At 37.1% G+C, this 144,179-nt stretch overlaps 1 protein-coding gene across 2 annotated transcripts; it reads left to right on the forward strand.

Moving 5' to 3' along the window:
• The first annotated feature begins 21,047 nt into the window (after nucleotides 1–21,047).
• LOC107863740 (valine--tRNA ligase, chloroplastic/mitochondrial 2) lies at nucleotides 21,048–106,095 on the forward strand. 2 transcript variants are annotated; one of them, XM_016709850.2, is made up of 27 exons: nucleotides 21,048–21,281; nucleotides 21,383–21,473; nucleotides 22,509–22,635; nucleotides 35,101–35,184; nucleotides 35,994–36,088; nucleotides 51,558–51,649; nucleotides 51,966–52,019; nucleotides 52,983–53,035; nucleotides 53,137–53,204; nucleotides 54,452–54,527; nucleotides 63,737–63,820; nucleotides 64,853–65,001; nucleotides 65,090–65,207; nucleotides 65,302–65,418; nucleotides 65,638–65,858; nucleotides 67,023–67,112; nucleotides 72,586–72,697; nucleotides 90,150–90,260; nucleotides 90,371–90,508; nucleotides 91,283–91,333; nucleotides 91,411–91,523; nucleotides 92,914–93,061; nucleotides 94,978–95,082; nucleotides 95,174–95,275; nucleotides 104,669–104,741; nucleotides 104,859–105,025; nucleotides 105,492–106,095. In XM_016709850.2, exons 1-27 carry the CDS (start codon nucleotides 21,059–21,061, stop codon nucleotides 105,618–105,620), a joined length of 2,991 nt encoding a protein of 996 aa, XP_016565336.2. In that variant the 5' UTR covers nucleotides 21,048–21,058; the 3' UTR covers nucleotides 105,621–106,095. The 2 variants fall into 2 exon arrangements, with proteins under 2 accessions (XP_016565336.2, XP_047264263.1); XM_047408307.1 differs by lacking the exon at nucleotides 35,101–35,184.
• The last annotated feature ends 38,084 nt before the right edge of the window (nucleotides 106,096–144,179 follow it).

A 144,179-nucleotide genomic window follows, 5' to 3' on the forward strand; every position in this document is an offset into this window, starting at 1 on the left:
TCAGGCTATCCTAGAGATTAATACAGTAGGAACTAGAGATCCTATTCCTCAGTAATTTTCCCATGATAACCCTATTGAGGAATATCTAAAATCCATTAATGACCTTGATGACTTAGATCTAGAGGATTAAAAAGAACACTCATCCTCTACAGATCCTGCGAATAAATATTTAGAAGTTAAAACATACAAGATGATGAAGATTCACCTATCAATCTTCATACCCTTGCTAAAGATGTTCTCTTTTTTATTTTCTATGATTTTTATTTATTTTTTTAGTTTTTATTCTAATTTTTTTCCTTTTTCCTCGAATGTTATTATTTTTTTTTCTTTTCTTTGATTCCTTCCAAACGACAAGTTACACCCATAGGCAAAAGTTGATACTATCATATTATATCTTAATTTTTGAGATATTCTATAAATCTTACCTTAGAGGCAAGACTTGGTCCAAGAACTTTCAAACAATAAGTTATGTCCCTTGAGTAAGAGTTGACACTACCACATTGTCTTTTTATTTATGAGATGTTCTATAACTCTTGTCTTAGAGGCAAGACTTAGGGCAATGACTTTCAAACAACAAGTTATGACCTATGGGAAAGAATTGACACTACCACATTGTGTCTTGATTTTTGAGATATGATATAACTCTTGCATTAGAGTTACGACTTAGCTCAATGACTTTCAAACAACAAGTTATACCCTATGAGCAAGAGTTGATACTACCACGTTGTGTCTTAATTTATGAGATATTCTATAAATCCTACCTTAGAGGAAAAACTTAGCCCAATGACTTTCAAACAACAAGTTATTCCCTACGGGCAAGAGTTAATACTACCACATTGTGTCTTGATTTTATGAGATGTTCTATAGCTATTGCCTTAGAGGCATGACTTAGACCAAAGGCTTAAAAATAACAAATTATGCTCCATGGACAAGAGTTAACACTACTACATTATTTCTAGATTTATGAGATGTTGTATAACTCTTGCCTTATAAGCTTGAAGAATTCGAGAACCAAAGGAGACCACTTCTCGGGTCGGACAAAAATAGATAAATACTAAGATTTCAAGGTGCATTTCATACCAAGACAACCACCACAAACTAAGATTAACAACAACAATATGAATAACAAGGATGAACAAAAACAATATGAGGAACAACAACACAACACTGCTTGGTATTACAACATACAATGGTTACAAAATTATAATAAATAAAAGGGATAGATAGATAGACCAATGGTTGGTATAATCATAAGAACCCAAGATCTTATTCCACTCTTGGACCCTTAACACCACACTCAATAAAAACCTATCTCTTACGTGACACAAGATCGGATTCCACCTCTCAAGCATCAACGTTTCCAAGCAAAATACAATTACTAGTGATTCCACACTAGTTTCTTGTCCTAGTTTTGGCCAAGCCTCCTAAAGGAGAGAGGACTTGTCTTTCAAAGTATTAAAAATTTCAATATCATCTAAAAACTAAGTAATGAAACCCTACATTGTTCTTTATATATTGTATTACATAATAGAAACTAAAATGACCAAAAGGCCCTTAAGTGATGGGCGCCCATCAAGTGTAGCCAAGTGTAGTGTTTGGACAGTTTTTGGTGCATAATTAGGTCCTCTTTGGCTCTTCGATTGCACACACCAAGTCTCGAACCCAACAAGCACTCCCATAAGTCCAAATTTGTGATTATTTTTGTATCACCTTAGAGGCAAGACTAGCCTAAAGACTTTCAAACAATAAGTTATGCCCCACGGGCAAGAGTTGACATGACCACATTGTGTAATATTTATGAAATGTTCTATAACTCTTGTCCAAGAGACAAGACTTAGACCAATAACTTTCAAACAATAAGTTACATCCCATGGACAAGAGTTGACACTACCACATTGTGTCTTGATGTACAAAATATTGTATAATTATTGTCTTTGAGACAAGACTTAGACCAAGTATTTTCAAATAAGTTACACCCATGGGCAAGAATTGATAATACCACATTGTGTCTTGATTAATAAAATATTCAATAACTTTTGCCTTAGTGGTGAGACTTAAACCAACGAATTTCGAACATCCAGCTACGCTCCATGGTCAAAAGTTGACACTACCACATTGTATCTTGATTTATGAGATGTGATATAACTCTTGTCTGAGAGAAAAAACTTATCTCAAAAGACTTTCAAATAACAAGTCACGCCCTTAAATTCATTTCGATATCAAAGAAAAAAAATTTCTTTGAAGACTATCCAACTTTCATAAGCATAATATAATAGAAGTTGAGAAGAAAATAAAGAGAAAAAGAAAAAGTAAAGTTCGAGAAAAAAGAAAAAAAGAGAAAAAAATAAAAGTTAAGGAAAAACAGAAAAGAGAAATAAAACACACACAAAAAAAAGAAATAAAGATTAAGAAAAAGAAAAATGAAAAAAAAAAAAAGTTTGAGGAAAATAAAAAAATGAAGAAAAATGTGAAAAATAAAAATTGAGACAAATGATACTTTTTTAGAAAAAAGGGAAATGAAAAATAAATAATGTTTGAGAAAAGAAAAAGAAAAAAATAATAAAATTTGAGGCAAATGAATTAAAACAACAAAAAAAAGAAAAAAGAGAAAAAGAAAGAAGAAGAAATAAAAATAGAAGTTGAGAGACAAATGAGTATGGAAAGTGTAAAAGTATTTGAGATGTAGAGGAGTAAAAATATACTTGTTCTGGACATAAAAAGAAAGGAAGCACTAGTCCTTAAGACTTTTCCTATGGGGGAACATACAATCGATCATCCCAGGAAATTACATGGGACGACCTCCATAGTGGGTGGCATTGTATTTTTGTCTTCCATAAAAAAAGTCTTTATAGACTAGTAGTTCTTTCATTTTATTTATAGAACAAATATATTTTTGTCCATCTATGTGTAAGACCCCATAAAATTTTGATCATTTTATTTTGACCCTCCCGTGTACGTAACACTAATTTTTGACTTGAATTATGATAAGGGGTATTAAAGAGGTGTTTGGGAAAAGTTTCAAAATATTCAGAAGGGGTTCGAGGTCATTTTGGGATCCCAAGGCAGTGAGGACCCACCATAGTGGTGTGCCACGCCACTTAGATTCTGCGATAAGTGCTGGTGCGCTGGATACCCTCTGCAATAGCGGCGTGCCACGCTACTATGTTAATTTCGTTCAAATTTTATTTTTTTATTTGGGGTGAGGGGCTTTTGATGCTTTACCCATAACACAACTTTAAAATACTTAGATGTCCAGTTTCTCTTCAGTTAATAAGATCAAAACCTTACTTTTCCTTCTTAACTCTCAAACCAAGAAATTTCAAGGGTTTTGCAAGAAATCACTACTCCGGGCTCCAAAATTTGATTTTTCTTCAAATTCTTCTATATTTCAGGCATGTTTCTCTTTCCTTAACTTGAATTTTATATTGTGGCATCAATTTATTGAATATTCATGTGATTTGAATTAATGGGTTTGAAATTGGACTGAGGATTTTCAGTTGTTATTACTTGAATTGCTTTTCTCATGCTTTAAATGGATTATTTATGCTTTAATTAATGGTTTTAAAACTGAATTAGTGCACTGTTATAATGCTTGAAACGGGTGACATGAGCTTCACCAAAATAGATGAATTTTTTACTTAGTAATGGCATTAACCTCAACCCGCAAAGTAAACTTAATTTTGAATATGGATATTTGCATAATTCAACTTATCTTTTGAAACCATTTCATTGATTTAAAGAATAAATGATAAAAATGGATTTCAAATGCCCTTGGTGGCTATGGATTTGGAATGCCCTTGGTGGCCATGCTTTTGGATTTTTAATCGAACTTGGGACTCAAATGGCTAAATGGACAAGATTGGCATAATTGAATTAGCTTGCAATCATATTGGTATGATGATACCATGTTGAAAAATGTCGTAATAAAGACCCTATGGCTAATGGTTGTCTATGTGCAAACTATTTTAATTGGGGCTTAATGGGAATATTATAGCTCACCAAGAAGGTGTAGTCTCAGAGGGACCAACACTGGAAACCACATTTGCCGATGATAGGGGTCTATATGACCATGTGTCTATGCACACATTATATTTTTAATGGCTATTGCCTTGGTGTATTTATCCTTTCCTCGGTACATGTGGCTAACATACATTAGGGCCCTTTAAGCAAATGGAGTCGGACCCATAAAGTCCATGGGTGTCTGGAATATCGGCATGACCTACATAGTTCAAGATAATATTTTAAACCATCATGTAAATTGACCCATTATCCTTATCCCAGTATCCTATATGTATCTGTGTAATTATGTGCATGTAGTTTATGGCTTATGTGCATGTAGTTTATGACTGAATTTTTGTTAATGCATTATTTTATCCCTATCCCTCGAGTTACATGCCAATGTTCGCCCCACTTACCTTTTCGAATGTTGCACTATTTCATGATGTAGTTCTCGAGGACTTTTATATTGTGAGTGTGTAGCGTTAGGTGGTTGGGTACTTCTATTGATTAATTGTGAAGTGGTGAACCGCCATCCTTCAGAAGGCCCAGTCATTTCATTGTTCTTTCTTTACTGTCTTAGTACTTTTGGATCTTTTGTCATAGTCGGAGGAATGTCCCGACTTAGTTGGTATTTCTAGATGAGAGACTTTTGTGGACAGTGTTGGCATGTCTTGATTTGACTCCTCTTTTTCTATGGATTTATATATCTTTTATAGAATTGTTTGTCTTCCATTATTTGCTTTCATTATGTTCTTGAGGTAAGGCTAAGGGGGTTGTCTCTGACCCCATGCTATGGTTTGAGATGCCCATCACGGTCAGGCCTAGATTTGGATTGTGATCAGTTTGGTATCAGAGCACGGTTCAGGATTGTTGTGTGTCCATAAAGCCGTGTCAAGTAGAGTCTCTTTTATGGGTGTGTAGCGCCCCACACTTATAAGGGGGAGGCTGTAAGGCGTTTAGGAATGTTTCCCTTTCTTGTGTTCTATTTTGGGGTATAGAGTCTAGTATGGTGAAACTCCTCTAACTCTTGGCTTACTCATATTTTAGATCATGCCTCCCCAAAGATCTGACAGTCATAGAAACTCTGTTGGAACCTTTATGTAACACCCCAGATTTTCCCCCCTATAATTTCTGAGTTTTGAGATCACTTCTAGGATACGAGTTAGGTAACAAATCATGAAGACTCATCACGAGTTGTATAGTGTCAATCATAGCCTGACCAGTAAGTTGGCCAAATTTTTTGTTGACGTCACGACTGGCACTTCATGAGTCGTAGGGAGAGACTTGTGACCAAACCAATGGAGAAACCAAATATTTTTGTCCAAAGTAAGACTAAGACCCTATGAGTCATATTGTCACATTACAAGTCGTATGGTACGACGCGTAGGGTTAACAGTAAGGGTGCCCTGAGTCACTACCCAGGCCACGAGTCTAGGAAATGACTAATACCCAAACGTTACGGGTTGTTAAGTGACTCGTAATAACTGGTGGGAATTTTTAGAGTTCTTATTAAAGGCACTTTGGTCATTTTCCTCATTCTCCAATTAAAACCCATGACCTAAAATACCCTAAGGGACCCCATAACTCCCTATTACTAAATAATAAACTACTCTTAAACTCTCTCAAATTCCCAAGGCAAGAATAAGCTAGGGTTTCTAAGGATTTAGAATCTATAGCTTCCATTGGTGATTTCCCTCCGTAATTGTGATACTTTAGGGCATGTAATCTCTTCTCTCAAATTTGTTTTCTCTAAAAGCATAGGTTTCATTATTATTCATATGGATTTGAATATGGATATTTGACACGACCCAAACTAGGGCCTAGTAGTGTCGGGTGCCTCAAGTCCAATCGGGACCAGAGATTACCCCCAATACCCAACCATAACCGCCCTATAACCAATGTTGGATGAATTCTGAACATATAACAAGATAGAACAATAAATACTCAAGGACAATAATAGAATCCATAACCATAACCCTCCAATAATCCAACCAAATATCCAATCGGTGTCAGCCCCAAACTAATACCAATGCCAAGGCTAACACCAATACTGACACCACCTATGGATAACTTGCTAAGAGCATCAATAACCACATTAACTTTACCTGGATGGTAGTGAAGACTCATATAATAATCCTTGAGAAGCTTAAGCTATCTCTTTTCCCTGAGGTTAAGCTCTTTCTGAGTAAACACATATTGCAGGCTCTTATGATCAGAAAAGATATCCACATGCACTTCATACAAATAGTGATGCTAGATTTTCAATGCAAACACCACAGCCAATAGTTCCAAGTCATGAGTTGGAAAATTCCTCCCATGCACCTTCAACTGTATGGAAGTACAAGCTATCACCTTTCTATGAAGCATCAGAATGCAACCAGGTCCTATACAGAATGCAACACAGTATACCATAAAACCATAAATGCCTTTAGGCAACGTCTAAATAGAAGCCAAAGTTAGCTTATCCTTTAGCTTTTCAAAACTACCCTCACAGCCATAAGACCACAAGAACTTTACCTTCTTCTGAATCAATTTAGTCAACGGGGCAGCTAAAGTCAAAAAACTCTCCACAAACCTCTTATAAAAATCCAGCTAAACCCAAGAAGCTATGAATATTGGTTGGAATGATGGGTTTAGGCTACTTATTAACCACTGCAACCTTCTGCGAATCTACCATGATTCTCTCACTAGAAATGCTATGACCCAAAAAAGTGACAACGTTCAGCGAGAATTCACATTTCAAAAACTTGGCATACAATTGTTGCTCTTTAAGGTATGCAACACAACACGGAGATGATTGGAATAATCCATCTTACTCTTAGGGTACACCAAAATATCGTCTATGAACACAATGATGAACAAATCTAGAAATTGACAGAAGACCCTATTCATCAAATCCATAAATGTCAATGGGGCATTGGTCAACTCGAATGACACAACCAAAAAATCAAAGTGCCCATACCGGGTATGGAAAGCAACCTTAGGGATATCCGTCTCTCTAATCTTTACCTGATGATCCTATGATCAAAGATCAATCTTGGAGAAAAACTTAGTACCCCGCAACTGATCAAACAAATCATCTATCCTTGGAAGAGAACACTTATTCTTTACCATCACCTTATTTAACTATCGGTAATTAATACACATTTGAAGGGAACCATCCTTCTTACGCACGAATAACATCAGTGCACCCCATGGGGACACACTAGGATGGATGAAATCCTTATCTAAAAGATCCTTTAATTGCTCTTTAAGCTCCTTTAACTCAGCTGGGGTCATTCAATATTGGGAATAGAAATTGGACGAGTATCCAGAACAAGATCAATCCCAAACTCAATCTCCCTATCAGGAGGAACATCAGGAAGGTCATTAGGGAAGACCTTAGGAAATTTATCCACCACAGGGACGGAATGTAAAGAAGGTCCCTCCTAGTTAGAATCTTTAACCCAAACTAGATGATAGAAACACCCCTTGAAGATCAACCTCCAAGCTATAATATATGATATGAACTTCCCTTTAGGAGCTAGGGAACTACCCTCCCACTAAATAATAGGCTCATTAGGCAAATTAAAAACAACCTTACAGGTCCGACAGTCTAGATACGCATAGCACAAGTGCAACCAATCAATCCCCAATATAATAACAAAATCCACAATGTCTAATTAAAATAAATCCACCACAGTTTCTTTACTATCAACAGATACCACAAACCCCTAATAGACTCTTCTAGCAATCAACGAGTCACCTACCGAGGTAGAAATAAAAAAAGGCTCCAAAACACATTCTGGACCAAAACCAAAATGCACAGCCATAAATAGGGTCACATAAGATCAATTGGACCCCAGATCCAGTAAATAGTACACATAAAGAGAAAAGAGTTTCAATATACCAGTCATGATATCATACGATGCCTCTGATATCTGTTGGGTAGTAAGAGCATAAAGACAGTTTCGACCAGTGCCAGAACTAGATGTTCCACCCTTTGGTGCTTGAAATGAAACAAATAGAACCTTGGTCGGCCCTAAAGCAACCTTACCAACGGGATATTTTCTGAGCATCTTCCCCGGATGACTACAGTTGAAGCACTTATCCCTTCCTTTATCACAAAAACCTCGATGCAATCTACCATAAAACCTGTAGGGTAGATATAATGGAAATGACTAGGCCCCACTAGCCTAAGATTGGGCACCCTCTGCCCTAAAGTTGTCACTACCATAGAAACACCTATCACCATATAGCTTTGGGTAGGGAGAACTAGCCATTGAGTAAGACCCAAAATTACCACACTTTTCTTGGGCCACTTACCACTACCCAAACACTCTGCTATTGGCCACCACCAGAACCTAAACTTCTTCCCCAGCCTCTCCCCTAACTCAGCCTATTTTTTTTTCTTTCTCCACATATTGCATACATACAATCAACCTAGAGATATCCATGTCCTTGATCCACAAGACAGTTTTACTTTCCAAAATCAACTCTCGGGACAAATTGGAAGCTAACTTCCTTATTTTAGTCCTTATGCTAGAAACCAACTTCGAAGCATACTATGATAACTAGTGAAACTTCAAGGTATACTTATTGACTGACATCTTACCCTGCTTAAGATTAATACACTCTTTTCCTTTCGCTTTCCTCATCTCCTAAGAAAAGAAGAGATTCAGAAAAACATTAGAAAATTTTTTCCACAGAGATGACTTAGCATCGTCACCCCTTGACTGTTCCCATTCCTCGTACCATTGGTATGCCACATCCTTCGGCTGGTAGGCGACAAACCCCACGCCCTCCATATTCATGACATACATAACTCATAAAATCTTTTCCAACTCATCCAAAAAACATAAGAATCCTCCTCAACCGCAACACCCATAAAAGTTGGAGGGTTCAACCTTATGAACTAGACAACCCTTGTGGCCCCAGAAGATAAAGTAAGAGAAATGCTATGCTCACACAATATCTACCAACTGTACCAACATATGAATGGACTAATGAAACTCGACGTTCGTTACTTCAACCTGAGGAGTGCGAGATGGACTAGAGAGAAATTGTGAAACTCCAGAAGGACAGTCAAGAACTAAACCCCTAGACAGGGTATGGATCCTATGAGCAGAGCGTGTCTCATCAACATTGTCCCCAGTTAGCACGGAAGAGTTTCTATGAGCTTCAAATCATCGAGGTATGATCTAAAAAGAGAACAAATGGGAATTAGAAAGGATTTCAAGACTTAAACTCTAAAACTTGAAAATAGAACACAAGAAAGAGAAACATTCCTAAATATCTTGTAGCCTCTCCCTTATGAGTGTGGCACATTACACACCCTTAAAAGAGACTCTACTCAACACGACTTTGTGGACTCCCAATTGACCATGAACCTAGGGCTCTGATACCAATCTGACACGACCTAAATTAGGTCCTAGTCATGTTAGGTACCTCGAGTCCAACCAAGATCGGAGACCACACGTAATACCCAACCATAATCGCCCTAAAACCTATGTCGGATGAATTTCAAACATATAACAAGATAGAATAATAAACACTAAAAGACAATAATAGAATCCGTAACTATAGCCCACCAATAATCCAACCAACTATCCAATCAATCTCATCCCTAATACCAATACCAATGTCAAGGCTGACACCAATACTGACATTGTTCATGCCCAAAGTAGTCACACAAAGCCTCAAACTGAAAACAAAGAATATCCAATTGGGACATACCCCTAACCATAGTTAAAACTAATGACCAAGAAATAAATAAAAGTATGAAAAGATATCCAAAGCATGAAATAGAGTTTTCAGGAGTATGGAAGCTCACCACTTCAGTTGACACAAATGTTGTCCCCAAATCCAATCATTAGGCAAAAAAAGTGGTATGGCCGGTTCTGCATCACATACATATATACCATAGCGGGAAAGAGTATTGGGTTTAACATGCATTTAAAACTTGAACCTGGGTTGTGTAGCTTAACCATCCTGAAACCACCCACAGGCTATATGGGTTCAATGTTACCCCTTGAACGGGCCCCAGACGTGTAGCCACACAATAGAAGGTATCAAAAAGGTTAGGTATTCTCGTGTACCCTTCGCTCTCCATGATACATATAAATAAGTATAAACTTAAGGGATTCCCGTGTACCCTATACATATATGGTCACCATGACCAACCCTCATGTTGGCAAACATGAGTTTTTAGTATCCATTCATTGGACTCACACCTTCACGATTAGCTAGCACAACACGTCATTATTGCCGGATTAAAACCTTTAGTGTATAACCAAACCACCAATTTCAAGAGTTAATTATCAAGGCATTATTAAGTGGTATCGTCATAACGACTATAGCTTACAAGCAATGTCATTAGCGTACACTTAGGGCTTTCTCAAGTACCCCATAAGGTTTTCAATTAAACTAAAGCCATGGCCACCAAGGCCTTTCTAATCCATTTTAAAACCATTTAAACCAATTTGGGTTCCATTACTGTATTATGCAATGCAGGGTTTTCAATAAAAGTTAAACTATATGACAAAACCATTCTAATAGATATTTTAACAAACATGTTGATGGCATATAGTTTTCAAAACCAAAACTAAGTACCAATTTACCATTCCCATGCAACCACATGTTCAAACCACAATTATAACTTGAAAACCATAAGAAGAACATGAGAAAACATTATCCAACCAAGAACAACCAAACCCCCAACATATATTTCAAAACCCAAAACAACATCATAATTATGCCATGAAAACCATTAAGTAAAACATACTTTTAGTTTGAACAAATAATGAGGGTGGTAACATGTCTTAGATACCAAAGAAAATAGAGAGAAACCACCCTCTGGAGCCTTCATTGACCACCTTGAGGAAACCCTAGACTCTTTTTAAACCAAGAGCTTGGGAGAGATTTAAGAGTGATTTGAGAGTGTTTGATTTGGGAATAGTAGGTTAATGAATCCCCAAGAGTGTTTTAAGTCATGAGGTCAAAATAAGTTTTAAGGGGAAATATCCAAAATACCCCCAATGTAAACTGTAAAAATTCCCATAGGTGGGTACGGTTTGGACCCCTCACTCATACCTAATCATACGAGTGTTACCCTCCACTAAAACTTAATTAGAAAGTTGGACATCACATACTTTCCACCATACAACTCTCTTTTCCCAACTCGTACCCATACCATACGACTAGTATATATAATTTGTATCCCAGATAAAATCAAAGGGGGTTGGACATTGGACGACATATGATTTTACTATACCACTTGTACCTTGAAAAAATAACTCATCACCATCAAATCATAACCACAATAGAAATTTAACCACCAAACACTAGACACCCTAGAGATGGGCCACTTGACCCGTACCAACACCATACAACTAGTATGGTAAGTCGTATCAAGAATAAAAGGCTCAAGACTCAGGAAATTTCCAAGGGCTGAAACCCAGGGTGATTAAATATTGAATTGGGTTGAGGGTTTTGGAATTATGGTTATTTGAATTGGATTTTCATGGTGATAATGCATTTGATTATGTTTTATTTATGTATTTTAAAACTCTTTGGGATCCATGGGTATGGTGAATGGGATGGGGGTCGAGGCATCCCCCCATAATGGTATAACGATACCTGTGGTTGACGCCTTAACAGATAATTCCTTGGTTAAATGGATGAGCTATGTGAAACTTTTTGTAATTGTGCTTAAAAGGGGTTGTATAGCTTACCTGAATGTGTGAGTCCCAAGGAGGACGAACACTGAAAACCATATTTGCCGCCATGAAGGTCTTGATGACAGTATGCATAATTCACATTATGTTATATAATGTATCTTGGATTGACGTAGGTCTGGACATTTCTTAGTTTTTCTTAGATATCTCTGGTTTGTGTGGCTAAAATATACTAGGGGCTCTTTCAGTAGAGAGAGTTGAATCCATATAGCCCATGGGTGCCTTTAGGACGATTGAGCAACAAAGTCAAGGCTAATATTTTACTCTCAAGCTAAACCTTGTTCCTTATCCCGGTATATTATATATATACATATATGATGTGTGCATTGGTTTTAAGTGGTTTTGGACTGATTTGATCATGGTATTACTTTATCCCTTTCTTAAGTTACATGTTAGTGCCCACCCTGCTAATTATTCTCAAATGTTGTATCCCTATGCGATGCAGGGTTTGGAGATACTTCTGCTTTTCTTGCATAGTAATAGGTGATTTTTGGATTGTTCGAGAGCCAGCTTGAAGTGGTGAGCTTTAATTCTTTGAAAGACCCCTATTTCATAGTCTTATTTCATTTATATTATAGACTATTCCTTTTGGACTCATTTTGGCTATGGTCGGGGGTATGTTCTGACATAGGTTGTTCTTCGTTGTTAGAGGCTTTGTAGATTACTATAAATTAGGATGGTTTCTAAAATATTTAGACTCCTTTCTGAGTTAGTTGAATTATCTATCTTGATATATGTTTGGAACTCATCTCTATCTTGTTATATGTTCAAAATTCATCCGCTGCTAGTTGTAATGTGTTCTAGTTGGCTAGGGAAATGGGAATGGTCTCCAGTCCTTGGCGAACTTAAGATACCCGTCACGACCAGGCCCTGGTTTGAATCATGACACTCTGTTTCGCATGGAGAAGATGTGGAGAGAACTTGCCCTATTTATAGAGTACAGACTAGGTCTAAGGTCCCTACTCCTGACTATACTGCTCCACGTAGGGTTCCACAGGTCCCCTCTAGTCTCCTTCGTACTTCTAGGGCAAGTGATGCATATAGTCAGTCGCCTTAGAGAGATATTTCAAGTGTATAGTTCTGTCAGTCTATTCGTATGCTTGCTTAGCTGGTGGCATCATTGTCTTGACGGTCTATTTCTATTGGTCATATTGCTAATTCATCTGAGGTTATCAAGGTTGGACAGTTTATAAGGTTGAATCCCCCAACCTTTACAGGCTCTAGGGTTGAGGATGATCCTTAGGGTGATGCATGCTACAAATTTAAAAGGTCTGGAGTTTGCTGCTTATTAATTAAAAAACATGGCTTACTAGTGGTATGAAGAGTAGAAAGAAAAAAAAGAAAATAGTTTGAGCTGGTGGTGTGGGATGAGTTTTGATGTACTTTTCTTGACCACTTCTTTCCTCAAGAGTTGATAAAGGTAAAGGTCAAAGTATTTGTGAGCTTGAAACAAGATAAAATGAGTGTTAAGGAGTATGCCCTGAAGTTCCAACAGCTGTCCCGTTATGTCTGAGTTAATGTCTAATATGAGCTCTAAAATGAGAAATTTATTTTTGGTTTATCTTGTGAATTAGTGTTAGAATATAAGGCTGCGATGCTGAATAATGATATAGACATATCCAAACTGGAGGTCTATATGCAGTAGGTAGAGGATCAGAAAAATAAGTAGGAAAAATGGGATAAAGGCAGAACAAGAAGTTTAGATATGTGGAGCATGGTGTAAGTTAGAAAAATAGTGGGAGAGAGGGTAGGCAATAGACTAAGAAGAAGAATTGGGGAAATTCTTATTTGACAGCTAATGCTCCTTATCCTAATCCCTCATGTGATCGTCGTTTTCCGAATAGCAGTGGTCTTAAGGACCAGGGTGACCAGACTCAGGTCAGTGGAGCTCAGTCAGCCATACTTTATCCTCCTTGTTATTTTTTTGGATAGATTCACCATGGTTATCGTGGGGAGGGGAGTAACTTGTGTTTTAATTATGGTCAGCTTGGTCATCTGTGGTGGAATTATCCTATAGCTAAAGTTTTCATTGGAGCTAATAAGGTCTCGATCGCCACTTATTCGGCTCTTGCACCTACGGGCACCACTTCAAGTATCAAGAATGGTTGTAATCACCTCTATGCACTTGCTACTCATCAAGAGTCTGAGGCATCCCTAGATGTTGTCATTGGTATGCCACCAATCTTCCCTCATGATGTTTATTATTTGCTTGATTCGGGTTCTACCCTATCTTATGTTATCCCTTATGTGGTTGTACACTTTGGTTTTAGTCCCAAAAATATTTTTGACCCTTTTTTGTTTCTACTTCTGTGGACGAGTCTATTGTTGCTAGAAAAATCTATAGGGGTTATGGGGTTTCTATTCTTCATAAGAAAACATTGGTGGATTTGATAGAACTTGATATGGTGGATTTTGATGGAATTTTAGGGATCGATTGGCTCCATTCGTGCTATGCTTCTCTGGATTGTAGGATCAGAAGGGTCAACTTTTATTTTCCTAATAAATCAGTGATTGAATGAGAGGAAATTTCCTCAGTACCAAAAGCGAGGTTTATTTCCTATCTTAGAGCTCAAAAGTTGATTTTTAAGGGTTGTCTGTATCATCTAGTTTGGGTTAATGATTCGAGCTCTAAGAGTCCGTCTTCTAAATTTGTCCCTCTGGTAAATATATTTCTTAAAGTTTTCCTCGATCTTCCTGTAATTCCTTCCGATAGAGAAATAGATTTTGGGATTAACCTTCTATCGAATACACATCCCATTTGCATTCTTCCTTATAGGATGGATTTGGCTGAACTAAAGGAGCTAGAAGAGCAATTAAATAATCTTCATAATAAGGGCTTCATCCATTCTAGTATTTCTGTGTGGGGTTCTCTTATATTTTTCGTGCGAAAGAAAGATGGGTTTCTTCAGATGTGTATAGATTATCGTTAGTTGAATAAGGTCTCAATGAAAAAAAAAGTACCTTCTTCCTAGGATTGATGACCTCTTCAATCAACTTTAGAGTGCTAAGTGTTTCTCTAAGATAGATCTTCGTTTGGGTCACCATTAGTTGAAAATTTGGAATGTCGGTATTCTCAAGACTGCTTTTCGAACTCAGTATGGCCATTATAAGTTATTGGTTACGTCATTTAGGTTGACTAATGCTTTGACTGCTTTCATGGATCTTATGAATCGGGTGTTCGGGAATTTTCTGGATTTGTTTGTTATAGTCTTCATTGACGATATCTTGGTGTACTCTAAAAGTGAAGAGGGTCATGTCAGTCACCTCCTAATTGTGTTAAAAACTCTTACGGACCAAAAATTATATGCAAAATTTTCTAAGTGTGAATTTTGGATAAGTTTTGTGATTTTTCTCGGACATATTGTTTCTAGTGAAAGGACCAAGATAGATATACAAAAAGTTAAGGCAGTTAAGGCCTAGACTAATAATTTACAACCGACAATAGAAACTCTTGGGCTTGGCTGGGTATTATAGGAGGTTTATGAAGATTTTCTCATCTATTGCTGCTCTACTGACAAAATTAACTTTAAAAAGGTTAAGTTTCTATAGTTTGATTCTTATGAAGGGAGTTTTGAGAAGTTAAAGGATAATTTGACTTCTGTGCTTGTTTTGACCATACTCGAGGGTTTTGAGGAAGGATAATTTGACTTTTGTGCTTGTTTTGACCATACTCGAGGGTTTTGAGGGGTTTGTTATGTATTATGGTGTGTCCCATGTGGGACTGGGTTGAGTTGATGCATCATGGTAAGGTTGAAGTAGATGTTTCTAGGTAGCTTAAGGTTTATGAGAGGAACTACCTGGATTACAACCTAAAGTTGGCGACTGTGGTATTTGCTTTAAAAATCTGGCGCCATTATTTGTATGGGGTGCACGTGGACATTTATTCAGACTATAAGAGCTTACAGTATGTGTTTGTATATAAGGTACTATATCTCAGGCAAAGGTGGTGGCTCAAATTACTTAAGGATTACGACATAAGTTTGCACTACTACCCTGGTAAAGCTAATATTATTTATGATGTTCTTAGCAGGTTGTCTATGGGGAGCTTATCTCACATTGAGGAGAATAAAAGAGGATTGGTGAAGGATATTCATAGGCAAGCTAACTTGGGAGTTCATCTTTTGGAATCTAAGGATGGAGGAGTGATTGCTCAGGAAGTGGTTAAGTTATCTCTTGGTGCGGAGGTCAAGGAGAAGTAGGTTATGGATCTCATACTTATGCAAATTAAAGACGATATGGGTCAGAAAAAGGTTATGGATTTCGAGATTGAAGAAGATGGCATCTTGAGGTATCAACAAAGGTTGTGTGTTCCGGATATAGATGAGTTGCGAGAAAGAATTTTTGTTGAAGCCCATGAGTCTAGGTATACAGTTTATCTAGGTTCAACCAAGTTGTAACATAACTTGAAGGAAATCTACTAGTGGAATAATATAAAGAGGGATGTGGTAAATTTTGTTGCTAAGTGTATGGTTTGTTAGCAAGTAAAGATAGAATATTTGAAACCCGGTGGCATATCCCAAGCGATAAAATTGCCCTTGTAGGAGTGGAAGATAATTAATATGAATTTTACTATGGGTCTTCAGTAGACTCGTAATCAGAACGATTCCATTTGTGTTATTGTGGATAGGATGACTAAGTCTGCTCACTTCTTGCTTGTGAGGAGTAACTACTCGGGAGAAAATTATGCTAAGTTATTCATTCAGGTGATAGTAAAGTTGCATGGGACACAGGTGTCCATCATTTCAGATCGAGGTACGGAGTTATTCATTCAGGTGATAGTAAAGTTGCATGGGACACAGGTGTCCATCATTTTAGATCGAGGTACGGAGTTTTCTTCTCAGTTTTGGCATTCATTTCAGAAAAGTTTTGGTACTCAGGTGAACCTTAGCACCGTTTTTCACCCTCAAACGGATGGACAAGTGGAGCATACCATTCAAACTTTGGAGGATATGCTATGTGTAATTGATTTCAAAGGTAGCTGGGTTGACCATTTGCCTCTTATTGAGTTTCCTCATAACAATAGTTACCATTCTAGCATCCAAATGGCTCTTTTTGAGGCTTTTTATGATAAAAGGTGCAGGTATTCTATTGGATGGTTTGGGGTGGATGAGACTAGGTTATTTGGCCCTGAGTTGGTTTACTAAGACATAGAGAAGGTAAAGGTGATTAGAGAGAGATTTAAGACTGCTCAGAGTTGCCAAAAGTCTTATGCAAATGTAAGGTAGGGGGAGTTAGAGTTCAAAGTCAGCAATTGGGTGTTCTTGAAGGTTTATCCTATAAAAAGAGTCATGATTTAGGAAAAAGGAGAAGCCTAGTCCCCATTACATTGGTCCATATCAAATTATGAAGAAGATTGGAAATGTTGCTTATAAATTGGATTTACCAGCAGTTTGGCTTTGATTCACCAGTTTTCTATGTGTCCATGCATAAGAAATGCATAGGTGACCCTTCTGTGATAATGCCTATTGAGGATGTTGGTGTTATGGATTCATTGTCTTATGAGAAAGTTCCGGTTGAAATATTTGATAGACAAGTTCATAGATTAAAGACCAAGGGTATAACTTCGGTGAAGGTTCTTTGGAGAAATCAAAAGGTGGACGAAGCTACATGAGAGTCAAATGGATTGGATTGGTATAATTGAATTAGCTTGCACGCATATGAGTATAACAATACCATGTTGGGAAATGCCTTAATAAAGACTCCTTAATTAATGGTTGGCTATGAGCAAATTGTTTTAATTTGGACTTAATGGGAATTATGTAGCTTATTGAGGAGGTGTTGTCCCGGGGGAACCAACACTGAAAACCATGTTTGCCGATATTAGGCATCTATATGACCATGTGTCTGGTGCACAAATTATATTTTGGATGGCTAACGCCTTGTTGTCTTTAGCCTTTCCTCAGTACATGCAACAAACATGGACTGGGGCTCTTCCAGTAGGGGGAGTCGGACCCATCTAGTTCGTGGGTGCCTGAAATGTCAGTATGAGCTACATAGTTCAGGCGAATATTTTAAACTATCATGTAAATTGACCCATTGTCCCTATCCCGTCATCCTATATGTATATGTATAATTGTGTTTATGTGGCTTATGACTGGATTTTGATTAATGCATTATTTTGTCCCTATCCGCTGAGTTACATGCTAGTACTCGCCCCACTGACCGTCCCCAAACGTTGCACCATTTTATGATATAGGTCCGGAGTACTTTTCTATAGCTCTTGTACAGCGTTTGGTGGTTGGGTACTTCTATTGATCAGTTGTGAAGTGGTGAGCCTCTATCCTTCGAGAGGCCCTATCATTTTATTGTTCTTTTTTACTATCTTAGTACTTTTGGATCTTTTGTCATAGTTGGGGACATGTCTCGATTTAATTGTATTTCTAATTTAGAGGCTTTTGTGGATAGTGTTGGAATGTCTTGGATGTCTTGTTTTGACTCCTATCTTTCTTTGGATTTATATATCATTTATAGACTTGCTTGGCTTTCACTATTTATTTTCATTATGTTCTTGAGGTAAGGCTAAGAGAGTTGTTTCCTGCCCCATGGTGGGGGTTTGAGATGTCCGTTACGGCCGGGCCTGGGTTCGAGTTGTGACACTATACCTCAAGTAATTTACACTTAAAATGCTCATTTGTCCAGCAACTACTATTTTTATATTTTATTTTTTTCTCTCTTTTGTCCTTTTTCTTAATTTTTTTCCTTTCCTTTTTTTTTATGTTTTAAATCGTTTGTCTCAACCTTTACATTTCTTTTATTTTTTGTTTTTTGTTTTTTTCTCCTTTTCTGTTGTCTCAAACATTATTTGTTTTTCATTTTTTTAAATTCATTTGTCTCAACCTTTATTTTTTATTTTTATCATTTTCTATTTTTTTCTTCTTCTTTTTATTTTGTCAAACTTTATTTTTATTTTTTCTTTTCATTTTTGTTTTTTTCAATCTTTATTTTTTCTTTTTTTTATTCTTTTCCTTTTTCTTTTTTTTCCTCAACTTTTATTGTATTTTGTTAATGAACATAAAGTTAGATAATTGTAAAGAGAATTTTCTTTCTTTAACATCGAAGTAAATTTAAGGTTGTGATTTGTTGTTTAGAAGTTCTTAGGAATAAGTCTTGCTTCTAAGGCAAGAGTTATAAAATATCTCATAAATCAAGACACAATGTGGTAGTTCCAAATCTTGATTATGGGGTGTGACTTGTTATTTGAAAGTCCTAGAGCTAAGTCTTGCCTCTAAGGCATGATTTATAGAACTTCTCATAAATCAAGACATAATATGGTAGTGTCAACTCTTGTCCATGGAGTATAACTTGTTATTTAAAAGTGTTTGAGCTAATTCATGTCTCGAAGGAAAGAGTTATAGAACATCTCATTAATCAAGATATAATCTGGCAGTGTTAACTCTTCCCCATAGGGAGCAACTTGTTGTTTGAAAGTCCTTGAGCTAAGTCTTGCCTCTAAGGCAAAAGTTATAGAACATCTCATAAATAAAACACAATGTGGTAGTATCAACTCTTGCCCATGGGACATAACTTATTTGAAAATCCTTGATTTATAGAACATCTCATAAATCAAGACACAATGTGACAGTGACAACTCATGCCCATGAGACGTAACTTGTTGTTTAAAAGTCCTTGGGCTAAGTCTTACTTTAAGGGCAAGGGTTATAGAATATCTTAGAAATCAAAACACAATATGGTGGTGTCAGTTCTTGCCCCTGAGGCGTAACTTATTGTTTGAAAACCCTTGGTTTAAGTCCCGCCCCTAAGACAAGAGTTATAGATAATCTCATAAATTAATATACAATATGATAGTGCAACTTTTGCCTATGGAGCATAACTTGTTGTTTGATAGTCCTAGGGCTAAATCTTGTCTCTAAGGTAAGAGTTATAAAACATCTCATAAATCAAAATACAATGTGGTAGTATCAACATTTGCCTTAGGGTGTAAGTTGTTGTTAGAGTCTTTGGGCGAAGTCTTGCCTCTAAGACAATAATTGTAGAACATCTCATAAATCAAAGTACAATGCGATAGTGTTGGCTCTTGCCCATAGAACGTAACTTGATGTTTGAAAGTCCTTAGGCTAAGTCCTGCTTTTGGGGCGAGATTTATAAAACATCTCATGAATCAAGACATAATGTGATTATATCAACTATTTCTCATGGGGTATAATTTATTTTTTGGAAGGAACCAAAGAAAAGAAAAATAAAGAAGAAGAATAAGAGTCGAGGAAAACTAAAAAACTAAAAGAATATTTTAAAACAAAAGAAAAAGGAAAAATCTAAAAAAAAAAGAAAAAAAATTGAGAGGAGAAAGGAAAAACTAAAAGAAAAAAAAGATAGTGAAAAAAGAAAAATTGATGAAAAAAAGATAACCAAAAATAAAGGTTGAGAACAAAATTAAAAAAAAAAAGAGAGAAAAGAAAAACTAAAATCAAAGAAAAATAGAAAAGAGAAAAAAATTAAAAGTTCATAGGAGAAAAGTGAAAATAAGTAACTGATGAGAAAAAAAAAAGAGAAAAAATAAAAAACACAATAAAATAAAATAATTTTTTTAAATAAATTACTTTTACAATAATAATTTTTAGTAATTCTTATGACCAAATACAATTAATTATCTATGGCCAAATACTACTATCATTTTTGCAGTAATATAATTTTTCGGTAGAAAAGGTGAAAATTAGGGCTGTGCAAAATTCGAACCGATCGATAAATCGAATCGATAAAAATGTTATTGGGTTATCGGGTTAATGTTTTTTATTGGTTTTATAAAAAAATTTATTGGGTAAACGGTTCGATATCGGTTTTAGCTTATTGGGTATTTGGTTAAATCGATAAACTAATAAAGATACACTAAATTATTATTTTATCTCTATTTATGTTATATATTTAAATATCTCTCTCTTTCTCTCTCTTTATCTATCTATCTATAGAGAGATATGTGTATAGATTATATGCACTACTAATTCATAATTTAGTGATTCACAAAGTATTAACCTATTCAGGACAACAAATGCATTGACTATTATCGTAATAAAAAGTTTGAAGTATTTATAGTTTCCAACAATTAAGATTCAATTTTTTCTAACTAACATTCAGTTCAAGTTTGAATCTTGTAAATTAAAATGCATTGCATAGGTTTTCACGATAATTAAAATTTCATCTTTTTACGTTAGTTGTTATTATTTCTATTTTATAAATATTTTCTTGTTGGTTCGAATCATTAAAAACTAAAAATCGATAAACCAAAATCAATAAAAAATATCTTATTAATTAATTATTAATTTTACATATTTTAAAATTGAAAACCAATAAATCAAATCAATAGCATATAAAATCAAACCGAACGGATCATGCACACTATCGTGAAAAAAGCCTTTGCTCGGCGGGAGGATAATATAACAGCTCTGGCCAGTAGCGCTGGTGAGAAGTGTCCACCTGCAATGGCTGTGTGCACTTCCTCTTTCTTATCTTCTACTTCATGCCCGCCCTTGTGCTTTCGTTTCAATCCTCTTATCTTCTCTGCAAGACGTCGTTCTACTCTCTCACTTTCCCGTTCTCGTCGATTCTTCTTCAGTAAGCTTCGTCTCCTCTCTAAATGTCCCTATCCTTTTCAATTCCGAAAATGCATAATTGGGTTTAGGGTTGTTCTACCTAATTATGGTTTTATGATGCAGTCTCCGCGGAAGCAGAAAACCGTGTTATCTTTACTTCACCCGAATTTGCAAAGTCATTTGATTTCAGTAATGAAGAGCGCATATATAAATGGTAGTATTTCTTTCACTGGACTGAAATTTCCATTAGTTCATTTCCGCTATTTTGTTGAATTCTTCATTTTATTTATGGAGTGGAAGGGTCCTTGGAGTAACTATAGTGGCGGACTTAGGATTTAATGATAGTGAGTGCTTAATTTAAAAATTGCAAAAAACAAAAATTCACCTCAATGAGGTTTGACCATGGGCATAAAGTCAACCTAAATACCAATGCATCCAACTAACTTTTTATTTAGTGGGTGCTTTTATATATTATATATCTATTTTTATATATTTTCTATGTAATTTTACCTATTTTGCATCGAGTTTAGTGGGTGCCGGAGCACCCCACAAATGAATGTAGGTCCGCCCCTGAGTAACTGGTAGAGTTGCCTCCTCTTGACCTCCTGATCACAGGGTCAAGCCGGAGAAACAACCTCTTGCACAAATGCAAGGTAACACTGCATATTGTGCAGCGGTTCTTCCCCGGACTCCGGGTCTACGCTAACCCGAACTCCGTTTCTACGCATAGCAAGAGCTTTAGTGCACCGGGCTGCCTAATACTGCGTATTGTGGTCCGGTCCTTCCCTGGACTCCGGGTCCGCGCATAGCAAGAACTTTAGTGCTCCGGGCTGTCTTTTTTTTGGTTTATTTTTGGAGTGCCTGATAGGCTAACAACAGTTATGGACAAAAATCTGTTCAGTAGAGAAAGCTTTTTGTTTCTACCTTGGACAAAAGGACCTATGAACTTTCCAACTTTAAAGTCTTGCAGTTTTTTGTATACATAACTTTTCAATATTTTTGACCAAAAAAATAACTTTTCAATATTAACTTCAATTGACTATACTTGGAGTGACTATTAATTACACAAAGTTTGGCTAGTTTGTAGTAGGTTGTTCTATCTTCTTCTCCATGAATAATACAAAGCCAAACTAATAAAGTCATGTGATTTGACATAACATTTCTGCATCTCCAGAATGATGGTAAATGACCGCCTTCTAATTATTTGCTACTCTGTAAAATACTAATATATGAAATTTTTGATATTTAGGTGGGAGTCTCAGGGATATTTCAAACCAAATATTGTCAAAGGGAGTGATCCTTTTGTAGTTCCGATGCCACCACCTAATGTTACCGGCTCGCTGCACATGGGCCACGCTATGTTTGTGACACTTGAGGTTGCATTCAATATTAAATGAATGAAATCTATACATGCTCTTATTACAGTTCTTTTTTATCTTCTCTAACTATTTTTTTGAGTATCTTTCTTGAGTTATACAAGGGCATCATTCAGTATATCAAGTAATTATAGTCTAACTCTCACTTGCTACTCTATTCTCCTATTTTGGCGCACAAAGCTGAAGCCTGAAAGTAAAGTTGAATTACACAATAGCTTACGCAAAAGAATCCCTGTAATTCCAACTGAATGGATGTGTTGTCGTATCTTTGCATTATTAAAAATCATTTCTGGAAATGACTAACTAAGGCAGGAGTTATGGGCTGTAAAGTGGAGGAGTTACTGTTTACCTATCTAGGATTGTCTCTGAGTGCTAAAAGGCAATGACAAGCAGATGTGGCAAGGTGTCTTTGGACAAGTGCAACGGTAAATTAGTTCCATGGAAAAGACAGTTCTCATCTTTTGGGGGAAGACTTACATCTGTTAATAGTGGTTTAGATGGTATTCCAACCTCTCTAATGTCTCTTCCCAGAATGCCAACAAAATTGAGAAGAAACTAAATATGGGGAATAAGTTTTTATGGGAAGGAAGTTCTGATAAGAGAAAGTTTAATTTGGTCAAAATGATAGGAAGCGATGAAGAAAAAGAAAGATGGGGCATGGGAATGAGGAACCTGAAGCTGCATAATAAAATCTTACTTTTTAAATGGCTCTGCAGATACAATGATGGCGGAGGAAGCTTATGGAAATAGGTTATAGATGCAAAATATGCCAAGAGAGACAATCAAAATCCTCACGCGAACTCACCCAAAAAATTCCACTTCTGTAAGGTTACTCATGTGCTCTCACGTGTCACTCTCTCTTGAGACGTCTGGTTTCATGCGCCCCACACCGACAGTGTGTTTGACGTTTCCCGACAGATTTTTTTTCCCAGTAGGGTCGCCCATCATTCTGATCCTACCCATATAATTCTTGTTTGATTTCAACCACTTTCCGGTGGTCATATGTGATTTGCCGATGACAGAAACAAGGCTTTCCAATTTCTGACGACACCATGTAGTTTCTCAGATTCCAACGGCTTTTCTTCAGGTCCTTCTGTCTCAAGCCAGAATTTACTCTATTTTGGATACTAATAAGTAATAACACACTGTTCCGTTTTGACCCATCATATCTCTCGGATCCAATATTTTTAGCACTAAATCTATGGTTTCTGGCAAGCCAAACCATGACATCAACATAGCACTCTTGAAATGTAGTGCGTTTATCTTGGTCTTTCTTTGTTTAGTTATGGTGCAAGTGACAGGTTGTTCAGGATCACTTGGTTAAACATGCCAAGGATATTACTGAAAAAGATAGGGGAAAACTGGAGAAGATTGAAACTCAATTGTGTAGTCTGATGTGGAGATTTATTGGTTTGAGGTTGATGCTAATGTTCCGACCTTTCCGAATTTGCTTCTTAGTTTGGAACAAAGCTCGTGGGCTATACACAAATGACATTTTTCGCTTTTACAATGTGATTTCTGTTATGGTGCAAGGGACAAGTTGTTCAGCATCAGTTGGTTAAACATGCTAAGGATATTACTGTAAAGGATATTTCTAGTCATCTCGTACCACCTGCAGATTCTTTTCTTCTAGCATCTTAGACTGCATTTCAAACGAGAAATTTACATGGAGGCTGTTATGGGAAACAACAACCAAGATGTGGCTGTTGTAACAAATTGGGCCATACTCGTGATGTGTGCTACTCTCTACACGATAAACCAAAGAATGTTTATGTTGCTGAGACTGAATCCGCTGGTAATCTAACTAATAGTTGTTCTCCTTATCTGAGGTAGAATACAATGACTTTCTTCGGTATTAAGAGAGTAAGCAAACATCGCCAGTAATAGCTTTCGTTGCACAGTGGTAATCCTGTTGTTCGTATCTCACAATCCACTACACTTGGCCCTTGGGTCATGGACTCATGTGCTTCCGACCGCATTTCTGGTAACAAATCCTTATGGTCTGATATTACATTATTACTTATTCTCGGTCCCTTCCCACTGTTTCATTAGCTAATGGTTTTCAAACCATGGCAACTGGAGTTGGTCAAGCCAATCCTTTACTTTCCTTGACTCTGAATAATGTTTTTTGTGTCCTTGGTTGTTCATTTAGCTTTCTGTCAATTAGTCATTTGGGTAAGGCTTTAAATCATTTCATCTCATTCTTTAGTGACTTCTTTGTTATACAGGACCTTAATATGGGAAGGATGATTGGCGAAGGGTGTGAGTTAGATGGAGTTTATTATCTCAATTCTCCCAGCTCCACTATGATTTGTTCGGTCTCCAACTATCTAAATTTGATCCATAAACAATTAGGATACCCTAGTTTATGTAGACTTCAAAAGTTGGTTCCTAGCTTGTCAAAATTATACAAGTTAGACTGTGGGTCATGTCAATAGGGGAAACACACCTTGATTTGATTGATAAATCCAACCAAAATTACTATATAGTCAATTCAAGGAGAGAAATGAGTTTTCCATGCTAGCCATCGGAATCTAACGAAGGTCCGAGCTATTTTTTGACGTAGTCCTAATAATCATGCAGTGTCTTTTTTTCATTTAGTTCATAATGATATTTGGTGTCCTAGAAGAGTTTATTCCATATTGTCTCTTAAGTATTTTGTTAGTGTTTTTTTTTTTTTGATGAAATAAGAAGGATATCATTAACAAATAACATCAGGAGGATGCAAACATTACAAAGAAGAGATTATCAACTCCCTGGAAAGAAAAAAGAAAGTTATCACAGCTATTAAATCTATGTTAGTTTCATTGATGATTACTCAATGTGCACTTGGATTTTCTTAATGGAAGATCATTCTGAATTATTTTTTATATTTTTCAAACTTTTTGTTCGGAAATACAAAATCAATTTAGTGTTTCTATTCACACTTTTGATAGTGATACTAGGGGTGACAAATGGGCCGATTGGATTGGATTTGAGATGGATTGACCTTAAATGGATTGGATTACAATCCACCCATATATTGTACAGGTAAATATGGATCTGGTTAAATATGAATAAGGTAAAAATGGTTGGAATGACTTTTACTCCTAAAGCCCAAAAACTTTAGTACTTTTATATGCATATCAATTCGATTTTTTCACCTCAACCCCACCCTTCTATTTTTTTTTTTAAATTCTTACCCCGCCCCACACCTATCAGCCCCCCATACCCCTACCCCGTACACTGCCTAATTTTTTTTTAATTTCTTTTTTAAAGGAAAAAATGTGCAAAAAATATATGTACTTAGACGAAATTTGCAGTTACGCACCCAGAACTTTGGGGGAGTCCTATGACACCCCTATACTATTTTTTACCCTATTTAACTGGCATATATTTGCCCCTTATCAAACATTTTTTTCTTACGTGCTCAATGTGCATGAAATATATGCAGTGGTCCAAGTATCAAATAAATGCCAGTTAAATACGATAAAAAATAGTCTAGGGGGGTCATAGGACTCCCGCAAAGTTCAGGATGCGTAACTGCAAATTTCGCCAAATTATAGGTATTTTTTGTACCTTTTTCCTTTTTTTTATCTTTGTTATTTGAAAAATTTCAAATTTCTTTTACCCCACCACCACCCCTACCTTGACCCCCACTCCCTACCAGCCACCCTACCCCTAAATTTTTTAAATTTACTTTTTGAAAATTTTCAAAAATTTTATCTTACCCCACCCCCTACCATTCTCCCACCTTCATCACCATTCGGCCCTTCAAAAAAATTTAATTTTTTAAATTTGTTTTTTTTTTAAAATTTCCAAATTTTTCTTACCCCACACACCCTACCTCAAACCCGCCCCCTACCAGTCCCTTCTTCCCCACACCTTCTAACTCGACCCTCAATCCCCCAAAAAATTAATAGAATTACTTAACCCACTCCACCCTTTTACCCGCCTCCCCCACGCCCCACACTCTTTACCCCGTGCGCCTCCCCACAAAAAGATTCACGCCCGTACACTTCTAATCCCCCCCCACCCCTACCCCTTCCCCACCAATTTTTTTTTTTAAATAATGTTTTTCGTACCCTCCCCCACCCCACCCCATTTTTCTATCCCCTCCCGTAGCCCGTAACCCTCGCACTCCAAAATATTTTTAAAAGAAAACCTTAAAAAATGAAATTTTTTTCTACCTCCAACCCTATTCCCGTACCCCTACCCACCCACAAAATTTTCATAAAGTAAAATTAAAATTTTTTCTCAAGAAAAAACTTCTGCCCCCTCCCCCCTTCCCAATCCACCCTACCCTACCACCCCCAGTCCACCCCACCCCAACCCACGCTCTAATTTTTTTTACAAAACAAAAAAAAAAGAAAAATTTAGTGCTATTAGAGATGTTGAACATAAGTGGGTGATCTATGGGCTTATATAGATACCTACATTTTACTCACTTTGTCCATATTTTTATGAGCTTTTAAAATGGTTTGAAGTCCATAAATATCCATTTAAAATATGAGTGATCCAATTAATTAAATGTGGGTCAAATGGACTCCTTTCTCTTATATGGGTTGAAATTGTCACCCCTAAGTGATACTACACATGAATATTTACAAGTCAATTTCAACAATTTGTCTTCCCATAGAGTTCTTCATCAGATATCTCCTTACAAAATGGAGTTGCGGAGAGGAAAAATAGGAATATTATTGAGATGGTACGCACCCTAATCATACAAGTAAATGTTCCATTGCATTTTTAGGGGATGCAGTGTTCTCCTCTATGATTAACCGTATGCCTTCCTCTAATATTCAAAATTAGGTTCCACACGATTTTATTTCTCTTGTTAACCCCATTTTCTCTTCCACTAACCATCTTTAAGAGTACATACTTTGTCCATGTCCTTACTTTAGGAAAAGACAAATCAGCTCCACGTGCTCTTATATGTGTCTTTCTTTGTTATCGAAGTACAAAATGGATATCGATGCGTCTTACCTGACCTTCATCCCTATCTTATTTCCCGTGATGTTACTTTCTTTTAAGGTCATTCATACTTTACAGCCTCTTCTGCTGAGCATTAGGCATTTATGAGGTGCTACCGGTTCTATCTTTTGGGGATCTTGCCATGGTCTGTCCTTCCACATCACCTTCCACATCACCTTTTATAGGCCTATTTTCTTCCACTGCACCTCCACCACTATTGATGATATCATCATTGTTTGCATTAAGACAATGCACGCCTGCCATCGGAATCCTTGCTTATTGAGGACTTGTCTACATAGAGGCCTCCCGTTGCCACTCTAAGAGGTATTCACTCTACTTGTAACTCTCATGCTATCTATACTTGTTTGAGCTATCATCATTTGTCACCAACCCATTCTGCCTTTGTATCATCACTATCATGTGTATCTACTACAAGTGAAGCGCTTTTTCATCCAGGATGGCTACAAACTACGATTGAGGAGATGTGTTACACACTGTGGTACTTGGGCTTTTTCCTCTAACTCTAGGTAAGTCTGCAGTTGATTATTGTTGTATGAGGCAGAGTGTTGGCCAGTCAAAAACTCCCAAGTTCAAAAGATGCATGTCGCGAAAATGAGGTTGTTGAGATGGATGTGTGGGCATACTAGGTGTGATAGAATCAGGAATGAGGATATTCGAGATAAGGTAGGAGTGGCCTCTGTGGTGGACAAGGTAGGGATGCGAGATTGAGATGGTTTGGACATGTGATGAGGCGAGGTTCAGACGCCCCTGTGAGGAGGTGCGAGAGGTTGGATATAATGAGTACGAAGAGGGGTACATGTAGGCCAAAGAAGTATTGGGTAGAGGTGATTGGACAAGATATGACAAATATTTAGGCTACTGAAGATATGACCTTAGATAGGGGATGCGGAGGACGCGAATTAGAGTGGAAAGTTAGTCGAGTAGGAGAGCTATCGTGCATTAGTCATAGTATGGTGGCATAGGGTTTAGTCTTAGATATGTCTTTGTTGTTGCTTGTTGTGTTTTCATTATCACATTATTTTGTGGTTGATTATTGTTTTATGGTAGATTCTGCACTATTCAGTGTTGCCATATTTTCTCCAATGTGTTCCTTTTCTTTGTACCTGAGTTTGCTATACTTGAGCCTAGGTTCTTATGGAAACAACCTCACTACCTCCCCGAGATAGTGGTAAGATTTGCGTACACTTTACCCTCCCTACACCTCACTTGTGGGATTTTACTGGGTATGATGTTGTTGTTGTGGTTGGCCTCAATGAGCAGATAAAAAAAGGTAAATTAAAAAAAATGATAAATTAACTATTGATGTTTTAAATTAACTTGACATCTTATATGAGGTCTACTTAAATTTTTTTCACACCTATTCTTTATAGTAATTTTGCTATATCACTTCTAATAAGTTATTATGAGTCATTTAAGACATGTCTGTTTCGCTGCTTTAATTGTGATTTTATTGTATCACCCCTAATTAATTATTATGGTCATCTAAAAATTAAAAAATTAATAATATTTCTTAAGAAAGGTAAAATAGACAAAATGATATGTCCACATAAAAATTTTGGTTGACTATCAAAGTTATATTAGTGCCACATAAATTGGGATGGGACAGAAAAAAGGGCAGTCCGGTGCACTAAAGCTACCGATATGAGCGGTGTTCGGGGAAGGGCCGCACCACAAGGGTGTATTGTACGCAACCTTACCTTGGATTTCTGCCAGAGACTGTTTCCAAGGCTTGAACTCATGACCTCCTGGTCACATGAGAACTACTTTACCAGTTACTCCAAGGCTCCCTTGAAATGTATTGTACATAACATATATTATTTGGAACTGAGATAAAATATTTTGTAAATAACAATATTAATATAAAAGATATATATAAAAAAATTGATTGATTGTCGAATTTTATCTGTGCCACATAAGTTGGGACGGAGAGAGTTATTGAAAAATAGTGTAAAAAAAATTATAAGTCACATAGTTAACAACTTAAAAAATTTAAAAGATATAAACTACTTGGCTGACTCTTGAAATTATATCAGTGTAATTTAAATTGGAATAGAATAAAAATATTATAAATCACAATAATTAAAAACTTAAATACCCAAGGGTGTGGCCTAGTGGTTCAATGAAGTTGGGATGAGCACCATGAGGTCTCAGGTTCAATTCCCAGCAAAAACAAACACTAGGTGTTTTCTTCCCATCTGTTTTAGCCTTGGTGGACAGAGCTACCTGGTACCTGTTGCTGGTGGGAGGTGGCAGGTATCTCGTGGATTTAGTCGAGGTGTGCACAAGCTGGCCCGGACACCATGGTTATCCAAAAAAAAAAAAAAATTTAAAAATTAAATAATTTTAGTGACTGATTATCTAAATTCTGTTTGTGTCACATAAATTGAGATAAAAAATAACATATAGCCGTTGATATCTAGTGCATTGACAAGCCATTTGTCTATTCTACTTTTTTGGAAATATGAGGGGTACTAATTTTGTAGTATTAATGACTGGTTCTAAAACACAGCAAATCCATATTGACTTTCAATTTTTGAGAATTTAGTCTCCATTTTGATTGCCAAAGGTTTATGTGATTGAATTTTCTAGTGCAATACGAATACGATTGAAAATTTTGAACATAATGAAGCTGTATAGGAGTTGTAGTTATCATGCGGTAGTTAAATAACGTTTCACTTCCCACTAGCAGGTATACTTGCTATATCTCTTTTCTCTATGACAGTTGTAGTTATCATGGAACAGGTGATACAAGTTGTCACTTTTCCCTTGTCTTTTTGCACATGAAGACACTCTTTTCCAAAGGTTTTGTCTTTTTGCACATGAAGAGACTCTTTTCCAAAGGTTTTGTCTTTCAGAGATTTCTACATCTATTTAAAGGTTAGGCATAGGGTTTGGAGTGTTGAATGGTGTGACCCTTTCATCTAAAAGTTTAAATTGTTAGATTATGACACACTTTTATTTGCTTAATTATGTTTTCAACACGCCCCTCACGTGTGGCCCTGGTTATTATTCATTGGCGAAGCACGTCGATTTTTTTTTTTTTTTGACAATTGAACCACTGGACTTTTTCCTGCTCTGGCGCCATATTGAAGTGTGTGATCGCTTCATCTAAAAGCTTAAGCTATTCCTCCTCTGGACATGTCTTCTCACCTTGGTGATTTAGCACATTGCCTCCATCGTAGTGGCTTGAGCAACTCTGGTATCTCCTCACTCAATGCCATTTGACACTATATCGGCATTGCCCCCGTCTTAGCAGTTTGCCTAATTTTGATCTGGTCTCCCAATGTAGTGGCATGGCTATTTTAAGATGGATACTGTCTCCTCGATGTAGAGGTTCCGCCCAATTCTGACCTTGCGTCCCCTTAAGTGGTTTGGCTCATTTTAACATATATGGTGGTTGACTCTGCCTAAGTCTGATGCTCAAACTTTAGGAAAAGAAGCTTGCTTTTATCTCTTTTCTCACAAGTGTCCTGATCTACAGGCATACGTTGCCCTCGCTTGGCCGCAGCTTTGCATAGAGCTTACTCTTGGAGATTGCTTTCCTTCGTGATGTTAGTTACATAACATATTCGCCCAACACAGTTGTTTCTGTGACACTCGTGCCAACAGCCTCCATTAGCCCCTTGCATGGTAGTTGAGGGTCTTACGTCTGTTCATTTCAGCCCTTAACATGAATAGGTATTTCTCGCTATGCTCCTTGACAAGATTTGTGCCTGTTCTAATTCCAAGTTTATAATCCATGGCTTGCAGCTCAGCATAACATTGTTGCTTGACCCGGAAAACATGGCGTTTTCTGAACTCTCAACTTACCGACATGGCCCAATTTTCAATTGAAATTCATATTGTTCAGAAAGAAATTTATGTTACCAATTTCACCTCATTAAATTGGCCAACAACTTTACCTCAATGCATAACATGAACAAAACATCTTGAGCTGATTATCTGATGCAACTGAATTAATGAACCTTCTTTGCTCGAGTTATGCAAGTACTAGGCACCATACCCATCCACAATCTCCACCTGACATTTTAGCCAAGTCCGTGTCTTGCTGAACAAAGCTGCCAATCCACTTCTGACAGAATGTGGCACATTGTATGATAATCACGTCCGAGAATATTGGTGCTATACCTACTCATCTGCCTAATCTTACAATATCACCCTTAGCATGATGGCGCTTAAACTAACCAAACATGCTTCAATCAATTCCTTCTAAAATATTATGCATCCTGCTTAGTAGACATCCCTATCGAAAGAGGATGCCCAAAATCAACTGGTAAAATATAAACGAAAACGTAAACAACTACTGTGAAATGGCATGAATCTGAAAGTTGTAGTTCATGGATAAAAAAAAGAAGTCTTTGGATTATCTTGTCACACAATTTAACGGGGAGGAATTACACTGTCACGCTCCATTTTTCTTGCATAAAGCGGGATCGACGTGACAATTCTTTTTAGGATGGTTTAAAGAGTGAGAGTCGCCACCTAACGAATTAAGGTGCGTTAGAGCACCATTCTATACAAACGTATTTTTTATTTAGTTTAGTTCACTAGAAATTCTGGTAAGGGTTCAAATTATCTCGAAAGGAAGGTGTTAGACACCTTTCGAGGTCCACAAATGTGGTTTCCGATCGAATTTGTATATTACGTGGGCTTCTACATGATAAACAAAGGTCAGTTATTCTTAATAACTTAATATTAACTAAGTGATATAATAAAGAGCACTTTCAACTAGTGTACATATCATCCAAAGAATGAAAAATACAAGAGATGCGAGACTGACCTTTTGCGACATGCAAATAATAATTGAATAATACCATAATTTGTGTATTCTTTGTCTTCCTCAGATTACAGACTCTAGTGAACTCCTTTGCTTTGTAGTATATCCGGTTAAAAAAATATTCAATAGTGATAAACTACAAATAATGAGAGACGTGTTAGTAAGATTTGCGACCTTAATTTGGTGGTAAATTTAATGTAAAAAAAAAGTAAACAAATTGTTAACACAAAGTTAAAATTGAGAGAGGGGGAGAGAGAGAGAGTGGGGTCAGGTATGACAAGGATGAAATGGGCCCAATGCGATGTTACTCCCTCTATTTTAATTTCTATGTCGACTCTCTTAAACGCCTTAAGACAAGACGAAAGAAATTCTTAAAGAAACTTATTCAAGAGTATTAAACAAAATATTTCAGAATTTGAAAGTCATGTGAAACTCTCTCTCTCTCTCTCTTTATATATATATATGTATATATATATGTATAACATTACCTTTATAAAAAAAAAAAATGTATATATATATGTATGTATAATATATAGATCGTATCAAAGTATGTTGATAATTTAGTATGGTAATAACAGTTGTCAAGTCCTTAAGACTTTTTGAAAGATTGACATATGAAATAAGAAAAGAAGGAAGAACGAGGTGCTTTATATTTTAATAAAGCTATATGCGCTTTATATGAGAAGTCAGTTGTAGCCTGTCTTTGTCATCATATCCCAAATGTACTTGACCCCCGATGGGGGACGACTCCATTTGAGCTCCGTATCATGTATTGACTCCTGCACTCACGGCGGCTGAACTCCGAGCGATGTCGCTCCATCGTAGAGTACATGTAAATGATATTCAAAGAGATGAGAGTATTTCTATTCTTAACGTTTAACTAATGAAAAGAAAAATTAAAATAATAAAGTAGTGATTAAACTAAACACATAAAGGAGAAAAGGGTTAAAGAAAACAATTTTCCACTGTTTTCTATTCCTACATATTGATTAATCCATTAGACCTTCGATATTTATCTTGGCCAAAAACATTATATTGACCCTCAAATCTGCATTCCTTCGTATTGGTAATTAATTGCTCAGTCATTCACAAAAACAAATACAAACAATATACGCTACTATTCCATTAATCATAGAAATGGGAAATAAACTCGACATATTATTGAACAAAAGAAAGACGCAACAAAAGGTTAAGAAAATTAATGTGAAGAACAAACTAAAACACTCCTGAGTAGCAAAAATGAATAAAGAGAAACAATATACCTTTAATGAGCAAAAGAACAAACACTACAGTGATTAGTTTAAATACAATAACTAATATTACCCATAAAGCCATATATCATTTCATTAGTAAAAAAACAAGAAAAACTACATGTATAAAGCAATCACTTATCTATCCAATTTTAAATTAAAATAGAAAATTTGTTATAAAATAGTACAGATGCATGAAAATATAAACTACTTCAAAGTGAAGGCAAAATTTGAAAAGATTGGACCTTTTATTTGATTTTCTGGAATACGCAGTGAGAAGATAGCCATGAATCTTTCTTCCGAACTCGACCGGAACCATAAGTGATGAACACGAGCAATACCTGGATCAAACTTCATTGGAAAATACCCAAAAGACTAACCGCAACTACGATTCTGTGACAAGTGGTTCGTAATAGAAACAAGGATGGTATAAGTAGTACGATGAGGTTTAACTATCGAGTTTCTATAGTTGTATTTTGATGGCTGATTTATGGTGAAGCAGATGAGGTTTCGGGTGGTGGTCACGGATCCGTCAGGGTGTTCTCATGGTGGAGATGGTGGCGAAAGTTTTGGACTTTGGGAAGTTCATGGTTGGAAATTGTGTGGGGACGATGTTAATGGAGATTATGACCGGTTTCATGGCTTCCAGTGGCTGAATTCTTCATGGGTATTTTAAGGTCACAATTCAGTGATATTGTGTATATCATTTCCTCCTAAAGTATAACATGAGGAAGTAGAAATTTCTCTCCCCCTTCTTTTTCTTCTTTTCCTCTTTTTCAACTCAAATCCATGTATATGTAGGAAGAAAAAGAAAAAAAAAAGTGACGCTGGGAGGAGGAGCAAAATTGGTAAGAGATCTTCTAGTTTCTTGCAAGAATTATGTTACATGGAAAGTAATGACATGGGGGGATTATTTGAGAATAATAATATTCTTCCACAAAAAGAAAAGATTTTAGGAGGATTTTATGGACATGGGAAGATTTGAATAAATTTGAATTTTGAACCTTTTTAAGACTAAATAGATTTCTTTCAAAAACAATATTATAAAATAGATAAACTACTAAATTACTAAGTGAGAGAACAACAACAACAACAACATTTGTGAATTATGAAAATTTGCATAAATAATTTAACAAAATATGTAAAAATATTATGTTTAAATTAGTAAAAATATAAAATCATATGATAAGACAAATTGTATTCGTCAAAACCATGAATGCGATATGCATATTCGTTTGAAACCAATATAATGCGTAAATAAATATTAACAGTAGATTTGTTAAAATAGTAGCCTAAGAGGCATACTGGGAGGTCAAAATTGGGTGTCAACACACACAATGTTTCTCTTGATTACTATTGGTCTATTACTTTGTCATATTTCAGCTCACAAAGTAATCATCTTATCTGTTAGTTGATATATCTCAGATTTCTAAATTGCTTCATTTTTGTCGTCTCCTTTGTCAGGATATCATGATACGATATAACCGTATGAAGGGAAGACCTACCCTTTGGCTTCCTGGAACAGATCATGCTGGTATTGCAACTCAGGTTCCCTCGGCATCCAAAAGTTTACTACTTTTACTTAAGTGCATCTCATTTTAGATTTGATCTTATAGTGCTTGCCATCCATTCGTAATTTTTTTTGATAACCGTGGTGTCCTCTGGGCCAGCTTGCCCGCACCTCGACTAATTCCATGGGATACCTGCCACCTCTAATCAGCAACAGGTACCAAGTAACTTGGTCCACCAAAGCTAAAATAGATAGGAAGAAATCACCTAGTGTTTGTCTCTGTTTGGAATTGTCTTGAGACCTCATAGTGCTCAACCCAACTTCATTGAACCACTGGCCACACCCTTGCGTGCCATCCATTCATAATTACGTTTCGGTTTCATCCAGTTCTGATGAAAATTCATACTTTCATGAACCATTTGGAGCATGCAAGAACTTTCGCTGCGAGATAGTTGAGTTTGAGCTATTTTCCAATGTTTATCTTTGTGCAAATGCACATAGAATGGAAGTTATTTTTGCTTGTTTTGGTGCACGGAACTGTGGTTGCCAATATGAGAAATCTACTTTTGATACTTTAGATGCTGATATTAGTTACAGATTGTTGATGTGTAGCTTAGGTGTTCCATCATTTACTTCCTCAAGTATGTCTACAGTTTCTTTCTCTGCGGTAGGTTGTTGGTAGTACTTTTTCTTTCTCAAACTTGTGGGATGCTCTACGTGTCATTTTTCCTTTATATTTTTAGAACTGTTCTCATTGTCCAGAATCATCTTAACTATCAAAATTATTATTTTGCTTCGGTGTGCAAAACTGAATACCTCTTATCTTTTTGTTTTTGCTGTTTTCCAGTTGGTTGTGGAGAGAATGCTAGCTGCAGAAGGAGTAAAAAAGGCTGATTTGGGTAGAGACGAGTTTACAAAACGAGTATGGGAATGGAAACAGAAGTATATCTACTCATTCTTATTGAAGCTATATATTTGTTAAATTTTGCAGTGCTACATGACTTGTGATCATAAAACTTTCTCAGATATGCTAACTGATCAAAAAAATGAAAGAGGTTTCTTCTCACCTAAATGTTGTTTTCCTAGGGATCTTTCAAGCTACTTGTCAAACTTTATCTATTCATTCTTTTTAATGGAATATCAATAATTTTATTAAACACATCCAGAAGATGCCGAAAGTTCTTTTACCTATTCTTTTAGATGATTAAACATATTTTGTTGAATGATTACGAATGGTAATCAACAAACCCTCACAAGTAAGAAAAGATAATGAACACCATGAAAAGGTAAAATACCAAGTTCGTCTTCTTCTTTGATAAGTAAATAAAACAATTTCCTTCTTGGATAGAGTAGTTGGCTTCTATTACTCAATGTCACAATACTAACAAGCTCCTCTCCACGGACATGAATATTTTAATTTCTAACTAGAAAACATGAAATGAAAAAAGTAAATAATATTTTCCGCTAGTTCTGCAATCACTGAGCAGTACAGTAGTAACAGGAAAGTTTTGCATGAGAATTTTTAACATAGAAATTTCCTTATTATTCTCTATTTATTAATATGCCAATGAATTGAGCTTTGATGTTTTAAGTATGTTGAAAACCTAGAAAAATAGAAACGTATAAGACACTCCTATCTATTAAACACAATAGAAACCTGTATCACTAATTTAATTCTTTGATGAAAGAGCTTCTTTTCTAATGGTTCGCTGGTTCTTTTTGTGGCACTCTCTTCCTTTACTGTTTGCTCCAGTAAGACTGATATCTTTCTATGTTTCGAAACAATTTAACTTTAATGTTTCCATTTTTATCTTTAATGATATGCTTTTATAGCCACACAAAAGAGACCGTACATACCAAAGTATTTTTTTTTTCTTTAACTCTGTGCTCAGTGCCACATAAAATCAAACAGGAAGGAGCAATTTTTTTTTCAATATCTCAACCTAAGTTTATACTTCTGGGATCTTTCATGGTTCCTATACAAAGGCGGCAGCCCCTTGAATCTTCTAATTTGTATGTGATGTTCACTTATACTGGAGGCTGATGCGGTGTTTTTTCTCGATGAGATAAATAATTTATTAAAAAAGGCATCTCGGTGCACTAAATCTCCCGCTATGCGCAGGATTTGGGGAAGGGCCCGTTCACAAGGGTATATAGTATGCAGCCTTACCTTGCATTTCTGCCAGAGGCTATTTCCAAGGCTTGAACCTATCACCTCTTGGCACGTGGCAAAAGCTTTACCAGTTACTCCAATGCTCCCCTTCAAGAGATAAATAATTAAATAATTTATTAGGTTGTATACAAGAGTGGGACCTACATAAAATATGGTTGTCGTCAAACAATACCCAGTTATATCTTGCTTGGTACTTCATGGGTGCCCCCAAAACTCTACTAAAACAAAATATTTGTTTAAAATATACAAAAGCAGACGTTTATCCCTTCAAATGCCTCCTTTGATTTTCTACCAAAAGTATCTCATGTGGTTGGAAGAGTAACATCCCATGATCATCGTCTTTTTGTCCTCTTTTTGATGGCCCAATCCCATCGAACAACTAGTTGAATTTGTAGTTAACACCACCAATAAGTTTCAAAGAGATTTAGCACTGACCACCTTGATTGAATTGTGATTTGACTGTTAACAACCAAATTATCCACATTGTCGTCAGTTATTTTACATGTGTAACACCTAGTAACATGCATTATCTTCATTCATTAATTTTCCTGTGTGAAGTACCCCACTTTGTATCTTGCCATGTGATAAAACACACCTTCCCGGAGTGATAAGTGGATTGGCCAAGACAATCTTATGAACTCCTTTCGTGATCTTTACCCTATTAGTCTTCACAGCAAGTTAATCTCAGTCAAATTTGGAGTCTAACAAGGTTGGAACTTGATCTTGAGAAGAGTTCTAAATGATTGAGAAAGTGAAAGGTTAACAAGCTTTGCTGAAATGTGTGATGTCCTACATCCATACGCCAGACCTCCCTGAAAAGCATTGGTGGATGCTCAACAACAAAGGCATCTTTATTATAAGATGGTATAGTAACTCAATTTAAGAACTGAGATTGGTATGTCTTGGGTGATGCCTAGATCTGGGAAGGATACGTTCTCTTGCTGGAGATCTAGAAGAAGCAGGAGAAAATGTAGAGCTTGGAATGTTGTCCCTTTAGCTTTGATGTGGATCGTTTGAAGGGAGAGAAGGAGTAGAAATGACTTTTGGGCAGTTGAGGAGTAGCCTTCGGTCCCTTATTTATTTGTGCACCCATGTAGTGCCGGGTTGTTTAGAGGATTGGGTGTCTTTTATAGACAACCAAGTTGGTTTATAGGTTCTTTACTTTTTGGTATACTTCTTGTATAAGGTTGATTTTGGCCCTGTGATTAATGAAACTGTTTACCTGAGCAAAAAAAAAAAAAAAAAATACTTAACAAGGATTTGACCTTGGAAACTCAGTTGGAAGATCGAAGTCAAGGGGACGATTTTCATCTGGTCAGTGGTTAGAAGGTTTGGCTAAGGGTTAAAAGAGGTTGCTTAACTCAATAGAAATTACAGAGAAGAGGTTCTAATATTTGCCAAAGATTCTATTGTCGTCAAAAAGTGCAAAATAATGAAAACCTATTCATCCACTGCAAGGCAACTGCACATCTGTGGCACGTGTACGTTTTTACTTTAGGGGTCGTTTGGTAGAGTGTATAAGAATAATGATGAATATGCTGTATTAGTAATGCCGATATTAGTTATGCTGGTATTAGGTATGTTGACATTATTTCTTATACACTATTTTGATTTGATTTATTAGAAATAACATGTAAGACATAATTTCTATAAAATAGTATTTGCTTACAAAAATACCCTCCTTTAATTTTGTGCACTTTCTTTTCAACAAAGGTCTTTTACCGTTAAAGATGAAGCATATATACAAGGCTAATAAAATCTGTTTTGAATAATAACCACCATTTTTTGAGTATTAGAGATGATTTATTCAAGTAAAAGTTTTACTAGCTCTACGTGAGAAAAGAAAAGAACATACAAAACAAATATTTCCTATCGATAATACGGTGTTGATTTTTTTTTAAAATGTAACTGCATTTCATAAATGAAACAAAAGTTAGACAAAAGTATTTTAATAGTTATATTCAGAGTATAAATATGCATCAGGTGTGGCAGCTAGAAAAAAAATCAATATTGAGGGGTTAATAATGTCATTACTCGAGTTAATGCATGTGTTGAAATCCTTTGTATTACTAATACATGGAAAATGGTGATATTAGTAATACACACCTTATACACAGTAGAGCGTACGGAAAAGGGTCAAAATTGCCCCTGAATTATGCCAAATGGACTACTTATACCCTCATTACATTTGGGATCAAAAATGCCCCCGCCTTTACCCAAGGCAGCCCGGTGCACTAAAGCTACCGCTATGCGCGGTGTTCGGGGAAGGGCCCCACCACAAGGGTCTATCGTATGCAGCTTTACCTTGCATTTCTGCAAGAGGCTGTTTCCAAAGATTGAACCCATGACCTCCTGGTCACATGGCAACAACTTTACCAGTTACTCCAAGGCTCCCCTTCTCCGCCTTTACCCATGAGACCACAAATACCCTTTAAAGTTGACGACCTAAAATTTTGAACGATGTGGCAAGCCACGCGGGACTTACCCCTCCACCTAAGCGCCAACCAGGATTCCTATTCTACTCTAACCCATTTGTGGTCACACAATTAGCACACCCAGAAGTCAAGAAAAAGAAGTTCAAAAAATAGACAAATTATATCAGCAATTCCCTTCAATAAAAATTCATGAAAAGCACAATATAAACTGATTGAACTCAACAAAAGCTAAACTCCAGAGAAGCTTCAAATCACAACAGCAACAACAAACCCAGTGTATTCCCACAAAGTGGGGTCTGGGGAGGGTAAGATGTACGCCGTCCATACCGCTACCTCCGAAAAAGTAGAGAGGCTGTTTCCGATAGACCCTCGGCTCAAGATAAAGAATAGTAAACAAGGGGATGAATGCCATAATAGAACGAAATGAGAAAATAGGAACTAAGAACTAAGAACTAAGAACTAAGAACTAGGGCACCCAACTAGTAGTAACATACACTCACATACCAAAGACACTTATGTACACAGTCCTAGGATTACTAACTCGGCTACACAAGATCTCTCCTGATTGCCTGCTACAACCCACACACTCACACTAGCCTTCTACCCTTATCCGCGACCTCCACACCTTCCTATCTAGGATCATGTCCTAAGTAAGCTGAAGCTGCTCCATATCATGTCTAATCACCTCACTCCAGTATTTCTTCGGCCTACCTCTACTCCTCCTAAAGCCATCCAAAGCTAGCCTCTCACATCTACGAACTGGGGCATCCGCGCCCCTCCTTATCACATGCCCAAACCATCTCAGCCTTCTTTCCCGCATCTTGTCGTCCACCGAAGCCACTCCCACATTTTCCCGGATAATCTCATTCTTAACTTTGTCCCCTTTAGTAAGCCCACTCATCCAATGCAACATTCTCATTTCTGCCACCTTTAATTTTTTGGATATGGGAGTGCTTGACTGGTCAACACTCCGCTCCATACAACATGGCCGGATGCACTGCCACTCTATAGAATTTGCCTTTAAGCCTAAGGGACACCTTCTTATGACACAACACTCCCGAGGCGAGCCTCCACTTCATCCAACCTGCTCCAATACGATTAGAGACATCCTCATCAATCTCACCATTCCCCTGAATCATAGACCCAAGATACTTAAAACTATCCCTCTTACAAACATCCTGGGAGTCAAACCTCACTACCACTTCATCCTCTTGCCTCAAGTCACTAAACTTGCATTCCAAATACTCCTTCTTGGACCTACTCAACCTGAATCCCTTAGACTCAAGGGTTTGCCTCCAAACTTTCAATTTGTCATTTACGCCCCCCGTGTCTCATCAATCAGCACTACATCATCCGCAAATAACATACACCAAGGCACCTCGCCTTGAATACTACGCGTCAACACGTCCATCACCAACACAAATATGAAAGAGTCGATCCTTGATGTAACCCTGTCTCGACCGGAAAATGCTCTGAGTATCATCCCGCCGTCCTTACCCGGGTCTTTCCTCCATCGTACATGTCCTTAATAGCTCTGATGTACGCCATCGAGACCCCTCTCACCTCCAAGCATCTCCAAAAAACCTCCCGCGGGACTTTATCATACGTCTTTTTCAGGTCGATGAACACTGTGTAAATCCCTCTTCCTTTCTCTATATTGGTCCACCAATCTCCTCACCAGGTGGATTGCCTCTGTCGTCGAGCGACCAGGCATAAATCCAAACTGATTCTCCGAAATGGATACGACCTGATACGAGTACGATCATGACCTTGGACACTTTTTGAGTATTTTAAAGATCATGTAAAAGGATGCACAAGCCCAAGTGTGAAGAAGGCCCAAACCCGCCCTTAAAGTGCACTCAATGGGCGGTTTGGAGCTCATGAATGAAAGGGCCCTTTAGTCTTTTGTCTCTTATTTTGTAATATAATATAAATAGAACATTATAGGGTTTCTAGTTCTTTAGTTGATTATTATTATTGAAAGAACACCTCTGAGAGTGTGAGAGAGAGTCCAATCGAAACTAGGGCATTGCACAAGTGTGGAATCATTTGTGTGTTGCATTTTGCTTGATACGTTGGTGCTTGGGTGGTGGACGCCTCTCTTGTGTCAATTGTAAAAGGTAGGTGATAGTTGTGTGTAGTGTTAAGGGTTCAAGAGTGGAACAAGCTCTTGGGTTCTTAGGATTATACCATCCATTTGTTTATCTTTCTATTTTTATTTTGTTGTAACCGTTGGTAGTGTCTTGTATTGTAACCCGTATTGTTCTTGTTGTTATAATATTGTTGTTCTTCATCCTATTATTGTTAATATAGTTTGGGATTGTTGGCTGCCAATAGGTGTTAAACACCTTATTCTCTTGTGTTTTTGTCGTTGTTCTTGACACCGAGTGTGGTCATCAAAGAGGTCCACGATTTCTTGACTAGTGGATTGTTTTGGTGTGTGGTTTTTGTGTCTTCCTTGGTCATTCTTGTCTTATTTGGTATCAGAGCAAGGTTTGATTTTGTTCCAACACAATCAATCTTGGGATTGTTATCTTGAAAATAAAAAAAAAGTGAAAAAGAAGAAAAAAGAAAAAAAGTTACTGTTCACGTTTGGTCTTTCAAAATACTTGATTTTTGTGTGTTTTGTGTGTTTCTAGTGTTAGATCTTTGTTCTCTAACACTATTAGAGTCTAGAAATTGAAAATCCCAACAAAAAGAAAATCCCCTAAAAAAAATACTAAACCCGTTTTTGAACCTACGTCAAATTATGAGTTTTTGATTTTGTGTTTTCTTGTGTTTTTAGTGGTAGATTTGTGTTCTCTAACACTATCAGAGTATAGGGTTCGAATTTAAGCTAAATTGGAGGTTATTTGTGCCATCCACCATTGTTGAGCTTGAGTTTGAAGAAACTTGAAGGTGGGATCTCATTGTGGGAGGTTGTTTTGAACTAACGTGTGTTTTGTTTTGTAGGATTTGTATTGTATTGTTGTGTGTGACGTTGTGGACTGATTAGGTGTCTTGTTGGACCGTAACATGAAGGGTTATTTTCGGTATAACAACAATGGAACTCGAAGCTTCAAATGCTCAAACAATGGACAATAATGCCATCAATCTCATTTTTGTTCGCCTTGAAACTATGTCCCAAGATTTGGCTAGGTTGAATGTGGGTCTTGAGAAATTAGATATGGATGTGGCATCATTGAGTGGGAGAGTAGAACGAGTGGAAAGCCAAAAGATTTGACCTTCCACCCCTCAAAACAATTCCCCAACTAATGCTCCCGAGACCTTGCACCAAATGCTATATCCACCAATTGCCACAAATCCAACCAATCTTTACTCCCGAAGTCGAGAACACGATAGACCAAACCATCCTCCACTCCACCAAGTCCAACAAGAAGGGCTTGGAACCCAAATACCACCACCAAATCCGTACCCTCTCATCCAAACTCCACTTGACCAAAAACCTTATTATCCAAATACAATCCCGTCACTACAAACCCCACTTAACCCAAATAGACCCATCCATGTTGAGGGCTATGGTAGGGGAGGACAACATGATGGTTATGGGCCGTATGATGATGTTTACTTGAGGGAAGAAAGAATGAGGGGTAGACATGGTGAGTTAGGTCGAGAGGTGAGAGATGGCCATTCGAACCGAGATGTAGGTCTCAATTCCATCAAAGTGAGCCTTCCCGTTTTCAAAGGTGAGAGTGATCCCGAAGCCTACCTTGCGTGGGAGTCGTCTTGTGAAGAGATCTTCCTACTTAATGATCTCACCGAAGAAAAGAAAAGTTGCTATTCTATAGCTCACTTCGAAGGGTATGCTAAACATGGTGGGAGTATGTTAAACGGTTTGGGAATGAGATGATTGGGGGACAACCTCCTCCTTGGTTTTGGTTGAAGAACCTTGTGCGGCAAAGATACTTGCCGAGACTTATAGACATCAGCTCCTTGCCAAATTGTACAATTTGAGGCTAGGGAGCAAGCGTGTCATGGCGTACTACGACGAATTTCAACAATTGATGTTGAAACTAGATCACCGGGGAGAACAAGTGAGTCATGACATTGTGCGCTTCAAAGTCGGGTTGAAAAGGACATCTCCAGTCGCATGACGCTTCATAAGTTCGACACCATTGATGGCATCTTCCAAGCAGCATTGGAGGTTGAAAGGGAGCTCAAAGAGAGCTCATTCATGGTTGTCCAAATCGAGAGCACCAAGGCTACCTCAAAACAGTCCACTAGGTATGAAGGTAAACCAATTTCCACTTTCAATTCTAAGGGATTTCAATGCTTCAAATGCCAAGGGTGGAGGCACAAGGCTAGTGTGTGCCCAAACCGGAGGAACATGATCCTAAGGGAGGGAAAATTGTACTATCTTGGGGAAGAAGTAGTAATTGAATCGGCTAAGGTTGATGGCAAGCCTCAAGCCTCAAGATGGAGAGCAAGAAGAGGTTAAAATGCAAGCGAGGAAGATGTAGAAGATGTGTGGCCGTGTGAAGGAGATTGTGAAATGCCATTGTAAAAGAGATGAGGCTGTGAATTTGTGGGCTAATTCCCCTCAAGATGGAGTGGATGATACGAGTACGATCATGACCGTGGACACTCTTTGAGTATTTTGAAGATTACCTAAAAGGGTGCACAAGCCCAAGTATGAAGAAGGCCCAAACCCACCCCCTAAAGTGCACTCAATGGGCGGTTTGGAGCCCATTAATGAAAGGGCCCTTTAGTCTTTTGTCTCTTATTTTGTAATGTAATATAAATAGAACATTATAGGGTTTCTAGTTCTTTAGTTGATTAGTATTATTGAAAGAACACTTCTCTGAGAGAGAGAGAGTCCAACCGAAACTAGGGCATTGCGCAAGTGTGGAATCCTTTGTGTGTTGCATTTTGCTTGATACGTTGGTGCTTGGGTGGTGGACGTCTCTCGTGTGAATTGTAAGAGATATTGATAGTTGTGTGTAGTGTTAAGGGTTCAAGAGTGGAATAAGCTCTTGGGTTCTTAGGATTATACCATCGATGTGTCTATCTTTCTACCTTTATTTTGTTGTAACTGTTGGTAGTGTCTTGTATTGTAACCCGTATTGTTCTTGTTGTTATAATGTTGTTGTTCTTCATCCTATTATTGTTAATATAGTTTGGGATTGTTGGCTGCCAATAGGTGTTAACACCTTATTCTCTTGTGTTCTTGTCGTTGTTCTTGAATCAGATTATGGTCATCAAAGAGGTCCATGGTTTCTTGACTTGTGGATTGTTTTGGTGTGTGGTTTTTATGTCTTCCTTGGTCATTTTTGTCTTATTTGGTATCAGAGCAAGGTTTGATTTTGTTCCAACACAATCAATCTTGGGATTGTTATCTTGAAAATAAAAAACAAAGTGAAAAAGAAGAAAATTTGAAAAAAAGTTACTGTTCACGTTTTTAGGGTCTTTCAAAATACTTGATTTTTGTGTGTTTTGTGTGTTTCTAGTGTTAGATCTTTGTTCCCTAACACTATTAGAGTCTAGAAATTGAAAATCCTAACAAAAAAGAAGTGTCAAAATCGAAAATCCCCTAAAAAAATACTAAATCCATTTTTGACCCTAGGTCAAATTTTGAGTTTTTGATTTTGTGTTTTTCTTGTGTGTTTTAGTGTTAGATTTGTGTTCTATAACACTATAGGAGTATAGGGTTCGAATTTGAGCTAAATTGGAGGTTATTTGAGCCATCCACCATTATTGAGCTTGAGTTTGAAGAAACTTGAAGGTGGGAGGTTGTTTTGAACTAACTGTGTTTTGTTTTGTAGGATTTGTATTGTGTTGTATTGTTGTGTGTGACGTTGTGGACTGATTAAGTGTCTTGTTGGACCGTAACTTGAAGGGTTATTTTCGGGACAACCACTATGGAACCCGAGGCTTCAAATGCTCAAACAATGGACCATCAATTTCATTTTGGCTCGCCTTGAAACTATGTTCTAAGATGTGGCTAGGTTGAATGTGGGTCTTGAGAAATTAGATACGGATGTGGCATCAATGAGTGAGAGATTAGAACGTGTGGAAAGCTAAAGGAGTCGACCTTCCACCCCTCAAAACAATTCCCCTACTAATACTCCTGAGACCTTGCACCAAATGCTATATCCACCAATTGCCACAAATCCAACCAATCTTTACTCCCGAAGTTGAGAACAAGATAGACCAAACCATCCTCCACTCCACCAAGTCCAACAAAAAGGGCTTGGAACCCAAATTCCACTACCAAACCCGAACCCTCTCATCCAGACTCCACTCCACTTGACCAAAGACCTCACTATCCAAATACAATCCTGCCACTACAAACTCCACTTAACCCAAATAGACCCATCTATATTGAGGGCTATGGTATGGGAGGACAACATGATGGTTATGGACCGTCTTATGATGTTTACTTGAGGGAAGAAAGAATGAGGGGTAGACTTGGGGAGTTAGGTTGAGAGGTGAGAGAAGGCCATCCAAACCGAGATGTAGGTCTCAATTCCATCAAAGTGAGCCTTCCCGTTTTCAAAGGTGAGAGTGATCCCGAAGCCTACCTTGCATGGGAGTCGTCTTGTGAAGAGATCTTCCAACTTAATGATCTCACCGAAGAAAAGAAAAGTTGCTATGCTATAGCTCACTTCGAAAGGTATGCTAAACATGGTGGGAATATGTTAAACGGTTTGGGAATGAGATGATTGGGGGACAACCTCCTCCTTGGTTTCGGTTGAAGAACCTTATGCGGCAAATATATTTGCCCAAGACTTATAGACATCAACTTCTTGCCAAATTGTACAATTTGAGGCAAGGGAGCAAGCGTGTCATGGCTTACTACGACGAATTTCAACAATTGATGTTGAAACTAGATCATCGGGGAGAATAAGTGAGTCATGAAATCGTGCGCTTCAAAGTCGGGTTGAACAAGGACATCTTCACTAGCATGATGCTTCATATGTTCGACACCATTGATGGCATCTTCCATACGGCATTGGAGGTTGAAAGGGAGCTTAAAGAGAGCTCATTCATGGTTGTCCAAACCGAGAGCACCATGGTTGCCTCAAAACATTCCACTAGGTATGAAGGTAAACCAATTTCCACTTTCCATTCCAAGGGATTTCAATGCTTCAAATGCCAAGGGTGGAGGCACAAGGCATTGAGTGGCCAAACTAGAGGAACGTGATCCTAAGGGAGGGAAAATTGTACTATCTTGGGGAAGAAGTAGTAATTGAATCGGCTAAGGTTGATGGCAAGCCTCAAGATGGAGAGCAAAAAGAGGTTAAAATGCAAGGCGAGGAAGATGTAGAAGATGTGTGGCTGTGTGAAGGAGATTGTGAAGTGCCATTGTAAAAGAGATGAGGTCGTGAATTTGTGGGCAAATTCCTCTCAAGATGGAGTGGATGATACGAGTACGATCATGATCTTGGACACTTTTTGAGCATTTTGAATATCACCTAAAAGGGTGTACAAGCCCAAGTGTGAAGAAGGCCCAAACCCACCCCCTAAAGTGCACTCAATGGGCGGTTTGGAGCCCATTAATGAAAGGGCCCTTTAGTCTTTTGTCTCTTATTTTGTAATGTAATATAAATAGAACATTGTAGGGTTTCTAGTTCTTTAGTTGATTATTATTATTGAAAGAACACTTCTCTTAGAGTAAGAGAGTCCAACCGAAACTAGGGCATTAAACAAGTGTGGAATCATTTGTGTGTTGCATTTTGCTTGATACGTTGGTGCTTGGGTGGTGGACACCTCTCTTGTGTCAATTGTAAGAGATAGGTGATAGTTGTGTGTAGTGTTAAGGATTTAAGAGTGGAATAAGCTCTTGGGTTCTTAGGATTATACCATCCATTTGTCTTTGTTGTAACCATTGGTAGTGTCTTGTATTGTAACCCGTATTGTTCTTGTTATAATGTTGTTGTTCTTCTTCATCCTATTATTTTTAATATAGTTTGGGATTGTTGGTTGCTAATAGGTGTTAAACACCTTATTCTTTTGTGTTCTTGTCGTTGTTCTTGAATCCGAGCGTGGTCATCAAAGAGGTCCACGGTTTCTTGGCTAGTGAACTGTTTTGGTGTGTGGTTTTTGTGTCTTCCTTGGTCATTCTTGTATCACGACCCTCCTCAATCTCCGCTCAATCACTCTCTCCCAAATCTTCATAGTGTGACTCAACAACTTAATATCCCTATAGTTGTTGCAACTCTGAATGTCACCCTTGTTTTTATATACCGGAATCATCGTACTCCTTCTCCAAGCCTCAGGCATTCTCGGCTTCTCGCAGTCTTGAAAATGTCGTGACACAAATCAGTCAACCGCCTTAAACCTGCCCCACCAGCATACTTCCAAAAATCTATCGGAATTTCTTCAGGCCCCGTCGCCCTACCCCTCCGCATCCTACGAATCGCCTCTCTAACCTCCTTAACCTTAAAAAGCCTACAGTAACTTAAATCACGGCTCTCCTCCGAGTGCTCTAGCTCCCCTAACTCATTGCCTTTGTCCCCCTCCTCGTTCAAAAGTCTATGAAAGTACTCCTGCCATCTCTTCTTAATGTGAACATCCTCCACTAAAACACTACCACACTACCATCCTCCCCCTTAATGTACTTCACTTGATCGAGGTCACGACCCTTCCACTCCCTAGCCTTTGCAAGCCTATACAAACTCTTTTCTTCGCCTTTCTCCTCTAACCCCGCATACAAGAACTTAAAATTTTGCATAAACAGACAACAATGGGTAAACTCCAAAATCAGCTTCAAAATCCAAAAAATCAGTTACTTAAAGTCTTTGCAGAAGCAGGCAGATTAAACTTAACAGAAGCTAAAATCCAAAATTAGACTGAATACCCATAAAGCAGAACTCCAGAAAACCATAAATTGAACTCAACAGAATCAGAACAGAACACTAGAATTAACTTCAAAATCAAGAACTGGAGAATTTACAAAGAAAGACAGATTTAAACATAATAGTAGCTAAATCCATAATCAACTGAATATAGAAATCAAGAACTGATTAGGACCAGAAAAGAGGTTAGATTTTGAATCAACAGAAACCTTCTTTGTGGAATCACAATACGCAGAAACAACTTAGTTCTTGGTCCCATTTATGCTGAGCTATGAGCTGACTTCCAGATTCAGTTGCGGACCATCTTCTTCGGCAAACAAACAGATCCATTAAACATGCCTACATAGTTCTGGGCGTGTGATCACAAATGGGAATCCTAGTTGGCAACCCTTAGGTTGAGGGGTAAGTCCCACGTGGCTTGCCACATCATTTGAAATTTTGGGCTGTTAACTTTAATGGGTATTTGTGGTCTCTTGGGGTAACTGTGGAGGCATTTTTGATCCCAAAATGTAACGGAAGGTATAAGTGGTCCATTTCACACAGTTCAGGGGCAATTTTAACTTTAAATATACGAGACAAGGTACTAGTAGTATACAAGACTAATGCATGCATTATTTTTTTTAAACACACTCTGCCAAACGACCCCTTAGGAGTTTCGTGGGTTGTTGTTCCCAAAACCACTTTTGGACTTCTCATAAATGAAAGAAGTTTGCTATAGAAGTTGAACAGAAGATAGGTGGTGAATTATTCCAACTTGTATATGGTGGTCTATATGGAAAGAAAGGAATTTAAGACAATTTGATGAGTACAACTCTACTCATAAAATCAAGATGCATTGCCTAGTTTTTTCTATTTTTGGAGTAAACATCCATCTTTAGTGAAGTAGGGGACATAGTAGATCTGATAGGCAACTGTTAATGCATTAGATCTTCAACAACTGCTGGTTTTTGCTTTTATTTTTTCTCCTTTAAGCTTGTAAGTACAGCTCCATCAGCAATTTTGATGCTGACTTTTGAGTTTATATGCAAGTTGTTACCTTTCTAAGAAAAAAAGTTCAGACACTTGACCCGTACACGGAAACACACTTAGCAACCACCACACCTAATGTAACTAGTTCGGATCGTTCATTTGAACCCTTTGCTCCTGTTAGAATAGGAGTAGGAACAAGAATAGTATATACATGCCTACTTGAAAAAGGATTGAAATGTAATGTCTATAAATAAAGTCCCAGTGTAATAATATAGATACACAAGTCAATAATATCTTCTCTTGTATTTCTCACATGGGATCAGAGCCTTTATGATCTTGGTAGAGAATAAAAAAAAGCTTCCGCAGTCGGCAGGCAGTTATAACTTTTATAGCCACCCCGTCTAGCCAATAATTATGTTAGCAAAGGTTGGGCCATTTAGAGATAAGACACAAGTACCCCCAAACTATACCTGAAATCCTAGTGACCCCTAAACTTTATATTTTTGTGCTCCCTTTGTGACGCAGCCATGCCAAGTTAGCACAAAAGGAGCACAAAAATATTCTGCTACTTAGTAGCTACGTCAACAAAAATGAGCACAAAAATACAGAAACAAAGAGTTTGGGGGCGTAATATGACCCCCGTAAAGTATAGGTGTGTCATAGCAACTTCTGGTATAGTTTTTTTTTTTGGGTGGTGGTGGTGGTGGTGGGGAAGGGGCTACTTGTGCCTTATCTCTAATATATGCATGAAAAACAATTATGCTGAAAACCGTGATTCTTTCCAATGGCTTCTCATATCTGATTTGCGTAGCACCACATATCCATCCAATGACTACTTTTTCATACCTGAATTGCATAACACCGTGCATTTTTTTGGACTACTTTCGCATATTTGATTTGTGTAGTATCGTGCGTCTTTCCAGTGACTCCTCAGATTTGCTTTACATAGTTACGTGCGTCTTTCCAATGACTCCTCCGATCTGATTTAAGTAGTTTCACTTTTTCGTCAGTGTTTGTGCGGAAACCAACACGACCACGAGGTCCAATGTCTCCCTGCGACCAAACCCCGTCCATCTCTTCCACACTCCGCCCAGGAGATCATCACCTCCGGTGAGATCTGTCCATGTGCCGGTGCATGATCCTGTTCCGGCCAGTTTTTCGACGACTTTCTTGTTCAAGATCTACTTGTTTCTTGATTTCGAGATGACACATATACTTTATACTGGGTTTCGGAAATTTTACAGGGACAAATCGACTTTCCAATGACAACTACTTTTCCAACCACTTTTTCAGTTTGTTCCTTTTCAACTAAGGTCGCCCAAGCATCCCAAGCAGTTCTTACCAGTTTTCTTGCGGATATCTTCACCAAGGTCCTCACTAGTCCTCGTATTAATTACATATCTATAACAAGCTCGGTACATATGGCTTGTGGGGAGTGTTAGAATAGGTGTTGGAACAAGAATAGTATATACAATCTTAGTTGGAAAAGGATTGTTGTAGGATCTCAATGTAATAATGTAGATATACAATTCAATAATATTCTTCTCTTATATTACTAACGGCTCCCATTCTGTTAAGTTCTTGGCTAAGAACGCATTATTTGCAATTATAAGTGTTTTAAAGTAATTCTTATGTCCATTTGATATTAGGTATACATAATCTTCTTTTACATTCTTCAATTATCAGAAGAAGTTGCTCCTACATACCCATGCCTTAGGTAGGATATGGCAGAATCAATGCATCCATCTTTCTCTAATTTTATCTTCTATATTTGTAATTTGCACCTGTATCTAATCTTGTCCAATCTTGTATGTCCGGGCTTCAAAATTTTAGGATTATACGATCATCTTTTCTGCAGTGTTCCAGCATGCTATCATTCTTTGGGTTCAGTGCATATCCTCCAATTTCTAATTTATTTGATCTTTTCTTTTTCCTTATAGGGATATAGTGGTCTTTGTCCATGTTTCCCATTTGCTTTATCAATATTTCTTTTCAATCTAAGAAGAAAGGCTAATTTTTTCTCTTGTATTCCTTAGGTATGGTGGAACAATTACTAACCAGATAAAGAGACTTGGAGCTTCCTGTGATTGGACCAGAGAACGTTTTACCCTTGATGGACAGCTGAGTAGTAAGACCACCTTCCATTCAGTAAAAGTCCCATCAACTCTGTGGTGCGAACATGTCTACAGGATACGGATATTGACTCTCTAGGATAGCAAGCTATGAATTCTCTTAGTGGCTTCTCAGTTCATTTGTCTTTTAGTTTGTCATACCCAGTACTATTCTTCGATAATAGTTTATTGCATCCAAATGTGCCTGGTCCTGCATTCAGATATAGATGAACTAATACTGGTTCAGTGATAATTGTGCATTACTTTTTGTTTGTCTTATGTATACATATATCATCTACCTGGAGTCTAATTTTAAAAATTCAATTGTTGCAGGAGCAGTAGTAGAAGCATTTATAAGGCTTCATGAAAAAGGGTTAATATATCAGGGTACACATTACTCCCTTTCCAAAAGTTCATTATGATTTTAGTAAGTAAAAGATAGAGACTGTTGCTTGATTACATGAGCTATTCTAGCAAACTCTATTGCCTTGAAGAAAGTCGACTTACCTTGAGAACTTCTTGATTATCATTTTCTGGAGAGTAGTACTGCTCCTTTTTATACTATGTTTTTTGGGTTTTTATATTTTTCTTTTGGTTGAGGGCTGTGGTGGGGGAGAGAACAATAAATTATGGTTTTCCTTTTGTTTCCTTTTGGCTTGTCTTTTGAATAGATCTTGTGTTTTTGATGACAACCAAAAGTTAATCATATCAAAGATGAAGTTACTTCACGAACAGCTAAAGCAAACCACCAGAGAGATAAAGGAAGGGTGTGGGAGTTATCATCTGGGGTATATGCATGATGAAAAATGAGCATATAATTTCCGCTTTATTTGTGTTGATAAGAATGGTTTAATACCTTACATTATAGGTTTTCCTAATTATTGTTGCTAAAGGGTAGCTGTGGGTGGAGACAGCTTCAACATTCTGCAGCATACACATTTGTTAAGCAATTTTTTCATTGTGGAATGTATGTTGACAACTTAATTTATTCCTGTTCCTCTAATTTTATTTGATCTTAGAATAAAAAATTGCTGCACTGTAGAACTCAAATGTGAAGTACTTCTACATGTAGTTATAAGTATCTGCAGCTTCCTTTAAAAGCATGAACCTGGATGACATACGTATCTTATTTAAGGACTAACATTTTCATTGGATCTCTTCACATGGTATGAGTAGAGCTGTTGATAAACCCTTCAGAGTGAAATGGCATTTGAACTGCACCTTTTTAATCAAATACTGGATTTAAACCAATGATAGTCTTTCTGCAAGATGCGTTCTAGTAAATCTAAGCTTTCTTTTGGATATCAACTTTCACCTAAATTCATTAGCTGTCACATTGGAAATTTGCAGGTTCTTATATGGTTAATTGGTCTCCTAATTTGCAGACTGCAGTTTCAGACTTGGTATGCTATTTATTCAGTTGGAAATACTTGTAACTTTTATGGTTCTCTTTTTAATAGTGGTTAGATCTCACTGGTTAAAGTGAATTGCTTTTCCACCTCAGGAAGTAGAGTATTCTGAAGAACCTGGTACACTTTATTACATCAAGTATCGTGTTGCTGGAGGTTCAAAGTAAAGACATTGCACTTGCAGCTAATCACTTGTATTTTCTCCTTGACTTCAATTTAATGTTTTAAACTACTCCCTCCCTTCCAAGTTACATGACATAGTTTGAATAGGCATGTGATTTAAGGAAGAAATAAAGATTTTTGAAATCTGTGATCTTAAACACAGAACAACATTTGTGTGGCTATAAAAACATCTCATGAAGGGTATAATGAGAAGTATAAAGTTATTCCAAATATACTAATGTATCATTCTTTTTCTAGAAAACTAATAAGGAAATAGTGTCACAAAAACTGAAACGTAGGGAGTATTCATTTAAGTGATCATTGAAATGGTAGTATGGAAATGGCCTTTTCACCACTCAAGTAGCTGCAGTTATCTTTATACCTTTGGTCTTGCTGTTAGGAAGGGTTTTCTTTTTCAATAAGTTGCCGCAGTCCATCTCCTAGCATTGTTTGTCGAAGCCGCAACCAAATTCTGCTAGTTCACTTAAAAGAAATTGGCAAGATCACACTTCTTTTGGTTTTGATGTGATATATCTTAATTTTTTTTGTATTTCATAAAGCTGTTATTTGGTGTTTTGTTGACTAAAACTAAGGAAACTATTTTCCTCAAGGAACTATTTTACAGCAAATATGGAAACAACGTACTCCTTTTTTGGGGGAATCCCATGCTATGCTTACTTCATGTCAATTGCTTCTATCAATGGTAACATCATTCCCACTATTAGCTGCTTATTACCATAATTCAAAAAGCAAGCAGATGCCACAACCAATTTAATTCAGTAGAAGGTTTTATGAAATGACTCTCTTCTGTGTAACATTTTCCAGTAAAGTTTTCAGAACTTTATGTTGTAAATGGCTCTCTTCTATATAACATTTCCAGTAAAGTTTAAGTTTTAAGAACTTTATGTTGTAAATAGGAATTCTCTCTAGTCTGACACAAGTGAAGAAGCTATTTTGCTTGATGTATATTTTGCTCACCAGATATAAGAGAAATGAACACGTTTTTAAGGTTAATGATAAAGTGCTTTTCAATTTATAACTGCTTTCTGCGAGCCTTAATTGTAGTTGAGATTTTAATTTATTATCAGCCAAGCTCTGTGTTTATTTTCGGGCCTCTTGGCTTTGGCGATTTGCCCTTTAATGTATTTATAAAAGGTGTATCCTGTTAGTTGTCTCACTACCAATGCAAATTTTTTCTCAATGTTCTAATTTTGCTGTTTAATTACTTCGTAAAATTTGTTGGGGCAGGAGTGACTTTTTGACAATTGCGACCACACGCCCAGAGACTTTATTTGGTGATACTGCCGTTGCTGTTAATCCTCAGGTATATCACCCTGAACTTTATCTAATTAAAAATAGGTCTTCTCAAAAGATTAAGTTTTTTTATATGACAATATTTGATTGAAGATGGAGTTCAATAAGAAAATTTGATTTATATATGTAGGTGAATTGGAAGAGAACAACAACATACCCATTGTAATCCCACAAAATGGGGTCTGGGGAGGGTAAAGTGTAAGCAGTCCATGCCACTACCTCAGATGAAGTAGAGGCTGTTTTTGCTAGACCTCCGGCTCAGGACAAACACTAATATAAAAAAAACAGATGCAACAGAATGTTACGAGAAACAAGACACACATAGATTAATATTATAAACTATCTATCCGAAATCACCAACAAGACCAAAACACCACAACCAAGCAACTACAAGACATATGCATAACACTATGACTACAAGCACAACTATACAAAACACTCCTCCCTATTAGTAAGGATGTACTCCTACCCTCTCACTCTCTACCCTAATCTGCGTCCTTCACACTTTCCTATCAAAGTCATGTCCTCCATAAGCTGCAACTGCTTCATGTCATGCCTAATCACCTCCTTTCAATATTTCTTCGGCCTACCTCTACCCCGCATGAAACCAGCCTTTCACACCTCCGTACTGGGGCATCCGGACACCTTCTCATCACATGCCCGAACCATCTCAACCTCACTTCTCGCATCTTGTCTTCCGCCGAAATCACTCCCATCTTTTCTCGAATAATTTCATTTCTAAACCTATCTCTCCTAGTAAGTCCACACTTCATCGCAACATCTTCATCTCCGCCACCTTTAACTTTTGGATGTGGGAGTTCTCAACCGGCCAACACTCCACTCTATACAACATAGCCGGTCGGAATGCCACTCTGTAGAACTTACCTTTAAGCTTAGGAGACACCTTCTTATCACAGAAGAGTTCCGAAGCGAGCCTCTATTTCAGCCACCCTGCACCAATATGGTTTGTAAATTAGAAGAGAAATGAGAGAAAAATCAGCTTGATATTCCCTTAAGCTATTAGGTTTAAATAGCTAAGTTTACATGTCCTAAAAAGGAAGAAAATTAGTACAAATTAAAACCTAATCAGTATTAAGTATAATAAGAGTAAATCAAGCTACTTGCTATATTTACATATATGTTATACAATAGTCAATTAGTCATAAGATTCTAACACTCCCCCTCAAGCTGGTGCTTACAAATTATATATACCAAACTTGCTACATAAATAACTCGTTCTTGGACCGACTAGGACTTGGTAAATATGTTTGCAAGTTGATCACTTAATTGCACGAATCTTGTGACGATGTCTCGTGATAGTAACTTTTTTCGGATAAAATGACAATCAATCTCTATATGTTGAGTCATCTCGTGAATCAGTGGATTCGATGCAATATGAAACGCAGCTTCATTATTGCACACAAGTTCCATTTCCTTAGTGTCTCCAAATTTCAATTCCTTGAATAGTTGCGTGATCCATATGGGTTCACATGTTGCCACTGCCATAGCCCGATACTCTGCTTTTGCACTAGATCTAGCAACCACATTTTGTTTTTTTCTTTTCCAAGACACCAAATTTCCCCAACTAGAACACAATATCCAGAGGTGGATCGTCTGTTAGAGGGTGACCCTACATAATCTGTATCTGAATATCCAACAGTTTTCCCATGTCCTTGGTCTTTGTAAAGCAATCCTTTCCCTGGAGCAGATTTTGTATATCAAAGAATGCGAATAACTGCATTCCTGTGACTATCACAAAGAGAATTCCAGAAGTGATAGGTTGAGTCACAGTTAGATAATTCAAACTTCCCTTCCATTTGAATTGGAAGAGAAATAAGAGGAAACTCAGCTTGATTATTCCCTCAAGCTATTGGGTTTAAATAGCTAAGTTTATATGTTCTGAAAAGGAAAGGAAATCGGTTCAAATTAAAACTAATAATGGCAAAACAATAGCGTATAATCGGAGTAAATCAAGTTACTTGCTATATTTACATATATTCTATGGAATATTCATAAGATTCTAACAATTAGAAGGAACTTTCTTATCGAAATAAAAGAATTAGAAGAAAATCATTAAGTAATGGGCTTCAGGGAAAAAACATTACATGTTTATTATTTATTTAGGCAATATCGGTTATCATAATAATAGAATATCCAAAATTATTGATACAATTTGATTTGTACATATATTTCAAACTTCCAAGAACTCATAATTCATTAAATTGTATTTTTGATAACCGAGAGCCACTTTTTCTTTCTCAAAAAAATCTTGGTTATCATAAGTATAAAAAAAAAGGGCAACCCGGTGCACTAAAGCTCCTGCTATGCGCAGTCTCTGGGGCCAGACCGCAACGGTCTACTATACGCAGCCTTACCTTGCAATTCTGCTAGAGGCTGTTTGCATGATTTGACCCGCGACCTGATCACGTTGCAACAACTTTACCATTTACTCCAAGGCTCTAAGTCTGTTATCAAAAGTAAGGTTTATTAAATTTTGATTTCTTGAAAGTTGTGAAAGTTATATACAAATCAAATGGTATCAATAATTTTTGATGTTCTAATATGGATAGTGTTAAATTGAGATGGAAGGTATATTAGTTTTTTTGTCTAAGTGACCTTTATATTCTTGATTTGGAAGAGTAACATGTTCAATATTAATGCATATTATTGCATTGGTGATATAGCAGATATTTTGGGTTGTAAGGTGGAGCAGTTGCCTATCACTTATCTAGGCTTACCACTTGGGGCCAAAAAGAATGATCAGAACTTGGGCATGGAGTCCTGAATAGGTGTAGAAGTAAATTAGTTTCATGGAAAAGACAATACCTGTCAGTTTGGGGAAGACTCACATTGGTTAACACTGTTAAATGGTATTACAACTTATTTTATATCTTTCTTCAAAATTCTAGTAGCCGTGATAAAAAAAGAGTTCTATGAGGAATAAATTCCTATGGAAAGCTAATGGTGAAACTAGGAAATTCCATTTGGTCAAATGACAAGAGGCGATGAAAGGAAAAAAGAAGGGGGATTGGGTGTCAGGAACTTGAGGTCGCATGACAAGAGCTTATTATTTAAATGGCTTTGGAGGTATAACGATGGAAGCAAAAGGTTATGGGGGCAACTTATAGAAGCTAAATATGGCAGGAAAGATCTTTGGGTTCCTGTACTAGTCAATCCTCTTCTATGAGGGGAGTTTGGAGTACCATTTGTAATCTGTGGAATGAATATAATCAGCTTGTTAAGCTTAAATTGGAAAACGGCTATAATATTTTATTCTATTCTGATGTATGGGAGGGAGATGAAAGATAAAAAAGGGAAAGTGGCAGATTTTTACTCAACCAATGGTTGACAATTGACCTTCAGGAGGGACCTTAGTGACTGGGAAATAAATGAATATGAACGGCTGATACAATTGCTGGACAATGTCAAATTGGAAGACTACAAGAGAGACTCAACAATTAGGGTGGCAAGCATAGATGGAAATTCACAGTTAACTGATGCTATACTTTGTTACAAAAGCAACAGGGATGCATGAGGAAGATACATGGAAAGCTATCTGGAGGTCCAAAGCTCCCGCTAAAGTAGCTTGCTTTGGATGGTGGCAGCAAAGGAAGCGTGTTTCACTCAGGAGAACATGCAGAAGAGAGTAATTATTCTTAGCAACGGATGCTACATATGTGAAGAAGATTTAGAAACTGTCAATCATTTATCTTTTCAATGCAAAATAGCTAGACAATGCTGGGAGCTATTTTTAAATATATATGGTGTCAGATGGGTAACACCCCCAAATGTTTAAGAACCTGCTGTGACTTGGCAACTTCAGAAAATGGCAAAGAGAATTGTTTTTATGGAGAACAATGCCTTTATGTGTTCTATGGACAATTTGCCTTGAGAGGAGTACGATTTGCTTTGAAGGAAAAAGACAACCATATCTCCAAAATTAGAAATAGATGTTCTAAATATGCATTTTTGGTATAGCACTATGGAAAATTTGGATCTCTACATGGATTTTCTAGAGGAGTTAGATCATTTCATTGAAGTCTCTTTTGTATATCGACTGGGGTGTTGTACATGTTAATAGGGATGGAAAATGGGCGGGGCGGTTGCCGGACAAACCCACGAAAATTCCAACTCACCCCCATAGAAAAAAAGTTCTATTTCAACACACACACACATATATATAAATAAATAAATGGAGACAAACACTAGGTGATTTTGTTCCATTTGTTCTAGCCTTAGTGGACAGAGTTACCTGGTACCTGTTGCTGGTGGGAGGTGGCAGATATCCCATGGAATTAGTCGAGGTGCACGCAAGTTTGCCTGAACACGCGGTTATATATATACATATATAGCGAGATAATTGCCTTTTAAACATAGCTGCATCTCTTTTCGGGAGACGGTTGAGTCTCCCTGTTTTTTGTTCCATTCTCAAGTCCCTGAACTTATGAAGTCTTGTTTCTGTAGTGGACCAATTCGTTAACATACCGCCAAGCCATTTTTTATTAACATAATGACACCGGGCCCTTATTGCAGCCCACTCTACTGAATCAGCTGCTTTATTTTTGGTACCAACAATTAAGAATTGTTTTCCCCTACTTGCTGCGTCAAAACCTAAATCACAAGCTTCTGATAAAAAACGAGCAGTTCTAGTAAGATTTGTAATATGAATACCCTTACACTCTGCAGAGATATAAGGCGCCATTTTAGGATTCCATTTCCTAGTACCATGACCAAAATGAACTCCTGCCTCCATCATCTCTTCCAAATTTATGTTTCAATATCTTCTTGTCATTTCTCCCCACAACCTCCCCCCTTTTTTTATTCTTAAAAAAAAAAAGAGACGAGGAACCTTGAACTGAAATAAATAATTGTTCCGACGGAACCTTCTCTTCTACCATAGATTGGACGTATATATATATATATATATATAATCGGAGTTTTATGTTAAAAATATTGATTGATTTATGGTACTGTCAATGGTGCATTTTTTAGATTAATATACTACACTAATTTCACAATAGGAAGTTAAAATTGGTCCATATGTTAGTATTTTGATTTAGCCTATTACCTTATTTTCATCAGACAACTATTTTACATTAAGAAATTTTTCGAAAACTTGTTTGCTATATTTAATCTTAAAATTACAATTAATTAATTGAAGGAAGTAGGATAAGAAAGGCCAACAGATAAGAAAAGTTCAATTGCAAAGTATTTTCCAAAACTGAATTTGAATAATGCCATGGGACAGCAAATTTGAATGTAAGAAAAGCAAACCTTCGACTTTACAGAAACCATTGAGGCAAAAATTTCCCAACCAGCGAACTTGCCCCGTCCCACGTGATCTTCTTAAAATATTTGATCCTCCCCGCCCCCGCAAACGTCGTAACCCGCCTGCCCGCATTGTAGCTATCCCTATAGATGTACCATCTTGATACCTTTATCAATAAAATTTTACCTTATCAAAAAGGTTTGTCACTATCAAAATGAGGTTTTAGGTTAAGTACTTCACATCTCTACCTCATCCGAGGTAGTGGTATGGACGCGTACACTTACCCTCCGCAGACCCCACTTGGTGGGAATACATTGGGTATGTTGTTGTAGGTTAAGTACTCCATATGTCAACAATCTTACTGCAAATGATGATTAAGGCCTTAATGGTATTGAGGTGAAAGTTCTAAAGTTGGTGAAAAGTTGATCTAGTAGGGAAACATGTCAGGTTGGTTTAATGTGAACAACTAAACAAATTTAATTTCTTGAGACTTGTGAAAGCCATGTTGCATCATTATTTACAGGAAAATGTCAGTGACGCCCCAAACTATGCGACTTGTGGTTTGAAAGGACTGGTTTTGGGAGGATTGTCCGGCACTTGCTTCTCTATTTTAATAATCCAAACTGATGTTTGTGCATATATAAAGATACACAAGATTATAAATCCAAATCCATTGTGGGATGTGAAATTAGTCTACTTTTATGGTCTTGGACAATCCTCACGTCATGAGCTACCTTGTAGGGGTTGAGTTAGGCCTAAGGTTCATTGCTTTACATGGCCCAAGACTATAGAAGTAAGCAAACAGTCCTAAACTGATAAGGGACTATAACACCCTTTTCACGTTAGGATTGGACCTTTGAAGCATGAACAATATGATGTGGGGCCCAATATATGGTAAACTAAGAATTGGAACCGGTTTGGGTATCTAGAATTGGGTCATTGTGTAGTCTTGGGCAATCCTTACCTCATCAGTTTGCTTTTGGGGTTGATTTAGGTCCAAGATCCTTTTCTTTAAATGCCCCGAGACCATATAAGGAAGCAAACAATCTCATCACACCAGTGTGTGGGACTTTAATACCCGCTCTCACACTCAAGATTGGACATTTGGAGCTTGAAATCTATAATGTGGGGGCTCAACATCACGTAACTTATCAATTGAAATGGGGTGAGCTTTGACCATGTTATAAGTAGAATCTTGGGCCTAACTCAATCGCAAAAGTTAGTTCAAGAGGTGAGGATTGCCTAGATCATATAAGGAGATTAATTCCGCATTCTACTATAAATGTGGGACCACTTAACACCTCCTGCATGTCTTGGCCTGCAAATTGAAGCTTTGACAACATAATATGGGGACCCAACTTCAGGTAAACCAGGAATTGAGATGAGTTCGGCTCTGATACCATGTAAATTGAGTTAGGTCTACTTCCTCTTATGGTATAAGGGCAGACAGAGGTGCTGGGTTCAATTCTCAACACCAACCATTTTCAAAAAGAGTTTGGATGTGCTTGGCTCTTAAAAAAATAAATTAAGGCCAACAATCAATGGGGCGTTTTGAGACATTGATTAGTTAAGTGTGCACTGTCTAAAAGCTTTTAGATGAGACAGTGAAACACTTCAATAAAGTGTAAATGTGACTTCAAGTGCCAACAATCCTTTGGTTTTGTGATGTGAATGCATAGTTAATGCTCTGTGGCTTTCCGCCATCCTTTTTTGTTGTGATTCATCAACCAATAATCATTGTCATTAAATTGTAATTTAAACAAAATCGTACTTTATCAAGGTAGTCCACTTGTGATAGCCAAGTGTATGTCCTGATACAAGCCATCTTAAAAATGGGTCAAAAGCATCAGAAATAGAAAAAAATAAAAATATATCAAAGTTGAGATGAATCCATGGAGAAATGTGGTTTGGGATTTTAGTTTCACATTTGATTTGTGTATTAATCATCGGGGATATAGTCACTCACGGAATGGTAAATTCTCTGGTGGGGTGCTTTACTGGCTGTTTTAAGGTGCTTCTGAATAGGGTCTCACCCGAAACCAGAATATTTAATTAGCATCTCTCTCACTATGATTGTGTCAGGAATGTAGTAATGCTCCTTTCTTTCTATGTGGTATAACGTAAAACACTATTTTCATGGGTCATGCTATCCAGTCTTTGGCATGTTTGGAGGGCTTTGTTTTAACGAAACTCTTTCTTGGGGTATATCCTGCTTTTGTGTATCCTTTTCCATGAGTAGAATTTTCTTTTGTTACTGTTGGAGGCCCACATCAGTGGGTTAAAGGGTCCTTGGGCTATATGGTCTTGGGAAATCCTCCGCTCATGAGCTAGCTTTTGGGGTTGAGTTAGGCCCAAGGTCCATTTCATTATCAGTTACAAAAGGGGTTGTTCATTTTTTTTGTGCTTGATAAACCTCAATACCACTTCATGTTCCCATGGTTGTGTTTAGCAGTATGACCAAATTTCTCCTTTAAGCATCCTTTTCTTTTCCATGGAAGGAGAAAGCTCTGAGGCATATATATCGAGCAAAAGGCATCTCCCCTTAAGCTGTGGAAGTGGTATGACCATAAAAAACGGATCAGCTTGGTAAGTGGCTATAGCCAACTGTGACTCAGACTAATTTTCAATCTGGTATCATGGTGGATAAGTGGATTCTTTCTGTCCTCTGCACAAATCAGAAATTGCCATAATATCATCCCTTTTTGGGTTGCCACTCCCTCATGGTTACACATCCCTTCTATACTATCGAACATATGACAAAAATTCAATCCCCTTACTTGCACTAATTTTCTTAAATATCTAAGTACATACTATAGAAGGAACCAAAATGCAAGATATGAATCAAGACAGACGATTTAAGACCATATTGTTGTGATCTAGTCTTCAGAATCCACAAATCTATTTTTTTCTTGGCGTGTGCGTGTTAAGTTACAATCAAGTTGGTATGTGTCTGGTACCATATCAAAAGAAAAGAAGTCGGTATCTGTGTGGTGTTGTTAATTATCCAATTTCTCCTATGCCCATGATAATTAGTTGTCAATCAATTGCACTACCATCTTTTTTTCCTGTACGAGACATTCCTATGGTACCAAAAAGTGGTTTGAGATACATAATATGGAGTGAATGGAGATTTAGTAGTTGTCCAGTTGTTACGTTTTCTTTGTTAATGGTCAGTCTTAACAGTATTTCAGACATTGAAAAGTTGAGCTAACTTGGAGAACAAGACAGTGCATCAGTTATGTCCAGTGACAAAGTTAATGATAGACATGACATGGATCAAATTGTTTCTAAAAGAACTAGTCTTTTGGTTTATCCTCTTTATGCTTTTTAAGTCTGATTATGGGCTTATTTGGAAGTCATAGAAAAGGTCTGGTAGACCTCAACCCAAAGTGATGTAAGCCTTGGAGGATGAATGCCGTTTAAGCGCATTATGATAGAAGTTTATGTTGAGCAAAATAAGTCTCGCTTGCCTCTGTCGAGGATTAAACTCTACAAACGCAAGCTTGAATCCTTAAAAATTCGTGATCGTGAGTATCCCAAACATTATGTGCTGTCTCACTAATTGTTTGGTGGTGATAGCTTGCAGATTGAGTTTCTCATTCACGAATATTGCGTCATAAGATTTCACTTCCTCCACAAAATTTAACCATTCGAGAATGTAGAAATTTTTTGCTTACGCATGCCGTTAATATGTCCATCCACACATTTCTATGTGCTGGCTTGATGATTTATTGTGCAAGAAAAATGAACAGGAGTGTTTTGCTTACTGTCTATATTGACACATTGTATGTCTTCACGTGTCTGAAGATTTTAACTCTAGAGAAGTTGGTATTTTTTATTGTTTCTTGTATTACTGTTCTCCATTTATAGGGTTAAATGATTCCTCAAAGAAAATGGAATCCCTTTCGATGTGAATCTGCAGTTTATATATTGTTGACGCTGTTTTTCAGGATGAACGTTATGCTAAGTATGTGGGAAAGCAGACTATTGTGCCATTGACATTTGGGCGCCATGTGCCAATTATCTCTGATAAGGTAGGGCAAACTTTCTGCTTCTGTAGTCAGGCTAATTGCGAGCATGACTTCTCTTAGAGCTGAAGGTATATGAAGTAATATCTAATGGTAGGTGAATTTTCACCTAGAGGAATGAGTCACAAAGTTGTAATCTTGTCAACCCATACATACTAGCTGTTTCTCTGAAATTTGACGCAAGCACTGATGCCAGAGCCATACAAGTGGCTGTCCTCCTTTGACCATTTCTCATGTTAATTCTTTTTCCCCTATTCTGCTATCTGCTCTCCTCCAGGCTTAGCCGCTTTCTTGTACTTCTTTTTGGAGGACAAGTCATACAAAGTTATGATGGCTTGCATTGGAGAATTTATTTTGCCACCAGTAGCACAATATTTTCCAATGGGGTTTACAGGGTCCTGAATACTTAACTTGTTTTCTTAAAGTGCTGGGTTAGATCATCAGATTCTTTCCAGCGGTATCTGGACCGAATTTTTGTAAGCCTGTAATCTTTCCTAACTGTTTTATTGTATTCGGCTTTTCCTCTCAAGTCACCTATTGAGCCATTAACTCTACTCCAAACATACTCTGTAGCTTGCCGAGCATTCTCTTTCTGATGAAGGCTCACTCTTCAACTTATTGAGCCTACACTTTCTCTTCCAGGCCCCCTTCTTAGCCTGACGAGTCCACTCGCTCTGCAGTCTTCTCCAGGCCTTCTTCTTGTTGAGCTTCTTCGCTCTTCTTAAAAGGGTAAAAAAGCATAAAAATGAAGTCTTCAGTTCACATGAAAACCCTGGAACGGGGTTACATGTAAGAGAGGGTGTTAGAGAACTTATCTCACATTGGTTATATAATGGTTTCGAAAGAAGTTTATATGTCCTGGGTTTAGATTATTTCACCGCTTAGCACGTCAGTGTGGATGGTTTAGATGCTCGGGTGTCAATTTTTCCTATAAAAGTAAAGGATATTTTGATAATTAACTATACATTTTTATATTGAAACATGAGTTTGCATTCTGAAGCATTGTAAGGTTGTCAAAGTATGCATGATTTCTAACAGTATGTCGACAAAGACTTTGGAACTGGTGTTTTGAAGATAAGTCCTGGACATGATCATAATGATTACCTCCTCGCTCGCAAGCTTGGTCTTCCTATACTTAATGTGATGAATAAAGATGGGACTCTAAATGAGGTGGCTGGGCTATATGCGTAAGTAATAAAATATTTCCTATTTGGAGCATTGTTGGCTTTTGAAATATTATAAATTGTTTTGGATATGATTATTCTACTTGTGCAGTGGCCTTGACCGGTTTGAGGCAAGAAAGAAACTTTGGTCAGATCTTGAGGAGACGGGCTTGGCTGTAAAGAAAGAGTCTCACGTTTCACGAGTTCCTAGGTCCCAGCGCGGTGGAGAAGTGTGACTCTTATGCTCTTCTCTTTATTTTTTGGAAGTGGTAAATAGTAAAGAATTCCTTCATCTTGTCTTTGTTCTCACTTCACTTTTTTCAGATTATAGAACCTCTAGTTAGTAAGCAATGGTTCGTTGCGATGGAGCCATTAGCTGAGAGGGCACTTGAAGCAGTGTCAAAAGGAGAATTGACTATTATGCCCGAAAGATTTGAGAAGGTATGTAAATCATATTGATACTCTTAGCATTAAAATATGCTGGTAGACCAAGTTAAAATGTGTCTGAAAATGAAACTTCGGTATTTTTCAGGATGTATTCACTTATACGGTAATCTAGTTTTAGCTGCACCAAAAGTTAAAGCTTGAAAATAGCCTCATTGCCTGTCAACCTTAAATTTAGTAGGTTTTCATTTGCCCACTTCTGATGATGCACTGCAGATATATAAGCACTGGCTTTCTAATATCAAGGATTGGTGTATAAGCAGACAATTGTGGTGGGGACACCGAATACCTGTTTGGTATGTTTCTGGAAAAGACACTGCAGATGAATATATTGTTGCTAGGAGTCACAGAGAAGCTCTCACAAAAGCCCAAGAGAAGTATGGGAAAAATGTCGAAATATATCAGGATCCAGATGTTCTTGATACCTGGTTTTCAAGGTTGTTTGTTTAACTTGTTTTTTTCCCTTAAACTCCACTCGGATATTTTTTTATGGATCTACGTGGTCATTAATTATTTAGACTAGAAAATCCATTCCTTTTGAACAAAGTGGATTCTATGTTTTGACACAAATTTACAATTGAAAGCTATGTCTTAGCTATGTCTATCTGTCTCCCATGCATCTTCAAGGTTTATGGAATTAGTTTTCATACTTAAGGTCTAATATTGCCTATTCAGATTGTTATTCTTGTCTTATTTGTCTCAGAACCCAAGTCAGTCTTATCTGATCACTTGTCGACTGTTGGCTATGAGCTTGTCAGCTCTATTCAGCATCATTAGGGGCCAATGTTAATCAATAAGTCCTAACTTGTGTTCTCATTTTCAATTTTGTTTACATTATATTGTTGATTTTCCTTTTTCTCTTATATTCTCATTTATCATCTTTGTCTCTCAACATACTGTGGAGGACGCGGATTAGGGTAGAGGGTTAGGGGGTAGGAGTGCGTCTGTAACAGTAGGAAGAGTACTGTGTTTGTGTTTGGAGTTTCTTGTTCGTAGTGTTTTGGTGATGTCTATAATTTCGAATATATAGTTTATAGTATTATCTTGGGTTGTATTGTTTCTATTATTAGCTAGCAGTGTTAGTTTATTTTGCATACTGCATTAGTTTATATGCTTTTATATTTTGTTTTTGCTATACCGTTATCTTTCCTGAGCCGGGGGTCTATCGGAAACAACCTCTCTACTTCACCTGAGGTAGTGGTATGGTCTGCGTATACTTTACCCTTCACAGACCCCACTATGTGGGAATACACCGGGTGTGTTGTTGTTGTCTCTCAACATATTTCCTGATTTCTTTAATGATATTTCCTAGTTTATCTTTTATCAGCACTATAGTAACTATTTCTCAAGAGAACTGTGTTGTTTCTTATCTTCTTGCTGCTGATGTAAAATCATGATGTTACTTAATTGCTGTTTCTATTTTATGCATTTGAAACCTTCAGATACTATTGTAATTTTCTACTTCTGGTTTTCATTAAAGTAGGATTGATAATATTTAGTTTTCTGGTTTAGTAGATTACTGGTAGTCTTCACATTATTTGGTCCATTTGGTTGCTGATTTATGACTTCCTCTGATTCAAGTCTTTGTTCTTTTCATTTAGTTCATTGTGGCCCTTCAGTACGCTTGGATGGCCAGATCAGTCTGCAGAGGATTTCAAGCGGTTTTATCCAACATCAGTTCTTGAAACTGGGTTTATACTTGTTCCCTTTTCTTTCTTCTCTGTTATTTCATAGCATTCTTCAAGTCTTCTGCATCTCCCAGTGAATGAATTATTTACCATTTGATCCCCCGTAGTTCAGTGTATAAGCCCCACAACTTTCTTGTAGATCGTTCCTCTTCCTATCTTGCATTGCACAGCCTTGACTTTTCCCTGCTCTCTTCCTCTCTGTTGCATTGATAATAGAAATCTGAACATAAGAAGACCTATGTTTCTGCTATACACTTGAGGTTCAGAAATTACAGAGAAATAAAAAAGTAAAACCCCCCTAGTACTGCTACCGACAATAACCCAAAAATCCCAATTGTAGCGATGATTGAAATTTCGCACACCTTTATCTGCAATGAATGGCATATGGTTATGTTTTTTACTGTTAATTTTCCATTTGATTTGCTATTACAACATAAATTTTTATAATATGACTATATGTGATGAAGTGAGTTTATTTGTTAAAAACTTGTCAGGTTTAAGATAGAAATTTGATTTTGTTTTCTTTCTGACATTGCTGACTTAAGCTTTGGATATGATAAAGGATGCTGATATCAATATACTTGCTACGCTTAATTCCACAGTAAATCATCTTGTTCTCCGCAATTGGTTAAGTCTATCTAGCAATCAAGATGGAAAAACAATGGGAGCATCCTGTCCATTTAACAAACCTACAACAACAACATACCCAGTGAAATCGATGTTTTGGGAAAGTAGAGTGTAAGCATACCTTACCATTACCTCGTGGGAGGTAGAGAGGTTGTTTCCGAAAGACCCTCGACTCAAGTATAGCAATTTCCAAGTACAAAGGAGAAGGAAGCGGAGGAGAAAATATAGCAACTAACAAGAGAAACAACGCGAAGTTTACAAGAAAGAGAAAATATCAATAGTAAAATTATGCAATAATCGAAACACAATAAACGACAAACTATACTAGATATCACAAGCAAGGACTACAATACTACATCTAGTACAATGACAAACACCTATAAGCCTAACCCCTCAAAAGCAGGACAACACTCATACCTACTTTCCTTCTACCCTTACACGCATCATTAGCGTACGCTCTGACCCGAGTAGCATGGGGTACGTGGAATTCCGTGTGAATCAGCAAGGACCACCTTGCAAGGCTAAATACTCCTGAGTGACCGATAGCGAAGTAGTACCGTGATGTCCTCGATATCCTGATGAAAGCGCCATGTCCTGTCTAATAACCTCTCCCAATACTTCTTTGGCCTACCTCTACCTCTCCCCGTTCCTACTATATCCAACCCTCCTCACTGGGGCGCCTATACCTCGCCTCTTCACATGTCCATACTATCTCAATCTTGCTTCCCTCATCTTATCCACCATGGAGGCCACTCCCACTTTATCCTAAATATCCTCATTCCTAGTCTTATCACACCTGGTATTCCCATACATCCACCTTAACATCCTCATCTCCGCAATATACATCTTCTGAACAAGGGAGGTTTTGATTGACCAACACTCTGCCTAATACAACTTCGGTCTAACCACCACCCTATAAAACTTACCATATTCATATCACATAAAACTCCAGAGGCAAGTCAACACTTCATCCACGCCGCACCAATATAATTTGTGATATCATCATCGATGTCCCAGTGAAGATCCAAGATACTTGAAACCGTCTCTCTTGGGATAGCCTATGTGTCAAGCCTCACTTCTACCCTTGCCTCATGCAACCCCTCACTGAATTTGCATTCCAAATACTTTGCTTTGGTCCTGCTCAGCTTGAACCATTTAGCCTCCAGAGTTTGTCGCCACACCTCCAACCTAGCATTAACTTTGATTCACGTCTCATCAGTTTGTACTGTGTCATCTACAAATAACATACATGAAGGCGCCTCATCCTAAATGTACCGCATCAATCATCACTCAGATTTGGAACTTGTTTTTCAGCCTCACATAAACAAAGTGGATCATGCCTGAACGCATAACTAATGAGTTGCTGGATTAGATGGAGGGGGGGGGGGGTAGAGACCGAAAAAATCATGGAGGATGATACCCTCGTGCATTTGGTGGTCAATATGGAAGGAGAGGAATGGAAGATTTTTGAAGACAAGATCAAGTCCATCGATGATGTGAAATGGAGTTGTTTAATGTCTTTATTTTTTGGTGTAAAGAAAATTGTATAGAGGAATGCAACAGTATTAATTGTCAGGAAAAAACATCCATCACCAAGGGTGTACTATGACTGTAGTTGCTTGTTTGTGGTGTTTCGGTGATGTCTTTGATTTCGAATAGATGGTTTATAGTATTACCGTGTGGGTGTATTGTTTTCTTTATTATCTAGCGATGTGTCTCCCATTTTTGTTGTGTGCTTTTATGTTTTTCATTTGTTTGTTTGATTATACTGTTTTCTGTCCTGAGCCGAGAGTCTATCGGAAACAACCTCTCTACTTTATCTAAGGTAGTGGTATGGACTACGTACACTTTACCCTCCGCAGACCCACTTTGTGGGAATACACTAGGTATGTTGTTTTAAATACGTGTATTGACTTATTTTAAATATAAGACAAAGAAAATAAGAATAAATAACTAAAAAAAACTTTTTAAAAAACATTTATACACGTGGAGGCGCATGTATAGCACCACAACTAATTGAATTGGGTTGTGGTGCCACGTCAACACTGAATGACGTATTTATACACTTTAAAATAGTTTTTTTTTTCTTGGGGGGCGGAGGGAGGGTACTAGGACCTCCGTGATGTTTAGGTGTGTTATAACAACTTCGGCTATAGTTTAAGGGGGTAATAGTGTCTTTATCTCATTTTTTGTTGCAATAAAGTTTCAATGGCACTAATCATTGGTGAAATGATTATTCCATTAATCATTGCTCAATCATTGATAAATAACTATCCCCCACATAATCCAATAACATTGATTCGTTCAATTAATTCTAACACTTATTTCATGGAGTTATAATTTATTCCAAGCTATACCAATGTTAGTTTCAAGAGTTCCCACGACTTTGTTTTACCCGTTGGTGTTCGCGGGACTTGGGCTTGATTGAAGTGTATCCTTGGGCTCGAAATTAGTCTGAATTATAGAAATGCATGGGGCTTCACACGTAGTGAGAAAATTTATGCTAGATCTGTTTGCAACAACCACCCCCCCAAAAGAAGAAGGGAAAGCTCAAGTGAACTAAAAAATGAAAGTAAATTTGTGAATTACGAGAGAAGAGGAGATGCATTTATTAATTTCTAATTTGATAATTGAGAAATAAACTACGTACAGATTTGGAACTCAGTTAATAACGTGCCCGACCTGCCCTTCTGTCCTTCTTCTTTCCCACTTTAATACTAGGCTAGGTTCCATTAGTGGGATTTGAACCCGTGACGTGCTCTTGCTATACATTTGTGCACCTTGTTGTACTACCTTTGCTGTTGAACCAATGACAGAGATGTATTGCTTACTTGACATTAATTGTGAATGCCGATACCTATTTATGGGTTTGAGATATAATCTACGACGGCGTTTGGGTAAGCTTAAAATTTTTTTTATTTTTGTGAGTGTTTGACAATTTTAAAAATTGCTTAAAAAAACTCAAAATTGACTTTTTAAAAGCCAAAAGCTAAAAGCACCTCATTCCCTACTTATTTATTTTTGGCTTATAAGCCATTAAAGGTTGACCAAGTAAAAGACATTTTTGTCCCTCATAATTCTCCCTTATTCCAAAATTACCCTTGTGTAGTCCTTTAACTCTAGCCATATTAGTACTACTTTTGTATGCAACTTCTAATTTATGAAATATAATTTTTATGTATTATTCTCTTCTTTAATATATTATTTTAAATTTGGACAATTATTATTGTATAACATATGAATTTTTCTAAGAAAAAAATAACTCACCAACCAAGATATATGGAGAGCACTCACTGAAGATATACAACTTCATGAACGATTAGTGAATGATCCATCTATATTTGACGACACAACATTCGTATTCGACAATGTTTTAATAGTGATATAGTCATTACTCAATCAACGAGTAATATATTTTCCAATTAAGAGTCATTTTATCAAGCAAATGGTATCATTTGTGACCAACTATTTATCTATTAATGTAATTATAATGATTAGTAATATATATATATATTTTGCTTGTTGATTTAAACTCTTTTAATAAAAAAAAAAGATTTTTTAGCGCACAAATTTAATAGTCATTCATGAAATTAGTATATATATATATATATGTATGTATGTATGTATGTATGTATGTATATATAGACAGAGAGAGAGAGTAAGTAATTTATATTGAAACTGAATTAAAATATATATTAATTTTAATTTGAATCATTTTAGAAATAAAAATTAATAATAATCAACTCTACATATTATTAACAACTTTAAGGGTATTTTAGACATTTTGACAAAAAGAAAGTGCTTAAAAACACTTGTTTACCAAACACATCAATAACTTTTTTAGAGTTTCAGCATTTTTATCCAAACACGTAACTGGTTATTTTTAAAATAAATTTCAGCACTTTCAAAAGAACTTTTTAAAAGCCACTTTTTTTCAGCCTATCCAAATGGGCTCTACATCTTATGTTTACTGGCAAGAGAGAAAACTCATATTGACTTATCATTATAACGTTCTAACCTTGCACCATCGTTACAACCAAAAAGAAACACAATAGTATGGACCATCATGCTCAAGTTGGGAAGAGATCAAATTGAGCTTGCTTATTTGGAAAAACCCAAAATTAAATTGCATTGTTAATGCTGTAGTTGCCTGAAAAGCTGCTGGAAAATTGCAGAGAAGTTCCCAACGAAATACTATTCAAAAAGTTTTGGACACTGGAATCTTAAGAATTTTCAGTTGCCTGAATCTCCTGGAAGAGTAGACTGGAATATTGGCTTGTATTCTGGCTGAAGTAGCAGCAGGATCCACTAGAGCAGTGACTGAAAGAGGCATGGTGTTGCCGGAGCGATCACTGGAAAGAAGTGTTGTGCTACCACGTTTCTAGGAAAGAGGCATAGTAACTCTTTGAACAGTTTGGTGCTGTTGGAATGGTTATCTATAACAGGCAAGAGCAATTTCTGAAAAGAAACTTTCTAATTTTATGACCTCCAATCGATGTACAGAAGCTACTTAAGTCTCTAAGTAGAAACTCTCTTCTATGTGAGAATACTAGTTGAGAAAAAAAGAGATGTAATGATTACAAGAGAGAGGTACCATCAACATTATATGAAATCAATGATGGATAACTTAATACTAATTCTAATATTTTAACTTTCACGCACTAATACTTGACATTTTAATATGTTTAGAAATAGATATCCCTTGATTTTTCTTTTCCTTTGTTCCAAGAAAGTTGATATGTTTCATAGTTTTCATGTTATTATTTTTTTAATACTACTCTGGTTTTTCAAAATTGTAACACTGCTATATGGCAATATTCTCTGGACAGTAATCGTTACTTGGTAACAGGCACGACATACTGTTCTTTTGGGTGGCACGAATGGTGATGATGGGAATTGAGTTTACTGGGACTGTCCCCTTTTCAACTGTTTATCTACATGGACTAATCCGTGATTCTCAAGTGAGTTCATGCTTTCAAGTTACTGCCTGAAATGCATGTCTTCACTACTGCTGGTTGATTTATTATTCAGTGGAATTACTTGTCCTGTAAATACAACTGCGTTCTATTTTCGGCAAAATGTACACTTGGTTGTTGCAAATTTACTGTGATAAATAATGAAGAAAAAATATTATTATTGAATTGTGTAATTACATTATTACATTGTTACCCTATTTATAGACATTACATTCTAATTCTTTTTCAAGTAGGACTCTATATGCTATTCCTATTCCTAATCATATTCTAACACTCCCCTTAACCTGGTGCATACAAGTCATATGTTACCTAGCTTGTTACTGTTAGCTGATAGAGGATTTCAAAGAAGATACTTATCATATCAAGATTTTCCTCTAAGATCTTAGGATACTTGTTGTAATCTAGAATATCCTATCTATGATTCTTTCTTTTTCTATAAAATGTATGATTCTGTACAATCCCAGATTTCATGGGATTTAAATTATTCTACTCAACAATGTCCTATGTATATAAAGCCATGTATATGACATAAAAATATATGAATGAAATTATCCAATTATCTTATTCCACATGGTATCAGAGCTTTAGGCTTATTCCTGACCAAATTTATTTTATTCATCCCATCTCGAAAAGTCCTTTTCTATATTTATTTGTTCAAAGGTTGAAACCATTCAAAACCATGTCCGAAAAGGGTCCTGATGCAGATATTCTAGCCACTTGAAATGTTTCTGTAACCGTAGAGAATACCTCTACAGTTTCAACTGGAGATTTGCAAAACATTCAGAAGAGACCGAATCGGAATCTGCAAAACCTTCAAGCCTCTTATCGGTTGAATGGAAAAAATTATCTAAAATGGGCTCAACTAGTTCGTACCTTTTTAAAGAGTAAAGGGAAATTACGACATGTTCTTGGTTCGGGACCATCTAAAAAAGACCATATGTTTGATGATTGGGATGAACAAGATGCAATGGTGATGTCTTGGTTATGGAACTCCATGCTTTCAGAGATCAGTGATATCGTTACGTTTCTGAGTATTAGTAACGACATTTGGGATGTAGTAAAGGAGACGTACTCCAAAGTACATGATGTTGCTAGGATCTATGAAATAAAAACAAAACTTTCTATAGCAAAACAGAATATTCGAACTTTATACAGGGGCTGTGGCAAGAAATGGATCATTATCAATGCATTCAAATGGGTTGTAAAGATGATGCTGTGATTTTGAAAAGATTTATTGAAAAAGAAAGGATTTATGATTTTCTTGCAGGACTAAATGCAGAATTTGATGCCATGTGAATGCAAATCTTAGGATCAGAAGATTTTCCATCATTAAATGAAACAATGACCATTATGTGGATAGAAGAAGGATGGAGTGTTATGCTTGAAACTCAAATGAATGTAGGATCGACTCTTGTAGCAAAAGGGACAAGTTCAAGAGAATCCGGAGTTTCATAATGGGAGCACCGTCAAGTCTACTGGTTCATTCAAATCGCTAATCAGTAGGGACAGTCTTTACTGCACCTAAAGGGCAGCCCGGCGCACTAAAGTTACTGCTATGCTCGGTGTCCGGGGAAGGGCCCCACCACAAGGGTGTATCGTACACAACATTACCTTGCATTTCTGCCAGAGGCTGTTTCCAAGGCTTGAACCCGTGACCTCCTGGTCACATGGCAGCAACTTTACCAGTTACCAGTCACATGACAGTCTTATTGCACCTACTGCAAAAAATATTTGCACATCCGAGATAGGTGCTAGAAACTCAATGGTAAACCTCCAAACAGAAACACTAGTGATGGAAAGTAGGCACATATAGCCGACAACCATGAGACTGATGAAATAAATCGACACTCAGCTTTAGAAGATAGTTGTTTACTGGCCTTCCTTTTTTTTTTTTGAGTAAAAAAGAGGAAAATAGAATCCTTTACAGGTATTTCTTCCTCCTTTGTTACTAATGTCTCAGACAAACTTTCTCCAAAGTGGGTGGTTGATTCTAGGGCAATTGATCGTATGACCAGTTCATCTCTTTATATCATATTTCCCTTGCCCTAGCTATGGAAAAATAACTATTGCCGATGGTTCATTTATTACTGTAGCTGGAAAAGGAGACATGCCATTGGGAAATTCCTTGATACTTAAAAAATGTAAATTCCTTGATACTTAAAAAATGTCCTTCATGTCCCAAAGTTATAAGTAAATCTCATTTTTGTCCAAAAAGTCACCAAAGATTCCAAATGCCAAGTAACTTTCTCCCCTTCATATTGTTTATTTCAGGAGCAGAACACGAAGGAGATGATTGGGTGTGCTAGTGAGAAAGGTGGTCTTTATTATCTGGATTTCCTTAATGGTGAAGATGCAACTAAGAATTTCTTATCTCGTTCATTCTTGTCTGAATCAGTTATGTTCAACAAAGAGAAAGTATGCTTTATCATCGTCGGTTAGGTCATCCGTCCTTCTATCTAATCAAAAAGATGTTTCCATCTTTGTTTAAAGATTTGATTGTTGAGTCTTTTCATTGTGATGATTGTGAAGTTGCAAAACGAAAACGTGTTTCCTTTCCAATTTGTAATAAAAGATGTAAGACTCCTTTTTCTCTTATTCATAGTGATATTTGGGGACTTTCTCCCGTTCCTAATATTTCTGTGCTAGATGGTTTGTGTCATTCATTGATGATTGTACAAGAGTAACGTGGATCTATTTGTTAAAGCGCCAAATTCTTCCTACCTTTTTTAATCTAATCAAAACCCAGTTTGATGTGCCAATTAAAAGATTCCTATCTGATAATGCCAAGGACTACTTAATGAAAACCTATATGTTTTCTTCCAAAAAAAGGGAATTATTCATAATCTTCATGTGTCAATACTCCTCAGCAAAATGGAATGGCGGAGAGAATAAACAGTTTGTTACTTGACATTACTAGATCACTATTGTTTCCAAAAAAGGTTCTAAAACAGTATTGGGGGAAGCTTTCCTAACTGCTGCACATCTTAGTAATAAAATACCATCAAGAATTTTGAACTTTAAAAGTCCCCTTGATACTCTTAGGAATTTCTTCCCAAATTTTGAAATTTCCAGTAAATTGGTTCCTAGAATCTTTAACAATGTTGCCTATGTTCATATTCATCCGCATAATAGAGGCAAATTAGTTCCACGTGCTCTTAAGTGTGTTTTCATCGGATATTCTCCTACTAAAAAAGGCTACAAGTGGTTATCAACCATCATCAAAGAAATTCTTTGTTTCAGCTGATGTCACATTTGATGAGAGTGAATCATTGTTTAATCATTCTTACAATCATGGGGACTCATTGAAGGGAGAGAGTCCTCTAGACTTATCACTATTTGATTTGTCTATTTCTAGTCGTGCCAAATCCTTGTTTGAGTCACTCGAGTCTCTAAATCCGAATAAACTCACCGAGTCCCCTAATTTGGATATAGATTATGGAAATCTAAAAAATAATCTACCATTGCAGATTTATTCCAGAAGAAAAAGGCCAACTGCTCAAACTACTCAAACCAATCATCTCCTCGGGTTACTACTCCTACTACCTATCTCGAACCTATTGAACCATTAGAAATACCAAACCAAACTGATAATGAAGAAGAACTTAACCAACCTAATGACCTTGACCTTGACCTTCCCATTGTACTCAGAAAAGGACTAGAACTTGCACACAATACCCTTTAAGCCTTTATGACATATCAAAACCTATCCCTAAGTCATAAAGCTTCTCTGTAACCTCCACACAATTCTTGTCCTCAAAATTTTTTTTCTGAAGCATTAGGAAACAAAGAGTGGGAGAAAGCTATTAAGGTAGAAATGGAAGCGTTGGAGAAAAACAAAACTTGAGAAATTGTGGAATTTCCAATAGGGAAAAAGTCGGTGGGAAGGGTTATAAACAGACCTATGGAGTTGATTATTTGGAGACTTTTGCCCCCATGGCAAAAATGAATATAGTAAGAATCTTATTATCATTGGCTGCGATTTTTAATTGGAACCTACAACAATTTGATTTGAAAATTACATTTTTACATGGAGACTTAGATGAGGAGATCTATATGGAGGTGCCTCTTGGTTTTGCAAGCAAGAAAGGGATGATGTGTAGTCTGAAGAAGGCACTCTACGAATTAAAACAATCACCTCATGCATGGTTTGGAAGATTTACAAAGGTCATGATCAAGCTAGGGTATCGACAGAGTCAAAGAGACCACACCTTGTTCATAAGACACTCAAAAATAGAAAAGGTGACAACATTATTAGTTTATGTGGATAACATCATAGTAACAGGTGATGATTTAGAGGAGGTACAAAATCTGAAGAAGTGTCTACTCAGGGAATTTGACATCAAAGAGCTTGGGAAATTAAAGTATTTTCTGAGAATTGAAGTGGCACGCTCAAAACAAGGGATCTTTATTTCCCAACAAAAGTATGTTTGATTTGCTGAAAGAAACAAGAAAAAGTATGTTTGATTTTCCGAAAGAAACAAGAAAGTTAGGTTGTAAACCAGTGGAAACACCTATTGAATATAATCATAGATTGTGCAATACTCCAGAAGATTTTAGGGTGGATAAAGGTTTATAGCAAAGGCTTGTAGAGAGTGGATCTACTTGTCCCATACAAGGCCGAACGTTGCCTTTGTTGTAGGTGTTGTTAGCCTATTTATGCATGATCCTAGAGAAACACTTGTTCAAGCTGTCAACAGGATTCTACAATATCTTAAAGGAACTCCAGGAAAAGAAATACTATTCAAAAAAGGAGGAGACATAGTTTTAGAGGCTTATACTGATGCAGACTATGCTGGTTCGTTAGTGGTCATAGTTTTAGAGGCTTATACTGATGCAGACTATGCTGGTTTGTTAGTAGATCGAAGGTCATGTTCTGGGTATTGCACTTTCTTAGGAGGAAATCTGGTGACTAGGAGGAGTAAAAAACAAAATGTAGTAGCTAGACCAAGTACAGAATCTGAGTTTAGATCTATGGCTATGGGAGTTTGTGAGCTGTCATGGTTAAAAGATAATCCTTGATGATTTGAAGATAAGACGGGAAGGACCTATGAGACTATATTGTGACAATGAATTAGCAATAAGTATAGCTCATAATCCTGTAGCATGATCTCATATTGCATATTAAGGTGGATAGACATTTCATTAAGGAGAAATTAAATAGTTGACTCATTTGTATGCCATTTCTATCTACAAAAGATTAGGTGGCCAATGTTTTAATAAAAGGACTGCTAAACAATGTGTTTCAAGATCTAATAAGCAAGCTAGGAATGGAAGATATCCATTCACCCGCTTGGGGAGAGTGTTGGCTGATAAAGGATTTCAAGGAAGATACTCATCATATCAAGATTTGATCCTCTAAGATCTTAGGATAATTGTTGTAATCTAGAATATTATATCTATGATTCGTTCTCTTTATGTAGAATATATGATTCTGTACAATCCTAGATTTCATGGAATTTAGATTACTCAACTTTCTCCTATGTATATAAAGCCATGTATATGACATAGATATATATGAATGAAATTATTCAATTATCTTATTCCATAGTTACAAATGTAACTAAGACGAGGACTGGTGAGGGACTTAGTGAAGATATCCTCAAGTTGATCACTTGACTTTACAAATTTTGTAATAATATCTCCTGAGAGTATCTTTTCTCTGACAAAGTGGCAATCAATCTTTATGTGCTTAGTCCTCTCATGAAACACTAGATTTGATGCGATATGAAGGGCTGCTTGATAATCTCACACACACGTTTCATCTTATCGGTTTCTCCAAATTTTAGTTCTGTCAGCAACTGTTTGATCTAAACTAGCTCACAGGTTGCTACAACCATTGCTTGATATCCTGTTTCGCACTAGATTGAGTAACCACACTTTGTTTTTTACTTTTCCAGGACACCAAATTACCTCCTACTAAAACACAATATCCAGATGTAGAACGTCTAGCAAAGCTACTTTCGTACTACTAAACAAGGAAACCATCGGTTTCCTATGTAAACGTCGCTTATTTTAGTTTACATTCAAACCAAACTAAACCAAGCCTAAGTGGTCACGACATCTTGTTGATATTGATTGAGCAGTTTGATGGAGTTTAGTTGACTGAATCCATAAGCCTATAAAGTTACCCTCACTGTTTTTTTATTTGAATATCTCATGGCCTCGATCTTCGATCATGGCCTCGATCCTCGAAGAGTAGTCTTTTACCTGGCGATGACTTTATATATCTCAAATTACGAACAACTGCATCCCAATGACTATCACAAGGGAAAGTAATAAACTGACTTGCAACACTCACAAGAAAGAATGTCAGGTCTAGTCACTGTGAGATCATTCGACTTTCCAACCAACTACCTATACTTTCCATGATCACTGAGTGGCTTCCTCTGTCCTAGCAGAAGTTATGCTTTCAGATCCATAGGAGTGTCAATAGGTCTATATCCAATCATTCTTGTCTCTTGAAGAATGTCTAAGGCATACTTGCGTTGAGAAATAACAATACCTGATCTGGATTGTGCCACCTTACTACTTAGAAAATATTTCAATCTGCCAAAGTTTTTAAGTTTGGAAATGTTGATAGAGATGTTGTTTCAAATAAGTGATACCATCTTGATCATTGCTGGTGATAACGATATCATCAACATAAACCACTAAATAAATACACAGATTTGGTTCAGAATTCCGAGAATTCCGATAAAACACTGAGTGATCAGCTTTACTACTAATCATGCCAAACTCTTGAATTGCTGTGCTAAAATTCCCAAACCAGGCCCGAGGAGACTATTTCAGACCATAGAGTGACCTGCACAATCGAGATACAAGGCTACTAGCCTCCCTCTGAGCAACAAAATCAGGTGGTTGCTCCATATAGACTTCTTTCTCAAGATCACCATGTAGAAAAGCATTCTTAATGTCCACCTGATAAAGAGACCAATGTTGAACGACAACCACCGCCACTACCAATAACAACATACCAGTGTATTTCCACATAGTGGGGTCTAGAGAGGGTAGAGTGTATGCAGACCATACCATTACCTCGGGTGAAGTAGAGAGGCTGTTTCCGATAGACCCCAGGCTTAATACCGATAACAATATAGAAATCACAAAACATAAATGCGTTTAGACTAGTACAGTATGCAAAATAAACTATCGCTATCCACAAGATAATACTACAGCCACAAGATAATACTAAAAACTATATATCTAAAATCATAGACATCACTCAACACCACGAACAAGAAACTTCAAACACAAATAAAGAACCTCCCGTACTGTAACCGACACACTCCCACCCTCTAACCCTTTACCCGAATCCGCATCCTCCACACCTTCCTATCAAGGGTTCATGTCCTTTGTAAGCTGTAACTGCTCTATATCATGTCTAATCACCTCCCTCCAATATTTCTTCGGCCTACCTCTACCCTGCCTAAAACCATCCATAGTTAGTGTCTTACACCTCCGCACTGGAGCATCAAAGCCCCTCCTTATCATGTACCCGAACCAATGTAATCGCTCTTCTCGCATCTTGTCCTCCACCGAAGCCACCCTACCTTCTCCCAAATAATCTCATTCCTTACCCTATCTTTCGTGGTATGGCTATACATCCATCATAACATCCTCATCTCTGCCACCTTCAATTTTTAGATTTGGGAGTTCTTAACTGGCCAACACTTCGCTCCATACAACATAGCCGGTCGGACTGTCACTCTGTAGAACTTACCTTTAAACTTTGGGGGCACTTTCTTATCAATAAAACACCCGAAGCAAGCCTCCATTTCAACCACCCTGCCCTAATACGATGCGTGACATCCTCATCAATCTCACTATTGCCCTGAATTATAGACCCCAGATGCTTGAATGGCCTGAGAGTCCAGCCTCACAACCACATCAGCCTCCTGCAACACAGCACTAAACTTACACTCCAAGTATTCCGTCTTGGTCCTGCTCAACCGAAATCCTTTAGACTCAAGGGTCTTTTTCCAAATCTCCAGCTTATCAATAACTCCTCCCCGAGTTGCATCAATCAATACCACATCATCAACAAATAACATACACCAAGACACCTCTCCTTGAATATGTCGTGTCAAAACATCCATCACCAAGGCAAACAAAAAAGGGCAAAGAATCGATCCATGGTGCAAACCTATCAAAATCGGAAAGTGCTTCGAATCACCACCTATTGTCCTCACATGAGTCTTTGTGCCATCATACGTCCTGAATCGACCTAGTTTACACCACGGTTACCCCTCTAGCCTCCAAGCACCTCCATAGAATCTCCTGGGAACTCTGTCATATGCCTTCTCAAGATTAATAAACACTCTGTGCAAGTCCTTTTTCTTCTCCTGAAACTGCTCCACTAATATCTTCACAAGGTGAATGGCCTCCGTAGTCGAGCGACCTGGAATGAAACCAAACTGATTCTCAGAGATAGTCACGATCCTTCCAAGCCTCAACTCTACCACCCTTTTCCAAACCTTCATAGTATGACTCAACAACTTGATACCTTTATAATTGTTGCAACTCTGGATGTCTCCCTTGTTCTTATACAATGGAATCATCGTACTCCATCTCCACGCTTCAGGCATCTTCGTCGCCCTAAAAATAATGTTAAACAACCTTGTCAAACACTACAAAACTGCCCCGCTAGTGCTCTTCCAAAAATCCACTGGAATCTCGTCCGGCCCCGTCACCCTACCCCGACGCATCTTGCGAATAGCTCCCCGGACCTCCTCAACCTTGATACGCCTACAATAACCATAATTGTGACACTTCTCAGATTTCTCCAAGTCCCCCAACACAAAACCTTTTTCCCCTTCGTCGTTCAAAAGTTTATGAAAATAGGACTGCCACCTCTTCCTAATAAGGGCATCCTCAACCAACACTATACCATCCTCTCCCCTGATGCATTTCAGTTGGTTAAGGTCACGAGCCCTTCACTCCCTAGCCTTGGCAAGCCTATACAACTTCTTATCCCCACTTTTCTCCTCTAAAGCCGCATACAAGCTCTCAAAAGCTGTTGTCTTATCCGCCGTAACCTCTAACTTAGCCTCTCTCCTAGATACCTTATACTCCTTATTCGTCTGCCTCTCCGCATTATCTTTGCTCTCAACCAACTTAGCATAAACCACCTTCTTAGACTTCACCTTCCTCTTAACCTCTTCGTTCCACTACCAGTGCCCTCGATGCTTGCCAGATCGACCTCTCGAGACACCCAACACCTCTCTAACGGTTTCCCTAATGCAACTGACAGTCGTCTCCCACATACTATCCACATCCCCTCTACTCTCCCAAGCCTCCTATTCTTCAACTTCTCCCCCATTTCTAAAGCACTAGCCAAAGTCAAGCTACCTCACTTAATCCTGGGCCGAGCCTCCACAATCCTCTTCTTTCAGCCTTTATTGATTAACACGTCCATCACTAACAACCTATGTTGAGTCCAAAAATTCTCGCTAAGTATGACCTTACAGTCTCTATAAATCGCTCTATCATCCTTCCTAAGGAGCAAAAAGTCTATCTGGGTTTTGGCTACCGAACTACGAAAGGTAATAAGATGTTCCTCCCTCTTCGGGAAGCTCGAATTCACCACCCACAACCCAAAAGCCCTAGCAAAATCCAAAAGAGAAACTCCTTTATTTCGATCCCCGAAATCGATAGCGCCATACACATCATCATACGTTCTCGGTAAAGACCCAATATGCCCATTGAAATCCCCTCCAAAGAACAACATCTCCGTGCTTGGAATGCCTCTAACCACTTTATCCAAAGCCTACCAAAATCTCTTCTTCTCCTCGTCATCTAAATATGCTTGTAAAGTGTAGGCACTAATAACGGTTAAAGACGACCCCCCAATGACCAACCTAATCGACATCAACCTATCGTTCACCCGCTTACCCTCCACCACTTGCCTTCGAAGCTCTTCATCTACTAAGATACCTACCCTATTCCTATGCCTCACGCTACCCGAGTACCACAACTTATACCCGTCCACATCCCTCGCCTTAGAGCCTACCCATTTGGTTTTGTGGCACAAGCTATACTAATCTTTCTTTTCCTAAGAATCTTCACGAGATTTTTGGACCTACCTTGAAGAGTCCCTATGTTCCAAGACCCAATTCTCAACTTGGATTCTCCCTTACCACACTTAACCCTACTACTCTTGGCCCCTAACATCAAATTCAATCCTAGACCCGCTTCTAACCCAATGTTAGCCCCCACCCTCACCCTAGACCCTAGTCCCGACTCCAACCCCAACCTAGAACATGGCCCTAGCTTATCATCGACCACTACAACCACTACAATTTAAGCCTCTTATGCAAGCACTAAGAGCTGAACTAAACTAAGTCTAATGCGGGGTATTACAATATCTCCCCCTTGGGAACATTCGTCCTCAAATGAGACTGCTTAAGCTGATGATTCTAAGGAACTGAGATTACGTACTGAACTTGCAAAAATGGAAACATAATTACGTGACTGAACTGACACTTGAATGCGTGAAATGACATGAGGATGACTATATAAAGATGGAACGGAGAATGGAAAAGCGATAATCTAAGGAAAACTTGTTACCTTAAGCTGAGTTTGAACTTACAGAGAAAAGATGAGGGTACTTGGTTCGCATATCTGCTTCTTCTTTCCAAGTGGCTCCCTCAACGGACTGATTCCACCAATGAACCTTGACCTAGGGAACTTCTTTGTTCCTTAGTCTACGAATCTTGTGATCAAGGATCTCAACTGGGATTTCATCACAAGAAAGGCTATCCTGGACATTGGTGCTTTCCAAAGGAACTACAACAGCTGGATCACCAATACACTTCTTTAATAAGGAGACATGAAACACTGGATGCACTGCTGCCAAATCCGCTGGCAATTCAAGCTCATATGCTACCTTCCCAACACAACTCAAATATTCTGTAAGGGCCGATATATCGGGGACTAAGTTTCCCCTTCTTGCCAAATCTCTTCAATCCCGTCATGCGCAAAATCTTCAAATAAACTAAGTCACCAACCTCAAACTCTAGATCCCTTCTTCTCACATCTGCATAAGATTTCTGATGACTCTGAGCTGTCTTAAGCCTCTCTCGGATCAACTGAACTTTTTCCATAGATTCAAACGCCCCATCTGGTCCCATCAAAGCAGCCTCACCCTCTTCAAACCAACCAATGGGTGATCTACACCTTCTCCCATAGAGATCGTCAAACGGAGCCATCTAAATACTGGAATGATAACTGTTGTTATAGGCAAACTCGATAAAGGCAAGTGGTCATCCCAACTTTCTTTAAAATCAAGAACACAGGCCCTCAACATATCCTCCAGGGTTTGAATGGTCCTTTCTGCCTGACCATTGGTCTGAGGGTGAAAAGCTGAACTGAGATGAACTTGGGTACCAAGACCCTTCTGAAAGGCTTTCCAAAAGTGAGAGGTAAACTGAGTACTCCTATCTGAAATGATGGACAAAGGGACTCCATGCAACCTGACCAACTCCCTAATATAGAGCTTGGCATAATCCTCGGCCGAATAGGAAGTATGAACTGGCAAGAAATGGGCTGATTTGGTCATTTTGTCTACAATAACCCAAATCGAATCATGCTAACGACGCGAATGGGGGCAACCCTATCACAAAATCCATGTTCACCTCTTCCCACTTCCAAGTGGGAATACTAAACCTTAAGCTTAACCTGTTGACAATTAGCACACTTGGCTACGAACTCTGTGATATCCCTTTTCATGCCACTCCACCAATAGATTTCCCGCAAATCACGGTACATATGGCTCCCGGTTGAATAGAGTAACGAGCACCATGCGCTTTCGCTAAAATCCGCTGCCTCAAACCATCAATACACGACAGATACAGTCTACCTTGGTATGGCAACACACCATCTCCCCCTTGGGAGAAAACCTCTACTTTCTGATCTATGACTGACTCCTTCAACTTAGCCAAACTGGAACCTCTATCTTGTTTTTCCTTTACTTCAGAAACCAAATAAGACTCCGAACTATTCTGAACCCATACACTACTTTCTGCTGAATCAACCAACCGAACACCTAATCTAGCCAACTGATGAACCTCCTGAACTATCTACTTTTTATCTTTCTCAACATGAGTTACATTACCCATAGATAGTCTACTAAGGGCGTCTGCCACTACATTGGCCTTGCCCGGATGATACAAAACACTCATATCATAATCTTTCAGCAACTCCGACCATCTTCTTTGACGAAGATTTAAATCTTTCTTCGAAAATACATACTGCAAGCTTTTGTGATCCGTGAACACATCAACATGCACCCCATAAAGATAATGCCTCCAAATTTCAAGGATAAAACAACAACTGCCAACTCAAGATCATGTGTAGGATAGTTCTTTTCATGAGGTTTAAGCTGCCTAGAGGCATAGGCTATGACCTTACCTCTCTGCATCAAAACACAACCCAGACCAACTCTGGAAGCATCACAGTAAACAACAAATCCGTCTGAACCATCTGGTAGCGTCAAAACTGGGCTGAGGTGAGTCGAGTTTTCAACTCCTGAAAACTCTTTTCACAGTAATTTGACCACTGAAACTTAACTTTCTTTTGACTCAATCTAGACATGGGAGACGCAATAGATGAAAACCTTTCAACAAACCGTCAGTAATAGCTAGGTAAACCCAAGAAACTCTTGATCTCACTGCTTCGGTCTTTTGAGGATCAACTCTAATGCCATCATCGGAAATAATATGGCTAAGGAAAGCTACTGATCTTAGCCAAAATTCACACTTACTGAATTTGGCGAACAACTGATGATCTCTAAGAGCTTGCAACACAATTCTGAGATGGTCTGCATGGTCATTCTCACTACAGGAATAGACAAGGATGTCATCAATGAAAACTATGACAAATATGTCCGAGTACTGCTTAAACACTCTTTTCATCAAGTCCATGAGGGCTGCTGGGGCATTCATTAGCCCGAAGGACATGACTAGAAATTCAAAGTGACCATAACGGGTTCTGAATGTTGTCTTTTGAATATCACATTCTCTTACTCTAAGCTGATGATAGCCGGATCTGAGGTCTATATTAGAGAAATAACTTGCACCTTGCAGCTGGTAAAATAAGTCATCGATCCTAGGAAGAGGATATTTGTTCTTGATTATGACTTTGTTCAATTAGCGGTAGTCGATGCATATTCGGAGAGAGCTATCTTTCTTACGCATGAACAGGACTGGAGCGCCCCATGGAGAAACCCTGGGCCTTATGAAACGCTTATCTAAGAGGTCCTTAAGCTGCTCTTTTAACCCTTTAAGCTCGGCCGGAGCCATACGATATGGAGGGATGGAGATGGGCTGAGTATCAGCAAGAAGATCAATATCGAATCTATTTCTCTATCGAGGTACCTCTGGCAAATTTTCGGGAAAAACCTCAGGAAACTCATTGACTACATAGACTGACTGAACTGTTGGAGCTTCAGACTTAGTATCTTTGATACGAACTAAATGATAAATGCACCGTTTGGATATCAACTTTCTGGGCTTAAGATAGGATATGAAATGACTCTTGGGAGATTCGGAACGACCTTCCCACTCAAAAACTGGCTCATCAGGAAACTGAAACTTCACCACACGAGTGCGACAATCTATTGATGCAAAGCATGAATGGAGCCAATCCATACTTAGAATTAGATCGAAATCTACCATTTCTAACACTATTAGGTCAGGACCTATTCAAAAATTTACCGCAACCAACGGAGTCACATAAGATAGATGTGATCCTAGGTCTAACAACACAAACATCAAAATAAGAGATATGAAGCATACCAGTAACAACATCTGGTGAACTTCTCCTGCTCCTGTCGGGATGGTAACGCATAGAACTGATTCTAGTGCTGACCGCCAGCGATACTGGATGATGCGCCCTGTGGAGAAAATGGGCGACCTAGTGAAGCTGGTGCGCTAGTAGCCTGAGTCTGGGGACGAACATCCCTACTTCCCCGCTTAGCATACAGACACTCTTTGATTCTGTGACCCAACTTGCCACATCCATAACAACCCCTTCTTCCCATCAAACACTCACTAGAGTGGTTTCTGCCACACTACGCACATGGCGGCTAACTGGGCCTTTCACCTACACTACTCTGAAACCTAGAAACAAAAATCCTGCCCCATTGCTCCTGCTTGGTTCTGGGTGCAGGGGTACTAGCTGAAGATGGCTTTGGCATAGATGAGTGACCCTGAAACTGCGAACGATTTCCTCCTCCAGACCTTGGTTGGCCATACTCAAACTGTCCAGTTCTAGCCGTTTTATTTCTCCTCTCTTTCTTTTATTCTTTCTGCCTCAATCTGCTGAGCATGAGTCACCAACCTAGCAATATCCAACAATAAGCATGGCAGTCCTACACTTTTTGACTACCAAATCCGACACTTCAGTAACAAACTTACTCATATTAGATCTAGGGTTAACTACCAACTCGGGAGCATACATAGACAACTGAGTGAACCTAAGGCAGTACTCCTTCACCATCATCGAGTCCTGCCTCAGGTTCATGAACTCCTCAACCTTGGCTTTTCTCATCTCACGCGGAAAGAACCTGTCCAGAAATGCATCCTGAAACACCTGCCAACTCATAGGAGCTGCATCCTCACCTCTACCTCCCTTCCACATAATCCAATCATAGGCAACATCCTTCATCCTTCAGCCTATAGGATACCAATTTTACACTCTCCTCCTCAGTAACATGCATAATTTGAGTGATCTTTCTCACCTCATCAATGAAGAGCTATGGATCCTCATTAACCTTTGACCCAAAGAATGCAAGTGGATTCGTTCTCATGAAGTCACGAATTCTGGCTGCAACTAAATCACCATTCTGCTGAAGTGGGATTGCAGCCTGATGGTTGCCCTGAACATTGGCAGTCACAGCTTAGGCCATCGCCTTGAAGGCAGCCCGAAATTCAGCAAGAGACACAATCTCATTCAGAGGGTTGGCTTGCATTGGTGGTTGGCCACTGTTTCTGCGTGCATTGGCTCGGCGAGGAGGCATAATCTGTCACGTAAAAGCACAAGTTAAAGCAGATTGAGACAACTATAAGCACAATAGATCATTAAAGGAAAGGATGATTCCTAACTCGTTCTATAGCCTCTTGCTAATAAATGTGGCGCGCTTCACACCCATGATCAAGACTCTACGTAATGAGGCTTGTCTGACTCCCTAGGACTCATTAAACCTTAGGCTTTGATACCAAGTTTGTAACGCCACAGAAGTATAACCGAGATGTCACACGGTGTTCAAGACTACAAGTTGCCCCGAGCTAACCCTTTTGCCTTTAAACAGTGATAAATTACAATGTCTCTATTTGAGAGTTTCACCAAAGGGTGAAAAGGCTGATATGGCTACTGTTTTCAGAGCTTACAAGCAATATTTACAATCCAACAAGGGATCAAAAAGTTGAAAAACTACCTAGCCTGAACTACTTCAGCCATCAACATGGACTCACAGCAAAAAGGGATGGTTATAAGGATTTTCTGCATTGCATACACCTGTATAGCTTGCTATTTTCCAATCATTCGTGGGTCCAAGCATCCCAGAATCTTCCTCCCTGCCATAATTGGAGGTATGCAGAGTGTCAAGGAACAGATGAGCTCAGTACAAGTAAACACACGAGGGTCTTACTTACTTGGAGAGATAACAACTATCAGGGACTTCTAACCCTCAACAGAGCACAAAAAGAGGTCTTTTTCCCTTCCACAGGAGATCACAGCTACAAAATGATTCAAGGTCAGGATTAAATGAAGTTCAAATTCATAAAAATAGAAGAGGTAAGTTACACTCACACTTGAAAGCTGATAAAGACAACAACCATGATGAACCAAGGAGTAGCATTAAGGACCCAAAGGAGCTTCATCAAGAATTGAAGATTGAAGAATGGGAAGCAACTCATTTCTTAGCTCAATCGGCGTTGGAATGGAAGTCACAGATAGGAAACCCTACTGATAAGGGTATGTGTAATAAAGTGGACCCTTTAGGCCGGATCGGGTTGCAGACTGGGCCATTTCAAGTTGGATATGTTTTTATTTTATATGGGTTGGTCCATATCATTGTAAAGACAATTTGTTTTGGATGAATTTATAAAATACCAAATTAAATGAAAAAAAAATCCAAGTGCATCTTGAAAATCAACAATGAAACTAACAAAGTAACAAAATCCTTGAACTAATGAGAAAATAGACTCTGAATGACTCTCAGTACGACGTGAAAATATAGCACGGGTGTGTTTCCCAAGTTGACACGACTCACATTCTAATGTGGATAAACTAGGTACTATCTTCTGTAGTTTGGATAGACTTGGATGGCTCAAACGTTTGTGAATAAGATCTGGAGGGTCTATAACTGAGCATGCGATGTAGGAATTTGAAGGGGTAAAATGGCAAAGACCTTGTGATTCATGTCCTGTGCCAATCGTTTGTCCCGTTTGTCCTCGGAACGAAGAGTCGAGGCTACTGGAAAAAGGAACTGCCGAAAAAGTTGTCGGAAAATGCTCCACGCGCCAGCGTGTGGACTGGCGTGCTTGCCGGAGAATATCTTCTGGTGGCGCGTGAGGGCGCAATTGACATCTGTTCTCGGCAAGTCTGATTGGGGTTTGCTTGCCGGGAAGTTTTGAACCTGATGGTGGTGTTGGTTTGTTTTGAAATACACCGACGAAAAATATATTTATTTGGACAACTACTTCTGTTATTGGAAAACGACACAGTGACACTGGAATGAAATTTTTCTCACGAATGCTCTGATTCCATGTGATAATGAAGAAAAAATATTATTAATGAATCGTGTAATTACATTATTACAAGAGGCCCTATTTATACACACTATATTCAAATCCTTTTTCAAGTAGGACTCGATATGCTATTCCTATTCCTACACTCATATTCTTTCCTATTCCTACACTCATATTCTAACATTTACATTGGTCGTAAGTCGATGTGTTCAGCTAATTCATAATTCCCTCCTCTTCACTAGCTACCATTTCAGCATGAAGGGTATGTCGTGTAAAATTGTTTTACCACTTGAATAGAGTAACCTCTGCTGTTTCGGAGGAAAATGAGGAATTTTTTCTTACCTCTTTCATTGGTGGAAGTGACCAATTTCTAACTAAAATGTTGTTTCAGGCTCTGCATTGAGGTTTAAAACTTTTACACATTTCCCCGAACTTTTGGTTCATCAATCTTTGGACTGATCGGCTCCAAGCATGCAATTTTTATTGATGTTATGTTTTATTTGTGATAATGAGTTAATTTACTAAAATAATTGAATTTGGATTAAACCTGCCCTATCTGCATCTGTTGCATCCATGATACGCCTGAAAACCATCATTAGCTGTGATAAGATCTGGATTTATATCTCCCATTTCCATGGTTCATTTCCTGCATATATTGTAGCTTTAAACTTGTCAGGGCTCTGTTTCAGGGCAGAAAAATGTCAAAAACATTGGGGAATGCCTTAGATCCCACTGACACAATTGCAGAGTATGGAACCGATGCTTTGCGTTTCACTCTTGCCTTAGGGACTGCCGGTCAGGTTTATAATGAGCTCATTTTTAGTCACTAAATCATGGGTAGACATCTTTCTTTTTCTGCAATGGTGTCCACTTGGATGCTTTCATCATCCAGCTTATCTCTTTGTTACAGGATCTAAATTTGTCCACAGAGAGGTTGACCTCTAACAAGGCATTCACCAACAAATTGTGGAATGCTGGCAAGTTCATATTGCGGAATTTGCCTCGTCAGGATGACACTCCTACTTGGGAAGCCTTACGGGCACATAAGGTTTGTCAATTTTGGTGTTTAAACCCAATTATATGTTTCTTTTCAACTATTCTTCGAGATCTGTGGGTGAGAAGCAGTTAGACACTAATAAATAAGATTGTTTGAGAGAGCAGCCGTACATATTAAAAAAGAAAAAAATTCTGAAAGAAATGAGATAAGTGTCATGTTATGACAAAGAAAATGCATTGAGTCAGAGATTGTCATTGTGTCAGATTGAGTTTGGTGATCCACTTAACTGTCAGATTTAGAGTGAGCTTCGTGATCAGCATGGGCTTAAAGACTAAAGAGCTTAATCCTGGTTGTTGGCATAATACTCAAAACATGTCAAATTTGATTTATTTTGTTTCCAACATAGGCTGGCAAAGTAGAAATTTTTTCTGTTAAATAATTTGGTGTATTCCTGCGTCTCTGAATGTTGAAGTCCTGTTCTTTGAGAATTCTCAAATCTATGGCCTACAAATTCACAGTCTAGAACAAAGTTAATCTAAAAGAATCGTGTTCCACCGTAGCCCAATTTGTGGTGTTCAAATCAAGATCCTTGGTTTCTATGTAGACTCTAGAATAAGAAAATTGGTTTCTTGGAATACAGTGGAGTTACTTCTTCCATATATCTTAGATTGGTAATTTACCGGGAGCTTTAGTGATCAAATAAAAGATTAGAAGTCATTCCGAGGTTTCCAAGGGTCAAGAGTTGAGTTCTGTTTTAATTCCTTGGTCCGTGCCAACTATATATCATTCAGAATTCTAATCTATTTCACTATTTTCTGTTCTCAGTTTGATAAAATGGAGTTCGTGCTGAAGCTCCCACTACCTGAATGCTGGGTGGTAATATGATGTTTTTGATGCTTATTAAGCCCAATATTGCATAGTGGTCCTGTTTTAAGTAGTTTTACACCATTCAGGTATCGAAGCTTCATATACTTATTGATGAAGTCACTGCAAGTTATGATAAATTTTTCTTTGGAGATGTTGGAAGAGAAATATATGACTTCTTTTGGTCTGATTTTGCTGATTGGTATGTTCTTCCTAGTATTTTTGGGGCTTTTACTTTGTTTCCATTTTAGTATTGTGACTCTTCTGTTTAAACAAGACATTATCCAATATCTGAAGTCCTAACCATCTAGGACCGGAAATAACTTTCATTGAAGATCAATATGTAGAAGGATGTTGCTGCTGGTGGGCAGAAATTTAATTAGTTGGTCATTCTTACACTGACGGATCTAAAGTTTGAAGTTTATGGGTTCTTTCAGAGACCTCAAGCTAATACATATTATAGATACTTAGTTAATTTCTTACTACATATACAGGGCTTAAACAAAAGTTGTTGGGTTCACGTGAACCCATAATAATCATTGTAGATAAGCCTCTGCAATACATTATCTAAAATCTGAAGGAGAGACTATTTTTATTGAAGAGTAATACGTAGAAAGAATGATAGTGCTGGTGGTCATGGGAATTAAATTTGTAGTTCATTCTTACGCTCTTGCATGGTGATTTGCCTTGTTCATGCTTGAAGAACTAGCCCTTTGTGAGTTAAAATAGAGGTCATTACCCCAGGTCAGTACAATAACTTAATGATACGTGTGTAGGTGTATTATGATTAAAGTTAAATTACAGTGATAAGAGTACGTAAGCTTAACCGTGAAAAAAGGTTATGATGATTTTACTTCCCTTTCATCATGATACTAGATATCTAATTCTACCATGAATTAGTAACGATAAAGTGATTTCTGATTCATTTGGTTTGAGCAAAATGTAAGAAACTCTGTCAAACTGCTTACATCCTTTATCTCTTCTTTGCTCACCAGCCAGGTCTCTTGTTTTTCCTTAGTGAACTGGGATATGCTAAATTTTAACTGCTAACGAATTTGGGTAAGAATGGGATATACTTTTCTAACAATATACCAGTAATGCTCCTTAAAGATGCAACCTTTAACGTCATGGCATTTGTGGGTGTGTTGTAACTGGAGTAGTATTGTAGACTACATCTGAGTCTTTTAAACACAAAATCTGGTCCTGGACAGCTTTAGTTCATTGCTTGCAAGTGTCAGGCAGAACCTGTTGGAGGTTGGTGATAGGTAGGTAATCTACATTTTGTTTGGTTCATATAAGTGAGACAAATGGAAAGGGGAGGTGGACATGCGTATATTCCAAGGCAAGTAATGTTCACTTATCTTTTCTGTCCAGTTTTAGAGGGGTTGAAAAAACTAATGTAGGAGCGTAAATTTCCCTCCACGCTCCGCTTGCTCTTTACTTCTGAGTAAAGAAAAAACATAGAACTGACCTGCTCTGTTTCATTTTTTCCCCTTTAATTCATCCTATCTTCTTCTAGACCTAAGCTGAAGATAGTATAGCTTATAGTTTTTTTCTCTCTTCTTTCCCTGAATCCCTGTCTATTTTTCAAGGTACATTGAAGCTAGTAAAGCTCGTCTGTATCACTCTGGAGATTACTCTGTTGCTTCTGTATCACAAGCAGCTCTGCTATACATTTTTGAGAACATTCTTAAATTGCTACATCCATTTATGCCTTTCGTAACTGAGGAGATCTGGCAGGTGATGTGATATGTCCCATTAGTTTGTGCTTTGATCAGTCACTTTTATTGTTTTGTATAGGTTTGCTTAATGTCAAATCTGATGATCCAAGATGAGTGAGGATTATGCGATCAGATATTAATGAGAACCTGCAATCTATGGGACAGAGTTTCTTACTCCACAAATCTTAATATTACAGTGGAATAACAAAAGATCCATATCATTTGCCTCTTGGTAACTAAATCTTACATGAAAATATGTGAGATGTATGAATTATCTTAATTTAAGTTAGTTTACAATGAGGTAGTTCTTTTTTTGTTTTTTCCACTTAAAAATAGGTGTTTCATTGAGGCAACTTTGAAGGAGATAAAGCTTGTTAAATAGAGTAGTCAAAACGAGAATCCAACATAACACCCCCCGGGGTGTGGCCCTTCCCCGCACCCTGCATGAACACTAGATGTTTCGTGCACTGTGCTGCCTTTTAAAAAAAGAAAAGCGTAGAAAGGCTCTCTGCTGGCGCTTTAAGCGCCTAGTGCAATTGAAACTTTAGGTGAATAAAGCACTAATTAAGACAAACAAAAGTTAAAATGTAATACAAGAAAATATTACTACGAGCAGAAATAACAATTATTTGGACACAAGAATTGACCAAACTACAATTAAGCAAAATATAGGAATAGAATTATGTCAATCAAGTTCACAAACCATTTTAAATTTTTAACTAGATGAAGGTATGTAGTTTTAACTTCTTAGTATTTAGTTGAGTATTTGATGGTTAGTTTTCTTTTTCTAAATCTCTAATTTCTTATACCTAATTACTAGCAATTCAATCAAAATATTTTGTTTACAATTACTTTGTTAACCATATTTACAAGGTTGAAGAGGTACAAGCTTGGTGCCAACTAAGCGAAGTGAAATGCACAATAAGCACTTCACTGTGCTCCAAAGCTTAAACATATCTTAGGCGAGCTTTTTAACAACAGTTACTATCATTTATATGACAGCCAACCTCTGGTGAATGCAACCCGACTGACCCAAAAGAAAAGGGAAAAAGAAATGAGCAACTTATAGTTTATCAATACTTTTCAGACAAAGTCACAAGTATATTAAGCTTATAAATTCTAATTCTGATCGATAACTTTGGGTCCTAATCCTCTCTCAACTAATTTGCATCTTTTGGGGTCATAGTCAACCAACTTATTACCATTCTTTAGCATAATCATGTCTGCGATCATTTCAAAAAAGTAATATCATATCTGTGAAAGGTCTAGTCCCTGTGAATCTGCACTATCAATTGAAATGGCATGCAAAAAATACTTCTTTGTTTTATGTTGCTTGACCTTCCACCTAACTGTCAGATTCCCTAGGCTGTGATTTCCCGAAATGCGTTAGTATCTTAATCAGTTAGCAGAAACTGGTAAGTCATTCAACTATGACTTATTTGATCGGGTTTCTTCTTTTAGGGGTATTTGCTTGTGTTATTGATCTGAGTCCTGTTGCTTTATAGTAAAACTAGAAAAGAAAATAGACTGCAAAATTTGGAAGTGGTAGTAAATAATTGATGAATTATTGTCAATGTTAAAGCTGATATAAATTTCTAATTCTGATAAAAAATAGCTGAAGTGTGGTATCCACTTTCAAATAAAAAAGGAATTGAAAGTGGGTACCTGTTTTTTCCCAATCTTGGTTAACATTGGAAAAAAGTTAAGATTCTTATATCAGCTTCAATGTTGATGTTACTGTTCAATTATTCTTAATATATTTCTAAATATCAGCTTTATTTGGCCACAGGCCTACAAGCTGATGAGGGTTGTAGTAACTTGGCCTACTCCAAAATCTGGAAAATCTTATAAGAACATCTAGTTTTTGCTTCAACCGCGAAATAGTTTAAGGGTACATGCTGTTCCCATTGCAGTTTGACTCTCTTGTTCCTGCAGGCATTACCCAGTAGAGGGGAGGCTCTCATAGTATCTGCGTGGCCACCTACCTCACTTCCCAGGAATATTGATTCCATAAAAAAGTTCGAGAATTTACAGGCATTTGTGAGTTTGACTTTCAGTTTCTTTTTTGTCATAATTTTCATTATCTTTAATTTTAGTTATCCTGGATAATTTGTCCCTTCCATCAATTCAGACTAGAGCCATCAGAAATGTCCGCGCAGAGTATGCAGTTGAGCCAGCAAAGCTTATTTCTGCATCTATCGTTGCAAATACAGATGTCATTCAGTATATCTCTGTAAGCTCAGCTCTCCACTTTATTCATTTTCCTGTGTTATTAATCAAGAGAAATGACAAAGTGCAGGCCCACTTAAAATTTTTGGACCCATGGAAATTTAATCAGATTAATGAAATTTTAGGTTTAAATAGTCCTAGGTTCAAAATATGTCTAGATACGGATTTTTGTAGGAGATACTGAAGGATATTCCATAACATTTGATACGACATTATAAGTATTTTGTCTCTACAATCAGAATAATTACATCCCTTATTATTCAGTTTTTGATCGATACAGACCATATTGTTCATAGACTAAGATTGTCAACCAAGGAGCCTGCTTTGACATTGTTGATAATCAATTCAATAGGAACTATTATCTCATCTTTTCCTCCTTTTTTGCACGGACAAACAGAATGTTGATCCATCTCTTTCTATTCTAATTCCTCTCCCTTCATTCCTCGGATCTGCTTGTAAATTCTTGGTGTGATACTCACTCGTAAATGATTGGTGTCAGAATTTCTCACTAATCAGGTGTGATCAGTCTCATCCATGTAAGAATTAGGAATTCCTCTTCCAACTCGTCCCATTGCTATCATGTTTCATGAAACGGATACATGTTGAAGAAAATATTTTCTCTATATTCTGGAAGACTACACATACAAAATTTGAAGGTTAGAAATGATCTCAGTTAATAGTGAGTGTAAGTAGTACATAGATAATTTGATAAGATTAGGAATGATCACATATGAAATATAGTGTAAGTAGCACAAAGTTACTTTTCATAGTCAAAAAGCTCCCAGGCACTTTTCCCGAGACAATCTTTTGGAAGCCCCTTCAGGGCTTCTGAAATTCTACTCCGGTGGTCCTTCACCATCGGAGACTATCTCCAAATCATTCAAAATACCATAATCTTCCGTTTTTTTTCCCTTGGAAATGGATAATCGAGTGTTTTTCAGAATGGGGACCAAATCTTATGACATCACAGCCTACTTTTCAGACATGTATATGGTTTGACTGGGTAGAGCGCGCGAAACTCTCAATGATAAGGATGACAATCAGTAGGGGAGTCCTAATCTGGCTGTGTAAGATGTTGCGTGAAGCATCGGAAAACAGGGGGAATAACTTTAAGTCTTGGAGATGCAGAGACTTGGCAACACATATATATTGCACTCAAAAGGTCAATAAATATGGACGTTTCATCTCAATCATTGCTGTTAAGGGACAGAACAGAACCGTGATCATATTACCTGAGAACCAATTTAATAAGGGGTGGGAAAGAGTGGCAAACAAAATTGATGATCTCATTGACAGAGTGTCAATTACACAGGGCAAATTCATTACAGAAACGGATACAAATAGGAACATCATTACGGGGCGGGTAAACTTTAAAGGAGCTATTACAAAAAACAGATGGGACCAGAGGAAGGATGCAGGTGGAGAGGATCCCATAAAGGGAGCAAAAAATCTCAATCAGGAGGAAAAATCTCTGCTTCGGAGATGCCTGGTTGGTACATTCACCGGTGGAGAAGAAACTCCCACTTGCAATGACGTTAGAAGGTGGGCAACTCAGACTTGGAAAGGAGTCCCAAACCTTCAGGTCTATGACATGGATGGATTCAATTTTTTGTTCGAGTTCCAAACAAGTAGAGCAGCTGATCACATTCTGATGGGAGAATGGAATCCAACAAAAATAGCCCTTCCAGACACTACGAGATTTGATTGCTACTGGATCAGGTTTTTGGGTCTCCCTCTGCAACTATGGAATTCTGATAATATGAAAAAGATTGGTGATGAATGTGGAGGGTGGCTGGAGAATGAAGAAGAGACTGAGCTCAGAAACCACTTGAGATGGGCCAGAATCAGAGTAAAAGGACCAAGGGAAAAAAATCCCGTTCTCCATTGAAGTCGATGATGAAAATCTGACCTTTTCTCTGCCGATATGGTGTGAGGAACCAGCAACTTACCGGAAAAGATCACCGGAGAAGATGAACGACGATGACAGGTTAAAAGAAAATAAGTCAAATCCTAGCACAGCTATGCCTATGGAGGCTTTTCACAACAGAGGAATGAAGTTTACTGAAGAGAGTATATCGAAATACGAGATAAGCAAAAAAAGGGAAAGGTGGACTGACAAGGGGCATATGCTTTCTGTGGGGTCCCACTTAGGAGAGCGGGAGTTGTGTGTAGGAGGACCTAGTTGTGGACAGCTGGAAAGAGAGATGGGCAGAGAGAAAGAAATTCAAAATCAGGGTTTTTGTGGTGGACCAGGAAAACACTTCATTTAATTTGAAAGGCAATCAAGCCCAACTGATTCAGGCCCACAACAAAAGAAGAAGCCCTTTATAGATCCTTTTACGGAGTTCATTAACAGAACAAATACAAAGGCATGCAAGAGTCTGTATTTTGTTTATTTCAAAGGGGAGGACGAACTCAATATAGAAGCAACAGAGAGAAGGAAAAAAGAGAAGAACGTGCAGCTGAATCAAAAGCAATTAGACGTACACGTCCACAAAAAAGGGGAATCAACAATGAAGAACAATGAAGGAAAAAGAATTAAAGAGGAGGAGGTGGACTTTTCGGAATCTCTTCTAGTAATGTGTGCAGAACCGGAACCTTTACAGGTTATCAACAGTGCACAAGAGGAGGATCTTGCTTCAGCTGCTACAAATTGGGTTCAAACAAATATGATCAAACTTGGACGACAGTTTGGAGTAGATTTTAAAGAGTGTAAAAATGAAGCCTATACGATGTCAAACAAGATGGATCAAAGGAGGAACAAGGAGAAAGGACAAAGGGAGAGCTTACAGGACTCAAGCTCTAAAACTATAGTTCCAAAAGAGGTGAGGAATCTGTTTTTTGACATGAACTTCAAAGATGGGGAACCAAGATCTAATGGGAGAATGCTAGCTTTAACAAATCAATGAAAGTAAAGCTAGTATCATGGAATGTGAGGGGGTTAAATAGGGTGAAAAAGGGACACGGTTAGGAAATTACTATGTCAATGGGATGCGGATATTTATGTTCTAGTTGAAACAAAGCTAGAAGGTCTTGTAGATGGTATGCTACGAAGTATATGGAGTAATACATGGGTGGGGGAATTTCATAAAGAGGCTGTAGGGAGCAGTGGCGGAATCTTAGTTCTATGGGATAAAAGGGTGTGGATAGGAGAAATGATGAAGGTTGGTGATCAAAGTGTTACTGGGAAATTCACTGGGGTAAATGATGATTTTAGCTTTTCCATCACTGCAGTCTATGCAAATTGCAATAGAAGAATCAGGAAGATATTGTGGAAGGAGTTGGTAACTATCAGAAGTAGATATAGTGGGCCATGGGTAGTGTGCGGCGACTTTAATATTACCAGATTCCCTTTTGAAAGAACAAATTGTACGAGACTGAATGGTGCTATGGTAGAGTTTTACTCATGTATCGAGGAACTGGAGCTGGTTGATCCTCCTTTATTTGGAGGATCATATACCTGGAGGGGAGGAGAGAATAACAAAACTGCTTCAAGGATTGATAGATTCCTACATTGTACACAATGGGGGGAAAGTTTTTTACAGATCAGGCAAGATGTGCTACCAAGACTGACTTCCGATCACAACTCCATTGCCTTGACATGTGGGGACTGGGAGTGGAGGAAAACCTACTTCAAATTCGAAACATGGTGGCTGGAAGTGAAGGGATTCAATGACAAAGTAAAAGAATGGTGGAACTCCTTCAATGTTTAAGGAGGAGCAGGCTTCATACTAGTGGAAAAGTTGAAGTTACTATAGGCTGAATTGAAAAAGTAGAGTAGGGACAACAAAGGTAACTGGAAGCAAAGAAAAGAGGACATTTTGAACTAGATTACAACCCTAGAAAACGTCCAGGAACACAGAATCCTCACTGATGATGAAGTTATACAAAAGACCAATTTGGCGATGGAGTTTGAAGAGATAGTAAAAAATGAGAAGATAGCTTGGAAACAAAGGTCAAGGATACAATGGTTGAAGAGTGGTGATAAGAACACAAAGTTCTTTCATAGAATTACAACTTCACACAGGAGGTTCAATTTTATGGAACAACTTCAAGTGGAAGGAGTCATGGTGAAAGATCCAATTATAATCAAGGAGGCAGTGCACGATTTCTACATGAATCTATTCAAAGAGTCTGAACAATGGAAACCTGATCTTAACATACCAGATGTCACTATGATTTCTGAGGAGGAACGAACTTGGTTGCAAAAACCTTTTGAAGAGGAAGAAATTCAAGAAGGGATTAGATATGATCAACACTCTGTCTGATTTCTACTCCAATCATACTTTTGAAAAGAATTTCAATGCAACTTTTATAGCTCTAATCCCTAAAAAGGTGGGAGCTTCGGAGTTGAATGATTATAGACCAATCAGTCTAATAGGAGGGGTGTACAAGATCATAGCTAAGTTGCTGGCAGAAAGGCTTAAAAAGGTGGTGAGCAAGCTGGTAAATAAAAATCAAATGGCCTTTATAAAGGGAAGACAAATCATGGATACCGCACTCATAGCCAGTGAATGTATAGACTCTAGGATGAAAAGTGGAGATGCAGGGCTACTATGCAAATTGGACATCCAGAAAGCTTATGACCATGTAAATTGGTCCTTCCTTCTCAACATCTTGAAACAAATAGGTCTTGGTAGCAAATGGTTGAAATGGATATAAGCTTGTATAAAGACGGTGAGATTTTCAGTTTTAGTTAATGGTGAACCAGTTAAATTCTTTCCATCTGTAAGAGGGTTCAGACAAGGGGATCCTCTATCCCCTTTTCTCTTTATTTTGGCAATGGAAGGATTTGATAGCATGATGAGAATAGCTATACGATAGAGATGGATCAGAGGCTTTCTTATAGGGGACACGCTAGGAGTGAGAAAAGAGATCAGTCACTTACTATATGCAGATGAGACCATTATCATGTGTGAGCCAGAGGAGGAGCAATTGAATTACATCAGGTTGATCCTGATCATTTTTGAAGCAGTATCAGGTCGAAGGGTAAATTGAGGAAAAAGTTGTTTGATTCCTATCAAAGATGTACCTCAGATTCATGAATTGGTTACTGGGATGCAAAATTGAGGGATTGCCAACCACGTATTTGGGTATGCTCGTAGGAAGCAAACACAAAGCAGTGGAGATATGGGATGGGATCCTAGAGAAAGCAGAAAAGAAACTGACTCGATGGAAATCACAATATATCTCTTTGGGGGGTAGAATGGTTTTGATTAATCCTGTCTTGGACTCTCTTCACACTTATGTGATGTCCTTATTCCCTATTCCTTTAAAAGTGGTCAAAATACTAGATAGACTTCGAAGGAACTTTCTCTGGCAAGAGGGCAAAGAAAGCAAGGGTTATTACTTAGTGAAATGGAATAGTGTCATGTTGAGCAAAGATAGAGGAGGCTTGGGCATCAGAAACCTAAGTATTCAAAATAAAAATCTTCTAATGAAGTGGTTGTGGAGGTACATCAGCGAAGAGAGAACTCTTTGGAAGGAGGTGATAGTAGCAAAGTATGGTGAGTTGAACCCCTGGTGCACAGAGGCAGTCACATTACCATATGGATGGGGAGTGTGGAGAACTATAAAAAATTTGTGAATTTGCATGGAAAAAAATGTGATTCTCAAAGTAGGAAATGGCAACAAGTTCAAGTTTTGGAAAGATGGTTGGATTGATCAAAATCCTTTGAGTGCGTTATTTCCGGACCTCTTCTCAATTAGCACCAATCCAGAAAGTAGGGTCAATGAATGTTGGTTTGCACACGGGTGGAATCTCTCTTTCATATGGCTACTCAATGACTGGGAAGTAGATAGGGTGGCTCTCCTACTGGAAAAGCTGGAAGGAACTAAACTAGACACAAATGTACCAGACAAGATCATTTGGAAACACAACAAGGATGGAAAGTTCATAGGTAATAGTGCATACAAACAAGGGATACAATTGGGACCTGGAAATAATAACCATCAATGGAAGACCATATGGAGAGACTTGATTCCTATAAAGGTGAAGTGTTTCACGTGGCTAGTGATCAAAAGAGCATGTCTTACCCAAGAAATCCTTCAGAAGAAAGGAAGGATGCTAGTCCCTAGATGTTTTCTATGCAACCTGACAAGGAAGACTAATAGTCACTTATTTATGCATTGCAAGTATTCAACTCAACTCTAGGAACTCTTTCTTAACATCAACAGTTACCGTTGGTCCATGCCTTAGCACACAAGGGGAAGCAAGACTCAGAAGAGGTGGTGGAAGCTTATTCCATCATGCATATGGTGGTCTATATGGATAGAAAAAAATGGGAGATGTTTTGAAGATAATCAAAAAGTAAAATGGAATTGTTTAGTATCTTTACTATTTTGGTGTAAACAATTGTGTATAGTGAATGTAGATGAGATTGTAGATCTAATAGGAAATCTATAATTCCGATTAAGGTTATGTAATTTTTGAAGGTGGCCAGCAATATCCTAATGCTGAAGAATACCAATTTACCAATGTTAAAAAAAAGTAGCATAAAGAGGATAAAATGAGAGATATGCTTGTTTGAAGTTGACTGTTCCAATATCCTTCCCAAGAACTCAATCGGTAAGGAATGTTTTCATTTGCCCAGTCGTTAGAACATCTTTAAGGCCTTAATACACACCATCCTTGATTAGAAAACAACCAAAACACTATAATTTATTTCTCAAGAGCTTGATTCATGGTTGCATTATTGGTTAGAGTCTCGGGGAATTATAAAATGGCTTTAACTTCCTCACCAGGTGTCCGATTCGGGTGAATCTTATGTCGATGGAAAGCTTATCCAATTCTCCACATGATCGAGAGTAGAATTTAGGGAAATGCAACATGAGATAAATAACAATCAATTTGTAAGTCATCCATATTCACTCAAAAGATGGATTTAGGCTTAAGAAACGATTGGGGTATTACACTTTTGTACTCAACCTTTCAAGAGTTCGGGTCATAGCCTCAAAAGTGACCCTCATATTCTCCATTTCATTAGAATCCACGTTTTGAGACTTGGATCCCTCTATTGTCAAGGTATCACCTACACAAGCAACAAACAAGTTAGTTTAAAACCTTTCCTCACCCACAATCTCGGATTACTCATACTCGAGCTCCACAAGTGTTGTAGATTGACTAGTAACCCATGAATCCTTAAGGTTTGAGTATGCTCTTGTCCGAATTGGATTCCTTAAGGTTTGAGTATGCTCTTGTCCGAATTGGATTCTTGTTTGAAACTCAAAGAATTCCCGTCGGACTAAAGTCAAGGAGTTACAACATATTCAAACGACAAAAGCACACAAACAAATAATGACACGAATACAAGGCTTCAAAGGACTAATTGACAATCTAGTAGGAATGTACTAGCTTGCTGATTTGTTCTCGAGTCAATTAGAAGAAACTAAGAATCAATAATTAGAAACTAGAATATCCAAATTGAGCTTAATTAATGACGTGAACAGTGATTAAGGTGACGTGGCAGCATAGTATTGGTCACGGGTCCATACATTTTGTTCATCAACTTGAAGCCTTAATCTTCACAATTTTTGTAATGGATGACTTTGCTTTTGGAGGGAAAGTGAAGTCTTGTAACTTTTTCAACTTTTTCCAACTCAAAAGGTGAGGCTTGATTTTACTAGTTCCACAAGACAAGGCTCCTTGTTTTAAGGAAAAGTGGTTGTTAAATCAAGGAAGTGATGTTGGCAAGTCTTCTCACAAACAACTTTACAACTTTGTCTTGCAACCTTTTTGGATCTATTTTAGTCTTTATAGTGGTGAAGACATGAGATGAGGAGAAGATCAAGATGAACACCACAACAATACTTCAAGAACACAACCACAATTCACCAACAGCAGCCCACTTTAAACATCAAGCAACAACAACACACAACTCGGCCTACTTTAAGTTCATCATACTACCACTTAAAGTTCACAATAGCAATGTCAATATGTTAAGCTCAACTTAGCTTTAGACACCTTTTGTGTTGATGAGAAAGAAATCAACATAAGAAACAAACTAGACAAACAAAATTATTGTAGATCTAACAAGCATTTTTCGGCCAAAATGTTCAAGAACACACTTTTGGTATGAGCTTCCCAAGATTGGTTTTGTAAGAACAAAACCAAGCTTTGAGCTTTGATACCAAATGATACAAGACTATGTGTGTATCAAGAGATTTCAACCAACACAGGAACAACAAGTTGCTAGTGAATCGAAATAGGTCTCACACGGCTCCACTAGACTTTGAGTTTGTGTTTTGAACGAGAAAATGAGATGAATAACAAGGCAACAATGCTAGTGAATCGAAAGAGCCCCATACGGCTTCACTAGACTTTTAGAGTCAACAACACAATGTTAACAAGATTACAAAAGAGATAGAAACTTGACATACAATATTCAAAGATCTAAGAACCCTAACAATGAGAAAGGACCCTAAGACTAGTGAATATCAACACCAAGTTCTTACTTGGACCAAGAGGAACTCAAAGAACCCCAAGATCCTAGTTTCTAGCCAAGATACAACACAAAGATCACTCTCCTTGTGAACTTCGGTTTTGGGGCTTCTCAAGTGAAGAGAGCAGTTCACAAATATTACAATGTAGTTGTCTTCAATATTATGAATGAACTAAGGCAAAATAACCCTAATGTTGTCTATTTATATTACCCCACAAATTAAAGATAAAATGACCATTTAACCCTTGCCATGGGGTGGCCTTGGAGTGTAAGTTTATTACACTTCAAGGTTCCTCTTCACACTTAAAAATATTTAAACCATTTGGTGGATCAAGTACTAGCTCACACACGGCCATTTGCATGAACAAGGCTTGGAGTCATTGCAACTCACGTGCTTGGCTTCTTGTGAAAGGTTTTGAGCTAGGAATTTCCGTATCATATTTAGACTGACAACAACAACAACATACCCGGTGTATTCCCATCAAGTGGGGTCTGGGAAAGGTAAAGTGTACGCAGTCCATCCCACTACCTCAGATGAAGTAGAGAGGCTGTTTCCGATAGACCCTCGGCTCAGGAAAGATACCAATATAACAAACAAAACACATAAAAGCATGCAACCACAAGGTAATACTATAATAACAGATAGTAAAGGATAATAACAAAAACAAGACACACACAAGGTAATACTAAAAAAATCTATTCGAAAAACATAGTTATCACCAATGCACCACAGACGTACTATTTAGACTGAAATTTAGTTAAAAGATGTAGTACAGAGATACTTACTTCTGCTGAGGATTACCATCTGCCTCCTGAGTCAGTGAAGTCAGCTTAGCTCAAGGCGACCATATTATAACAGATTAGTCACTTTTATTGTTCTTTTGAAATGCATTTTTCTTACTAGAATTTTTCTTATGCCAATCTTGATTTAAACACATTGCTGTCACTTAATGCAGGGAGAAAGGGAAGTTTTGGCTCTTCTTTCAAGACTGGATTTGGGAAATGTCAATTTTGTAGAATCTCCTCCAGGTATTCGATTTTGAGTGCCACATTTTGTGAAAGGTTGATAAACCCCGTGTGGGTTAGAGCGTTCTAGTTTAATGTTTGTGTCCTTGTTGTGTTATCTTAATATGAGATGAATTGCAGGAGATGCAGATCAGTCTGTCCACATTGTTGCTGGTGAAGGTCTGGAAGCTTATCTTCCTCTATCAGATATGGTGGACATCTCTGCTGAAGTGCAGCGTCTCTCTAAGCGCCTTGTCAAGATGCAAGCTGAATATGATGGACTGGTGGCTCGTTTGAATTCTTCAAGTGTGAGTCCTTGACTTGCTCATTTTGCTGGATAAAATTAATTGAATGCCAAACGTAAAATTACATCAGAATTTGGTACAGAAAAATTCATTGCAAGTTAAATATAGTACTGAGTGGCAAATGTGTCCACATGTTGCAAATTAGAAATAAAGATTCACTACATTTCCCTTTATTTCATGAACGTATGGTTTTCTACTATTAACTACTTGGTGTGCATTCATGATACCTGACGGTTACCAAGTGCAACTTCGCAAATTTGATAGTGAATGCATTTTAAAATACCTGACATGGAAAATTAGTGTTCCACTTATTCCTGGATATTCTCAAGTTTCAAAACATTTTTCTCAAACAAACATAAAAAAGAACTCTCCTTGACTGTCAAAACAGGATATAGTTAAAATTTAACAATATTATGCACTTCCATTTCCATTTTCTATGTCACGGAACTTATAGAGTTTCTATATGCAGTTTGTAGATAAAGCTCCTGAGGATATTGTTCGTGGTGTCCGAGAAAAAGTAGCAGAGGCGGAAGAGAAGTTAACTCTAACTAAAAACCGCCTCAATTTCATCAAGTCAAAAGTTTGGATTGCGAATTAGTTTCATTCCAGTGGTGCTTATCACCACTAGAGGTTCACTACACTATATTCTGAACTTTTTGCTCGATATCAAGATGAATAGCCTTTTGTACAAGAATTAGATGGTGCAGATCTCTAATCGCATTTCTCTAAGGCCATTATTTCCTTCATCTTTCTGCACCTTGACCAGCAGTTCCATCAAAAGAGTTATTGATTTATTAATTCTGTGATTGTGCTTCAATCCCAGAGCAAGGTGTTGAAAATAAGCATCAAGTGGTGGGCTTTATACCTTGCTCTCATTAACCCCCAGAAAGAGTAAGGGTTTTGCTGATGTAAAGAATTATATTATTGCGAACATTTGTCACGTGAGTGATCAGTGGCAGACTACCTTGCTCAAAGGGGTGTCAATTGACACCTTTTCTGGGAAATTGCACTATATTTGATGAATCCCCTTGATTTTTTGGTGTTCTTATATATCTTGATTTCCTTTTGTTAAAGGTCTTGTTCCGTCACTGTGAGTGATCATCAGTGCCATCTTCCATGTGTTGTGAACTGAATTCAATTTCTACAAAGAAGCATTGTGCAAGTTAGTCTTTCTTTGTGTTGATTTATCTATCTTTTGTAAAGCTTGTTCAGGCTTCATTTTTAGTTGGAACAAATGGTCTCATAAATGTAGATGCATTTCATCGGATGATTTTCTTTATACCTCTGAAATTAGAGCTAGATTTTATACATTGAACTGAAAGGAATGTGAATCCTTGCTAATTGGAGAGGACAGGTGAAGCCTTCATAATAAAGTAAATAATTACTAGTAAGTGAAAATTATTTCCGGTGCATTTATTAGATTGAAAACTGCAAGTTGTAGCAACACCTTTTAGATGATTATTTTATTAAGGATTTAATTGTAAGTTGTAGTAATTTTTTTAAAAATTAATTTATTTAAAAATTGGAAATATATTTTCACAAATAAAAACCTTTTTTATAGGGTAGTATTCAATGTTTCCTAAAATAATGTGTTGATAATCATGGTAAGAGTAAAATGTGATTAAAATTGTATATCTTCATTTATTATTATATTTATCTCTTCCAAAAATATTCTTGATATACTTTTCATTAATTTCTCTCAATTTGTTGAAACTCATCATTCTCTTCTTAATTTATTTTTTTGACCGTTTCTTCTCTCTTCAACCTTATTTTTTCATTGTTAGTTCTTTTATTTCACAAAACATCATTAATATTAGGTTTAAGTTATTTTCTTTGGATTAACAGTGTTCATTTCATGATAACATTTTTTACATAGTATAATTTAAGCTAATTTTAAGCAAAGTGAAATGTTTATTATTTTACATGTTTATCCTTTTTTTTCATTATGAATTTGTATGGAATAAGAATGTTTATTGTATTTTTTTTTTTTGACATTAAGATATACACTCGTTTGGTTTTGATACAGTGTATGAAAAAGATATCATCTAAATTGAATAGTATAGTTCATAAATATCAGTTTATATACCTATTCATGCACTAAAACAATTAGTAACATATAAATTTTGGTGAGCACTAGTTTTCATACAAATTTCAGTCATTAATTATTATACATCTTATTAAAAATATTGTATGAAAATGATATAGAAACTGGTATGACATATTTTAAAAATATGATGTGAAAAAGATATAAAAACATAGTATGAAAAGAGTATAGAAACTAGTGTCCCGGATGGTTATTTAGTTATCTCCTACAAATATGGTATGAAAAAGATTAAAAAAATTGATGTGCCAAATGATGATTTAATTACTTTCTACAAATATCGAAAAACTATAGAAATTGGTGTCCTGTATGATTATTTAATTAGTACCTCGAAACGTCATATGAAAAAGATACACAAATTGGTGTCTCAATTAGTTATTTAACTAATTTTTTTTAGAAATATTGTATGAAAAGAACATAGAAAGTGGTGTGAAGTAATAATATTACAAAATCATAGTTTACTTAGTGAAATTGTTGAATTCCGAGGATGAAGCCACAATTTGTCTTGTGAGCTGGTTCATATGCATTGCTAAATATCAGTTACATCTTAAATATCAGTCACATAAGTATGAACTCTCACTATACATTTTAAATTCAAATTAAATAAAATACTTATATCAGCATCTTTTTAGAAGAAGAAGAAAACTATCACAAATTAATTTAAGAGAATCGTGAAGAAGAAGAAAATTCAATATTTGATAATGAAGTTTTGAAAAAAAATCGTAAGAGAAAAATGGGATGATTGATATCCTAGTAATAACTGTCACTTTCTTTAATGGGTATGAATTTTTTTTCTCTTTATATGTAATTTGTATTTTATTTTTTTAATTAAATAAAAACTTTTTATTCCCTTTTAATAGCAAAATTTGCTACAACTTGTAAATTAAAAAGTTTTTCTATAAGTTGCATTTAATCATCTAAGAATGGTTATTTAGATTTTTTCACTATTAGTAAATAGTAGTAATAGACTAGTGTTGCATAGTCTTTGGATCAGTGGTTTGGAGGGTTGTTATGCACATGGATGACCTGGGATCGATCCCCATTCAAGGTCTTCTAAGTCGAGCTTACCGCACATGGCTTACCTAGTTCAGTTTACATTCCCTATGTTGTTTGCAGGTTATTATCTAGTGGGGGATTTACCTAGTGCATGTGATTGTATTTCATACTCTTATGTTGATTTTACGTTGATTTAATATTATTTGTTGTTCTTAATCTCTTGCTTATCACTATTTTAATGGTTGGCCGAAATTAATATAAATCTATAATACTCTTGTGAACTTCGAAGGACAATCATTAGGGTAGAACAAAGAGGTTAAGGGGTGAGTTTTGATCTCTAATAAATAGACTTGATTCGTGTTTAAGATAGAAAGTTACTTAGAATGCCTCATTCGGTTATAAGACGAAGATATTTTAATGCACCTAATTTGAATTATCACATCTCGCTCAATAATAAAGTTGTAATGTCAAATTAGATAGATGATTAAAGGTTCGAAAAATCACAATCGTATTATGAACCTTATAAGCCAACAATCAGATAAACAAAGCGGCTAACACAAGTGTACCGTTATACATGATGGTAACATATGTCTTAACCCTGGAATTTCTATAAAATATTGTTTGCAACGTTGTTGAGTATTTTACATCTGTAATTATTTGTTGTGCATCTATTTATAATTACCATAAATCTTATTTTATTTGATTACAACTATACTTTTTTGATACACCAGTAGTAATTAGGATAAATTACACATTCCATACTGAGACTATATTACCTAATATTTCTTACTTTTTTAAAATTTACATAAAATTTCATTTTTCAACTTTACTCTTGATACATATCAAGAAAACTCCACATCCTATTTTTACCCCACCATTTACTCATTCAAGATTTTCTTTTCTAAAATATCTCTCTAATTATCAATAATTAAATCATCTTCCTTCCTGGTTTTTTCTCTTCCATTAATGCTTAAATCATCTTCCTTCCTGATTTTTTCTCATCCATTAATGCATGCAACTTTTGTTTTCCTCTCCTAAAATCTCTCCCTTTTTTTTTAAATATATTGATGCATATATAAATTTATTTAGCTATTCATACATGTTTATTTTTCTAAGGGTGATTCATATGAATGATAAATATGATATCATTATATGAGTATTATGGTGATTCATACGATAGATACATTTTGTATGATTTTAATGGGTGATACATATGATATTAATGGGTGTTACATATTGTATTATGGTGATTCATATGGTAGATACAATTATTTATTTCAATTATTGGATGATTCATATAATATTAATGGGTAATATAGATGGTATTATGGTGATTCATATGGTAAATACAATTATTTATTTCGATTATTGGGTGATTCATATATATGGTATTTTGGCGATTCATATGGTAGATACAATTATTTATTTCAATTATTGGTTGATTCATATATATGATATTATGGTGATTCATATGGTAGATACAATTATTTATTTCAATTATTGGGTGATTCATATGATATTAATGGGTGATATATATGGTATTATGGATGATTCATATGTTATTAATGAAAGGTAATGGTGTAGTCAGTGTAGGAAATAAAAGTAATAATATTTTAAAAAAAAAAGGACTAAAAGCAGAATTGAAATATAATTAAAATTAAATCTAAAAAAAATAGACTAAAAAGGAGAAAAAAGACCCAAAAAAAACATATCTTTCATAATTAAAGACGAAAAAAAAACATAATTAAAACACCTAAATTAAATCTAAAAAAAGAGAAAAAATAGATATCTTTCCTTAAATAAAAGAATACAATGAATAAAATAGAATCTATTATTTCCTTAAATAAATATCTTGTTAGTTTCAACTGTATCACTTTTTTATATGTATCAACATATAACATATGTATCACATTTCAAACAAATGGGATAAAATGTAATTAATAAAATAGTCAAAATTTTATGCAATATCACTTAAAGATTTAGGAATTTATGTAAGTTACCCTAGTAATTAAAATAAGAAACTTATTGAAATCAAAGTCCCTGTGAGTTTGATATTCGGCTCGAAAGAGCTTGTATATTACTTTTAAGATCACGTACACTTGCGTGTGCGTTTAAACACAACAAATTTTTAACGCCGTTGTCAAGGAGTATTCCTAACCCTAGTTCTTAAATTTGATTTATGCTTTGGGGACATAACATCATTTCAATTGTGGGGTGGAATCTTTCGATATTTATTTAGAAAAAAGTATGTCATAGAATTTTCGTTTATTATTATTATTGTTGTTGTTCTTACACCTATAAATATTTCAAAAAATTAGTTTTTACACAACTTTTAACGTAGGGAGAACTAGGATCCACCATGGATGCCAGAGAATAATGGTTAAATCTTTTATTTTTCTTTGTTATATGTTTTTACGTTTTTCTTTGAGTGATTTGTTGTAATAGCTCTATGTCTATTTAGAGTTAAACTTCTCGTTCTTGGATTATGGTAGTTGACAACGTGATTTGTTTCATTATCATCATAGTTCATCTTAACTTGTTCTTACTATATTAATGGTTAACTATCATTAAACTAAATTTATATATTTATTGTGAACTCGAAAAAATAACCAGTGAGATAGACCGATGAATATTCGGAGTACGATCTCTTCTTTAGTAAAATAAGGAATTGATTTGTGGCTAGGATAGGAATATACCTAGATCATCATACTTGATTATAAAACGGAAAGATATATAAATACATTCAGATTGGGTTATCACATCCCTGCTCGACAGTGTAGTTGTGAGGCTAATTGAAATAGACGATCAGAGGTTCGAAAGACCATGATCATATAATCAACTCCGTAAATGAACAAATAGATAATCAAATAAATTGATGAAATTGATACTCGACATGATTTGTAGCGAATCAATAATCCAAGATCGATTCATTAATTGCAAAAAATCTATTCTTCTCTTGTTTAATTGTTCATTAGTTATATTTTCTTTCAGTTTTAGCTTAGTTAATTTAAAAACACATCTTGAAATCTACCTCTAGAATGAATAGTTAGTATTAGTCTAATCTAGTAAATAGTTAATTGATAAGTAACAGAACTTTCAATTCTATATTACCTGTACGATCGCGTACATTTGCATGTGTGTATTGACACAACAGATTACCTGAAGGGAAGAAGTTGTGGCAGAGATTATAGGCCGCGGGTTATCCTTGGTTCCAAAATAAAGACTAATTGTTGCATAAATTATTGATAAAGTATGGATTACCAATTGGGCGCCCTAAAGATAAAAGAAAGGGTTCCCCATGTCAAACGTAGAATTATAGACTATGGCTTCCAGGCAGGATGCTTGTGCACTTCTTCAATGTCGTGCAGAATGACTGCCTTTCTGGTCAAATAAGCGAACATTTTGGCATGTATCTTGATTCTTCTACATGGCCTGCGGGCTACTTGAAATTTTATGGTTATTTGTTTTCATATCTGATACTTTGTGTGTAATGATCCAAACTTTCTCTGTGCTTTTACAATATGCGATCAAATGCTCCATCTCGAAAAATAAGAAAAAAGAAAGGCAACTTTTACAGAGTAGTTCTGATGCATGATGATGGGATCGCGATAGAACAATTTTGGAGACGGGACCCAACTAGCTTTGCGGCCATTTAGCAAACTTGTGATCCTTATCGTATCCATTATCCTTTAACTTACCTCAATCAAAAGCATCATGTGCCTTCACAATAGCCTTTTCTTTCCTTCGAGCTTCTAAACACACTCAAATCTATTAAAAATGTGTTCAAAAAGTTAATGAAAAGTCAATCTTGAGCGCATCTTTTCGATTTCTAGTCTTTGTACTTGTTTATGAAAGAAAGACCCCTCTTGCTATACCTCTTGATCGCGAAAAACTCTACGATATGCGTTAAGTTTGAAAATCTTAATTTATAATAAAGAAATGATAGTAACTATATATTTTATAGGATTTATCATGTTTAGTCCATCTTTTTGGTTTATATTAGACATTGCATTCTCTGGATAATTCAAATTGAAGGGTGATATAAAATAGGTCTACACGAACCTTAGTGTTAGATTCAGACATGCTACACTTTTTAGTTATTTGGACAACCCAAATACTCACTTTCGGGTTTGAGGATTAAATGTTTTTTGGGATTTTTTTGTAAAGCACATTTTGTTTATTTTATTTAATAATAAGGTTATTAATTAACAATGAAAAATTAAAGTTCCAAGTTACTATAATTCGTCCTTATCTACAGATTAGTTGACATTTTTCACAAAATTTATGAATAGAAGCTCTCATTTTCATATTTCTCATTCTTTACCTTAATTCTAAATTTTAGATCTCAGTTCACCTATACAAGACAAAGATCTATAGCATCGTACAAAAGAGATCTCCTCTAGCATCGTACAAAAGAGATCTCTTCTCACAAATCATTCAAGAGAAAGGAGCTCGCTTACGCACTCTTACAAGTTAGTTGGACCTTCATACATTTTCTTATTAATATTGAATTCATATTGGTCAAATCTAAAAATTTCTTTCAAATCAGATTACTCGTTGATGGTACGTAAAAGTTACCGCTGTGCTAAGACCTGAATCAACACCAAGTCCTTGTATGAGGAAATAGATGAATAACAAGAACATAATGAAAACTGCAGTAAAGTAATGACAAGGGATGTTTACGTGGAAAGCTCCTTGCTCAAGGGAGTAGAGTCATGACCTATCCCAGTAGAATTTCACCAATGACCTTCACTAAACTGTCCTTAGATTAAAATCTAGGAATTAACTTCCTAATTGCTATGACATTACAATAACTCAATTGCAACACGCCCTTACAATACCTCTACTGTGAGCACTCCATTAGCTACCTGTAGCTAGAAAAAAACTCAAATTTGAACAAAACGTTAAACGAAAAATACGCTTTGGAATCTCTAGAATGAGATGTAAGTTTACAATCATAGGACCAAACAAAACCTCAATCAACCTACAAACAAAATAAATCATTATGAGCAATGATTTTAATACTAGTTGCGGTAAGACTTTTGCTTGAGAGAATACATTTTAGATTTGAAAAAGCTTGATCTTCTCTCCTTAAGGGTGATGAATATATATGATGAGCATTGGGAGAGAGATTTCTTTTTGGTGGATGCTGGAAAGGACCATTGAGAATTCATCGCACTAATGTGCTGACACTGTTAGAGATTATTGGATAGCTGCAACATAAGACAACTGCATACAATTGTAAAACTGCATATTAGGACACAAGTTAATGTAGCTAGTCCTTACACTAGGTTAGGCAATCATCAAGACATGAATCACAGTTTGACAGTCATGGATCAGGTCCAATGATAAAGTTTGTCAATCATCAGAACTAACATTCTAACAATTTCTCCATTTTTTATGATAACAAACCTAAAGTCTTAGAGAAATAATTTACACATCAGTTCCCCTTGTTGAGCAACAATTCACACATTAGAGCAACAATTCACACATCAGTTCCCTCGGTCACTAAAATCACCTAATCAAGCCAACAAGCCCAAATCTATCTTCCTCCTTTCTACTAGTTCCCTGTCACTAGTCACCAGTTCCTCAATTCCCCCTTTCAACTTCAATTCAACATATATTCCCCCTTTTGACATCACTAAAAAGATATCACAAAACCAAATTACCACTATGCATGAAAAGAGATCACAATAAGTAAGAGTAGGAAAAAATTCATATTAAAGAAAACATCCAGAATCATTAGACATGTTAGTATTCAAGTTTGACAAAAGAAATTAGACATGCACTGGAGTCAAAATAAGAGAAAGGTAAGAATATGGAGTAAAGAAAAGGACAAAAAAGATGGGAAGTAGAGAAAAAACCTATAAAAGAGGTGATCAAAACATTTCATAGCAGCTCAATAATCATCAATCAGTGCCTCATTCTTGATTTTTAACTAAGCATTCTTATCCTTGAGCTATGCATTCTTTTCTTTCAACTGAGTGATCTCAATCATAACTTGATTTAAGAGACCTTATGTAAGACCAGTTCCTTCTGTGACTTCAGTCTGTTGAACTTTCAGTGCTTCAATTTCATCTTCCTTTTCTGCACCCAATGTTGACTCATCTTTTATCTTTCGATTATTCACCTCCTGAGCAACAATGACATTTAGAACTACAGACTTAAGGCCGAACCCTCTCTTATTTTTAATACCCTCAAACTCTACAGTGGTAGTGAGGGTTAATTTTTGCCTTTTTCCTCCAATACTACGTGTAATACCCCATATTTTTCCTAGTTTAGTTCAGCTCATAGTGCATGCATATGAGGCTTAGAACTTGAAAATTAAGTGTTGAGTACTTAGCCTTATGTTTGGCCTCTAAACTTTGATGATTCTAATTTTGACCTTCTCAACCTCAGAACGTTAATTTCTAAATTGATTCATGATCGGGGTTGTCAATAGTACATCTCGGGTAAGTTTTAGATTTTTCGAGCGAGGTTTAAGACCTATTTAGATGGTCAAAATAGTGAGGATCCGTGATAAGGTCGCGACGTGTCACATTTCGCGTTAGTGAGGAGCAACGCATCGCGTCGAATTTCTCATTGGTTGGTACTGTGTGGTTCAATGAATTTCGGGTGCATAGGGTAATTAATTCACTTACCTTACCCTATCTTACCCATAACATCAGAGTTAGGTCCCCAAGGAGCATTATTTACCTCTTTATTCACAATTCCTCTCAAAGAAAACTTCCCCTCTCTCAAGAAAAAACCCTAACTCATTCAAGAAAATCAAAGAATTCAAGCTCAAATCCCAAGAAAACCATCAAGAATCTTCATGAATTCTTCAATGAAGGTATGTGTGATGTTCATCCATGGGCCCTTTTCACCCATGGAGTCCGAGAACCTATTTTGATGTTTTTAATAATGAATTTCCATGTTTACAATGAATTATCTCCATGAAGTTTTATGAATTTTGATTATGCATGTTGTTAACAAATGTTTATTATTGGGAGTAGTCCCGACAGGCTAGAATGATGATATTTTCATGTTAACTCCTTGATGTATGGTTTTTAGTATTGAAGCTATGTTATTATTACATGTTTTAAACCATTTCCATGCTTTAATTCATGACCCATATATGTTTGATGAAATGTCTAAATGACTTAGATTTTGAATAATGATCTTTTACTATGGTTTTAAAGCTTCATATGACCTTATTGTTATTTCATTCAGTGCTGGGGGTTATGAATACCCAAAACTTAGCTGTTTAAATAGTTTTTAGTATTTGCAGAATGATTTCAAATAAGCCATAAGCATTATCATTCAGTCAGTTATCATGATAAATTGTTAGCTCTGTCAAACTTAGTTCAGTCCAGTAACCAATGTCAATTCAGTTGGGAGTAGAATTTTGCACCAAGTGAAAATAGGGATGGTGGCTTTCAGAACTATGATGCCAGCATAGGATATGAGGAGTCACCCATTAGTTTAGGCTTGACTTTCTCTCTGGGGTTACCGATTAGTTAGGCTTGACAACGTGGTCGTTTGGGACATCAATTTAGTGGATCCACACAATCAATGTTAGTACTCGTGGCACAGTATTGACACCTTCCAACTAGGGACATAGGTTGGACCCCAATTAGCTCATATTGGGCATGTCAATTAGATGATACCTCTCACAGTCTCAATTTAGTATTCAGTATAAATTTCAGTTTAGGTTTATTTGACCATAGCATACAGATGATCAGTTATTCAGTTATCAGATTTCAGTATGTCAGTTTACAGACTATTTCAGTATTATTTTATATGCTTGGTCATGCATCCTCAGATTTTACAGCTTTCATGCGTATTATGCATCAGTTATCTCATGTTATTCAGTCAGTTAGTATTTCATGTACATGAGCCTATGCATTTCAGCCTAACCTCATCTTACATACCAATATATTCAAAGTACTAATCACATATATTTTCATTATGCTATGATGTCTTATATCATAGATTTGGACGCTCAATTTCCTAACCTCGCTTAGACAGATCCCTTTATTAGTAGCAGTAGTCATGGTGAGACCTCATCTATCGAGGACATAGTTATTCATTTTAGTTATTTTAGTAGTTCAACTTTTCATTTCAGTTAGATAGTTAGAGTTAGTTGGGGCATTTCCCATCAACTCTTTTCAGTCAGTTAGAGACTTTCAGACAACAGACAGTTAGTCAGTTTATCAGTATGTTTTCAAATGCTCAGATTTATGACTTATTAGTATTCCAGTCTTTAAAACCTTATGGATTTACTTAATTTTTTCCCCATATGATGTTCATTATTAGTTTACTCAGTGCTCAAAGTAGGTACCATCTGATGGGTTAGCTTGTGGTCCTTCAAGATCATAAGCATCGTGTACCATTTAGGATGTATTGTTAGGGTGTTACAAACTTGGTATCAGATCCTATGGTTTTACAGTGTCCTAAGGAGTCTGAAAGCCGCATTGAGTAGCGTCTTATGCATGGGTGTGATTGCGCCACACTTATGGATAGGATCCTACAAGATATTTCAGGAAAAATTTTACTTCTTTCAGTAGTCATGTTGTACAAATAAGCATGAGCTCTATTTAAACTCTCTTTCTAATTTAATCTTTCTTTTGTTACAAAAATGCCTCCCAGAAAGAATAACGGAAGAAGAAATAGAAATTATCCTGCACCTCTACCCATTCAGAAAGTTCCCCTAAATGAGCATGTCTCTCATGTCGAGTTCAGAGCTGCATTTACTACTGTGGCTCACTCTATAGCAGCTCATAATAATTAATAAGCTGCTACCCCAGCTAATCCAGTCGCCAATACAACTACAGCTAGGATTCAGGACTTTACCTAAATGAACCCTCATTTGTTTTTGGGATCCAAGACTGAGGAGGATCTGCAGAAATTTCTTGATATGGTTCAGAAGGTGACTGATAGTATGGGTGTCACTTCAAGTAAGAGTGTAGATTTATCTTCTTACTAGTTGCAGAATGTATCTCATACATGGTATAAGCAGTGGAAGGAGGATAGGGGTGCTAAAGAAGAGGCTGTAGAGTGGGAGAAATTTGCCATAACCTTTTTAGATAGGTTATTTCCCTTCGAGTTAAGGAAAGGTAAGGTGCCAGAGTTTATTAATTTAAAGTAGTATAATATGAGTGTGAAGGAGTTTTCTCTTAAATTTACTCAGTTGGCGAGGTATGCTCTTTCGATGGTGGCTGATAATAGATATAGAATGAGTAAGTTTGTTTCTGGGGTAGCTGATAGTATGGTCAAAGAGTATAGGACTTCTATGTTGATTAAGGAGATAGATATATCTAGGCTTATGGTCCATGCTCAGCAGATTGATGAGCAGAGGCTTAATGAGAGAGAAAGAGAAAATAAGAAGGCCAGGATGGGTAACTTTAACTTCTCTCAGCTGAGGTCAGAGAGTGAAACCGTTCTCAATTTTGATAGAAATTTTCAGCCCTAGCTCTATCTTTAGCTAGTGCGTTTATGTAAAAGTTCAAAATGATAGTCGGGATAGGGTGCCAGGATTCGAATCCTAAAGTAGTATAAATAGTAGTCGTACTAATCCTTTTTTCCAGAAATATGGTAGACATTATCAGGGTGTGTGTAAAATTAATAGTGATATGTGTTTTAGGTGTGGCATGTTAGGCCACTGGGTTAGAGAGTTTCCAGTAGTTGCTTAAAGGGGTAGCAATGATCGCCAGTAGGGTCAAACTAACTCTTCAGCAGTGTCATTAGGTCTCTTGACTCAGCAGGGCACTACTTCCAATGCCACCAACAGGCAATGACAGAATTACCTTACCCATGATCTTGAGTTAGCAGCTATTGTGTTTGCCTTACAGATTTGGAGGCATTATCTCTGTAGGGTTCATGTTGATGTGTTCATAGATCACAAAAGTTTGCAGTATGTTCTCGCAGAAAGATTTAAATCTTTGTCAAAGAAGGTGTTTATAATTGTTGAAAGATTATGATATGAGTGTTTTGTATTATCTTGGCAAGGCCAAAGTAGTGACAGATGCCCTTAGTAGATTGTCTATGGATAGTGTTTCTCATGTAGAGAATGATAAGAAGTAGTTAGTTAGGGAGGTTTATCAACTTTCTAGATTAGGTGTGCGGTTAGTGGATTCAGCTGAGGGTAGTGTATGGGCTCAGAATCTCTTCGAGTCTTCATTGGTTGCCAAAGTAAAGGAGAAGTAGGATAGGGATTCCAGTTTGGTTAAGTTGAAAGAGTCAGTTAGAGATCATAAAGTAGAAGTTTTCTCCTAAGGGGGAGATAAAGTATTGCGGTGTCAGCGTAGGCTGTGTGTGTCGTGTATTGATGGGTTGGGACAACGTATATCAATAGAAATGCATGGTGCACATTACTCTTTTCACCCAGGATCCACTAAGATGTATCATGATTTGTGGGAAATCTATTGGTAGAGTTGTATGAAGAGGGATATTGCAGAATTCATAGTTAAGTTCTCTAATTGTTAGCAGGTTAAGGTTGAGAACCATAGGCATAATGGCACAATACAGGAGTTTAGCATCCCAACTTGGAAGTGGGAAGAGGTGAACATGGATTTTGTGATAGGGTTGTCCCGTTTGCGTCATTAGCATGATTCGATATGGGTTGTTGTAGACAAAAAGACCAAGTCAGCTCATTTCTTACCAGTTAATACTTTTTATTCAGCCGAGGATTACGCCAAGCTTTATATTAGGGAGTTGGTTAGGTTGCATGGAGTCCCATTTTCTATTATTTCAGATAGAGATACTCAGTTTACCTCTCACTTTTGGAAGACTTTTTAGAAGGGTCTAGGTACCCAAGTTCACCTCAGTACAACCTTTCACCCTTAAACAGATGGTCAGGCAGAGAGGACCAGTCAGACCCTAGAAGACGTGTTGAGGGCTTGTGTTATCTACTTAAGGGTAGTTGGGATGGTCACTTACCTTTGATTGAGTTTTCCTACAATAATAGTTATCACTCCAGTATCCAGGTGGCTCCGTTTGAGGCTCTCTATAGAAATAGATGTAGATTTATAATTGGATGGTTCGAGGCAGGTGAGACTACTTTGATAAGGCCGGATTCAGTGTTTGTTGCGATGGAGAAAGTTTAGTTATTCAAGGAGAGGCTTAAGACAACCCAAAACCATCAGAAATCTTATACAGATCTGCATAGGAAAGATCTTGAGTTTACAGTTAGAGATTTAGTCTATTTTAAAATCTCTCCCATGAAGGGAGTGAAGAGGTTTGACAAGAAGGGGAAACTCAGTCCCTGATATATTGGCTCTTACAGGATCTTGAGTCTTTATAAAAAGGTAGCGTATGAGCTTGAGCTGCCTACAGATTTGGCATCAGTACATCCAGTATTCCATGTTTCTCTGTTAAAGAAATGTATTGGTCATCTAACTGTAGTTGTTCCTTTAGAAAGTACAGATGTTCAAGATAGCTTTTCTTTCAAAGAAATTTCAGTTGAAATCCTTGATCGTCAGTTTTGAATACTAAGGACCGAAGAAGTTCCCTTGGTCAAAGTTCTTTGGCGGAACCTATCCATAGAGGGGTTACTTGGGAAACAGAAAAGATATGTGAACCAAGTACCTTCACCTTTTATTTGCAAACTCAAAATCTGCTTAAGGTAATTGTTTTCCTTAGACTGTATCTTTTCCATTCTCAGTTCCAACCATGTAATCGTACTCATGATATTGTATGCATTAACGAATCAGTTCAGTCATGTATCATGTTTCAGACTCAGTCATGTAATCATGTTTTCAATTATGCATGTTCAGTATATAATCTTAGTTCCTCAGTATTCTCAGCTTAATCAGTCTTATTCGAGGATGAATGCTCCCAAGGGGGAGATAATATAATACCTCGTATTGTTTCTAGTTCATTTTAGCTCATAGTGTATGTATAAGAGGCTTAGAGCCTGAAAATTTATCTAAGTGTTGGGGACTTAGCCATATTTTTAGTCTCTAAACTTCAATGATTCTACTTTTGACCTTTTCAACCTTGAAAGGTTAATTTCTAAGTTGATTCAAGATCGGGGTTGTTGATAGTACATCTCGGGTAAGTTTAGGATTTTTTCGGCGAGGTTTGAGACCTGTTTAGATGGTCAAAATATTGAGGATCCATGATAGGGCTATTTTAATTTACATTTTGCATTGGTGGGGAGAAACACAGTGAATCGCATATCGTGTCGATAGATGTGATGCCCCAGAAAAATTTTCTGTTAAGATCTCAGACGAAAATATGTTGAATTCAGTTCTTTATCGTGATTAATAATTTTTCTGTGTGGAATTTATGGATATGCAACCCGTCATCATGTAGAGCATCGAATAATATTTTCAACGATATGTGGATCATCCAAAACGGATAGTCGAGCGATGAGTTATGATCATTCCGATCTAACCGTGAATAGTGGTGAACAGTAAATGTGCAGGAAAAAAATACTGAGGCCAGGCGAATTTTAGGGTTAACTTCAAACGATCATAACTCTTTATACATAATGATCTGGGTGAGCTACCATATATTAACAGAAATCTCTGAAAGTCCTCTTTCCAATGAAATGGTTTCATCCAATTTTGCCATAGGAGCAAAAAGTTATGGTCGATCTACTTCAGCCTATCAAAACAGTCCACCAAAGGATAGATTTGATATTATTTGATTTTTAAGGGTATTTTGGTCATTTTCACTCCAATCCATCTGGGTAAATCATAGATTTAAGTCCATTAAGAGCATTCAATAGCTCATTTTTCTCCAAAATTTCCTAAGGCTCAAACCCCAACCCTACTACTCCAAATTTCATCCTTCTATGTCTCTTGATTGAACCGTAGAAATTTTAAATTAATTTGGGATTTGAGTTGATCATATTAAGGACTTTGACAAGAACCCTTTATTTTCGTAAATAAAGTTCCGGAGTCAGAAGTTCATATTCATCTTCCATTTTTAGGTATGTGGGGCTTTGAACAAGATTATCCTTTCGATCTTGTGCCTGGTATTTTTGTTGAATTACATTGACATGAGATTTTACATATTTTACCATGAATTGGAAATATGATTTTATATCTTATATTATTGTCTATGAGCTATGGGATTATGTCATCCGATATGTGTATGATGTTGAGATGGAATTATGTCCAAAAAGTATTTGATTATGAGAGTATGATGATTTAATTTGTTAAGCCTTGATTTATACTATCATTCCACTATTTCCTTATTATGAATTTATAATTGATATTGGAAATTCTATATCCCTACTATGGGTTGATGTCTCAAGTACCTTTAAATGAGAGTTGGATGGCAAATTAAGAAATGTTGATATTGAAGTTGCAATGAGTCTTTGTATTTTTCGGATGATTTTGATGAGTTAAATTGTTGAAAATATTATGTATTGAGTCTTCATATCCTTGTCCAAATGTTGAGTCGGTTATGGTTCAATGGATTAATACCTTGTTGATGTTCAGGAAGATTAAAATATTTTGAGCTAAAATGTGTTGAGTTAGAAATCCACAAATTGATATGATTTGATAAATGAGAAAGAGATTTGATTTGGTCTTTATGATATACTCTTGTGATGTTGTGGTGGATTTTCTAACGTGTTCTGAGCTTGTCTGGGAGTAGTACTTAGCATCGAGAGAGAAATTTGGTATTTTCCCAAACCTATGTTCCACCATAGGGTTGTTTGATGATGATATTATTGGCCAGAGAGCTCGACTGTGATTATTGTACTTTTAAGGTCGTACTCCCTATCAAAGAGTATGACGCTCCTGCCAACGGGGGTTTCAAACATTGGTATTCCACGTAGCTCACGTGGGGTTGTCAGTTATAGGAAACTCCCCTGTCCATAAGAGTTATGTTTATTGAAATATCGAGTCACTCCAAGTTTTGATGTGGTAAGTCAAGTTGCCTATGATGATCTATAATGATTTATGAGGTTTTTCTCCTACATTTTCTTTATAATATGTTATGAGTTGCATGATTCAATGTCACTTAAGCCAGGTGTGTTATTATGGTCCGTCTGTACGTTTTTACAAAATTTATGATAGTATTTATATTTTGTATGCACCTCCATATACTCAGTAGGTGTCTTGTGCTGACCCACATATTTCTCTATGGGCTATATTCTTACCATGATGTAGGTTTAGGTACTCAGCTGCAGCTGCGATAGTGATATCGGAGTGCTGCTTTTACGTTCCTTCAGTGGTGAGTCCTCATGGTTCGAGGACCAAGTTGCTAGTTTTGGTGCTGTTGTTTTGTGATCCCTTTGGTCTGTTGAGTCAGTTGGGGGTTTGTCCCAATGGCTCATTGATTTTTCTGTATAGAGGCTATGTTAGACTAGTGTATTGTTGGGTTGGTTTGTGTATAGACATTCCTTATATGTACAACCTAACGATATTTCATGCCATGTGCGATGTGATATGATATGTACTTATATATATCCTTAGCGTAGCGTGTATATCGTTGTGTTGGAACCCAAGGGTAGTTTTTTGGCTTAAAGGATTAGCTTGAGGCTACATGTAGCCTTGGGAACCATGTGACATCTCGGGATGATATTTTGGGGCATTACAATAGAGCAACGCGGTGCATCGCATTTCTCGTCGGTTGTTACTGAGTGGTTCAATGAATTTCAGGTGCATGGGTGTAATTGAGTTATTCCCTCACCCTATCTCACCCATAAAACAAGATTTAGGTCCCCCATTATTTGCCCCTTTATTCACAATTCCTCTCAAAGAAAGCTTCCCCTCTCTCAAGAATAAACCCTAACTCATTCAAGAGAATCAAAGAATTCAAGCTCAAATCCTAAGAAAACCATTAAAAATCTTCACGAATTTTTCAATTAAGGTATGTGTAATGTTCATCCATGGGCCCTTTTCACCCATGGAGTCCAAAAACTTATTTTGATGTTTTAACTCATGAATTACCATGTTTACAATGAATTATCTCCAAGAAGTTTTATGAATTTTGATTATGCATGTTGTTTACAAGTGTTTATTGTTAGGAGTAGTCCTTACACGTTGGAATGATGATATTTTTATGTTAATCCCTTGATTCATGGTTTTTAGTATTGAATCTATGTTATTATTACATGTTTTAAACTATTTCGATGCTTTAATTCATGACCCATATATGTTTGATGAAATGTCTAAATGACTTGGATTTTGAACAATGATCCTTTACTATGGTTTTAAATCTTTTTATGATCTTATTGTTATTCCATTCAGTGACGGGGGTTATGAATACCCAAAACTTAGTTATTTACATAGTTTTTTGTATTTGCAGAATGGTTTCAGATAAACCATGAGCATTATCATTCAGTCAGTTATTATGATCAGTTGTTAGCACAATCAAACTTAGTTTAGTCTAGTAACCTATGTCAGTTCAGTTGGGAGTAGGATTTAGCACCAAGTGAATGCAGGGTTGGCGGCTTCCCCATCAGTTAAGAAGGGTTGTTAGTAATAGTCCCTGTATTCCAAAACTACGTAGCCAACGTAGGATATGAGGAGTCACCCATTAGTTTAGGCTTGACTTCCTCTCAGGGGTCAGCCGTTAGTTAGGCTTGACACCCTGGTCCTTTGGGACATCAATTTAGTAGATTTACATAGCCAGTGTTAGTACCCGTGGCATAGTATTGACATCCTTCCAACTGGGGTCACAGGTTGGACCCCAATTAGCTAATATTGGGGCATGTCGGTTATATGGTACCTCCCACAGTCTCAGTATAGTATTTAGTACAGATTTCAATTCAGGTTTGTTTGACCATAGCATACAGATGACCAGTTATTCAGTTATCAGATTTCGGTATGTCAGTTTACAAACTATTTCAGTATTTTGTTAGATGCTTTGTCATGCATTCTCAGATTTTATAGCTTCCATGCTTATTATGCATTAGTTATCTCATGTTATTCAGTTAGTCAGTATTTCATGTACATGAGCGTATACATTTCAGGTTAATCTCATCTTGCATACCCATACATTCAAAGTACTGATCGTATATATTTTCTTTGCACTATGATGTCTTATATCATAGGTTTGGATGCTCAGTTTCCTGACCGTGCTTAAATAGATCCGCCTATCAGCAGCAGTAGTCATGGTGAGTCCTCATCTATCGAGGACATGGTTTTTCATTTTAGTTATTTCAGCAGTTCAGCTTTTAATTTCAGTTAGATAGTTGGAGTCAGTTGTGTCCTGTCCATCAACTTTTTTAGGCAGTTAGAGGCTTTCAGACAATAGACAGTTAGTCAGTTTATCAGTTGTTTTCATCAGTCTTTTCAGTATGTTTTCAGATGCTCAGATTTATGACGTATTAGTATTTTTGTATTTCAAACCTTATGGCTTTACTTAGTTGTTTACACATATGATGTTCATTATCTGCTTACTCAATGCTCATAGCAGGTACCAGCTCACGGGTTAGCTTGTGGTCCTTCGGGATCATAAGCACCATGTGGCTTCTAGGGTGTATTTCTGGGCGTTACACAATGACAGCTAGATCTTAGTTTTATTCTGAAGTGGTCAAAAACTTTTGTGAGGGAAAATCCATAACTCAAACCATAATTAACTTCCTTCAGCTTACATATCGTAATAATATGATCAATCGTGATTTTAGATAGACTGGTTAGAGTTCACTAGTTAAGAGCTTCCATTAGAGAAAGATCTGGTATAGATCTACATGATCGACCTTCAGCCGATGGAAGTAGCACCTTAGTAACCTTTCCAAAAAAAGTTGAAATTCAGTCTCCATTTACTTTTTGAGTAATCCAAAGCTCCTCAACAGTCAGTTTGATTTGGAAAAATTGTTAAGTTAGGTCTGTCTAGCATACTTGTCCTTCACAATGTTCATACTAAAAGTTGGCACACCAAGAATCTCTTCAACTAGTGAGGTTGTTAGGGTGAACTTGTGACACGACCCAAACTAGGGCCTAGTCATGTTGGGTATCTCAAGTACAACCAGGACTGGAGACCACCCCCAATACCCAACCATAACTGCCCTGCACTCTATGCCGGATGAATTTTGAACATATACCAAGATAAAGCAATAATAGTTTAAAGATATTAAATAAAGTCTATAATCATAATCTAACAACCTCAACTAATTATCCAACTGGTGCAAACCCCAATGCCAATACCAATACCAAGGTTGACACCAATACCGACACCGTTCATGCCCATAGTAGTCAACAATAACATCCGGCTGGGACATGCCCCCGATCATAGACGAAACCAAAATCAAAGGAATAAAAAAACTAAAAGATGTCCATAGCATGAAATATAGCCTTTTGGAGTATGGAAGCTCACCACTTCAGTTTGACTCAAAGCTGTCCCCAAAATCCAAGTCACTGAGCAGAAGAAATGGTAGTATGGGCGGTTCCTACATTGCGTAGGGATACAATGCCCGAAGATGGTTATGAAAGTAAACGCTAGCATGTACTCACGAATAAAGATTAAATAATTTCATAATTCAAAACCAAGTCAAATAACCATATGCAATCATATATATACATATATATCATGACAAAAAAGGGAACCGAGTTTAGCATGTGTTTAAAACATTAACTTGGGTTGTGTAGCTTTGCCATCCTATATGTCCACCCACGGGCTATATGGGTTCAACTCCCCCTTCTGAAATGGCCTGATACGTGTTGGCTGCATGAACCAGAGAATAACTTGAGTTACTAGTACATCTCCAAAAATATAAAGTGTAGCATCATGCACACGATCACCATGACCAAACCTCACATTGGCAAACATGACTTTCCAGTATTGGACCCCCCAGGACCTCCACCTTCCACAACTTTGCTAACACAACCCCCTTTAAGTTCATATTAAAGGGGCAGGTAGGTTATGGTTAGGTATTGGAGGTGGTGTTTGGTACTAGTTGGACTTGAGATGCCCGACATGACTAGGCCCTGGTTTGGGTCGTGTCAAATTGGTATCAGAGCTCGGTTCATGTTTAATATGTAGTCCACAAATTTTTCTTGAGAAAGGTCTCTTTTAAAGATGTGTAGCGCACCACACTCATAAAAGAGAGGCAACAAGGCATTTAGGAATATTTCTCTTTTTTTGTATTCTATTTTCGAGCTGTAGAGTCTAAGGTCCTGAATTCTTCTCTAATTCTTGTTTGTTCTCTGTTTAGATCATTCCTCCTTAATGATCTGAAGCTCACAAAAGCTCCTCTATCCCACTCAAAGATAATATTGATGGGACCCATTCTATTTATGGTGTCTAGACTAGATCTAGGGGTCCAGTTCATGATTTCCCTTATAGACCTTATAGAGTTCTACCAGTTCCCTCCAACCCTTCTCAAGTTCCTCAGGAAGATGTGACTAATGCTGAGTTTCATCAATTTATTCATATATTGGCTCAGTTGGTAGCTTCTCAGGCAAAGCATGGTGTTACTCTATCTTCTGAGGACATAAGGGCTGGCCAGTTCATGAGGTTGAACCCTCCAGCCTTTACTGGCTTTAAGGTTTTCTGGATGAGTTAGAAAAGATATTCCATGTTATGCATACCACTAATATGGAGGGTATAGAGTTTGCCTCCTACCAGCTGAAGGACGTGGCGTACCAGTGGTACGAGGAATGGGATCAGTCAATGGGTGACGATGTTGAGTCAGCTCAGTTGGAGGATTTTTATAATGCTTTCCTGGACTACTTCTTTCCTCGGGAGCTGGTGGAAGTAAAGGTGGAAGAGTTTGTTAACCTGAAGTAAGGCAAAATGTCAGTTAAGGAATATGCCATGAAATTTCACTAGTTATCTCGGTATTCTCTGGATTTGGTTTTGAGCATGAGGGATAGAATTAGAAAGTTTGCTTCTGGGTTGTCCCAAGACTTAATTTTGGAGAGAAAGGCTGACTTGTTGAACAAGGACATGAATATCTCTAAATTGGTTGTCTACGTGTAGCAGGTAGAGGAAGAGAAGAAGAAGCAGGTAGATGTATTAGTGAAAATTTATTATGACTTTAACCATAAACCTGCTTCTTCTTCTTTTCCTCTACCTGCTGCATGTACACAACCAATTGAGAGATATCCATGTCCTTGTTCAAAAAGTCAGCCTTACTCTCCAAAATTAAAACTTGGGACAACCCAAAAGCGAACTTTCTTATTCTATCCCTTATGCTAGAAACCAACTCCATAGCATACCGAGATAACTGGTGAAATTTCAAGGCGTATTCCTTAACTGATATTTTGCCTTGCTTTAGGTTAACAAAATCCTCCGCCTTTACTTCCTCCAGCTCTCGAGGAAAGAAATAGTCCAAGAAAGCATTATAAAATCCTCCCACTGAGCTGACTTAGCATCGTCACCCTTGACTTATCCTATTCCTTGTACCACTGGTAAGCCACATCCTTCAGCAGGTAGGAGGCAAACTCTATGTCCTCTACATTAGTGACATGCATAACATGGAAGATCTTTTCCAACTCATCCAGAAAACCTTGAGGATCCTCCTCAACCTTAAAGCCAGTAAAGGCTGGAGGGTTTAACTTCATGAACTGGCCAATCCTTGTGGCCTCAGAAGATAAAGTAACAGAAATACCATGCTTAGCCTGAGAAGCTACCAACTGAGCCAACATATGAATAGATTGACGAAACTCAGCATTTGTCACATCATCTCGAGGAGCTCAGGAAGGGCTGGAGGGAACTGGTGGAACTCTATAAGGGTAATCAAGGACTGGATCCCTAGATCTAGTCTAGACCCCATAAATAGAATGGGTCCCATCAATATTATCCACGAGTGGGACAGAGGAGTTTTCGTGAGCTTCAGATCATTGAGGAGGCATGATCTAAAAAGTGAAAAAACAAGAATTAGAGAAGAATTCAGGACCTTAGACTCTACAACTCGAAAAGAGAATACCAGAAAGAGAAACATGCCTAAATGCCTCGTTGCCTCTCTTTTATAAGTGTGGTGCACTACACACCTTTAAAAGAGAATGTGCTCTAGAAAAATTTATGGACTCTATATTGAACATGAACCAAGCTCTGATACCAATTTTTCACGACCCAAACCAGGGCCTAGTCGTATCGGGCATCTCAAGTCCAACCAAGACCAAAGACCACCCCAGTACCCAACCTTAACCACGCTGCACCCTAAGTCCATCATCGTCCAATAACCTTAACCAATTATCCAACCAATGCCAACCCCAATTCCAATGAGAATACCAAGGCTGACACCAATACCGACACCGTCCATGCCTATAGTAGTCCGACATAGCCTCTAACTAGAATCAATAATATTCTCTCGGGACATGCCCCCGACTATAGCCAAAACCAAGTCAAAGAAATAACAAAAATAAAAGAAGTCCATAGTATGAAATGGAACCTTCCAGATTATGGAAGATCACCACTTTACTCTGACTCAAAGCTGTCCCTAAAATATAGGTCACTAGGCAAGAGGAATGGTAGTATGGCCGATTCCTGCATCGCGTTGGAATATAGTGCCTGAAGATGATTAGCAGAGTGAATGGTAACATGTACTGAGGAATAAAGATAAAATATAATTCCATCATTCAAAACCAAGTCAAATAACCATATGCAATCACATATATACATATATATCGTGCCGAGAAAGGGAACCGAGTTTAGCATGCATTTAAAACCTTAACTTGAGATGTATAGTTCTGCAATCCTGTATGTCCACAAATGGGATATATGGGTTCATCTCTAACATGACCCAAAATCAATCCATGTCGTATGGGTACCTCAAACTCACATGAATCGGAGGTCGCTCTGATAACCCAACTAAAATCATCACATCAATCACAAGAGTCAAATAGATTCCAACCATAAAGTAGGATAGCGGAACTCATACTGCTAATCGTAACTTAAATACGTCTTAAAAATTCATTTGATTCATCAAACTAGACAAGATAACCAAGTCTACAGTCATCCACAAAACCTCTACCAATTCGATGTCTTAGATATGTTGGGACATGCCCCCGATAATAGCCAAAATCCTAAGTCTAAATATGTCTATTAATATAAAAAATGACTTAAAATGCAAGACTTCCAAATATATGGAAGCTCACCACTTCAATGTCAACACTCCATCCACTCGATCGGCCGATCACTGCATAGGAAAAGAAGAAGAAGCTCCGTCCCCTATGTTGGATGGGGACATAGCATCCAAAGACGGTTAGTGATTGGAACGCTAGCATGTAACTCAAGGATAAGGATAAAATAGCATTACCATCAAACAAAAGTCAATATATAATTTTTTATAACATTCATACACTTATCCATGCATATAAGTAAAGCACATGTCAAACAAGAAAACGAGTCTCAATATCATTCATGGATTACCCAATCAAAATACATGAAGTGAAGGGCTCCGACCTTCCACACATAGGTTTAAACGATTTACTTTAGACCAAGGACCTTAACCACATCCACTTATTGTTAGACAAAGGTCTCTATTCACATGCCCGCTCATTTAGACCAAAGAACTTTATCCACGGACTCTTAGGAAAGGGACTCTAAGGCGTAGCCAAGGGACTCTAACCACAAGCCTTTAATAAATAGGACACCAACCTCATGCTACTCTAGACATAGGACTCCAATCTCATGCTACTCTAGACATGGGACTCTAAACTCCTACTACTCTAGGAATGGGACTCCAACCTCATGCTACTCTAGACATGGGACTCCAACCTCCTACTACTCTAGACATGGGACTTCAACCTCATGCTACTCTAGACATGGAATCCAACCTCATGATACTCTAGACATGGGACTTCAACCTCTTGCTACTCTAGATATGAGACTCTAACCTCATGCTACTCTAGACATGAAACTTCAACCTCATGCTACTCTATACATAGGACTCCAACCTCATTCTACTCTAGACATAAGAATCTAACCTCACGCTGCTCTAGCTATGGGACTCCAACTTCATGCTTCCATTAGGCATGGTACTTTAACATCAATCCCTCTCATTACCATTACTAGTGGACCCTTGATTCCTACTTAATTTATTCATGCGTCTACTCTCATGTAATTCATTTCAACACTTAAGGACTCTAACCCATTTGACCAATTCAACACCACATATGACCACATAGTTCTTATGGAACCATTCATTCGTCATGCACTTTGATAGGCATATGCCTTACTTTAATTCGTTATTCAAGTCAAACTATGGTCACCAAGACCCTTACAAACCATTCCTACATCACAAGAAATCTTACAACACATTATATACTATAGATTAGTTCAACACACAATTTAAGTTTAATTTCATATTTAGGGACCTTAACCCTCTTATTAGTCATCAACCCAGCAAGGTCATACATTACACAATACATAGCTCACAATACCTTTACAATGTTATTTCTCAAGCATTCATACTCATTGGGTAATTGCCCTAGTTTAATTCATCACCAACATATGACTAGATAATTCTCTTAAACACTTTCACAAATACCTTGGGTGCATACCTTCAACAAGGATATTTCTATGGTAGATATTATCAGGATTAGGGTTACTCAAGACCCTCATATTAAACAACATACAAAAAGAACCTTCACATGTAAATCATCATTAATATCACATATAAACATGAGTATAAGCAAGATTCAATATTATACATCATTAGGCAGCAAAACCCTTTTCATTTGATTTCAAAACCACCATGTACACTTACTAATCCAAGTATGAAATACATGGGTTTAGAGTTATTAAACAAGGGGAAGGGGTACATGCCTTAAACTAGTTGATGCAATGAATAACTTGACATCTCTCTTGCCTCTAGATGAACCCTCTTCAAACCCTAGCCTTCAATCTTATTTCAAGACCCTTTAAGAGTGTATTAAATGTTTGATACACTACTCAAATGTTATAAGAGGCTAAGATGACTTATATAGGGAGGGGACTTAGGGTTTTAGGCAAGGGAATTGACCAAAAAGCCCTTAGTTAAAAGTAAAAATATGGCTTCATCCAAGGGTATGACTTTCCCATATGATTCCCTTAGTAATCGTACCCTATGGTACAAGTGGTACCCTAACTCGTACCCTAAGCTTCTTCTAGGTCACTCACATTATTAAGGGTATGACTAGGCATATTTAGGTCGTATCCAATGGGTACGACTTACCCCTAACTCATATGGGCTAGCCATATAGAAAATAATCCACTCCAACCTAGGTCTTCACTCTATATGGTTGAGCAGTATATGACTCGTGTACAATGAAGGGAATACCACATCGTATATAAAATAGTATGATACCCTACCATGATGGTTAAGGTTTGAGGGGGAGGGGAGAGTGGATACGACCCAATCCATGGGTACAACTCAAGCTCCAAGTTGTACCTAACTCAGAGACACAAAAAAGTTGTTGTTCTTTACAAGGTTCAAGACCTAGTTGTTTTAATTCTCCCCCACTTGGATCATTCGTCAGTGAATAAAGGGTAAGGCAAGTATAGACACACGTTAACACATGGTAATATATCAAAACAATCTTTAAACAACAAATACAACAATGATATAACACATCCCACCTCATAATAACCTTCCACCAACCATTTTATTTCATTGACCTTAGAAATCAAACCCATTCTTATCATTACACTCATTTAATTCACAATTCAGGGACTTGATATCATTTTCTAAACAAGACATGACTCAAGGTAGGAAGATTAGCACATACTTCAATTGTGAGTATCCGAAAGGGAAACAAATGTGGTTACTCAGACTTCATGTCCTCATCCACCTTTCAAGAAGCTTCCTCGAACTTTTGGTTCATCCATGGAACCTTCACCAAATCCACCTCTTTTATTCACATCTGGAAAACTTACAACTCTAAGATCTCATTGAGAACTCCTTAAAGAACAAAGGATCCGAGATACCAATACCAACTACCTCTACTCAACATATAGAACTTCGGAGGGATGGACTCATGCTAGAGAGAAAGTCCACCTAACTTAGACTTTACCAAGTCTCATCACTTCGAGACCTTGAGTCTATCTATGCACCACCATTTCTATGTTCAAGCCTATTCAAATTAATAAGGAGTTAACTTAAGACACCGGGCTCTACTTCTCTCATCTATCCTGCGATACCCCTTCACTTTTATCACCCTTATAATATGGATACAATAAGTAAGGGATGGAGATAAAACATATCCAACCACTATAACAAAAATCCTCAACCTATACTTGAAACCCAAAACCATAAAACTACTATGCCATTTAACAATTTATATGACCAAGCCTTATCACATCTCTTATGTCTTCAATACAACTACAAGTATACCTACAAAATCCCTACATTCATGCCTATCATTTATATATCCAAGTTACAATCTATCCATCAAAAGATTTAACACCCTCTACCATTTTCTCAAGGGTTTCCACTATCTACTCTTTTCCTATCCATTTCTCAAGCACCACTATACCTCAATTTCCAAAACCTTAACCCTAGTAGCTACTCTAGACTCTCCCCCACTTAGGGACTACTACTCGCCCTATTGCCACCAGTACCATACTTCCCAAGCCACTGCTACCTAAATATAAGGGGAGCCATTTAAGGATCCGAAGTACAAGGATTATCCATGCCACCCAAGGCAAGACAAAGATCCTCAAAACAAGTTACGACACCATAGGCATAAGACACTTTATAACAACTACCTAGACCAATATGGAGAATCATCTTGAACAAGCCATACTACAAGAAGGGTCCTTAAAATTGGACACCAAAAGAAATACAACCACATATACCATGACTAGTGTGAAATAAGGTTAAGACTTTCTCTGAGAATAAGGTAAATACAATAATTCAAACTATGGGCGTAAGTGCTAAAGAAATGCATGCAATACTAGTAGGGAAATATCTTGGTCGAGATATAAGGGAATTACTAGAATATGCCACCCGACTCTCCTTGAAGTCCACCGATTGAAGAAAATTTAAGATTAACCCATAACCTTTATCCTATTACCCCTACAAGCACAACAATCCTCCTTAATGGGTGTTACCAAGGATATATACTAGGACTACTTCTCCCATACCCAAAAATTTATCCATCTAAATGCTATCTATAGCTTGGTATAGCCATACAAGCTCTATGATCTAACCCATTCAATGACTAGACCTTCAATTGACTATCCCAACCTAATATCTGGCCTATATGTCCCAACCTTCCCACTATTATATCTCCTAAGTCATCTATCTCGTCCAACTAACTAATTTACCTCCACAAATTCTGCATTGCTACCCTCGATTTGGCATATACCCTCGATCAATATCAATATCTAAGATTCATACTTAGAGTCTATCAACCACCATGTACTACCGATAAAGTATCCCATATAAGGTATGCATATACATGGTCCACCCCAAAAGGTGGACACTAAAAACTCTTTATCTACCAACCGTCAACCTATTTACTTTCGGGGAAACCACCCCTCTTATGCATAAATGCATGAACATTCCTACCCAAAAAAATAAAAATCATTCCTTTGAGAAAGCATAGAAATTAGACTAACCTCCAAAATAAGGCCAATTCACAACTCATTCCCCCCTCTTATTTTGTGGTACTAGGAAAGTTATCAAGGAGAACCTTAAGACACTCATAATTCATTAGGATGGATTTTAGAGAAGAGCCTATCGAGTTAGAATCATTAACTTGGACCAAAAGATGCAAACACTTTCTAGGGGTCAACTTTTTAGGCTCCATAATAGAGACAAGCCTTCTCTTCCCATATAAAGACCGACTCATTAGGAAAGCTTAAACATGACCCTACGGGCCCAACAATCTAAAGAAGCATAGCATAAATGCGACTGACCTATGCTTGAGGTATCATCAAATCAACCAGGTCCAACCCTATCAAGTTTACCCTAATATCTATACCGCTAACATATACTACACAACCCTTCCAAACTTTTAACAACCATAGAGTCAACTATCGGGGCAGAAATAGAGAGGAGTCTAAAATAGCTTTAGGATGAATTTAAAATACATAATCATAAGTGAGGTCTTATAAGAAGAAGTAGACCCTAGGTTAAGAAGATAATACACATCATATGAGAAAAGTTTTAACATACCCGTGTCATTATCGGGAGATGCCTAAGACTCCTGAAGGGTAGTAGGAGCATTAAGATAATTTTGACAAATGTCAGATTTAGAAGTAGCACCCTTTGGTGCAAGAGCTAGAGAAGTGAAGATCGGTACCCTATTTAACCAAGAGACAATCCTTATGGGACACTCCTATTGCATATGACCTAACTGCCTATTGTTAAAACACCAATTCCTTCCTTCGTTGCAATAACCATGGTGCGATTGACCATAAAACCAACAAGAAGGATAGGTGGGTGCAACATGGGCTCCAATGGCCTGAAGCTAGGCACTTTGTCCCCTCAAAGGATTATCAATTTTGAGATGTCTGTCTCCCAATAAATTTGGGAAGGGGGTACGAGTCATAAAGCAAGAGTTAGGACCCACCTAATTCCTTCTCTTAAGCCATTTACCACTACACTGGTGGCCTCTCATTTGCCCAGAAGACTGATAAGTCTTACCCAACCTCTTTCCTAGCCTTGGCTCATTTCTCTTCATACCAATGGGACTAGATTGGCATGATTAAGTTACCATTGTCTGGGCCAACAGATGCATAAAATGTCAAAGATCAGCATTAGTAACCTCTCTCTAAGGTAACTGAGCATGAGTGCTGCCTTCTAAGGTAGGGTTAGGGGAGATTGGTGGGGCTCCATGAGGAAAATAAATAACTGCGACCCTTGGATGAGTATGTTCCCCCAAAGTTGGATGTACTTTACCTATGTTGCCCTTGGTCGGGATAGACGAGTTTGCCTGAATGTCAGATCTGTGAGGAGGCACGATCTAAAGAAAAAGCAAATAGAAATCATAAATAATCCAAGACCTTAGACTCTATATCTTGATATAGAAACACAATAAAGGAAAACATTCCTAAGTGTCTCATATCCCATCTCTTATAAGTGTAGCATACATCACACTTATAAAACAGACTCTATTTGATACGGCTTTATGAAAGCCCAACTGACCATGAACTTAGGCTCTGATACCAACTTGACATGACCTGAATTGGGCCATATCGTATGGACACTTCTAGATCACATAAACCGAAGGTCGCCCCAATAACCCAACCAAAATCATCACATCAATCACAAGAGTCAGATGGATTCCGACCATAAAGTAGGATAACAAAATATATAATACTAGTCATAAATTAAATATGTCTTAAATATTTATTTGATTTATCAAACTATACAAGATACCCAAGTCAAAAGTCATCCACAAAACCTCTACCAATTTGATGTCTTAGATATGTCGGGACATGCCTCCGATAATAGCTAAAATCCTAAGTCTAAATAAGTATATTAATATAAACAACAACTTGAAATGTAAGGCTTCCAAATGTATGGAAGTTGACCACTTCAATGTGAACAGTCGATCCACTTAATTGCCCAGTCACTATGTAGGAAATGAAGAAAAAGCTCTGTCCCCTATGTCGCATGGGGACATAGCATTTGGAGACGGTTAGTGGTTGGAATTCTATCATGTAACTCAAGTATAAGGATAAAATAGTGTCATCATTCAAGAACCAGTCAATATATCATATTTTATCACATTCACACACTTGTTCATGCATATAGGTGTAGCACATAGCGAACAGGAAAACAAGTCTCAATATCATTCATGGAGTACCCAATAAAAATACATAAAATGAAGGCTCCGACCTTCCACACTTAGGTTAAAATGGTTTCCATTATACCAAGGACCTTAACCACATCCACTTATTGCTAGACAAAGGTCTCTAACCACATGCCCACTCATTTAGGCCAAGGAACTCTATCCGTGGACTCTTAGGCAAGGAACTCTAAACTCTAGTTCTTTATACCTAGACAAGGGGCTCTAACTACAAGCCCTTAATACATAGGACTCCAACCTTATGCCTGTAATACCTCGATCGTTTCTTAAGCCTAAATCCATTTTTTGAGTGAATATGGATGAGTTCTAAATTGATTGTTATTTATCTCATGTTTTATTTCCCTAAATTCTAATCTTGATCATGTGGAGAATTGGATAAGCTTTCCATCGACATAAGATTCACCCAAATTGGACACCCTATGAGGAAGTTAGAGCTATTTTGTAATTCCCCGAGACTCTAACCAATAGTGTAACCATGAATCAAGCTCTTGAGAAATAAATTATAGTGATTTTGTTGTTTTATAATCAATTATGGTGTTTATTAAGGCCTTAAATATGTCCTAACGATTGGGCGAATGAAAACATTCCTTACCGATTGAGTTCTTGGGAAGGATATTGGTATGGTCAACTTTAAGCGAGCATATATCTCATTATACTTGGAATTTTTTATCTCATTACCTATCAAAATATATATAATTGAATTATCTTTCCAAATATACCAATATTTCCAAAATCTAATATCGGAGAAAAGAGTTATGCCCATTTTACTCCAACATGGTCAAGCTGGAAAATGGTGACAACGGTTCTGACGGGCTGTCACGTTTCTGATGCCATTTCTGATGATGTCATCACTTTATGATGACATTTATAATGAAATCATCAGCCTTAGTCATAAAATAAAAAATTTGAACCTTTTGTGATGACATTTCGTAACGGCCAATCATGGATGTCGTCAGCCATTTTTTTCAGTAATTAAGGGGCATTTTTAAAAGGGTACTTTGGTCTTTTCCACCCATTTTGAACCTCTATATATATCCAAGTAAAGAATAAAACTTCATTCTTCTTCCATTTCATCAAGAATACTAGGGTTTCTCTCTCAAAAAATCCAATCCAAATTTCCCTAGAACATCAAGAATCCAACCATAGATTTTATAAATTGGTTCAAGATTCAAGGTACCCAAGTCAAAAGCATCAAGAACCCTAACTCAAGAAGTGGAAAAGGAGTCTATAACAAGTTTCTTCATTCAAATCCATAATCAAGGTAGGTGGAGTTTGAACAAGAACACTTCTTTCATTCTTATACCCAAAGATTTAATTTCTACTATTGAAATCCATGATTTTGCAAAGTGGGTTTACACCCAAATTACTTTATTAATGTTTTATGATATTTGAGCTATTCAAGATAGATACACATGACTATTTCATCATTTTATTTCTTAAATTGACAACTTATGCCATGAGTTGAATATTATTATTATGAGTTGATGATTTTTGAATAATTTGAGATAAGAGTCATGATTTATGCTTTTCTATGAGAATTTTTATTATTGAATATATATATATATATATATATATATATTGATATTTGAGCTTGAGAGTCAAGAATGAGTTCTATGATGTTTTCTTGAAGTTTTTGATACATGATTATTTTACAACTTCCAAATTATGACTTAATATTTAATATTGTGAAATTTCATGTTCTACCATGAGTTGGTATTTCAAGTGCTTTCAAGACATGTGTCAATATTTAAGCTTCCTTATGACAAATTGGATTATTGAGTATATTGATTCATAATATTGAGTTGTTATAATGAGTCTTGATATTTCCTCAAAGTTATTGATGTTGCCATGACTAAATGAATTGATACATCTTGATGTTGAGAAAGATTGTTTGATTTTGAGTCGAGTTAGGAATCCACAGTTGTATATGATTTACCGATGAGATATATATTTATGTTTTGGTCTTTATAATGGACCCACGAATTGATATTAATTTAGGTGAATTTCCTAATGCGTTTTGAGCTGAGTCTGGTAGGAGTATTTAGCATCGAGCAGGAAATGTGGTATTTCCCCAAAACTACGTACCACCGTAGGATTGATATTGATGATTATGGGCTAGAGGCTGAGTATGGGAGTGTATTTGAGAAATTGAGGTTGTACTCCTTGACAAGAGTTTGACACCCCCGCCAATGTGGGGTTCTCTCCTTAGGAGGAAAAAACGTTTGACTCCATGCGACTCACATGGTGTAGTTATGTCAGTTATAAGAAACTCCCAAGTCCATAAGAGTTCAAGTTTCATGAGTTACCGAGTCACTCTAAGTCATGACTTAAATAGTTTGTTTTAAGTATAATGATTTATGAGATTTATAATGCTTGTATTACTATTGATGATTTACAAGGAATATATTTTAGTTAATTCAAGTGAAGAAAGTTGTTATCGTCAGCATGCATGATTTTCATAATCATTTATGATATTAGTTATAATGTTGCATTTCACCCCCACATACTCAGTACATTTCTTAAAGTACTGACCCCCATATATTTCTATATGCTACAGTGCCTTATAATGTAGGTACAAGTTATAGTGCAGATACCACATTCAGTCAGTTCGTAGCTTTTAGTCAGCAGGTGATGAGTCCTTTTGATTCAAGGGCATGAGTCAGTTATACAGTTCGAGAAGTGTTGTATTTTTATTACTTTAGTCGTATTGATATTGGGTAGTTGGGAGTCATGACCCATCTATCTGAAGTCAGTACCAGTAGAGGCTTTATAGACAGTCAGTAGAAGTTGATGTATTCAGTTTCAGTTTTAATTATAAAAGTAGAGTTGAAATCTTGTAAAGTTCATGTTTATATTGATCAAGTTCAGAGAAGTTCTATATTTTTTCTAACTTTATATAGATTTAATCATTTTATCCAGTTGTTTATGAGTTATGCCAGTAGGAGGGTTAGCTTGGGGTCACTTACGCCCCTAAGCACCGTGTGACATCCTAGGACCTAAATTTCGGGGCGTTATAATGCCACTCTAGACATGGGAATCCAACCTCATGTACTTTAGACATGGGAGTCCAACCTCATGCTACTCTAGACATGGGACTCAAACCTAATGCTACTGTAGACATAGGATTCCAATCTCATGATACTCTAGACATGGGACTTCAACCTCATGCTACTCTAGACATAGGACTCCAACCTCATGCTACTCTAGACATGGGATTTCAACCTCATGCTACTCTAGATAGGGGACTCCAAACACATGCTATTCTAGACATGGGACTCTAACCTTATACTACTCTAGACATAGTACTCCAACCTTATGCTACTCTATACATAGGACTTCAACATCTTGTTACTCTAGACATGAGACTCCAACCTCATGATACTCTAGATATGGGACTTCAACCTCATACTACTCGAGACATGGGACACCAACCTCATGATACTCTAGACATGGGACTCCAACCTCATGCTTCTATTAGGAATAGGACTTAAACCTCAAGCCCTCTCATTACCATTACTAGTTAACCCTTGATTCCTAACTCTTTTTATTCATGCATTTCATTTCAACACTTAAGTACTCTAAGCCATTCGACCAATTCAACACCATATATGACCACATAGTTCTCATGGAACCATTCATTCATCACACACTTTGATAGGAACATGCCTCACTTTAATTCATTATTAAATTCAAACTATGGTCACCAATACCCTTACAAACCATTCCCACTTCACAAATAATCTTATAACATATTATAGACTATACCTTAGTTCAACACAAAATTCAAGTTTAATTTTATGTTTAGGGACCTTAACCCTCTTATTAGTCATCAAGCCAACAAGGTCATACATTACATAATCCATGGATCACAATACCTTCAAAATATCATTCATCAAGCATTCATACTCATTGGGCCATTGCCCTAGCTCAATACATCAAACATATGACTAGACAATTCACTTAGACATTTTCATAAACACCTGGGGTGCATACCTTCAGTAAGGCTATTTCCATGGTAGATATTATCAATATTTAGGTTACTCAAGCCCCTCATGTTAAAAACATACAACAAGCAACCAAACATGCAATTCATTATCAATATCACATATAAACATAAGTCTAAGAAAGATTCAATATTATACATCATTAGGCAACAAAACCCTTTTCATTTGATTTCAAAACCACCATGTACACTTACTAATCCAAGTGTTAAATACATGGGCTTAGAGTTATTAAAAAGGGGGGAGAGGTACATGCCTTAAACAAGTTGATGCAATGAAGAACTTGACACATTTCTTGCCTCTAGATGAACCCTCTTTAAAACCTAGCCTCCAATCTTGTTTCAAGACCCGTTAAGAGTAGTTTGAATGTTTGCTAAACTACCCAAGTGTTATGAGAGGCTAAGATGACTTATATAGGGAGGGGACTTAGGGTTTTAGGCAAAGGAAATGACCAAAATCCTTGAGTTGAAAGCTTAAAAGTGGCTTCATCCGAGGGTACGACTCCCCCATATAATTCCCTTAGTAATAATACCCTAGGGTATGAGTGGTACCCTAAATCATACCCTAGGATTATCCTAGGTCACTCACACTACTAAGGGTACTACTAGGCCCCTTTGATTCATATCCAAAGGGTATGACTCATTCCTAACTCATATGGACCAACCGTATAGAAAATAGTCCACTCCAAACTAGGTGACCAATGGGTGGGGAGGGGTGGATATGATTAAGGGGTGACCATGTGTTATTGAAAAAAAATATGCTACCCTAACATGGTTCTCAAGGTATGAGAGGGGGAGGGGAGTGTAGATATGACCCGTATCCATGGGGACTACCAAGCTCTAAGTCGTACCCAACTTAGAGACACAAAAAAGTTGTTATTCCTATTAAGGTTCAAGACCTAGGTGTTTCAAGCTCCCCTTGCTGGAAGGAACTCGATGAGTGTTAGCCACAGGAACCAGAGAATAACCTGAGATGACTAGTACATCTTCCAAAATATAAAGTGTGACGTCATGCACATAGTCACCATGTCCAAACCTCACATCGACAAACATGAGTTTCCAGTATTGGACCTTCGAGACCTTCACCTTCCATGACTTTGCTAACATAACCTTCTTTAAGTCCATATTAAAACCAATTACACATTCCAACCATTTACCAAGGAGTCCTTTTAATTTGACATTAACTATTGGTGTCATCATACCAAAATTAGAGCTTGCAAGTATATCCTTTTATGCCATACCAATGCCATTAAACCAAGTTGACTCTAAAGTTTCAAATTAAACCATGACCATGGCCACCAATCCTTTCCAAACCATTTAAAACTAACCAAACCAATTTAATTTCCATTACCTTTTATGTAATGCAAAGATTTCAAGAATAGTCAAACATTTGACAAAATCATTCTTATTGGCATTTTAATAAATAGGCTGAGGGCACATATGTTTAAATATCATAACCATGTAATTTGGTGGAATCCAAAGTATCCCTAAATCCATTTACATTTACCATGTATTCCACAATGACAAAATCATATTTAAAGGATGAAAGAAGCATCAATAAACCATTAGAAGCATTGTTCAACCATAAACATCTAAAACCCCCAACTATTAAGTCAAAATCATAATAATACCATAAGAACCAAGTATTAAAACATATATTTTTTGTTTAACTAACACTGAAGGAGGAGTAACATGTCTTAGACACCAAGAAAGACAAAGAGAATTACTCTTAAAAGCCCCTAATTGATCATCTTGAAGAAACCCTAGCCACTTGCTTGAATAGAGAGTTTGAGAGAGGTTTTAATTGTGCTTGATTGAGAATAAAAGGTTAATAAATTCCCAAAATGTGTATTACATCATGATATCTAAAGTATTTAAAAGTGCGAAATGTTCAGAATATCTCCAACTTAAAATTGTAAGAATACCACAAGTGGTTATGAGTTGACCCCTTGACTCATGACCATAACATACGACTCGTACCATGGAGTCATCATAAAGATAATGAGTTGGACACCCATACACTGTCCACCATATGACTCCCTGACCCTCACTTGTGATCTAACCATATGACTCATATGGTCCAGTCGTACCTAAGACAGAATCCAAAGAAATTGATACTAGACAACATATAACTTCTCACAATGACTCGTAACCTATCCTCATGGCTCTTAGTGAGCCACTTGTACTCAGAGCCAAGTCAAGTCATAATGTTTTTGATTAAATGAAGGACCAACCTTACAACTCATCACCAAACTAAATAACCTATACCACCAAGTTATAACCAACACAAAAACGCAACCACCATTTACTGGAAACCTTACATGTTGGTCCACCTAAACTATACCCACACCACATGAATCGTATGGTAAGTTGTTACAATTACAGTGAGCTTAAAGCTCAGGAAACTTTCAAGGGCCAAAACCTAGGGTGTTTCAACTTTATTCTATTTATAGGGGCATAGAGTGAAAAGTCTTTTACTTTGAATAGTAGATAATTATAGAAGTATCTAACATCAATTAAATATGCAATACCTATGGATTTAAACACTTAAAACCATACTTAATCATCAACAAGATCAATAAGGGAACTCATCCCAAACCTAATTGCAATAGTAGGATCAAATACTTTTCCAAAGAGCACTTTCTAGTTACAAATATCATAATTTCTTTTCTTTATTTTAGACTCTAACTCTGGAATGACTTCACCTTTCCTATTCTTTCCTTTTGACATAAAATTTTATTAATGTATCTTGGAAGACTTGGATAACTTTCTCTTTAGGGGACTGATCTCTTCTTTTATTGAAACTAGTCCTAAATCTCCACTATCAACTTTAAATCCCTTATTTGTTATTTCTTCAAGCCTAATAGGTACTTCTATAAAGTAAATAGGCAACAAAAAAGGTCCATCACTTCTTTTGTTAGAAATTAGCTCAAATAACTCGCATAACAATAATGCATCACTAGCTGGGATAGCATAGCAATTGTGAGATCATGCATGAACCTTTTCTTTACTTTCTTTAATTGAGGTTGTCCTCATTTGGACAACAAAGACACCTGGTTGCTTAATGAGTTACCTGGAATCAGTTACTTCAGAAAAGGCAGTGTTTCCCTTATCAAATTTTGTGGAGATTTTAGTGATGTCTCTTATGAGTTGACTTTTAACAAAATATCCTCTTCCACTTTATGATGATAAGATATTTTAGAGTCATTCTCCATCTTTTCTATTTTAAAAGATTCTCTTAATAAATCAAGCAGTATTTTAGATACCTAAACAAGGTTAAAGTCATGAGCACACATTGATGGAGAAAAGGATATTTCAGATCTAGTTAAACTTTGAAGGTGTGAGACAACACAAAATTAGTTTCAGCTAGAGAGGTATCCTGAAAGGATTTTGTAGTAGACTTTGTTAGACTAAAGTTCCTCTCCATGATAAGAAGAGAAAAATCTTATTCAAGATATCTCAAGAAGGGATTTGGGAAAAATATTTAAGTCATCTGGTCTGTTTTAAAGGAAAGATACCAAAAGAATTGAGGAAAGAGTGTAGGTATAGGAAGAAATAATAAAATAGATGGATAATAGGGATTTTTCTATTAGGAAAAAGTTTTACACACGTCTTTTACTTTTAAAGAGAAATTAAGGATGAGAATAAAGGATACGAAAAACAATAGGGTATTTAAAAAAAGTTTCAACACAAGTGCATTGTTAATAACCATCATGTAGAAACAAGAACACTAACCTGAGCAGATGATCAGTCTCTGCATTTGAATAATCTAAGTAATATGTGTTCCATCCTTACTCAAGTATGAATCCTTCATGGATTTATACACGTGAGAATATAAGATTGATTTAGATCTCTTTTCATCTTTCTTTAAATACTTGTCACCTTGTTTCAGCCATGACATCTTGAGAGGAGTTAGAGGCTCAAAAATCCTTCTTTTTGACAAGAATTTATGCACATCCCTTTCAAATTTAATTGTTCAATTGAATGAGCTATATCTAAGGGGCATTAACCTTACACTTAACCTCAGTTATTGATTTCTTCGCATAGATAAAAAATCAGCTATTAAATACCTTGAGTACTTTTCAGAAGTCACAAGCATGTGACCTTTTCCTCTATGAACTTCCATTAGACAATTAACACACACACACTTGGTATTTGATACTAATAAAATATATTATAAAAGAGCCAATGATAATTCTCTATCCCAAATCCCTACTTCTACACATTCATTCTTTTCTAATTTCAAAAGATGTATTGTCTTCATGACTATCATAAGTGAGAGAAGCTATATAGTTTTTATAATCTCATGCTCGGACAAACCACTAATAATGACTTTTTTCCCATTTGGATGTTTTCTCTTACTCAGGCTTTTTTGCCAAGTTACTTTTTGACTTTGGGAGCCCAAATGAATTGGGTCCCTTCGCATTA

This window comes from Capsicum annuum, chromosome 3 (genome assembly GCF_002878395.1).
Source record: "Capsicum annuum cultivar UCD-10X-F1 chromosome 3, UCD10Xv1.1, whole genome shotgun sequence".
NCBI classification, from domain to species: domain Eukaryota; kingdom Viridiplantae; phylum Streptophyta; class Magnoliopsida; order Solanales; family Solanaceae; genus Capsicum; species Capsicum annuum.

Excerpts from the sequence above, each read along its gene's own strand:
- LOC107863740 (XM_016709850.2), top strand. The coding sequence starts at position 21,059 with ATGCACACTATCGTGAAAAAAGCCTTTGCTCGGCGGGAGGATAATATA. Across the intron at positions 35,185-35,993 it reads ATGCTGGTATTGCAACTCAG|TTGGTTGTGGAGAGAATGCT; the intron begins GTTCCCTCGGCA and ends GCTGTTTTCCAG. Across the intron at positions 53,036-53,136 it reads AGACTGCAGTTTCAGACTTG|GAAGTAGAGTATTCTGAAGA; the intron begins GTATGCTATTTA and ends TTTCCACCTCAG.